The sequence below is a fragment of the Acinonyx jubatus genome, chromosome A1 (genome assembly GCF_027475565.1).
Source record: "Acinonyx jubatus isolate Ajub_Pintada_27869175 chromosome A1, VMU_Ajub_asm_v1.0, whole genome shotgun sequence".
Taxonomy (NCBI): domain Eukaryota; kingdom Metazoa; phylum Chordata; class Mammalia; order Carnivora; family Felidae; genus Acinonyx; species Acinonyx jubatus.
In genome coordinates, this window is record NC_069380.1 from 145,067,321 (window position 1) to 145,211,499 (window position 144,179).

A 144,179-nucleotide genomic window follows, 5' to 3' on the forward strand; every position below is an offset into this window, starting at 1 on the left:
ATGGGCCACAAGTGTTAATTATGGACAAAATGATCAAAACAGGATTTCCTAACCCAGACTCCCATCTCATCCCTCTGATACTCTTGGAACCCTAGTCTGAGGAGTAATTTCTGAATTTGTCAGTGCTATACTGACTTTCTGTTAGGAATTGTATTTGGATAACTTTTCTTTTTTAGAAATTCTTAATGAGATATCTTGGAGAATGAAGTAGGAAAATAGACATTGGTGGAAAACAGCAAAATAAGAACATTAAAAAAACCCTTACTCAGGTAGAAGTCCAAAGGGATAAGAGGATTCTGATCCTTTGAGGGACGTCAGAAGATAAAAATTCTGCCCAGCAGTATTCATTCTGTTAAGGTTTTTTTTCTTTCTTTTTTTTTTCTTTTTTTACAAGCATGGAAAAATGGTGTGCAATCAGTATAGATTTTATTTAGCTAACAGTCACTCCAGAGATTTTGATCAGCACCAATTCCAATACTAGTAAGTATTCAAAAGTTAAGAAACACTACTATGCTTAATATTATAAAGGTAGAGTTCTGCAGCAATAACTGAAAATAATATATCTGCCTCAACAGAAATTTGTTCCCACTTGGATTTCCAATAAAATTCTTGTAATGTGGGTCATAATCATTCAAGTATGGGCTTCCTCCAATAAGCTAACCCCCATATTGGAGGTGTTAAAGTTGTTATTTTGGAGATACCCCTCTTTAAATAATATATTCATCTTTTCCTAGACCATTCAGGTATTTTTAATTTTGAAGTTTGAGTTCTAGTTATATCAGCAGTGTGTTTGAGTTGAACTTCACAATCTCTTTGGATTTATATTTTTGTACAATTTGCATATCCAACCTAATGTAAAAAGTGCATGCATACATTGTCCTCTTTAAATATTAAAGCATCGGGAATTTCCCAGATCTACTTCGACAAAAGAAATGGCCTACTTTTATTTACAATATTTTGTCTAAATAATGTATGGATATAATTATGGTTTCATGGACTTCCGATTGTTCTATACCTTCCACATATGTAACTCTACACTTATACAGAGTGAATTTATTAGAATTATTACAGAGCTTTAAATGCAACCACAATCAATTCAGGAAACAGATTTATTTACTCATGTTCATGGGAGGAAAATCTACATAAAAACATTCATGAAAGCATACCAGCTATGTCATACTTGGATTATTATACTAAATCCCATTTATTAGAACTCATTGTGAAACAATGGGAAACCATGAAATGTAATTTGAATACAAATATTGGTCCCTGCGGGGTCTCAACAGTCATAAAAATATAGGAAAACAGAGCTTTATTTAATATTGGAGCTGCTAATGTGTAAAGTTGTTTTTCTGAAGCTGGTCTTACCCTTTCATTTACAGCCTTGAAGATTTTAGTGTAAACTCTTTCTTTGCTGAGAGCTTCCACATTTCATTTGAGCCTAATGACGACCAGCAAGGAAAGTGATATCATTGACCACATTTTCTATATGGAGGAAGGTTTAGAACCACTTGTTCACTTTTTTCCTCCCACACAGGCACCAGTTGGGCTTTCTAGTAAACATACAAATAAGAATAGTAAGAATTTTGAATGTCGGGTCCGTATTTGTTTAGGCAAGTGTATAGTTATACATTATTTTGGTGATTTAAATTTTATTCATGTAAGGTAAATAAGGAAATATTAAATAGTTTAAAGTTATTTTTATAGGACAATACTATTTCATAGGCTAACATAAAATCAAGCTGCTAAATTTTACAATTTTTCTGTCCAGCAGTTTATCTATATAACTGCCCTGAGTAGATGCTAATGCTGCTTAGCAAACGGCCCTTAGAATTTAAATAGAATTCAGTAAAGCTACTCAAAAGATAGAACAATTCTTCTCAGGCATGTGTAATTTTAATTAAAAGAAGATAGGAGTCTTTCACTGGTTAAATATTATCTGCTTATTTACGTTTCGTACTTCATATAAATGGGGTTATTAAGGAGTTTTAACTGTGCTTGTTAATATGCATTGGAGTCCATATGAATTTTTTAAATTTTTATTTCTTGGTCAAAAGGCAGGATTTTTAAGAGTAAAACATTGTGTCTATTGCAGACTTGAAATAATACCTTTTAGAAAAGTGTAGATTGTCCCATGTGTAACTGAGTTTTGTGCAATCTCTCAGAATCTCAGTTTATGTAAAGAAGCCTGTATTTCAAATCTGTTGCTCTACTTTGCTGATTGTAGTACATTTCAAAATTGTACAAATGTGTAAAATTTGTGCTTGTGGGAGCTGCTGCTCTGAGTAGCCGTGCTTCCCTTAATTTAATCCTAGCAATTCTCAAGCTATCGCGTGCCCCATTCATGAAAGGATACTTCGCTGGGATGATGTAGCCGAAACAGATTGGCTCTAAAGCCTCCTTGTGTAGCGCTTCCCTTAAAATTATATTAATTTATAATATATACTGAGTGATAGCTTTACAAAAAAAAACAAATTGATGAATTGGTCTTTATGAAAATGACTCTTTACAGTAAGTAAAAAAGGGTTATCACAGTTTTGGTAAAACTTGCATGAGTTCGTATTGAAAAAAAAAACACCTTTCACATGTTCTCAATGACCTTGACACTGGCGTGCTCTAGAGGCACCCTCAGTTGTATGCTCTGAAGCAGTAGACGCCATACAGCTTATGCTTTTTGTCTGGGAAACCCACAAAGCGCACGGCAGCCTCAGTAGGACTGCAGCGCCTTCTTGGCCTAGAGATGGGGTAGCGGACACTGCCATCCGCCAACCAGCCCGCATCACAGCGGTCGTATCCCAGAAGTTTCCAGGCAGCGAAGATCTGGCCCACTTTGGCAATCTGAGCACCATCGTTGAGACAAGCCTGCACCGCTTCATCATAGGTCAGCTTGGTGGGGTGGATCAGATAGTAAAAACGGCCTGTGGAGGAGGAGAGAGAGAGAGCGCGTCAAAGGCCTGTCTGCCACTGCGCCATACAGAGACGGAAGGAGCCCAAACGGAAGCGTTTCTCGAGGAAGGGGGATAGAGAGCAATGTCTATAAAGCTCTGGGAACACAGGATTGTCACTTTAATGTAGTGCCCCTCAGTCATTTGCTGTTAAATTAACTTATTCCTTGCCCCTTAATATGTGTTCAGACAAGCCCTTTTATAGCTTGAAAACAGAAAAGGGAAATGACAGTTGCAGTTTCTGTGAGCTAATTAGTGACTCAAAGGGCCCTTCTGTAGCACTAGAGCGAGAATTCCATGTTAAAAGCAAGAGCTATTTAAATTCTAGCTGTAGCAAGACTGAGCCCCAGCACAAGTTTCTGGAGAGGCAAAATTTGAATGTGAAAAGATCAAAACACATTCCTGACATAAAAGTCCATTTAAAAAAACTCAAAAGCCCTCAAGTCCTTTTCATTACAGGTATCAATAAGACATTATTCTTATTCAGAGACTACAGTATGAAAATGCAAAAAATACAGGAAGTCACTTGCCATAAATAATACGGACTCAGAATGAGAATCCAGTCTGTTCACCTACTAGCAAAGAAAATGAATTATTTTTTTCAACTTGTCTCCGTGGGAGCCCTGACACCTAACCATATCTTGATTTCACAAGAAAGAGCAAGTTAGTCTCCACCACTTACTGAGTAAAGTTCATTACTGAGATGCCTTCAATGTGTATTAAATATGCATACAAAGTGTGAAGTAACACCGACTGACTGTGGTGAAACAATGAAGATTATCTTAGACTTTTAGTTTCAGGTAGCATAAAGTCACACTCTTTTATCTGATTACCCTTTGCAATGTGATGTCTTCTTGCCCTCCATTACCTACAGATTATTGAAGAATAAATTAATGCTTGCCAATTCTTCCGTGACTAAGACCATGCGATTTGGAGGGAAGGTAGAGGCCACGGCAACATTAGCTACAAGGTTCGTTCTGTCATCCACACCAGAGGTCCCCAAACTGGAGCACAAGAGTCCGCTGGAGTTTTGTTAGAACACAGCCACACCCATCCGTGTAGAATTGTCTATGGCTGTTTTGTGTTACAGTGTACAAAACCACATTGAGTGGTTGCAACAGAGACCCTGTGGCCCACAAAACCAAAAATATCTGGCCCTTCACAGAAAGTTTGTTGATCCCTGATCCCTTGCTATTTTTCCTAAACCATGCCATCAGGGAGCAAAAATATAAAATGATGGGGCCAGTGTTGGCTTTATGGATGTGTGACCTGTACAGTTACACAGGGCCCCATGCTTGCTTTAACCTACTGCTGTCACCATCTTAAAATTCTTAATTTTTGTATGAGGAGCCCACATTTTCATTTTGCACTGGGCCCCACAAATTACGTAGCTGGCTCTGGATGGAGCAAGACAGGGCTGGGGGTTACACGGAAGGCAATCAGCAACACCGAGGCAACCTGATCTCTCTTCTTCTGCTTTCACCTCCAGTGTTACTGCTACTTAATTTTTCTTGCCAAGTTCTCTTTACTCTGAGCTCTCTCCTGATGGTGCGCTTTGCTGATCAACCCTGAACATAACTGGCTTTGTAATTTAGAGAAGGAGAGTATGACTCGGAAGCTACCTTCACTTCATTAAGAGCTCTGTATCCCAGGGCACGCATCTCTTTTGCGCACAGGGGCAGCAGCATCTTTGTCAATAAGAAAGAGAACCCTTACAGTTTAAACTACTTTATGATAATCTGATGCAATAAAACCTAAGAATAGTGGAAATAAGCATTTTTGCTTGCCCTGCGTGAATATTTTAAAAAACTATGACAGTAAAGAACTTTACATGTTCAAACGGGAACAGTGCATCAAAACCATGTTCTTTTCTAATTGGTAAGATTAAAAGTTGAGCGTGGCGTCATAGTATGCATTGGTCCCCGGGATAGGAAAGAAGGCAGTACAGTTAATAGCTTACCATTGAAGTTAGATGTGAAACAGAAAACATCGTATCGGCTTTTATCTTTGTCCCAAAACCCGTAGTTCCTGACACCGGGCACCGTGTTCTGGCCTCCACAGGGTTCCCTGGGCTTTGTGATGGGATATTGCACAGACCCGTCACTGAGCCAGCCGGCGTTGCACCAATCCAGCCCGCCCCGCCAGGCGTCGTACAGCTGGTCAAAGGAGGCAATCACAGCATCCTGGTCCAGACAAGCCTGCTGTGCCTCGTGAAAATTGAGATTGTAGCGCCCCAGTCGTGGGAAGTAAGGGAACACCACACCTGTCCAAAGGAGAGGCCAAGGGATTAGTGGTACAAAAAGGAACAACTCTGAGCAAATGCCCCTTGACTGGTGAAAACCTAATAGAATCTCCATCCAATGAAGTTGCAGTTTTTGATCAACCTGAAATGGTTTCTCACGGTCCCTTTTCCTCATCAACAGTGTCTCAGCTCTGAGCATGTCATAGTCAGCTATGCGGTTTCATAACTTCGGTGATTTTACCCTTTTGCTAAGAGCTCAACCCAAGCCTTAAAATTCTCTTTGCTGGAATGATTCATCCACAGGTTATGTTTTTCAAATAGCCCCCCTTGAGAATTTACCTTCTGCTACTAGTCACTAATCTTAAAAGGGATTTCTACTGAGTCCTTTTCAGCTGGGAAAAAGTCGATATTGAATACTAATAGTGGTAGAGGGTATAGAAACAGTGCTCAGAGAGAAGGTATTTTGTTTTTTCCATGTTTTTCTTAGTAATCTTTCTTATGTAATTAGTAATTTGCTTAATATAGCTTTTTAAATGTATGAACAAACACGGTAATAAATGATTCAAATGTAGATATATACTTGCTTTTACACATGTTTCTGAAAACTTACAGAGAAGAAATTTTCATTTAGGAGGTTTCTTATTTGGAGAAACTCTAAAGTGAGTTTACATGTCTAGCAAAAACCTAATTAAGCACCCATACTTCATATTAATAAGATAATTCTTTCCAGTGTAGCACAACTTCCAAAGAGAGTATCCTGACTTTATCCTTTTTTTTTCTATGTTTATTTATTTTTGAGAGAGAGAGAGAACGCGCCCACGCGCGGGGGAGGGGCAGAGATAGAGAGAGAGGCAAAATCTGAAGCAGGCTTCAGATTGTGAGTTGTCAGCACAGAGCCCAACATGGGGCTCGAACTCTTGAACGGTGAAATCAGGACCTGAGCCGAAGTCAGACGCTCAACCAGCTGAGCCACCCAGGCTCCCTGTGACTCTTATCCATTTCAACTTTTAGTGTAGCCCTTAATCTTATTTTATTTTTTCTGTCCTTGAATGGTGCAGCTAAAATGAAAGGTTTCATTTAAAAATATTTCTATTACTATTTTTCAGCTTTCATATTCGTATATTGAACATTGAAACTAGCTTTTAAAAACATTCTTTATTGCAAATAGAAAAACAGAAAAACCTTCCCAAAACTTGTCCTATACAAGGTAGATACAGAATAAACATCTTTTGAGTTAATGCCAAAGAATTAAGTAAAATATTTGAGAATGCAAAAGCACTTAACAAAAGTGAACAGTGTGACTTCGGCACTTGACTTTGCCTGGGAAGATGCAATTACTTTTCAAAAGCATTCTTTTTGGTCAGATCATCACTAGCGGTCATTGAACCCTCTCATAACTTTCTGTACAATTTCCTTAAAGGATAAGAATCACATCACAAGGAAGCAAAGTTGTATCATTTGCCGGACTTTAAGAAAGACCACTGCATCAAAATGTCTCCCCATACAAGACTGTTAATTTATAAACATTAAAAAAAGGGGGTGCACCTGGGTGGCTCAGTCAGTCGAGCATTGGACTTTGGCTCAGGTCATGATCTCATGGTTCATGAGTTCAAGCCCCACATCAAGCTCATTGCTGTAAGCACAGAGCCCTCTGTCCCCCTCTCTCTGCCCCTTCCCCACTCATTCTCTCTCTCTCTCTCTCTCTCTCAAAAATAAACATTATAAATAAATAAATAAATAAATAAATAAATAAATAAATGACTATTAATTTAGAGTGGTTATTCAAGGCCTTGCCTTGGATTTTTTACTATAATTAGAAATGATTAATACTTGAGCATGTGGAATATGAAAAATTGTCCCACTGACACAGTAATTGGTAGGTTATATCACAAGTGCTATTTTATGAGACCGTAGACCCTATTCAAGATGAATCTACAATTGACTAATAGTGTAACCAGGACACAGGAAATGTTTTCTTTTATAAGTTGTCCTGGAAGACTCTACAAGAAGAAATTTCAATAGCCTAAATCAAGTCCTGTCCACCCAGGGCCTCTGCAGGACACGTTTGTCCCTCTAGGGCAGTCCAGCTGGCAGTCTTCACTGGAGGCAGAGATCCAGGAAGGCTTCCTGATCTCATCCTGCCTTCTCAGGTTCTTGGCTGAGGGATCTGTAAGCTGAATCAGAGCCAAAAGGAAGGAGGAAAAGACTCTGTCAGTTACCACTGCCCCCTGCAGTGATGGGGGTGGAGGGGAGTCTGAGATGGTTCTATCTAAGAAGACCTATTTCCAGGCATCCAGCTAAGAACCCCAGTTAGTGCTGGAAGGATCTGCTGTAGCCCTGCCTGTCCCCTCATGCCTTTCGTCCTCTTTGCTCAGAACTCCAGCAATGCCAATGAAAAGAGAAATAATTAATTTATCCAGTAGAGATTTCCTTGGCAGCCAGACCCCAAGTGAAAGGAAAATCTCAAAGTGTTTCAATCTGGAGAAAGAAACCATTTGGGTTGGATTTTGTTTCCCAGATGTCTCAAGATGGAAATAGTGGAGAATGTAGGATATTTTATTTTGTAATAATTTTAAAGACCTAGATAACCTTTCTGGTTTAAACTCACTGTGGTATATTTGGTGGACTATCATGGACATTAGGAAAAAATTTTCTTTAGTGGTTATTCTTGATTAACGATTGAATGTTACTGAAACATGATTGATTCAGTTCCAAATTTAGTGTACTGTATTTTTATTTAAGTTCTTTTCAAATTTAACATAACTTCATGCAACCCCTTCTTAAAATCAAAGTGAAACCCTATATGACAACTTTATTATTTTTTAATTGTAGGAATAATTGGTCAACTTATTGTATACCAACTCAAAAGATTTACTTGAATTTTAATGTTTGATGATTATGGAAACAATACATTCCAGGCAAATCAGGGTCATTTTCTATGTCTTAGCCAAAGTGGTAGAAGTTTCACTGTATTGAGCACATTGGGTGCACACATTTCAATAATCTTGATTCTTACAAGCAGGGGCATTTCTGAAACTACATGTTTGTTAGCATTTTATTTATTTACTTGTTTTGCTTCCATCGAGTTAATATTTTAATATCTAAGACTGTAATTGTAGAAACCTTGGCTCTGTGGAAAAATGTGTAATTCCTACAGCTGAATTATGGAGCAAATGGTTATTGCTTTCATCCAGCATTACAAAAATAAGAAAAGTTACACTTAGGTGACACCAAGGGTGTGTGATTATTTTCCACGTATGATTATTTTATAGTTCTATGTCAAAATGTTATCAAAAACCATATCTTTTCCCATGAAGGGCTGGTATGTATCACGACAAAGGAGATTAATAAGAATGATATATTGTATGGAAAAGAATAATGTCAAATGACGTGAGAAGTTCAGTTAGTCGAAGTATGTTTTGAAAACACATTCCTTAATATTTATAATTTTGCAGTCCAGTTCACCCTAGTTGTTGGTAAATAACAATTTGTTAGACACATAAGATGTTCATACCATGGCCCATATGAAAGCTAATGTAAATTTCAGTAACTTTATAAAGTAAATATATTTAGTAATAAAAAGACAGAAATCATGGAGTATAATTTTACTGTCTTCAGTGCCTATTAGTTCTGTACACATCCTGTACACATACATATCTGAAATTATTTTTCTATTTGTAAAAGTTCTCATACTATATTTTTGTATATTTGGAGCTGTTGTCACCAGTGGAAAACCAATACAGTGGAAGGTCGGAAGCACAAACATCATGTTCTTTTTCGTATCTTTATATATGTGTTGATTGCTGAGATGATTTCTGCAGACCCAGCTATTCATTAATTTCTGGTGACATGAATTTCTTCATTATATTGACATGAGGCTATTCTCTTGTTGGGTGCTGTTTTGGGCATGGTGGGTAATCGGGAGTAATCAGAGGGCATTACCCTACCCAAGATTCTATATGAAGAAATTGTTTGCACGGCTAACTCCAATTTATATGTAGTTCAGTCTCTCAAAAAAATGTATAATTTTTTTTTATCAGTGTGATTCAAAAAGTTCATAAGTCACAACTAAGAGCAAGGCACTGTACTCGGTTCTCTAGGATACAGGTTTGGGGTGTGCCTGTTACTGAAGACAGCTCATGATTTGATATGCAATTTGAATCCAAGACAGAATAAAATCTTGGAACATAAATACAAAGCATATAATTTGGACATCTTGAAGAAGAACGATTTTTTCCTAATTAGAAAAATTCTTTGGAGAACATAGCATTTAGTCTCTAATAAAGGGCCAATATAATTTAAGACGTTGTTACAATTACAGTTGAAAAGGCAGCATAGTCATGACATTTAAAATGATATTAGTTTTTGGTGCTCTTATTTATGCACATGAGAACATTGACAAGGAGCTTGAGTGAAAGCTGCCTGATTGGTAGATGGTCACATTAAGAATGTAAATGATAATGAAAAAAAGTCAAAAACTGGGGTGGAGCTAGTAAGTGATAACTGCAAGCTTGCGTTTGCACATGCAGTTTATTTGAGCCTTTAAAACACACCTTGCTCCTCTATCCCAGACTATGTGGAAACTATCAAGTCACTTTCAGGCAGCAAGCAAGCTCCTGAAATTTTATTCTCCAAGGGTTAGCTTAAATTTTTTGTGTGCAATTGCATTTTAAAATTTGTGTCCTTATCTCTTCTTGCAGCAGGTATAGATACAATAATATGCTTTCTGAGTTTTTCTTGAAAAAGATTCAGTAGAAATAGGGTTATATAAAGCAAGATAAAATGAGATGCCATTATCATAATTTCTGAAGCTGGACAGTAGTATATGGGGGGGTCAGTCTTTCTACTTTTCCAAATATTTGAAATTGGCTATTATAAAAATTTGTATCCCACCCTATTACTGAGCTTAGAGCCCTAAACCAGTCCAGGTGGATGCCGACTGTCTATGGCATCTGGTGTTCACATGTTTACCTTTCAGGAGTTTCTCTCTCATACCCACAATGCCCTCTCCCTTGCTTTTTCACACTCTCTACCCTTTGGAAGGACCCTTTCATCTTTCATGGTCCAAATCAAGTGTTGCTTCCTACTTTCCATGGCCCCTGCATGGCAGGCATATTTTGTTTTCTGTATTTAAAAGTTTAAACCCATTTTATCTAACATTCAATCACTTGTAAACTATTTACTGAGCGCTAATTTTATTCTTGGCACTTGATTGCCCTCAAGTAGATTGTAGTTAGCAAGTGGAGACAAGCAAGTTTACAAATATTTACAAGACAAAATGTGATGAGAGCTAAATGGAAAGCTGTGTAAGGTGCTGTGAAAACATCACAGCTTAGGAGAGGAGGCAGAAGGTACAAGATAGAACTCTGATCTTATTCTTTGAAGATTTGTATTTTCTTCACTTGTTTGGAAATGGATTCATGTATATGAGACTAAATGTTAAAATGTTAGCTTTTTCAAGGCAGGTCCGCTGGTTACTGATGGCTCCTACCCTTTCTGCAGCACACAAGAAAGATGGAAAAACACTACCTGCAGTGAGGGGAATTTTAACAGCTACCATGAGTACACCAATTAATGCAGTATGACCAAAAGATAGTTTGTCGGTTATCCCCCAAATAACTCTGGGACCTTTAGGAATCCTCTCAAGCTGGGAGCTGCCAAAGACTGCTGTCTTTTTGAAGCCTCTGGTCTTCTCTCCAACAAAGAATTTCTCCTTCCCGTGAATCCCTGGATCATAGTGGATAAAGGCATAGGCTTCTTCCAATGTCTTGGTATCAAATTCTAATTCTAGCTCTTACCACTGGCCGTGTTACCTTAGAAAAGGAGTTTTCCCTAAGTCTCATCTCTCAAGTGGGATTACTGCAAGTGGGCAAAATACATAGTGAGCACGATTATAGCAACTGGTTTGTACCCACTTACTTTACCAAATTCTACCTGATTTCATTTATTTATTTTAACTGAAGTGTAGTTGACCTACAAAATTATAACTTCTGCCTTATTTTAAAATACTTACTTTGTAAAGTATATTGGGATCTTTAATGGCCTGTGAGACTTTTGAATTAAAAGAACTAAGACTTGGAAATCTTTATATCTCCTGGCACCAAAACAGTCCTTGGAAAAATATTTATCAGTTAAATTGGTTTCTTGGACACATTTACTTGGCTCGTATGCTTATGGGTTATATGGTATGGAAGTGTTCCAATAGGGCGGAAAGCATGATGATTTGGGATGGTGCAGGGCCTAGGCAGGAAAAAATTATTCTTCTTATAGTTCCTTTTCAGCACCTTTAATTATGTCTTGAATACAGTCTCAGCTTGACCTTAGAGTGCCTCATCCTCTAACACATGAATCTCCTTTTCAGACAAGGGTAAAGCAGGTTTCATGCTCAAAGCTATTAGCACACAGGTATCCAGGTGGAAGATAGAAGTATCTTATATTAGTTGTATTTATTTTTATGGTGTCCTTCTATTTCTGGTGAGTTATATGGATTTCTATTCACTTAAAATTTCATTTTAAAATAAATGTGGGGAGACAGTAAATATGGTATGTGAATTACTTGGGTTTAGGAAATACATGGTATAGAAATAGAATTTTAGAAGAAAAAGTAACTCGATGGGTAGTAACAGTTCAACCTATTATTCGTAGAAAAGGAAGCCAGGTACAGTAAGTATAAATAACTTTCCCCAGTTATAAAACTCATACTGCCAGAGCTGCGACTAACCTAAGAGTCTTGGGACTACTAGCTCAAGGCTCCATCCACTGTCTGATGCCCCTTTGATAAAAGAAATTGGCTGTCAATTCATATTTGATGGTTAACAGTCTTCTCTAAGCCAATCACTTCTTTTATCTTGAAAAATGCTAATGTTTATGGATATTAATGTAAATCAATAAAAACTGAAAGTACAAGGTGACATATAATCAGGAGCCAAGAAGTACAACTAAAACACACAAGAGAAGGTCACAAAAATGTACTTTATGATACTGTGCAATTTATTAGATACATAAAGCTAATAAATCTCCATACGTGTGATGGGATTCTATGGGATTCAGAAGGTCACATCTTCAGTGATGTGTTAATGAACCAACACACGTGTGGAAAAGGCACAAATCTGTCCTAGGATGTGAAAGGAGCTTCTAACAAACATATACATATAGTTTATGTGCCTGAGGAAGGAAAGTATTCCAACAATATAGCCATTAGTCATCCTTTAGTGTAAAGAAACACTGAAATTCATGAATATGAGATACTTTGAGATATGAGAAACAGAGAGGAGTTTCCCTGTTAGTGGGGCATATAGACGGTGGGCTTTGGGTAGAGGGGAGGTGGGATGGCGAGGACACTTTTTATTGTTTAGCATTCTTCACATTTTGGTTTTTAAAATTTCTGAATAGATTGCCTATTTAAGAAATAAAATTCCTCCAGAATGCCTTGAGTACGTGGTATTCGGTGTCTAAAAGAGTCTGGACCATTAAAAATGTTTACTTCTTTAGTTATTTATTTAAGTAAATCTGGAGGGCACTTTTTTGTTAAATTAAGTTTTCAGTTAGTTGATAGAACACAATTACATGTATTTTAGCTAGCAGATGTCCTTCACAAAAGTTGGCATTATTTGAAACTGAGATAATTTTAGAAGCATAATAAAAATGCATTCAATCTGAATTTCTCAATAACTATGTAATGAGATTTAAATTTTGAATAGCATAAGGCAGTTTCCAAGTATTGTTAATTCAGTTCCACTGCACGTTTCTCCTACTTGCAAATAGCTTCACTTTTACGTATAACCATTGTGTGTACATTTCAAACATGAAAGCTGGAATCAGTGACAGACTGCAAAACACAAAAGAGCAGAAGCATTCCATTCATGGGCTTTTGAGTTCTCACATTATCACTGTGGTAACCACTAGACGTTACTCATCATGAAAAATGATTAATTATCATTTCCAAGCTTAACATGATTTACAGTACCTACCTTGCAAATCTAATGCTACCACAGCAGTATCATCTTCTAATCCTTCAATCACCTCACACTTATATCTCCCATAATCCTCCAGGGTGAGGTCTGCGATCACCAGAGAAGCATCATTATCACTGCCTCCCTTCAGAAACACTCTGCCCTGGTAGCCTGCATAGGCTTTCTTGTGATATCCCATGGAAACAAAAACGTCCACTTCCTTGAGGTAATCTGAAGTTAGCTTGGTCCACTTGATTCGGATTTTGTGGGTTCCTGAGCCAAATGCTGTAGGGTCTCGATAAAATTTACATGGCAGTGTAACATTGCCACCTCTATGTGAGAACACCTTGGTTTGTTCTGCTTCTACGAGTAGACGGGGGCCATTTTCTGCTATTAAAAAAAAAAAAAAAGAAAGAAAAGAAAAGAACCATTAAAATGCTTGTAGACTTTTTAAAAAAAATAAAATGAAATATGCTATCTATATATCTATACAGGGTATCTGACAAAGCTTCTCTGCATTCTTGAACACAATCTTTTTTGAAGCACATAGAAAGGTACCTCTAATACCTAGAGGGCATCTATAAGGGAGTCATGCATTTGAAACCACTGAAAAAAAGAAGGGTGTTAGTTATACTAATTGAGAAGTATTGAATAGAAAACTCCACAGTCATCAAAATTTGATAATTTAATAGCAAATTCCATTTACTTTTCTCTACATTTCAATATCAAAAATGTAGAAACAAGACCAAGAGAAATGGCATAGTTCCATGACTAATTTCATCAATATAAACCAAAACATCTCAAGATTTCAAACAAAACACCTAAGATTTCTAATATAATAAATCTCTATTTTATTTATGGGAAGAATATAAAACTACATGATCAGTTTTCATTGCACTGTTCTGGGCAAAGAACTTAGAATATCCTCACATATGTGGCTTTTATTCAAATATACACTTGTAATATGACATTCTGGAGCATTTCAAGCAGTATGTATATATTTTATTTTCATATGAAGACTAGACATTGGAAAGGTACTTTCAGCCAATGCTTTAAAGAGATTCAGGTTTTGAAATATATCCCTCAAAACTTGAATGTTAAAAGTATATCCAAAGTTACATGTTATTTTCTGATTAACCAAAAAATTACTGGTTCTTTTGTACCCTTAAAATCTCCTTCTACTTCTTGTCTTTGCTTTCTGCTACATTTTGTTTTATAGTTTATCTTATTGTGCTCCCACCTTTCTTCTTCTTGCCCTTTGGTTTCCCTCCTCCCTCCCCCAAGAACAAGAGAGCCTTCCAGAGAGCACCGCAAGAGTCCAAGCCTGCCAAACCAGCAAGGCTCCTGTTCTCTAGGGAGCCAGCTGTTATTTTCACATCTTGGCTTTCTCTGGGGTTTCCCCTGGTTAGCTCATTGTGCTTTTGACCTTGACAAGGTCTCTTGAGGACGTGCAACATTTGAAAATGAGAAAGCAATTGAAAAACTCTAGGACACACACGCCTTCTCATCTCCACACAGCCTTCGAAGCTTGCCAAAAGCTACCTTTCACGAAGTTCTGCAACTCTTCCTGCCTGCGGCAGGCAGGTAGCGAATAAACCTTGGCCATCAGTCATTTAACATATACAGGTCAGGAAGAGTACCCACTCACCTCTGGACAGATCCATGCCTTACTTATTTAATGGCATACACAGGATTCAGATTTTAAAATAAAAAGCGTGAGGAATAGAGATGGTAGTTTTATTTTTATCATATAGCAATGAGTATTTTAAAATGAATATATTTCATTTAGAAGTCAGCCCAATGCTCAGAAACTGAAAAGTTTAAGCCATTAATGCCTCCACTTGGAATAGATAATAAAATAAGGATAATGGCTTAATTAAAATGAATCATAAATCCAGCTCATTAAGCATTTCCTTTAGATTTTATTCTTTATCTTTTTCTTTAGGATCATAGAATCATAAGGGATGAATGGTAAATCTACCCAACTCTACCCTACGTGTAATTTTTTCCCCCTACAACATCCCTAATGAGTGCATCCAAGTATCTTCTTTCTGGGAGGAGGAAAGTGCTGTCGACTGCTCAGTAGAGCCTGAAGGGTGTAGGGAATATCTCCTACCTAGTTCCTGGAAGGACACCTGCTCCAGGAGGTTGCAGTCTCACGATTCTTTGAAGGCTTTCACTTTAAAGTTAAAACCAATGTCCAAATACACAGGGATAGGGGATATTATTAAGTATTCTTATACTTAGAATTATGTCTGACCAAAAGTAAGAGTGCACTCACTGCTAACTCTTCCTACTGCATAGATTTTGCACAGTATTTCTCAAATATGGTATTGCCTGATATTGAGCCTAATTTTGGCATATATTAACCTTCCACAGTTCTACTTACTTATAAAGTTATGAACCATGTGGGGTGACAAATACATAAAATGCCATTTGTGTCATAAAGGAGATGTAGAAATTATTGTGTGGTTTTACATAATCATAAGGTGTTCCAGAATGAATACAAGGTCTGAGTGTTTCATAAATTAAAGAGTTCAAGCAAAGATCAAAACCCTTGTACAAGGGACTGAGACTTCTAATTTTTTTTTCCTGTGGTTACCTGCACATCATCTCGTAGTATTTTAGAATTACAGGTTTCTGATTTTTTTTTTAGGTACTATTTGCTTATAATCCAACATTGTAAGTAGGTGATGATTTATGTGGTAAAATATTGAGAATTGAACAGACACCAAAAATCCACTGATTTCCCACAAAATAATTTTTCTAACAAGGCTGCCAGAATGTATAAAATTCTACCATTCTTGTTTTTTGGGAAGGGAGTTTGGGGTGTCGTGGTAATCAATGCCACAAGTCTGTGGCTGAAATTCAGAGAACTCGAAGAAAGATGTGCAATATGTAACACACTGGGTGACTGAGGGCCATCAATGTTCATTAGCTTACACCCCCAGCCTGGCATTGAGAACAATGGTTTTTTGTTTGTTTGCTTGTTTTTAGAAGATTGACACTGCACATGATACAGCACTGAGGATCGTTGATGAGAGTGATCTGTTACAGAACAAGTGAAATGTAGGAAGGAGCACTGGCCAGTGAGTCAGGAGCTCGGGGTGTTTGACTGATTGGTCTGCCTCAAGAGAACATTCAGTTTAAGATTCTTGCCAGGCTCCTCGTGACAGGCAATCATGTTAGGGGTCAGCCAGGAAACATCAGCTAGAGAGGGGAGAAGGCAGATACAAAGAACAGAAAAGGGAATCGAGTGTGCGCATGACAAACTTTGCACCCATCTTGTCTAGGGTAAGTCTTGAATCTCATCATTGGATGCAAACACCTAAGTGCCTTGAAATTAATGTTTAAATCAGCCTGTTTGATAAGTAGGCAGTTGCAAAGCAAATAAAAAACAAGGGATAAAAATAAACTTTGATCATCAGAATGAGAATTGCTTGGTTTCCTTTTTTTTAATAAAAAGTATGAAAGAATAAAACTGGGCAACATACATATGCTCATTTTGGAAGGACTGGATTTTTTTTTAAAGTTTAATTTGTAAGTAACAGAAATTTCCTATTTCTATTAGTGTCCAAGACAGTGACTTGACAGATTTGATACCCTTCAAAGACCACAGTTGTCTCCAGGGGAAACAGCAGGCCCTCATTATTATTTTACAGATTCTGCTGTGAAATCTAGAGGACATCATTCAGTTTCACCAAATTATGAAAGCATCGGCAGGACCAAACAACAGATCTTTGCATTGCTGTGTAATTTATATGAAGTCTTTTAAACAATAGGACAAAAGCAATTAGTTGCAGAAAAACAATTTAAAATATGGTATTGGACTATTACTCTTTGTTTTTCGTTCCTTTAAAAGTGTCATTATTATTATTATTATTATTATTATTTAGCAGTTCATTGCCAAAGAAATGTATGTAACAGAAAAAAAGAGAAGGTGTTACAAATCGAAGTTTGCCTTGTAAAAAATTTTTTTTCATGTTGATTCATTTTTCAGAGGCAGAGAAAACACAGCATGAGCTGGGGAGGGGCAGAGAGAGAGGGAGACACAGAATCCGAAGCACCTCCAGGCTCTGAGCTGTCAGCACAGAGCCCGACGCGGGGCTCAAACTCACCCTGAGATCATGACCTAGGCCGAAGTTGCCTGCTTATCCTACTGAGCCCAGGCACCCCTTAAAGTCTGTCTTTTAAAAGTGAATTGCAGATTCTGCAAAATAACCGGTGTTAGTATTGGTTACTTTCTCAATAGGGTACACAGATGAAGTAGCCTCAAGACTTGAGGAATTCTTAGATTAATAAAATGTAAAAAAAAAAAAAAATAAAACAATAAAACTGGGGAACATATTTAAGATGGCTAAACAAGGACATTAAAAATACTCTTCTCCCAAGAAAAAACTCCACCAACATCATTTGAATTCTTTTTATTGTGGTAAAATGTACATAAAATTTGCCACTTCAACCATTTTTAAGTATACATTTCATTGGCATCAATTACTTTCACAGTGTTGTGTAACCACCACCACCAGTATTTCTAAAAATTTTTATCACTTCAAAGAAAAAGCTAATTCCTCCCTGGCATTCCAAACTGGGAGGCAAAAATTCAATTGTCAGCTCCATGATGAGTCATTTGAGAAAATTGCACAGGTTTTAAAAATGGTTCCTTATTTTTGTGACATTTGTTACCACTTGGCTGGTTTGGATCTGTGAGACTAACACTGTGGAAGGTGTTAGTTTCCATAGGGCACACAGACTGGTTCTAGGTAGTTTCACCATAAGCATCCTTGCTGCAAGTATTTTTGCTACAAATACTCAGCTGCATGAATAAATGGTAAAGGCAATTTTGCCATAAAAGATTAAAAAAAAAACAACTGGTTGCACTTTTGGTTTGGTAGTTTGTTGGTTTCATCAACTGGTTGACAGTTTGGTTTTATTTCTTCATTGATGCAGTACTCCCATTTTATGTTACATAAATTTTAGCCTTCGTACAGTGACACAGAGTTTGAACCCATGTTTCCCATAGAGCTTTGGAATGTCTCAAAGGGACAGGTGACAATATGCCAAGAACAAACAACAACATAACAGGCTTTTCTATTGCGATACAAAGCTCAGTTACAGATGTGCATCCTCATATTGGGAAACTGTTAAGTCTCTTAATGAAGGAAGAGATTGTAGAGAAGAAAGAGGAAGCAGGATGCTGAACAAGGAGTTGAATCAACAGGGAAAAAAAAAGTCCTAATACTATGAATGAAAGACTTTGAAGACAAGTGCTTAGGAAGCATCCACAAAACAAAATCAGTTCTTTGCTCGTATTGCCATGACTATACACACATTTTAAATGTATTCAAGTATTTTGTATTTCATAATAAAGTCTTTTTAATTTTGTTATTCCTATTTCATATTTAATTATGCCCCTTTTTTAAAGTTTATTTTTTTTTTATTTTGAGAGAGAGAGAGAGAGAGAGAGAGAGCGAGAGCACACGCAGGGTAGGAACAGAGAGAATCCCAAGCAGACTCCACACTGGCAGCTCAGAACCTGATGTGGGGCTCGAACTCACCAACCATGAGATCATGACCTGACCTGAAATCAAGAGTTGGATGCTTAACCACCTGAGCTACCCAGGCACCCCTCATTATGCCCTTTTAAATGAATGTGCCTTTAAAAATTTTTTTTGTAGTTTTTTATGGCACAGTGGTCTTACTGCCAGTTAGTTAGGCCATGAAAATATCTGCAGCAAAAATGCTTGTGGTGAAGACGCTTACGGTGAAAATACCATACATAAGCCAAACCAGTTGGAGAATGAGCAACTGAGATGGGTTTCTGTCTTCATGGCTGTGCTTAGCATAATCTGCTGCAAATGACCGCTCTGTCTCTCGAGGCCATGCCTTGTTAACATTGTTCCTCCAGCATCAGGTAGTGCCTGGCGGCAACAAGGGTCTAGGACCGCCACGGGCTGGTGCTGCCTAGCGCCTCAGCCGGCTATGGCAGTGAGACGTGGGTGTGACGGGGTTTGCTTTATATCCTGATGTAGCTCCAAGATAAACATATTTTACAGACACAATTAAAGATACCTGTTAAGAGCCCAATATTTAAGCAGAATACATAATTGAGATGTTGGTTTCTCACTGTACCTCACACATTACATTTGAGTAGGATGCATAATTTCGGAAAAAAGCAAGGAGCCTCTTACTCATTTAACTGAGAATATTTTGTTTCCTTCAAACTGGAATGACTCTAGTTTTTTCCTGAAGTTGCTCGCCAGGAGTCAGAGCCTCCCATTGTTTGGCTATGATTCTGTTGTGTCTAGTCAGCTGTGCATCAAAAACTTTTATGAGGGCCCTTTCTGCTGTCTTGGCTGCCCCCCGGGGTCCCCAGACAGCCTTCAGTGTCCTTTCCGAGGGATGGTTGCTTTTAATTTGTCAGAGACAGAGCTTCAGTTTCTTCACCAGCTATTCCTAAATGCAAAGGGTGCTGAGCCTCTCCTCCGGGACTCAGCATTTCAGGAAAAGCCAACCTGAAAAGGCCAGAGGACAGGCTCTAATGATCCATTCTTGCCCTGTCCTCAACTAGCCGATCTGGGTTTGAGACCTTCTTGGATTTGTCTGTAGCCCATCTTTGCTTTCATCTGGAGTTTGAAGTCTGACCTGGGGCACCTGGCTGGCTCAGTTGGTTAAGTGTCTGACTTCAGCTCAGGTCATGATCTCATGGTTTGTGGGTTTGAGCCCCGCAACGGGTTCTGTGCTCACAGCTCAGGGCCTGGAGCCTGCTTTGTATTCTGTGTCTCCCTCTTTCTCTGTCCCTCCCCTGCTCTCTCTCTCTCTCTCTCTCTCTCTCAAAAATAAATAAGCATTAAAAAAAATAAAGTCTGACCTGAAGATACATAAAGGTATGTGTGTTTCTTGCCATTTACTTAAATTCAAAAGAAATAGTTCTATTTGCTTAAACTGTATCTGAAAGGATTTATAAGAAACACAAGCAGCTAATAACTTTGGTAGCCTGTGGGAAGGTAAGGTGGATATTTGGGAGAGAAACCTTGAGAGATTTTCATTGTGTACACTTACATGTATTTAAAAAATTTGGAACTGTGCAAATATATAACCCATGCCCACACTAAATAGAATGATACAAAAATAAACAAAATAGTTGGGGAAATTTAATTGACAAGTAAACGCAAAGCTTTGCCAAAATTATCTCTGGAGAGATGCACAAGAAGATGGTAGCCACAACTACCGTATATTGTGCGATTGCAGGAGTATATTTTTGTAGACCTATGCGTCTGTTAATAAAAATGTTACCTTTAAATATGTCTTCGAAGCGTGAAAGTTTTACTTCATTTTCCCTATTCCCAAGCCATTGACAAAGGTCCTGATTGTTGTCTAGTTTTGACTATAAAGGGTAAATCCAATGCTAGAAATCTGGGAAGTGAGGTCTACTCTTTGCTGTAAAGTGATTACAGCTGTTTGTGACCATCTGTGACCCTGCCATTTGGACTCACACACTATAAGAATACACTTCTCCCCACATTGGCCCTGACCTCCTGGCAGGGCCCACTTTGTTTCCAACTACTGTATAGTCTGTGCCCTGCTAGCTCCTATCAATCTGCAGCTGAACCAAATTACCTAGAACTGTGGCTTTCCGATGTCCTTAAACAGCACGTGTCCTTTCTGTCAAGACCTGCATTATCTGATGTGATGTGCTATGGAGCATTCTCTTAGATATTGACCATATCCATCTTCCTTTCCTTGCCTTAGAGCTAAATGGATTCTGTAATGGGAAACTGCCCACACCAAAATATAGTATTGTTTTGAGTGATGTTTATCATGAATGTGCGCTGTGTTATTGTCTTATCCAAGTTTCATAGTAAAAAATAAGGATAAATGTTGTCATTGTTTTAGAGCCTAGAGGTTGATCTATGGCAATATTTGATTAAAAAAAAAAAACATTTTTTTTCCCTTGGGACAGTGGAACTTTTTCTTCCCATAGGATATATTAGACAAACCTTTGCCACATATATCTGATAAAAGGTGAGCTTCTCTGCTTGAAACAGGTATTAGGAGCCTCCAAGTAGCTCTAAGGGATCCATCCATTGAACACAGTGTAAAAATCTTTGTTCTCAGAGGTAAACCTGAAACTGTGTTAATATCCTGAAAAATACTCTGTCTCTTCTCTGTTTTTCTAGCAGGAAGAAGTAAGTTGTGATGAGAGTGTTTAGCTCTGTCTGCTAACTTCTTTGTGGGCTTTTTTTTCCATGTTCATGATTTGTTCATGTATGTTTTTGGTAGTTATAATTCTTTGATTAAACATATGGGCTCTTGTATTGTGTTACTTAACCTTTCTGTGATTCTTTTTCTCCTGAGTAAAATGGAGTCAAGCCACCTTCTTCCTAGATTCTTGTGTGAGTTAGATGAGGTAATTTGCTTAGAACTTAGCCTTGTGCCTCGCACACCGTTAAGTGCACAGTGACTCTTACTAACCAGCATTTGCTGAGATCCAAATTGTGCCAGGTATGCAAACCAGCTTCTCTCTTCCACATTGGCTTCTATCCTGTGCTCTTTCAGAAGACAGTTCCTAGAAAGTATTGCTTCCTGAGAAATTGACATCTCATCAACTTTCTTTGATTCTTCTAATCTAGTAGTTCTTAGCAGGACAGGAGTACACCCGGGACCACCACCTTGAAGCCTTTTCAGAAAACCTAAATCTATCTACATCTATAGAATCTAACTTCTTCCTGCCTCCTCCTCAATTTCCCTGGGGGTTCCAGACAGTCTTCACTTGGGGACAGGGATGGCATGTATTCATTGGCAGCTGTCCCCTGCTCCACCTTACTCCTCTAACTCCTCTTAAGAATCACGATGGTAGCAGGATTTCTCCAAGAAATAGGAATAGTTCATAAGAATAGTTTCTTCAGGGTCCAAGGCCAAATGTTTTTTTGTAGTGATTTGATTTCTTCTGAAACATAGTTGTATCGACGGAATACAATAAAATGAGAGCCATTCTCACCTATTAATTCACTCAACAGTCTTCAAGAGTTGGTTCCTGTTTGGGTTAGGAACATGAGGATTAACCTGCCTGAGTCTGAATCTCAGCTTCCCCCTTAATAACCATATGACCAGAGGCAAGCTTTGAACCTTTCTCAACTTCAGTGAGGATAACCACCTTCATTCAGTGCTGTGGTGAGTCCTAAACGAGATGACTGCGGTAGTGCATTTTCTGTTGTGGATCACACACAGTTAGTGGTTTTAAATGTTAATATTAGCTTATATTATTGCCATTGCTTCATCCAATGTAACTGGCCCCAGGACTAGAGATAACCTTACTACCATTGTCAACTCAGCGTTATCTACTCTGGTTAACAATTTTCAGATTTTAAATTTATGTTATCAAAGACTTTTATGCATAACGAACTAGTATTTAATTACTATTATTTTAAACCAAATCATAGTGATAGAGAGATTAAGGAATACATTACAGGAAAATAAAATAAAAAATAAAATTTGAATATTTCACTAATAGGGTGAATGACATTCCTAATAAAAATATACTTTTCAGGGTTTTAAATGTCCTACAGGTTTCTTTCAAAGGGTATGGGGAAACCAAAACATTAGCATGAGTCATTTATCTTCATTAGGCTGTAATTAACCACACACTCTTTAATTAGTGGAAATGTGGCTTTATGTGGTAAAGGGGTAGAGATCAAATCTACTTGTCTCTGCTCAGACCACTTCCACTTTGTGGTGAAATGTAAGGTCAAATTATCCGTAATTTGAAGAAAAGACATTGTTGGTTTTATACACTAGTATGGTTAAAGTCTTCACTTAGTATGCAGGACATCAAGATAATACTGTCACAGAGTCAGCCCTGGAGGCATAAGGGATCTTTTGCTTCTTTAGTTAATAAACAATCATAAATTGATAGTCGAGAATGTGTCAAGTATTAAGTTGAGTGCTGAAACAAATGAAAGGTAAGTTGAACACAAATGCCCAGGTGGGCAAGGCTGAGGGAAGTGATGGGAACACCAAGGTGCTGAGAACAACAGGGAGTGGGACGGACCATGCCATTGCAGTGAGCGCATGCTCCATTCTGAAGGGGAGCAGGATACCGATTCCTGCTGATGCTGTCCAACGGGGAATGCAGGTTGAAAAACAGCAGGTCCTTGGAATTTTCAGCAGATGCTAGGAATGAAGATTTTCATGCAAATATCTCCAATTTTAAAATGTTTGCAATTAATTTAGCTTTTTAAAAAAGCTACACGAAAAAAAATACCGCATTTCAGTGAGCAGGATTCAGACTCTGGGAAGCAAATATGTGGTATCTGCATCCTCTTTCCCCCTACCTGTTGGTATTGAGCACCTCCGAAGCTCAGACGGGGCTGTCTCCTTATCTCTACCTGCATTTCCTCCTTCTCTAGGTGTTCTCAGCTGATCCATGGCTATAAATAGCACTATGTGCTGACGATTCCAAAACTTTCTAGCAGTGTAATTTTCCCTGAGCACCAAATCAATAAATCCACCTATCTGCTGGGCATGTATTGGATGCCGAATAGACAACTCGAGTCCCTCTTCCCCTGCCCAAACCTGTTCTTCCCCCAATTTTCCTCCATTTATTTATGCCTCTACCATCTGTTCATTTGTTCAAGGCAAAATCTCGAAGTTGAGCTTGATGTGCCTCTTTCCCTTCATCTCTATATCTATCTCTGCTCCTTTTGTTTTCTAATTGGTTCATCTCCACCACCATAGTTTCTCATCTAAAGTACCTCAAGACCTTCTTAAATATCTTACCTTTCCACTTGGCACGTCATAATTCAGTATTAATGTGGACTTTTGTATTTGTAAACCATATGACATTACTGTCTTGCTCAGAACCTTGTAACCACTTTCAAATGCTTTTAGAATAAAGTCTGAACTCTAGACCAAATACAAAGCAATGTGGTCTCACTCCTGCCTACTCTTCCAACTCATCTTAAATCACACCCTCTTCCCTGTGAGGCTGCAGTGCCTCCAGCTTCTTTCCAGCCTAAAGACACCATGTTAGTCCTATCACAGAGAATTTTCATTTCTCACTCTTTCTACCTGGAGTGCTCTGTCCCTGGCTTTTGATGTGACTGGTTCCTGCTTACTATTCAGATCTCAGCTCACAGAACCCTGCTTGACTCTCCTCTACAGCATTTCATCCCATGCCCCCCCTGGAGGCCCCCTCACAATCTTAGTATACTGTAGGCAGTTTACAAAAACCCATTACTTTATTCATCTTTTAAAATAAGGTATTCTGTTTCCTTGAAAACATTTCAGGGAAGTACAGTATTAAGCATCTAATCAGCTTTTCATTATTTTACGCTACAAGACTCCTTGTTAATGATTGTGTGATAAAAGAAAAAGCAAAGTGAGAATTAAAAATAATTATATGCAGATTTTGGAGATTTAAAACGTATCAGTATAACTTATGATACTTTTCAAAAGAAAGTAATAATTATTCATAACCCACATTACACTAGGGAAGAAAACTTTAAAATTTACCCATCTATTCTTAAAAAAACAAAACAGGAAAAATAAACTTGTGTGAAGATGTTAATTATTTTTTCTTACCAACATAATTAGCCACAGATAATCAAAAATCCATAGTGAAAAAATAGAGTCCTGTAACTAAGAACATAAGAAATTTACATAATGCCTATCGTGACTTATAAGGAAACCTACCTATCTTCAACCTCCACATCTCTTGTTCACCTGTGCTTTCACTATAATTCAGTGAATAACTCTGTAACTCTGAGCCAAATACACAGACATCATTTCCAATGCTTTCCAGGAATAAGACAAAGCAAGCATGATTACAAATAGAATCATCTAGAAGTGGGAATCTCCATACTTCAAGGATAGGTTTTCAGTGGTGTTCTTATTTAAAGTTTATAATCCCTCTTTAGAAACAAGGTAGGACACTCCTTTTTTTCCTTCTTCACCTAACTGACCCACTTGACTATAGTGAATGTTCCCTGTTCTAACATGCCTTGTTAATTCATATGTGATGGACTGTCGAATTTATGTGTTTTTATCTTTAATGTCCCTGACCCTTCTGAGTGGGCAGGGTTGGAAAAGGTAGTTCTGGAGAATTCTTGTTTAACTTCAGTTGTTCAATATACTTCACAGAATAATCCATAAGTGTGTGAAAACATACTAATCAGAGCTCATACATGTGGTAACTAGTCACTGAGTAAGCATAAAAGTCAAGTAACCAACATATGTAATTTAAATAAGATTAAAATACCTACTCTTTGTATTGACTACATTTTTGAGGGCACATATGTTTAGTGCTACTACAATACACACAAAATATTTCTGAAGGTTTATAGAAATTTTACATTTCTTATTCTTTCATTGTCTTCATTTTGAAATAAAAATATTTCCATAACAAAGATTTATCCCCACTGGATATTATCAGTTTGATAACCCCTAATTGAATATTTTAACTTTTTACCATTTTGGTAGATTTTTCTATTCCAAAAGACTCTCCTAAAATAGTAATTTTCTACCTCACATTTAAAATAAAGCGCCAAATCAATAAAGAAATCTAAATCTATTTTTTCTTGATATCTAGTAAAGTCAAAGAAACATAGCATGTTGAAATTACTTTAACATTAAGCCATTAAGCTATAGGTCAGTGCTTTAGCTGAGTCAACATTGGTTCTTGCAAAACTGCAACCAAAGGGAAAGGTTTCTGTATTAAATGGATTTTCTCAGTATTTGGGAAAGTTTCCAAATAATTATTGGTTTCCTGCATGATTTGCGCATATCAGCACCTGAATGGAACAGAGAAAGCAATGGCTGTTGGTGTGAATTTGTTGCTACCTGAAGAGATTTAAAAAAAATTTTTATGTTTATTTATTTTTGAGACAGAGAGAACTGGGGAGGGGCAGAGTGAGAGGGAGACACTGAATCTGAAGCAGGCTCCAGGCTCTGAGCTGTCAGCCCAAAGCCTGGACATGGGGCTCAAACCCACGAACTGTGAGATCACGTCCTGAGCCAAAGTCAGACACTTAACCAACTGAGCCATCCAGGAGGGCCCAAGAGATTTTTAAATGTAGGTTTTTATACCTGGAAATATTATAAAATGTGTTGCTTTAATGTGCTTTATAGAATAACATAGAATCAGCCTTCTAGGTTACTCAGTAACAAGTTTAGAAATATTCTTAAGATGTATTTTATGAGTTTAAATCTACTAAGTGATAAAAACTTTAGTGAGTATGGATACAAAGTTCTAAACAATAAGAGTTTTTTGTTTAGTAGCTCTTTACTCTTTTCTCCATGTTTCCACCTCTGTTTAACACTTACTTTGTTCTTTTTTGGTTACCTTTTGTTGCCATAATTTTGTTGGTAATCTCACTGAGGACGCGGTCTGTCCTTCCTCAGAGAATAACCCAGTGCTTTGCTTGAAAGAGGCCAATGTTCATCAAGTGCCTGACTTCAGATTTTCTCAAAAGGACACACAAATGCAGAGAAGGCTAGGGCATGGGCTAGCAGATGCAAAGTTGGTATCAAATATACGTATTTCTGAATCAAGATTAAGGAATTTATAGAAATTATATATTAATCTATAATCATTTAATCTCTTGCCTTTTCTATTCATGAGCATTGAGTACGTATGTATACATGTATAATTATACAATGTGTGTGTATCCAGGACTATATAGTTGAAGAAAGGTGTTGCCATGTTTGACTTTTATCTGTAATTTAAAGAAACTGCTTTTTTGAATGCTTCTGTTTAAATAAAAGTAATAGTAGGTAATGGTGTTCTCTCTGTGGCATTCCATAATTTTTCCATCAGTTATCATAGTCCTTAGTTCTATATTCATAGTAATGTCTGTTTCATCCTCTTACCGGATAAAAAGCTGCATGAAGACAAAGACTGTGTGTTCTGTTCATCATTCTGTCCCTAATGCCTGTAAGAGTAGGTGCTTGCCACAGACAGAATGTCTGTATGCTCTCAAAATTCCTATGTTAAGGACAGCTGGGTGCCTCAGTCAGTAAGCATCTGACTCTTGATTTTGGCTCAGGTCATGATCTCACAGTTTATGAGTTCGAGCTCTGCATCGAGCTCCACACTGATAGTGTGGAGCCTGCTTGGGATTCTCTCTCTTTCCCCCTCTCTCTGCCCCTCCCCACTCATACTTTCTCTCTCTCAAAATAAATAAACTTAAACATTTTTTTTCATATGTTGAACACTGATCCCCAAGTAATGATTTGTAGAGGTAGAACCTTTAGTATGTGATTAGGTCATGAGTATGAGTCCTCATGAATGGGATTAGTGCCCTTATAGAAAAGAGACAGGAGGGCTACCTTGTTCTTTTCTACCTTGTTCTGTGAATCATGAAGCTAGCTCTCATCAGACACCAAATATTCCAGTGCTATGATTTTGGACTTCTCAGCCTCCAGAACTGTGAGAAATAAGTTTCTGTTATTTGTAAGCCAGCCGATTTATGGTATTCCCTTATAGCAGCCCCACTAAGTGCATGTACGTTTGTGTGCAGTACATGATTATTTTCCTTCTTTTGATGGCTCATTTATTATATTCATATTCTTAGTTTGACCAAATGATAAGCCTGTGTTTAATATAGTTGGTTCTTATTATCGTATTTGGCTTTATGTCCTATCGTAAACTAATAGATTTCAGAAAGTTCATTCAATACTCATGATGTTGCTAAGTTTTATAATTTTATGGTTAACTTTGCTGATATTTTATAGCCAGTAGTTTCTAGATAGAATTATCAATAGTATATATATTTCTGTAAGTGCGACTTGGAAAATATACTTTATCTTTGTGGATTTTAAATTTGTGCCAAATAGCATTATTCTGCCTCAAAACTACAAAAATGAATTAATTTAACTTTTCAAGACAGACTCAGAGTCCAAATGAGTTTTAAGTGGAAGAGAGAAAATTAAGCTGGAATAACACTTATCCCGTTCTCACATTAAACTTTGGCTCTGCAGACGGTTTGTGATCATACATTATTAAATTCATTCCACCCATTGTGATCCACTCTGCACCACCAGATCCCAACTCTGCAGATATTACATAAGGAACAGGATAGCACTGCAGTGACCAAACATAAATCGAACACTCTTCAAAGCTGCCTACACACATCAGGAAGATTGCTGCCTCCTGCCTCTGGTGGACTCTCATGGAGCGTAACATGCTGTGTGCAGGATGGGAGCCATGCATACGAGCAAACAAAATTTGCTACCACACTCCCAATCGTCCTCCTCATCGACTGCCTGTCATTCCACGAACTAGAAAGACACCTCATGGCTTTGGTAACACTGAATAGGGCTGGATTAGAAAAAGTACCTGGATTCTGGTCTTGCATTTATTCAACAAACATGTATTGATCACCTACTATGTGCCAGGTAGTGGTTCAGGTGACTGGATATATCAGACGAAGATCCCTGTCTACCCTTGTGGAGTGGATGGACACATGAAGCAGAGATGGATACAATTACATAAAAATAAGTAGAGTAGAGGGGTGCCTGCATGGCTCAGTCATTTAAGCACCTGACTTCGACTCAGGGCATCATGCCCTGCTTCATGGTTCGAGCTCCGCACTGGGCTCTGTGCTGACAGCTCAGAGCCTGGAGCCTTCTTCAGATTCTCTGTCTCTCTCTCTCACTCTGCCCCTCCCCTGCTCATGTTGTGTGTATCAAAAATAAATGAATAAATGTTAAAAATAATAAGTAGGGTAGATAATCAGCGCTACAGAGAAAAGGAAGAGAAGGTGTGAGAGAGATCGGGGTGTCCGAGGAGGGGCAGAATGCTGCTGAGAGAGAAATTTCATTAAGAAAGTGAGAAATGAGCCCAGATTTGAAGAAAGGGAGGGCATTAGCTGAGAGTCAATTCCCTCATCAGCCATGCAACCTGGGACAAGCAAGTAAAGGCTGTGAGTCTTGATTTCCTCATTTGTACAATGGGCTATTGGTCTAGATGATCTACACTAGTTCTTTTGAATTCTCAAATTCTATAAACTATGATTTAACTTATGCCAGCATTACAGAATGGAAGCAATCCTATAGTGTAAAGTGTCACATATGCTAAATGCTGTGAATGACACAGGACTTAAATGTTCATTACGATAGCAATAATTTGGAAGTATCTCATTACACTCACTCGTTTTTCAACAAACGTATGTTAAGCACCTACTATGTGCCAAGCACTACTATACAGTTGGGGCATTACAAAGCTCACGGTCTGATGAGGCAAGGGAGGCACGTTAGTTAGCAAAAAGGAACGCACATTAAACTGGAACAGAGGAGTCGTTTGGGACACACAGCGAACGGAAGGACCAACCACAATGAGTGGGAATGTCCATTTCTGTCAAGGGTTCCTGGTACACATTATCTTTCTTTTTAATATTCTTTCAAAAAATTTAAAGTAGCTTATCTGTGTTTACCTAGTAAGTATGTTAAGGGAAATATTACTTATGTTTGGAAAGCTTCAGTTTCCATAGGAAAGTAAAAATTATAAGATGATGTTTAACAATGTTGAACAAATCTTAAATTGTGAAATTAAGGAGGACAAAGAGGCAACTTATAAAATGTTTACTCCCTTAGAGCTAAGGTAATGATATGGTTCTGTTAACAAATGAATTTGAAAAGATAACCACTGGTTTTCCACTGGTATTTGTGCTCCTTTTTCTATTTAAAAGTCAGGGTTTTGTTGTTGTTGTTGTTGCTGCTGCTGCTGTTATTATTTTTATTATTTTCTTCACAACTATTTATTTATTTATTTTAAATGTTTGTTTATTTTTGAGAGACAGTGAGAGACAGAGCACAAGCTGGGGAAGGACAGAGACAGGGAGACACAGAATTCAAAGCAGGCTCCAGGCTCTGAGCTGTCAGCACAGAGCCTGATGCGGGGCTCACACTCACGAACTGCAAGATCATGGCATGAGCTGAAGTCAGGCGCTTAACTGAGTGAGCCATCCAGGCGGCCCTCAACTTTTTATTTAAATTCCAGCTAATTATCATACAGTGCAATATTAGTTTCAGGTATAGAATTTAATGATTCAACACTTCCATACAACACCTTACGTTCATCACAAGTGCCTTCCTTAATCCCCATCACCCATTTAGCCCATCCCCTCCACCCATAAAAACCAGTTTTCCATGATGGTTAGGAAGTAATAACCACAACGACAACAGCTATTATCTAATGGGAGCTTATTGTGTGCCAGGTTCAGTACTAAGCACTTTTCCATGTATTACCTAATTTAATTCTCACAAAACTTTTTGGAATCAGTGATCATGCCCAGTTTCCTAGATGTGATAACTGAGACTGGAAGAGATCAATTGTCCAAGCGCTAAAGCCAGTAAGTGGCATAATGGGTAAAACTCTTGAATTTGCCGTCAGAAGACCTTCTCTTGAACACCAGAGGCAGGAAGTGCTGGCTCTCTGACCTGGATAAGGTCAAACAGTTACATGTTCAGGATAACTGTACCTGCTTTGCTTTTCACATTGGTCAATGGGAAAAGGACCACAACATTTCTCTTCTGTCTTAAGACTTGGACTTTAAAAAGCATATTCATCATCTCTGAACTTCTACTAGTCATTGAAAGTCTACACAAAGAGTTTTTGGGCCTGATCCAAATATTTAAAAAATTGTGCTTCTGTGTATTTTGGATTTCCATACAAAATCCTTCCCAAAGATCTCAAGTTTCAAAGGATTTGGAAGTTGTTTGACTAGGCACATTATGAAATGAGGAATATAATCCATTATTTGAGAGGGTTATGGAGAAGGCATTAACGAGAACTGTCTCTTCCTGTACAAGTACTTGAGGAAATGGCCCTCTCCTATATTGAGAGCAGTGCATGACAGCCAATGTAATATCTTGACTGCTCATTTTTAGCAGACTTTATGGTCAAGTGACATTTGCTTTCTTGTGTAACCAAATTGATTCAAGAAAAAAAAAAGAATAAATTAGTATGCCTGCAATTGTATTTAAAGCTGTGTTTCCCCCCATGGGAATCTGGGAGACTTTTCATCACCAGAAAATTCTTTTCACTAGAAACACTTTGCACAGGGACCTACCCTTGCTGGTTTTTTTTTTTTTTTTCCTGGTAATCTGACTTTTTTTAAAAAAAACCAGATTAAGTTTTTTTGTGCCTATATCTCCATAGAACCTTCTAAAACAAAATTGGCAGGAAGCCTTCAGAAAATTAATTAGGTAACTCTTATGCATGAGATTCAAGGATGTATTAAAGTGTTGAACATCTTTACCATTGCAGCCAAGGAGAATTTGAGGGTGATGAGCATTATTCCTCTGGGTGTTACTTAGGCCTGGAGAACTTAGAATACAAAAATCGATATTTAATGAAAAATGGGAGATAGAAGAAGTATTTTTGCAGTAACATGAATCTTGAGCAATTTTCTATCCCTGAGAGAAGCATATACTGCTCTTCAGTCCAGTTCAGGAATCTGAGATTTAGATTCCTAATTTAATCATCTGACTGCAAAATTCATAGAAAATTCACAAGGATTTCAGCTCCCTTGAATCCTTTCTGGGCCAAGTTTGATTAATAACAGTTCCAAATGTGAGAAAATAATGTAGTATTTCAGCAAATAATGAAGGTTGCCTACTTCAGTGATTATCTACTTTGCTGTCTGCTTTACTTTTGTATTGTAAAAGACAACGGAAATTGTGGCAGACCACTGGAGGTGTTTCTCTGAAGGACTGAAGAATATGAAAGTTCCATCTGAGTACAATCATAAAGGAAAAAGAAAACTTTTTATTAAACAAAAGTAAAGATGATGAATATTTAGAGCAATTTTAAAATAAATTCTGACTTACGGACCTAGCATCAGAATACTGTCCCAAATCACCTTTCATTAACAACTTCCACAAGCAAAGTATAGGCCTATGAGTGTTATTACTTGAAAGCTGTGAGTAACTTTCTAAGAATAGGAATTTACAATTAAAATGAGGTGGACTACCAGGTCACTTAAAAAAGTTGGGTAGTGTATGCAAATGATCTGGATAATTCTGATCCCTGTGTAAGAAATTCCTTTGCACTAAATTTCAGCAGAATATATGGGTTGGAAAGGCAGGAGCAAACCAAGTTTTCCTTGCTGAGATAACTTGAGTCTTAGAGACTCCCCAGAGTAATTTTTAACATGTTAACACGTTTTAAAAATAATATTTGCATACTCTGGGTGCACTTTAGACTAAACGGTTTGTACATAGTTCATAATGTCACAGGAATTTAATAATTACTTGAAACCACAGCTAGAATTTATTTTATAGAGCGCTTCAAACTGCTACTGTTAATGACTAGGTATTCCTATTTTGGCTGCATTTAATTCTGTGATTAGATGTTAAAGGATGTTATCCCTCATTAGAAAATCTCTATGTGTAAATACCGTATAGTCTTTGGGAGACAGCCTGGATTCTACTATACACATTCAAGGGAACAGCTGAGTCAGCAGCTTGCATAGTAAAATTTATGATTATATAATTCCTTTTCATGGTCCAACATTGGAAAACTTAAAGCTGCGGGAAGCAAAGAGAACTGAAAGAGAGATGTCTAAAATAGCTAGACGTCATCAAATTCAGAATTCGATTTGTGTAGTCATAATATAATACAGGAAAATACTTCTAGCCAGACTAGCATTTGACCTTCACCAACCATACTTTCCAACAGTGGATGCGGTTTTTGGAGTCTATGCTTTTGACCTTGAAGATGTAACTTAATGTTTTATGTCTCTTAGCAAACTTACAATACCTCTGGTCCTCAAACCGAGCTCATCTAAAATTAATATCTTCGTGTGTTTGAACTGTTAAAGTCTATAATTCTTATTTTAATTATTCAGCCTACAAGGGCAAAGAGAGAAGCTGCAAACTATCTTTTTCTTATTGCATAAGTCTGTCGGCTTTCTTAGTGCAGGATGTCCCTCGTCTGAAGCTGGGACTGAGGAAACAGCTGCATTCTACTGCAGCCTTAAATCCTGCTACAGCTCTCAAGCTTAGGATTCAGCTGAGCTGCAAAATATGCAGGAGCAGCACATTGGTCTATGGGAACTAAAGCTTTGCCAGAGATTGTCGTAAAGTGAGTTACTCTTTCCTGAACCTTAGCTTGTCCCACTTTCATTTTCACATGGTTTTTCTTAATGATTACTCGAACAGAATGACTTTCCATCGTGAGTTTTACTTCCTATTTCTCCCTCCTTTCACTTACATTTAAATAAACTTTATGCCCTTCATTCTACTTGGAAGACACCAACCGTAGTAAAAAGCCCTGAACAAATTGCATCAGCCCCTTGCAGTTGGACATTCCTAAGCCATTCTGCTTTAATTGTCCTCAATTCTTTACTGTAATGCAATAGCATTCAAAAACCAGAAAAGCATGTTCACCAATTAACAGAAAGGAAAAGAAAAAGCCAATGCAGCAGAGCTAAAATTAAGAAACACCAACCAAGCACCCCAACTCCAAGTAACTTGAAATTAATTTGACTTTCATGAGAACCTGCGTTTTCTTACCTTGGATGTGAATAACTCTGTCATGATCTAGAGTATAGTTGTCTGAATGATGATCGGCCCAGCAGATTGAAATCAGCACCAGGAGAAGTAGACTCTTCATCATCTTTATAACCCAAAGAATCTTCTTCACTGTGAGAGCATCACATACAAAGAGGCTTGTGAGATTTGGAACCCTTTGGAGTGTTGCACTGCACAACTTATTACCGCCTTATCATCATAGAATGGGTCTGTAAAAATATTTAACCCAATCTGTTCAGAAAGTTACTGTAGCTGTCTTTGGGAGCTGAAGACTGCAGCTTTGAACAAACCCAGTTTCCCTTATGCAGCCAGAGTCCAAATAGTGTTTAACTCTATCTTTGCAGAATTGTAAATCTAGAGATGTAAATCAGTATTGTTTTGATATAGAGAGTTACAATTAGTTACAAAAAGATATGGCAAGGATATAAAAAGACTTTAAAAATTATTTTGATCTCTGAATTTGAAGTATTACTTAACAAAACCACCATCTGACATAGCTGCCCTGCACGTGAGTATCACCGGGTCTAATTAGAAACTGAATCTTAAACCGGAGCAAATGAAAAACATTTGCATGAAACTTGACATCGTCATTCATTTTACATGTGGATTCCTAAGCAAGTTGGGATTTGCTTGTTCTAAGGAAGAAGAAGAAGAAGAAGAAGAAGAAGAAGAAGAAGAAGAAGAAGAAGAAGAAACAAACAAACAAAAATCCCTGATTAAGTAAAAGCAGCACATTTATTACAGATTCACTTACCATCTTAAACACTGCTTGGGTTGATGGTGAAGAGTTGAAGATTATGGACAAACTAGGTTAGAGTTGTGCATGGTACCACTGCAGTCATCCTGATTGATTTTTCATTCATTCCTCCCTAAAATGCTGACGCACCAACTTAGAGTGCCAGGTGGGGTCTCTGCAGTCAGCAGAGGCACGGCTGCAGGGAGCGTCCCTGCCAGCCTCCCAGGGCAATTATGCAAATGAAGGGCTGAGACGACAGCTAAGCACAGCCCTGGTCCTAAGTGAAAGAGGCAGAGCCCTCACTTGGCTGTTCTTTACTGCGAGACCAATTTGATCAAAGGGGACACAATGCCCCCAAACGTTGTCATTGGAAGGGCCAAAAAGTGACTCCAAGTGATACAAACCTTATGACCTTGGCAATAGCTGCCAGGGAAGAATTTGAGTGTAGCTCCTCTGTTTCCATGTAAAAGCCGAGGCAGATATTAACAAGGGCTTTCTTTTTTTTCCCATGCACATCGCAGCCTTAACAACACTTGGCTATTTTTAAAACTGAAATTGCACAGTACTGGCTTCTCACACTAATTTGTTTCTTCCAGGAAAGCCTGACTCCCTGGAATACTCATTACAGAGCACTGAGTCTGTTCCTGGAGGTCCTTGCAGGCCTGCCTTGACTCCAGAGCCTGATGACACATGAGACACAGGTGTCCCCGTCTCTCCTGGGACAGAAATCCCTCTTTGCGTTCTCCTAACACTGGGCATTGCTGTGGTGCCTGTGGCTTCAGTCTTTCAGGTTAGCTTGAACCCTTTTCTTTCTCTTCCTTATGACACAGAAAGAAGACAGTGGATGAGCAAATGAAGAAACTTACTTTTCCAGGACACTGAGGGTGTCACTTTTAAAATGTTATTTGATTTGCTCATCTTATTTTCTGAAGTTCACTTGACTGTGTCTCTGAGGGTTTTTTGGAAATGCTTGTTGTTGTTTTTTTAATTTTAAAAATATTAATTTTTGAGAGAGCGAGACACACACAGAGCATGCGTGGGGCAGGGGTAGAGAAAGAGGGAGACAGAATCCAAAGCAGGCTCCAGGCTCTGAGCTGTCGGCACAGAGCCCAGTGTGAGGCACGAACCCATTAACTGTGAGATCATGACCTGAGCCAAAGTCGGACACGTAACCAACTGAGCCACCCAGATGCCCCAGAAATGATTACGTTTTTGAAGATACTGACTTTTGTCCATAGGATTATTATTAACAAATATTACCTCTTTTCAGCCCACAACTGTACTTTGGGTGAATACACATAATAAAAGTGATCTTTTCGAATTTGGAATATAATGGGGACAATTCCATACTCAAGCATAAGACAGTGGGGAAACCAACACAAGAGGTATCATGGGCTCTCACCCTGCTACAGGAATCAAAGGAGAGGGAAATGTGGGGCCACCTGGGTGGCTCCGGTGGTTAAGCATTGACTTTGGTTCAGGTCATGATCTCAAGGTTGGAGAGTTCGAGCCCGTGTTAGGCTCTGTGCTGACAGCTCAGAGCCTGGAGCCTGCTTCACATGCTGTGTCTCCCTCTCTCTCTGCCCCTCCCCCTCACTCACACTCTGTCTCTCTCCTTCAAAAATAAACAAACATTTAAAAAGTTCTTTTTTTAAAGGAGAGGGAAATGTTGAAGAGGGAGTGGGAGGAAAGCATATATAATTTCATCACTTAAAGAGCGGAAAAATTCTAAGTGAGGGATCAGATGAGCAGAAGCAGAGAATTTGCTATGTTAATTTCCACATTTGCGTGGTCATTTACAGCAAAATTTATGAACACACACACACATACACATACACATGCACACTGTTACAGTTGAACATCCTAGACCTACAATCATCCTCATTTTTATTCACTTCTACTTAAAGCATATTCCACACAAATTTGTGCATCTCCTTTAATTCCATACCAGAGAATTAGAAATTGTATCACTGGAGGTTCTTTCCATTGAATTAACATATTCATTGTCCAACAGCTCAATTTTAAAATGCAAACATCCCAGGTGGGGTGAGGGGTATAAATAATAATAACAATAATAATAACAACAGCAGTTCCTTTTAATTGAATGTCTACTATTTGCCAAGTGCTATACTAAGCACGATACCTACAATGCCTTGAGACCGTGAGACCAAAATTTCCATTTTTCCTGACACGGACAGTTACCTTGCTGAAGGTCACACATCTAGTAAGTTGTATTTGCTTTCAAGCAAAAGCAACCCCTACCCTGAGCTACGCTTGTTGCTCTGAAAGTGAAACTTGTTATTTGTTTTATTGCCTTTTTTATTTAGCCTCTTTAACTTGAACCTACCAAGCTCTTAAAACCTTAATTTGTGTTATATGTGAATATAAACTTTTTTTTTCCTACAGCTTATAGATGAGAAGTCAGATGGCAGTTTTGTAATATGACTGTGCCCTGCCTCACCTGTGATACCAACCTAGGGCCACAAACACTGCCTTGGTGCTCACGTGTGTACACACACACACACACACACACACACACACACACTGACACACACACCATCTTCATTTTAACAAGGATATGGCACATCTTCAGTGATTTGTGATTCAAATACAGGCGTGGGTCGGTGCACACTTTCAAGCACCCTCACTGGCGTTAACACACTCCAGGCAGGATAGCGTGGGACTATGACATGCTAAGCTCCCCTAGAACGAACTTTAGGGCCACAGTGTTCAGGTGTCGAAGCCAACTGCACTGCGACGTGAGGTCCTAGGGTGCGGTCCTAGAGCACCAGGGCTGTGCCAGAGGCCTGCGTGCTGGTGCTCAGTGGAGAAGGATGCCTCGGAGGTAGCAGGTGGTCATGTGAGGGAATGAATTGAATCCTGCTTATTTGCATTTTGTAACATTTTCTCTGAATATCCAGGTGTGTTAGGTAAAAAGTTTCAGTTTTTGATATGAGTAAAATTTAGGAAATCTAGGGGACCTTTATACCACCACCTATTTACCAACCTTGAATTAGCACTCAGTTCACCTGCAGCTCACACCATTGACGTCTCTTTTTATAGCCGACCAAGCCTGGCTGCCTGATGCTGCAGCCAGCTTCAAGATGGGTTCAAACAGAAATGCCTGTGTTCTTGGTCAAAGACATAGGATAGGGCTGTAATTTTCCAGTGCTGCTTTGGTGATAATTAAACCGCTATTCGGAAGCAAGATAGTGTGGTCAATATAGAAGTCTAGTAGTTTGATACAAGTATAGATATACCAATACCAGTAGTCTAATAGCGATGGGGCCAATTGCTATTTCTTTATTTTTTTATTTTTTTATTTTTGAGACAGAGAGAGACAGAGCATGAACGGGGGAGGGTCAGAGAGAGAGGGAGACACAGAATTGGAAACAGGCTCCAGGCTCTGAGCTGTCAGCAGAGAGCCTGACGCGGAGCTCGAACTCACAGACCGCGAGATCGTGACCTGAGCTGAAGTCGGACGCTTAACCGACTGAGCCACCCAAGCGCCCGCCAATTGCTATTTCTTAAACACTGCTAAAATTTGTGTTACGATGGTAGCTAAACTGTGACACAAGGTAACGTATAGGCTTGTCAAATCACTCTTGTACACCTGAAGCTATTGTAACACTGTGTGTCAACTCTACTTCAGTTTAAGAAAATAACAAAAAATAAAATTACTGTTTGAGGTAGTAGGTTAATAAAACCCAATGGAAGGCATGGGTGCTGTTTTCTGTGCCGAGAGGCCTATGCCACACATTTCCTGAACCCATTTAATTATTATTTCTCAAAACAATGCAATTGAAGAATTGTGTTATTATACACATTTTAGTTACAGAACCAGAGTCGGAGTGGTGGAGTCCCAAGCACATAAAACGAGAAACTGGGGATCTGGGCAGTCTGACCCCCTGAGCTCTGGCTTGCGCTCTCCAGCGCCACTCATGGCGTCTGTCCTTTGTGCCTTGAGAAATGCCTTCAACTCTCCCAGTCAGGTCTCCCAGATCTCTTACAGTTCACACAGGTTGGAATGCTGTCTTTCATCCCTTTCTCACTGGGTTATAGGAGTAGCACTTAATCACAGCCCTGTTTGCACAAGACATGTTTGAGTGCATAGTATGAATGCTTTTCTCACTGCACACCCAGCACCCAGAACCTCCCTGTGCCAAGAGGAAGAATGAATGGAAAATTGAATCTGGGAGAAACAGCTTTGAGGACTAAAGCAGCTGAGACTGAGGAGAGTTTAATACTGTGTAAAGAGTTACACTTATTATTATATGGAGAATGGTAAGAGTTACTTCTTCTCCACTGAGAACTTAATGAAATAAACCAGGTTTCAGTTTAGTACTTGAAACTTAGTTTAGAAATTACAAGAATCAATACAAAGGTTGCTAAAGATTGACTAAGAATCTCCTTTGACAGAATTACTTCAAAATAGATGGAATCTTTTCCTCTTCGGTATCTTTTAAGTCTGATCTAGTTACAGGCAGAAGAGGGTTTATGATCAGTGTTTCTTCAAACTTGGTCAGTGGTAAAACTTGGTCAATGAAAAAAAAAAAAAAGAAAAACGAAAGAGAAGGTACTCCAAAAGTGTAATTTTTCATTAGGTAACGTTAATCCATTAAAAAATTAGTTCTTTTTTGAAGTAACCTTTTTTTTTCTTTTACCCTTTTGCTATTAGAATGGTCTTTATTTCATGGAATTAAGAGTTGTAGACTTCTCAAATTGTATATTTTTTGTGTGTTGAGCAATTTTTTTAAAAAAAGAATAACCTTATGTCAGTTTCTCTGTTGTTTTACTGTTGTTGGTTGGCCTTGTTTTCTGCTTTTTAAAATTTTTTTTAATGTTTATTTATTTTTGACAGACAGAGAGACACAGAGTATGAGTGGGAGAAGGGCAGAGAGAGAGAGAGAGAGGGTGTGAAACAGGCCCCAGGCTCTGAGCTGTCAGCACAGAGCCTGACACAGGGCTCAAACTCACAAAACCGTGAGATCATGACCTGAGCTGAAGTCAGGTGCCTAACCGACTGAGCCACCCAGGAGCCCTTGTTTTCTGTTTTGACTCTACACATAGGTGCAATCCAGTAGTCAGACCTTTGACCCAAATGATGGCTAAGGAATTGACCCTAATGATGCGTTCGAATTGTTCAGTGTGCAGAGGGACACTTGGATTTTTACCTAAGCCCTGAGATTTATTGCACACATGGGGGTAGTAGAATGCTGAACTGCTTGGAATATACCCATTGCTCAAGAGAAAAGCCATAATTGAAAAAAAAAAAAGAAATATTTGTTCAATGATACAACTCCCCTCAGGGAGTGAGTCTATATAAACTTCAAGTGAACGTGGCGTTTTCGCCTGTCATCTTGCATTGTTATATGAAAACACAAGCTGTTGGAGAAGCTAAAGAGCATTTATGATGCCCTGAATTAGACGGCCAGCCATGGTCACTTTCTAATCTGGTCGTGGTCAGTCTGTTGCTTCCTAGGATCCTCATGACTCTCAGAATAACTTGCGTCTTAAAATGTATTAGTTACTTCTTTTTCTTCCTCTGTAGTTTGAAATCACCTACTTTATTTCCAATTTTTCTCTACATTTTCCATCATTGTTTTATCTCTTCTTGTTTTTCCTCTCTATTTCTATTTCTCCACTCATTGAATATAAATCTTACCCTACCTCTCCACTCTTCTCTTCTTCCTATATTTTATTATATTTATCATATTATTCAATATTTGACACAATCATCTGATTTATCATACAAACCAGGGCATAGAATGTACAGGAAAACTATAATTACATGGAAAACAGTAGCGTGTAAATTGGAGCTCTTCTAGGCAGATGGGGAGATAGGGTAGAAGGGTAAAAAAGGGAAGGCAGAATTTAGTTTCATTCCTTGCTCTGCCACTATCTAGTTATGTGACCCTGAGAGAAGTCATGCAGCTGCTTTGAAGGGGTCAAGTTTTTTATCCATCAATTGGAAAAGCTGATGACAAATGTCAATGCTTTATATACAATTTTATTATTGTTTTTATGTAATTTTTTCCTACTGGAGAGATCAGGCCCTCCTCCAGTCTACTTATATTGCATTTTAGGACTGTCCTCCTCAGCAAACAAATTCATGGATTTTTAAAGGGATGATATCAATAATACTTGTTTAAATAGCCAATTCAATTCACTTACTGCTTTTGGCTGGTTATTCTTTGCCAGCTCTCTCTGAGAGAATATTGATGGAGTTTGGGACAAACTCAGCAATCCCTTCACTTAATCAAAGTGCATTTGCTCAAGCTGTTCATTGACCCACCTGAAACTGCTTTAAATGATTCTTGAGCTAAGAGTTAGACTTCCCCCAAACCATTTTTATGAAAGAGTTCTACAGTGGTTTTGTTTGCTGATAGGTTTTCCCAAATAAATTGAAACAAGGCGTGCATGAATAAAAGTAGGAACTGTATTTGATGTTTATAGTGTTCAATTCTGCAAGCTTTTATTGAATATCTAGGGGGTGTGGAGGAAGCAGTGCATACACATATTAATAAGTTTAAGAACTTGTTTCTGAGTAACAGTCTGGCATTGCTGGATGAATAAATGAATGAAGCACATGTAGCAGGATTCTGATATGTCTAGGTCATAAACTATGTAAAACCCTAAACTGAAAGTAATACTTAAAAGTTGCAAACATGTCATTCAAAGTTTATTGGCATGCAATACCTTCCTTTGGAATTGTGTTATCTATCCCAGCTCATATTGAGGTTGGAGATGGATTTATAGATATAATATAGTATTTTATATTTATTTTACATCTTATTTGACTCATTTTTCTTCTATGAAAAGAGTAAGCAGAGTAAACTATGGCTCTCCAATGTTGTAGTGTGTCCTCTTAACCCAAGAATCTCTCGAAGTGGGTTAATACCACAGGACAGGTAGTTGTCAAAATTCACTCACGTGACAGGAAGGAAAGAATGTACATTGTAACTATAGTAAAAGATGACTTTCTCGTGATCATATGTTCTTAGTGACTTTGCATGAGTAGCCACATCATATGGGTGGGATGGCATGTGGACACAGACACACCTATTCATTCTGAAATTACATACTTAAAAATGTGTTTCTCTGCACATTTATATGGACAGTCAGTAAGACCCTCCTTTCTGGTCATTCAAAGGAAATCACAGACATGCTGTCAATATATTCCAATATTCTGGTTCTACTGTTAGCATACAATTCACAGTTTGTTGGAGAAAAAAAATGGTATGATAGGTGGACAAGAAGACTTATGGTTTCAAAGCCCTAGAGTGTAGAAGAAATTGCACAGTAGCTTTAGTGTATTTTTGCCAGCTCTGGCTACATACTATCTGCAGGTGTTCTCACTGTCTACTCAAAAGCTTTCCTTTACATGAGGTTTCTAAGTTTTCAGGTTCAGGCAGGAACATGTCTTCTATAATTAGTAGTTTGTTTCTTAACCAGACAGTTCTTAGTAGAGGAAGTCAATAAGTACATTGTTAACATATTAACAAAAATACATTTTGATGACGGCGATGCTAAAAGAAAATCTCTCATCCTTTCTATTTATCTTTGGTGAATGGATCCTACTTTTGCTGCCCTGAAAACCATAATTTTACCATAGAACATTAAAAATCAGAGTATATTTGATATGAATATTATATTGCTTGTTCTTAAAAGTACATCCTTCATGGAATACAGAGGAAAATATTCATTTCCTATCATTACACATAAAGAAAATGGTCAAAAATCAAATCACATCATGAACAATTCTTAAAAGATAATTCAATTTGTTAGAATATAAATTAATGTTGCTGCCACTTCTCAGGCCATCTCATAGTTTCTTTATTGTTTACTAGGCTAAATCCTGCATTATATTGACATTATAATAATGATTATATTACAGAAATAGTAAGTCCACATGCTAAATTTTGACTAAAATAAAAATTTCACTAAAATTTTCTTCATTTCTAGCCTAGAGTAATTTCTTCAAAAACCAAACACTAAAGCATGTACCTATGTTAGCATCGTTCTGGGGGGGAAAAAAAAAGCTTTCTCTGTAGAGTCAATAAGCATGCTCTAAAGAGTATTCTTGCTAGGCACACTTGTGCAAGAAAGACTTCATTTTATAATTCATTCCTCTTTGATTCCATGATCAAAAATCTCAGTAGCATCAACAACTTACGTTGAGTAATAGAAAATTAGACTTCAAAAATATTTTTTTCTTAATGTGTGAAATCAAATGACTTATTGTCATTATCAGTAACAGTAAATGATTTTTGAACATGGAACTAGGAATTTGGCACTAAATTAAGAACTCTATAAAGGTAGACAGATTCCCTAGTGAACGGCAATTCAAATAGAACTTAATTAAACACAGCATTTAAAAGAGATTGAAAGGAGCCCTTTAACCAACAATGTAGACATATAAACGCTATAAAACATTATAAAAGAATCAATATATATATAAAAGATTAAGAATTTAGATTGCTACCTCATTTTGTCCTAGCAAATAACAAATCCAAAAACAGACAGTAGCACATAAAATAAAACCACTTCCATTTTTTATTACTCATTTACATCATCTTAAAACCATGGAAAGTAACTCCCTTTTTAATATTTTAATGTGCAAATATGAATAAAATTGAGAACTGTTAGAACTGCCTTTAAGTGTGGGTTACATAAAAACGAGTTTAGAATCTAGCTCCTATGAATACTAGTAATTGGATGCAAACGTCCACAGGCCTTAGAATTTGAAAGAAAAATTTTTAAATAAAATATTTAGAAGCAGGGTTTATATGGGTAAAAAACTCATCATAACATCACTTTCAATTAAACCATCTTTGAAAGTATGTCTAATTGAGCTAGCAAAATAATATTTTAGGACTCCGTTTCATTTAAAATCTTAGCATTTCTTTAAAAGCTCAAAAATTTCAACATCTCTCAGTTAAACATTATATTAACACTGGATCTAAAAATACAACTGCACATCATCTACAAGACAGCTTTGGTGGCATCACAATGTAACAGTCACAAGTTTTCTACACAATGCAAAACCCAACTCTAAACTCACCACGGCATCCCACATCTAATTCTAAAATAGTTGACAAACAACAAGAATCAGGCAACTCACATATATTTTTTACGGTGATCAGACTCTGAGAAGGTGTAGAAAGATTTTAAATGTATGTCAATTCTGATTTTTTACTAAATACAAGGAAGAACTTTATGATCGATGATTTACTGAGGTATCTGATTGTACTAAGTCATGATAAAAACAAAAAAATCCATTAATGATTGTTTGCAGCAGAAACTTCTGTCTCCTTCTTGCTTGGTGCAGTCCCCACCTCTTTTGGCTGCCACTTTTAAGGTCTCTTCCAAGACCCCGAGGCAGGTTTAGTATTGGTTCACATCCTACGTCAAAGCACAATTCTCATCAGAATTCAGTTCATTGGCTTATGAGTAACAAAGCTTGTTCCAGCCCAAAAGGCTGTGTCTACACTGCACAAAAAGGGAGAATACAATATTCTTCAATTAACTTGGCAAATATCGACAATTAAGCTCATTAAATTAAGTTTCCAAATTGATTTTATGATGCAAGATACAGCCTAAGAATTCATCTTGATAGGTTTTTAAGTTATAGTAATCTTTGAAAGTATTTTTTAAGCTTTTAAAACAAAATTATCCTCATTTACATCTTCTTTAGCTGAGGAATTTGTTCATTCTGAAAGCAACTAAAATCATTAAATAATCTTCTTTATAGGCGCTGAAGCACTGACTTAGTCACTTAGAACTGACTACTCTAGACTCTAAAGATATCTACATAATTTATAACTCTCTTTTATAAATAATAATATCAGTTAAAACTTTTGTAGTATGTATTAGGCTTGCCTTTGACTTAGAACCAAATAATCATCTATGAGTATAAAACATAAAAGTGAGTTGTATTCTCGCAAGAAGTAAGGAAAACATGTACACCTGAATCTCAAAGGTTTTCAGTGTCCTTGAACACCATAAAATTACCACCCCCACCCCTTCCACAGACCCTTCCTTTCAACCTGGCTCCAAATTCCCACCACTAGAGTTACCAATGCTAAGTTTCTCAGGGTCTTTTCCATTTCAAATGTGACCGTGGCTTTGTAAATGTTAATGGAGGGTCTCAAGTCCCTGCAAGTGAGAGCCTAGGAGAGGTGCCTTTGTTCCTGGGTGGGTTTTGCCAAAGTTCAGAGGAAAGGAACAACTATAAAAACTATGTTTTTTACTCTTCCATAATTTTCATAGAAAGCAGCATTCATTCCACGAACATAAAAGTCCCAAATTCTCATCAATGTTGAGCAAATGACAGTTGAGAATTATTTGTGTACTAAGGACCTATGAGTAATCTCTTTTACCTTGTTAACTTTAGCACGTATGCAGATGTATTTATACCTAGGTGATGAAATGTGATCCTGAGAATACACAGTACCTAGAAAGCAAGAGAAATGGTAACATTTGCACAACTCTTCAAAAAAGAAACTGCTGTCCAAAAACAGCACATACACAGCTCTCAGTCACTGTGCTCAGATGTTGGTAATAACTGCACACCTGAAAATAATTTGCAGTGCATGCTACAGAGCAAATACCGAGAGGACCACTAAAGCTACAAATGTCATGGGCAATAAAATGTCCATGGCTGATTCAGAGATTGGGTTCTAGAAAAGTGTGCTTTTGTGAGCAGTCGTTTAAAGTGCCAAAGCCCCTACCAATGAGAAGCCTACGAAAAGAACAGGAGAAGAGAAGAGAACAGAAGAAGAGAAGAGAAGCAAGAGGGGAATGGGGAACTGGGGAGATGAGAGAGAGAAGAAGGGGAAGAGGAGGAAGAGAAAGAGGAGGGGGGAGGAGGAGGAGAAGGAGAGGAAAAACCCAGCCACTGGAAGAGAAGGAGCAGTGCTCCTTAGTGCTAATGGACACCTGAAAAAGGCGGCCGGCAGCAACAGCCACTGGAAATGGGAGAAATGACTTGAAGTACAGAAATCACAACCAAGAAAAACCCACCAGGTAGGCTAAGTGAACAATCTGAGCAGATCCAGAGAGGGAAAACCCAGCTTTACATAGCTTAAGGGCCCCTAAATTATGTACTGTGCCATACGAAGCCACAATTCACATAATTATCCACTAAGCACCACTTTATGCCAGGCAAGTAGAAATAAGGCTTCAGATCCCAAAGTCACCCTTCAGGGAGGCTGCAAAGAAGTAGCACAGAGCAGAATGCTAAGTGCATAGAGATGACTCGGGATGCTGTTGGAGAAAGAGGAAGGGCTCCCCAGAATGCAATGGGATGGGAACCCTCTGGAGTTGTAGGACACAGCAGCCTTGGCAGGCACCTAAGCCAGCCTGGGAGGGGACAGGGGTGGTTTCGCAGAGGATGATGGCACAGATGGATCTGCAAGACAAGGAGATAGAGAAGGGGGCAGAGGATGTTGCTGTCTGTCAGAATAGCACGCACAAAGGAAATGAGCTGGGAGAGGCCTTGGGGCGCTGAACGGTTGCACGAGGCCCCGAGTGACTGCAGAGTAGGATAACCAGAATAGCGATGTGGATAAGCTGGAGTGTGGTTGGACAGGCATCCAGGGCACGCTAATTTGCGTTTTTCTTGATGCTAGCCGGCTTTCTAACCAAATCTTCACCACCACTGCAAGTCGCTTAGTTTATCTTTACATATCTCAAATTAATACCCTAAACATATAACTGCTAGAGCACATCACAAACAGGGATTTTCTTACACGTGTCGTGTTCTATTGACTAAGGAAGATGCATCCGTAACACACTTTCCAAAGATTTCTAGTGTTTTACAAAAGTATGATGTAAACATTTCAAAGCCTATTAGGCTAACTTTTAGTATTGGGTTTCACTTACTGTTCCGAAATGCCAGATTCACCCAGATGTTACTCTACATTCAACATCAGTATAGTCACAGAGCACACCAAAAATTTAATACATTTTCATACTGGGTTATATCAAAAGAGTGTCAAGCCACATACTTGAAAGTAGTTCTCTGAATATTGTGTAGGATTCAAGAGCAGAATATACGCCATTGCATGGGTGCGTAATTACTGGAATGCAAGCTCCAGAAGGGTAGAAACTATCTACCATGATATCCCCTGGGACCCACTGGGAGTTCAGGGGGCATTGGTGTTGCACTGTGCACTGCAGAATGGATGGCAAGTACACAACCTACACAACCATATGTTTTAGCCTTCTTGATATGAGACATAACACACACGCACACATACACACAACTAGCCTATTGAAACAATCATCACATTTTATACACATGAAACAATCATAAAATTTTCAAATGATTAATGAACCACCTCAAAGTGATTCCATGTTAATGTTACAGAAGTTTAAGCCCCACTGAGGACAAAAACTGGATTTCAGAATTTTATGATATTTTATAAAGATACTCCTAGCATCGTGTGAGTTTCCTCTGAGTGTACATGAATAATAACGAATGAATTATTCAGTACTTACAGCTGATGTAAGGGTGATCCAGAGTTAACTAGTTACCGGAGTAACTCAGTTACTCCATTGCTTGTGTGGATTGCTACGATCCTTTCTCGCTTACCTCAATCTCAACCTGCCATGGGCATATCTTGCATGTTTGCTGCTCATTTGAAGCACATAATCTAACATAAGAGACCACTTTTGGCCCAGGGCCTATGTCTTCCCATGCCCTTTCTCAAGTATGTCTACACAAGTTTTTGTAGTCCGTTTGTGGAAGAACATAAAGCATAAAAGTTACTGAAGCATTTACACAGGCTCTCGTTGCTAACTGCCCACCTCCTCTACCTCTCTCACCAATCCCTCAGCCATCTTCTTGATAGAGTATTCTCACACTGGTGGAAAATAAACATAGCATAAGCCTCTGAAAGCTTAGTGTGAGTGAGCCAATATTTCGTCAGTATTTCCCATTTTATTTCTTCACACTGGTACTTTGGAGATTGTCTGAAGTTGTACGTCCAGTGAAGGCAGAGTCAGACAAAAATTAGGGATGTAAAATGCAGTCAAATAGGGGGCAGAACAGGAAAGGAAAGAACAGGACTTGAGGCCAAATTTTCTATCTCATTTCCTCCTACCTGCTAATTTAAATTTACTTAAGAATCATGCCCTCTGGCCAACTCCTTGCATGATTATCTGACCTCTGTGTTAAAAAGGGAAAGACATGACCAGGAAAACAAAGAAGCAGAGGTTATGAGTGGTGAAAAGGTAGCATAGGGAACAAGACCAGTCTGTCCAATATAATCACCTTAGTGAGGGGTTCTGAACTCTGCTGGTCTCTTCCTGCACAGCTTCTAGAACCCTCCCTTGGCTTATATGAGAGGCAAAGATAGTGAAAGCCACGTACTTTAATTCTCATCTGAGTTGGTAATAGCAAGAGCAGCAACGAAATAAAAAGGCTCAGTGTGGTTGGACTTCAGGTGGTAATTTCTAGCAATGAATTCTGAAGCAACCATGTCACCTCTTCATTCTGCTGATGCTGACTAAAAATGTAGTGCAGCAAATCCAGTGCCAACACAGGCACAGGCCCCACCCCTCACGCCATCCCAGCCATTTCAGAGACTCAGCATGTGAACTCAGGAAAGTCCTTGAATCTACACTGCCAGGCCAAAGGGTGGGAGAGGAGAGTAAAACAGGTGGGGTGCAAAGTGACACAAAACAAAAGAAGGTCAATTAAATTTCGGGAAGTTCAAAGCAGGATAAGGTTTATTTTCTCCACATCTGGGAGGGTGTGTTGTTGTTTTTGTTTTTTCATTCCTGATTTTCAAGGGGAGAATTTCATTCTGTAAAAATTCCATTAGAGAAAAAAAAAGCTAATAAGTTAAGTTGGCTGTTTGTAAGTTAAGATAGTTAATGTGACAGGTATTTTAAAATATATGCAAAAGAGGAAATGTACTTGAAAATACTGAAAGGACTTCAACATAACTGGTATAACAAGGGCAACTAGTTATTAAAAAGCAAAACACACCCACACCCACATACACACACACACACACAGAGGAAAAGACAATGATCTCACTGAATCATTAACCTCAATGATCTAGTCCAGTCAAAATCAATTTTTTAAAAACTGCACAATTGGCAAATATTCTCTCAGTATGTAGTGAATGGCCTAAGGATGCATCTGCTGTTTCTCCCATTGAGAGGAAGGGCTTGCCCCTCATTTAAGGAACCCTTGCCCAAAATTTGCATTTTTAGTGATACTGTAGGCACATCTTTGCAAAATACCCTGTTCAGCAAAAGCATAAATTTCTGTTTAGTCTCCTGCAGAATGACAGAATAAATGTCTACTCACTGGCATAGTATTCAAAGCATTTATTCAACAATGTTTTAGAAGTAAACATATAAAATGCAATCCATAGCCCCAAATATCTTACCATTATGGAATCCAAACCAGCAATGACCTCTTGAAATCTCATTGGATTGCATTGGATGTGACAGTAATGTGATTAGATGCTCAGTTTCCCCAACTAGAATGTAACTCCATTGCCCTTACTGTATTATCAGCCCTTGAATCTCCAGCATGCAGGCTGGAAGAATGTCTTCAGACTATTGTGTAAGTTATCTGTCAATTTTAATATTTTAGGACATCCTACTCTTTAATATGGATAATGAAAAAAAAAGAAAGTATCAGGAGAATTGATTAACTTTGTATTTTTGTTCTTTGGTGTTACAATATCTAAATTATGGAAGTGCATTTATAAGAACATTCCCCATTACTGCTCTTCAACTGACACATCAAAAGGCTGTTTTTACCCCCTTGGTTTCATTAAGAAACAAATACTGGATAGACAAGAATTTCTAGTCACAAAATAAGCCAAATGGGATGAAGAAAATGTGTTCTCATATCCCTCAATTCTTTCCTTTGTTTCTTTTCTTTCTTCTTCCTCTTTCTAGAATACCCTGATGTCTGAGACATTTTACCTATTCATGGATTTACATTTCAAGGCTCTCTCCTCAGACCTGCCATCCCTGACCCAAGTGATAGCTATTTTCTGACTCTCTCTACCCTTAAGTCCAGTATTTCCTTTGCCTTTAGTCTTCTGTTGGTCTCTTGCTTCTTGAACAATGCCTTTGATTTTTATCTTCCATAGTGAACATTTTAGGCAGTGGGAGAAATATTTTGCTCAGGAAGTCATCCCAATGACCACTGAATCACACCATCCACCTTGGCTGCCTTTTCTGAGGCACAGGCTATGTTTATCTCTATATAGCAGAATAGTTCCTGCCATTCTTTATTTGGTTCTCTTCACCAGTTAAACTTTTCAATATCCACAATGGATCTGGCATGAAATCACTGGCATAGTCCCCACTTTAAGAAGTCTTCATTCTTAATTGTAAAATGAAGTTGCTTTAAAATACTACCATAATTGGCAAATCAAATTCTCTCCAATAATTAAATGCACATGAAAAGCAAATGGTTGTTGTCCTCTTTTGTGGGCGCCCACGATTGTGGATAATTTCCTGGGATAGTATTTGCCAAATGCGGGCAGGTTTGAATCTTTTTTTTTTTTTTTTTTTTTTTTACTTTGGAAAATGGATATTTGAGGAAATGTTATTTAAATGGAAGACATTAGTATAGACTGAGGAGACAATAACGCTGTAAGATGATGCATTCAGGGCAATAGTGGACAGAGGCAGAAAACTTCTGTCACTTTCTGCTTATGTACAATGAGAAATAGCTACTAATAATTCTACGAATAAAGCCTTAAACTAAGAAAACTGAGCTGAAGGCCAGACAATATTCATTTGCTCACTGGTGCCCATTTGGCCAATAGAAGATGAAGCCTATCAGCACCATGGGGGAACTTATTCACGCTTATGTACAATTCTTAGTACAGACACTGTGTTGGTACAGACAAAAATGCCATTTAAAATGAGCTTGCCTGGAGGACTTGCAAAGTCTACAACAGGTACAGATAAAGTCTACTTTATTGGAGTTTTCTCAGTCCATTAACCAATCATTCTAATTATTAGGCCCCCATTTATATAAGATTTTCTTTTTTCATGACAAAATTAATTTGGCCATCTTTTCTGTTTGGGGTGGATGGTGGGGAGGGTTTGGAGTCACTGGATTTAGCCAAGTCTCTAACTGAATATTCTGAGCCTAAATGGTGACTCTTTTCATTGTCAAACTGTTAGGTAGACAAAGCCAGTGTAGTAATGAAAACCACAGTTATGGGTATTTGAGTAGTGATGATTACTAATATTGTCAGCCTGTCTTATGTTTCTCTGGAGGGAACAGCTGCCCAAATGGTTATTTTTTGGGCAATAAATGTCCTCAAAACGGAAATACAATTTATTTTTCACTGGCCAGCCAAGAAGTGTAAAAAGGAAAAAGGAGACTTTGGAAGAATGAAGTGCTGACAAAAACCTACTTCAACTACTTTAGTGTTTTGCCTAGGGCAGGCTGTAATCGGGGGGGACAGAGGGTGGATGGTATCTGTAGAACACATGGGGTGACTTCAGACTTGAAAGTAGAATCAAATATGCAAACTAAGGCCAAGTAATGGACACTTTTTCTCAGAAATGGAAGAAGTTATTTATTTGCCAAATATCCTTAGATATTCTAAATTTATTGTATGCTGATTTTAATACAGAATGTAGTATTCATGCAGGCATCTATTTCCACATAAAAATAATAAAACCAAGTAGTTTACACACATACACACACACACACACACACACACACACACACACACTTACACTCAGTTAATTCTAAGTCCAAATATATATGCATCTTTAAACTTTTTTTCTTCCACTGGATTTACATAGAGTTTTCCCTCTTAAAAGTTGGAGATAGGAAATTCTATATTAATAAACATAAAACATTAAAATTCATCCTTCCTTGGTTTCAAAGTTAAATAACTAATATTATTTTACATTTGCAGTATTATTTGTTCACTATTTTCTTCAAAGAACTATTTGTTAAGAGACCACCCAGAAGTTTGAACTAATTGAGGAAGCAATCTTCAGCTTACTTGAGAAGAAAGACTGCATGGAACACATTCCTGGCACTAGTCCTTGGTCATATCTACTTGGATATAATGCAAAGGACAATCATTTTGAAAATACCTTGGTCTTTTCTTTTTGCCCTTAAAAGCCCAAGACATTCATAGTTAAGAATCTGATACTTTTTTTTTCAGAAAAATTCCTTCATAATTTGAGGTTTAGAAATGCCAGGAATAAACGAGCCACCCAAGGAGATCATAAAAGCCAAAGTCACAGATGTAGAAACAGGTTTTTAGTAGTGTGATGAATCTGAGTTTGGGAAAAGTGAAAGATGTAATTCAAAGTAGAGCATTTAGGCCTTGGAATTCTCATTAACTATTTGGTCATGAGGGAAACATCTGCAAATGGGGACTAAAAGGTTTATGAAAAAATATTGAGGGAACACATTGGAACCTAGAATAAGAAAAATGTTGGGCAACTTCTATTTAGAGCCAAGTTAATGGTATTTTCATCAGTACAATTGTAGCATTTCAGGGTTATTAATATGAGTTTGATATTGCGACAAGAGCCACAAGTCCATTTTTTTCAAGATTTCGCCCCATTTTCCTCTCTTAACTTATGATATTTGTTTGCCTTTTCTCCACTCAGGGAAAAGTACCTGATATAATTTGAAAACCATTTATGTAACTATTTGTTAGATATTCAAGCATGTTAGTATGATTAATAACTAAGTAAATCCTTTAGTACTGTCCTGTCTACTTTATTAAAATAAGTCATATATTTTTATTATCATAAGTTTCTATTTATGCATATGTGTATTACTTTAGAAAAACTACAAAAATAAAGAAAAGCAAAAGATGAAAATAAAACCATGTAGAACTTCTGCTTCTGATAAAGATGGAGTAAGAGGGGCAGGATCTATAACCTCTTGTCTAAAATAACTAAAAGGAAAATGGACAAAATATAGAAAAAACAGCACTCAAAATGTGCTTTGTGTGTGATTGTCCGAGGTTATTGCCAAAAGAAAGTTTCCATGCTACAGTGCAGGATGATGGAGTCTACATCGATGCCACTGGAAAACTTGAGTTGAGGGGATAGAGCCCAGAGTTCTGGAAATCCAATGAAGTCAGATATCACAGGGCAGAATGTTGGAGAGGAGAGAAAAGAGAAGAAGAGAGGAGACGAGAGGAGAGGTGTGAGGATAGGGGAAGAGAGGGGAGGGGTGTGGGGAGGAGAGAGTGGCTCAAAGAAAGAACTTAAGCAATCTATACACCCAATGTGGGGTTGGAATTCACAACTCTGAGATCAAGAGTCATGCTCTACTGACTGATCCAGCCAGATGCCCTGAAAAATTTTTAATGTTAAATTAATACGAAAAAGAAAAAGGAGGGGGGCAGGGAATGAAGAATAGAAGAAGCGAGTAGCAAAATTACCAAGATGATAGATTCAAAACCAACAATATCAATATTTATGTTAAATGTAAGTGATCCAAATAAAACAATGAAAATTCAGAGATTGTCAGATTTAGTTGAAAAGAAAGACTTAACTGTATATTTCCTAAAAGATAGTCGCTTTAAATGAAAAAGACAAAAATATATTAAAAGTAAGAGGATGGAGAAGTATATGACATGCTAATACTAATAAAAAAAGATGGGGAGACTATATTAAAATCAGAAAGTAGATTTCAGAACCAAAAAATATCAGCAAGGAGAAGAGGATAATTTCATAATGATAAGTTGATAAAATCATTAGTAAGACATTACAATCTTAAAAAAAAATGTATGCCACTAATAACAGAGTTTCAAATACATAAAGGTTTTAACCTGATACAACTGTAAGGAGAGAATATCTCTTTATCAGTAATTTATAGAATAACTAGTCAAAAAAACAGTAAACACAAAGAAAACTTGGACACTATAAATCAGCCTGATCTCATTTATATTTATACAACATTCTATTCAATAACAGTAGAATATACATTCCTTTCATGTGTATACCAGGCATCTACCAGGATTCTACAAGATACTACATTCTGGGCCATAAAATAATTCTTATAAATGTAGAAGGATCCAAGTCATGCACAATATACTCTCTGACCATAGTAGAATTATGTTAGAAATCAATTGCAAAAAGACAGGTGGATACACGGATCAGTGGAACAGGATAGAGATGCAAGAAATAAACCCAAATTTCTGTGGTTAATTAAGCTATGCAAATGAAGCAAGAATATATAATGGGGAGACGACAGTCTTTTTTAATAAAGGGTGTTTGGAAAACTGGACAGCTACATGCAAAACAGAAAGAAAAGAAAGAAACTGGATCACTTTCTTATAGCATACACAAATATAAACTCAAAATGAATTAAAGACCTAAATCTGAGACCCGAAAACCTAAATCTCCTAAAAGAAAATATAGACAATAATCTCTTGGACATTCCCCTTAGTAACATATTTATGGATTTGTCTCCTCAGTCAAGGAAAACACTAGCAAAAATAAACTATTGGGACTACATCAAAAATAAAAGCTTTTGCACAGCAAAAGGAACTATCAACAAATGAATGGGAGAAGATATTTGCCAATGATATATCTGATAAGGGTTAGTATCCAAAATATATAAAGAACTTCTACAATGCAACACCATAAAACAACAAATAATCTGATCAAACATAGGCAGATGATCTGAATAGACATTTTTCCAAAGAGGACATACAGATGTTCAACATCACTAATCATCAAGGAAATGCAAACCAAAACAACAATAAGCTATCACTTCAAAATAGTCAGAATGGCTAGTATCAAAAAGACCAGAAATAAGTTTTGGTGAAAATGTAGAGAAAAGGGAACTCTTGTGCACTTTTCGGGGGAATGTAAATTGATGCATCCACTGTGGGAAACAATATGGAGTCTCCTTGAAAAACTAAAAATAGAACCACCGTACAATCCAGTAATTCCACCAGTGGGTATTTACCCAAAGAAAACAAAAATACAAATTCAAAATGATATATGTACCACTATGTTTATTGCAGCCTTATTTTTATAATAGAAGATATTTATTGCATACATATCTGAACATTTTAGCCAATAACAAGTGCTATTTTTATTTTCACCAAAATAAAACCAAATTATACAGTGTCTTTAAAAGTGATTTTTAAAAATTGAATATATGATCGGCATCTTTCCATTTCATCAAATCTTCTTTTACATGGATATGGATGTTTATGTGTGTATAAAATATACATGCCAAAAATATTTTAAACAACCATGTATTTTGTATATTTAAGTATGTTTTTATTGTTTTTCTAATAAAACATTGTCATCACGTAGCTATAGGTAAATTTTTAGCAATCTAAATTTATTTTCTTAGGCTCAATTCTACAAAGTGAGATTAGTAAGTTAAAGATACATATTCACAAAGTTGTGCAACCATTACCATTATCTAATTCTGGAACACTTCATTACTCCTAAAAGAAACCTTATACCTGTGATAGTCCCTCTCCATTCTCTGACAACCACAAATCCACTTTCTGTCTGTTTCAATTTATCATATTCTGGACATTTCATATAAATGGAATGATACACTATGTGGTTTTTTTTTATGACTGGCTTCCTTCATTTGGCATCATGTTTTCAATCTGTAGCATATATAAGTACTTCATTCTTTTCAATAATTCTTTGCATGAATATATCACATTTTGCTTATCCATTTAGAAGTTGATGGCTATTAGGCTTATATTTTCACTTTTTGCCTCTGATGAACAATGCTGCTATGAACATCCATGTACAAGTTTTTGTGTGGACTAGTAATGGGATTGCACTTCACTATTTTACATTCCTACAAACAATGCATGAGGGTTCCAATTTCTCTACGTCCTTACCAGGATAGGTTTTAATTAAACAAATTATTGTCTGTCTTTTTAATTATAGCCATCCTAGTGGGTGTGAAGTGGCATCTCATTTTTTTATGCTTATTTATTTACTTTAAGAGAGAGAGAGAGAGAGAGAGAGAAGCAGAGAGAGAGGGAGAGAGAATCCCAGGCAGGTTCCACATCAGTGCAGAGCCCAATGTGGGGTTCGATCTCACAAACCGTAATATCAAGACCTGAGGCAAAATCAAGAGTTGGATACTTAACCGACTGAGCCACCCGGGCAGCCCTCATTTTGGTTTTTGTGTTTCCCCAGTGACTAATGATGTTGAGCAACTTTTCATGTGTCTGTTGCTCATTTATATATCTTCTTGGGAGAAACGTCTATTCAAATTCTTTGCCCATTTTTAAATTGAGTTGTTTTTTTATCATTGAGTTGTAAGTGTTCTTTATATATTCTAGATATGAGACACTTAATAGATGTATGATTTGCAAATATTTCTCCCAATCTGTGTATTGTTCTTTCATTTTCTTGATATTGACATTTGGAGCACAAAGGTTTTTAATTTTGATGAAGCCCAGTTTATCCATTTGTTCTTTGGTTGCTTGTGCTTTTAATGTCATCTCTAAGAGACCACTGCCTAATTCGAGGTCATGAATATATACTCCTCTGTTTTCTTCTAAGAATTTTATAGGTTTAGCTCTTATGTTTAGGCCTTTGATCTATGTTCAATGAATATTGTGTATAGTATGAGGTAGAGGTCCAGACTGATTCTTCTGTATGTGGCTGTTTACTTTTTCCAGCATCATTTGTTGAAAAGAGTATAGTTTCTCCACTTAATTGTCTTGGCACTCTTGTTGAAACTATGCTATTGATTTTTAAGAACTTTTTGCATATTAGGGATACTGCTCTTTTTGTTTTCGGTGCATAATGATGATAAGGTACATCACACTGAATATTTTGTATCTGTTTGGTTACTTCAGCTATGGGCTGTGTAGAGACAACCTTGAAGTTATCAAACAAATGTAAAATATCCAGTGTGATGAGCTTACCTTCAATAAACTACTGAAGGAACATTTTTGTTTGTTTGCTTTTTGGGATTTGGGTTTTTTGGTAGAACTTATTCTTTCTGTCCTCTCTCTCCTTCCATACTGTCCCTTGAAGTAAGCTTCCAATCCCTATTACACTTTGTATCTCAGCCAACAAGCGTGCTTTCCAGCATCTAAACGTAAAGATCTGGCTTTATAAATAAAGATACAGTTTGTTTTTATCTCCATTCACCACTTTTCAATTTGCTATTTAACCAGTTAATAATCCTCCAAGAGTGGAGAATCTTAAAGGAGTTTACTATTTTTTTCATCAGGTGTGTCCAAAATATTTTTGGTGACTTTATATGATTACTATCATTAGGGTAACTTACATAGAGCCTACTCATGCTGAATAATACTCCTTTGGTTGTCCTTAAGGAGCAAAATAGTTCAAATTGTAAATTATCAAGGCCCAGGATGCCTTTGTTTTACTTCAAGAGAAATCCCATGGGCTATATAGAAAGTTGCTTTAATCGAAGGATCCTAAGCATTACACAGAGCACGAATGCAATTATATCAAAATCTCAACTTCACAGGCAGTCAATACACTGCAAGACATTTTGTGTACGCTTAGATAATTTTCAATTGTATAGCAGGGCACAGATGAAGGGAAATGTTTTTATATAGTCCATTCAAACTTGAATTTCCTGTAGTGTTCACCCATGCACCAAAAATTTGGATTTGCAATTCATGAGAACATTCTGATACATAAATGAAATACATAAACAAAGAAAGAACTGATTCCTGATAAATTTCATAGTAAACCAGTCCCGTTCCATAATTTAGGATAATAGGCTTAATTAACAACCAATTTAAAGTGTTGATAATAACAGGAGCATAATTTCTATACTTCTACTTTAACATCAGGAGAATGGAACAACTGGAATCCCTTCTGTTGGTTGGTTAAAACACATGCTTTATTTAAAATTACACTTATCTACTACTATGCTGCATAGAAACCAGGATTTTTAAAAAGAGGGCACCCTGGCATTCTAGGTATTGTAGGTATGTCATATCTGAATGACTTTCTCCCCTTCTGAGGTGGCAGCTACTGGCCTATAGCAAAGCCATGGAATAATTATTATCCAGGAGTCATAGATTGTTTACTTCTGATGCTCAGCATGGACATTTTCATGCTGGTGCAGACAAAGAGGGATGAGGGGAGGCAGTGCATTTTTTTTTCACAGAATGCATAGTAACACACATTAAGATCACGTTTTGCTCTATACTAATTTTTTTTTTTAATTTGAGAGAGAGTGTGAGTGTGAGTGTGGGAGGAGCAGAGAGAGAGGGAAAAGAATCCCAAGCAAGTTCTATGCTGTCAGTGCAGAGCCCTAACCGGGACTCAGCTTGAACTAAGGAACCATGAGGTTGTGACCCGAGCCAAAGTCAGGAGCTGGATGCTTAATCAACTGAGCCACCCAGGTGGCCCTGCTCTATATCAATTATAGTAAATTGGTATTTTCCTTCACTGTTCAGACCTCAAACTCTTCGAACTATTTTGTTTTATGTTTGGGCAATTAATGCATTACCATGAATGATTTCACTATAAGACCAAGCTAGGTTTCAATTTTTGACATAACCTAACCTTTTATGGGATGCAGATGTTTCAATGATGATGCATTGTTCTTCTCATTCTGCTATCTGAAGATTAATTTGAAATACTAATAATACATAATGAGATAGTCACAATAAAGGAGTACAGAAGATCAATGCCTTCCATTTTGAAAATAAAGGTTTTCAACTCTGCATTGACATTTATTTTCCATTTTTCTGGTGCACCAGCTATTTGTTTAATAAAAGGAGACCTTTCCAGTGACAAGGACATTATCTTACTCATTTCTATAATTCTGTGAGCACTATCAATCAGGAGGTTTGCTTTCAAGTCATGGTAATACAAATTGGGTTTTTCCTTTCAGTCATAGAGTTCCAAGGCTCAAAGCCTGTACGTGGGCTATAAAGCTAATACTAAGAGTGATTGCAATGTGGCTTGGAAGCTAGAAGAAATAAAAGGATCTGCAGAGTTTGGAATGATGTGCCCCAAATAATAAACTTTTATAGAACAAAACATACTGTTTTGCATTTAGAAATAAATTGCCCAAATACGAACTAGGAAGATAATAAACTTATTCAAGGTAGCTTCACAGGACAAAACCAGAACAAATGGATGACAGTGAGGAAAGCTGATTTCGCACAATGTCATCAAGAACTTTTTGGTAAGTCCTCTCAAAGTGAAACGAATTGCCCTGCAAAATACATAGTGCTTTCTGAGGCTGCAGGTGTTGAAGTAGATCAACAAATTATATCACACAAGGGATTCCTGTGGTGGGTGGAACACTGGAACAGATCAGGTTCTTTGATTCAAACCTTTCACGTTTGAATCTGATCTAACCTTTCAGGCCAAAAGTCTTAAGAATATCAGGTGGATAAAACAGTCCATTAACAAGGAGGCTATAAATGAGTGAAAGACATGTCAATAATTAATTACAGCATAAATACATAGAAAACTGTGCTACGTAGAGTAATGGTGATGCCAATAAAATACTAAGAGGGAACTGAGACAAAAGTCACTAATTTCAGCGGGCAGGCGGTACAATGTAAGGTTGCCTGAGGAAGTGTTCTATTAATGATCCTATTGGGAGCCATAGTTCAGGAGGGAGGGATCAAGGGTAAGCGATTCCTGCCTGAGAGAAGTGAAGGAGCAAAGGGTGAAAGAACTGCATGAATGTTTGGGAAGAGAAGATCTGGAGAATGAAGTCTGGAGACTGTCATTGTCATCATCTTTGTGATAAATTTGCATTTACTTTAGCTACCAAGATCTGCCTCTTGGTGCCTTAAACAAATAGTTACAATATTGTAAACTATCCTATATAAATCATAAACTTTACGATCATTCTATTGATTTCCTCTTTGTAATGTAAGATAACATTGGAGAGTGGTAAAGTTACAAAGTTAGGAAGCTTCTTCCCTCGGAAGGAAAAAAAAAAGTAAATAATGTTTTAAATCATAGACCTAGTCTGATCTGCTCACAAGATCCATCGGGTCCCAATTTTGCGTCAAATAACTGTAAAATTCATGTGGCAGTTTATTTTTAGCCATACTCTATTTATTGAGTTCCATCTTTTAATTGTTCTCTTTAGAATGTTTTTCTGAGTGTCTGATGTTTGCACTTTGCACTTTTTTGACAACAAAGTATCCCAGATAACCAAAATAAATACATAAATAACATTAGATCATATTACAGATGGATATGAACCTCCCAAACGTGTCCATAATTTTTGCTAAACAGCAATACGACTGGACGACATCTGAAAACAGACTGCAGGAACTGAGTCACCACTACGTCTCAGTATCTCAGTTTAGCTCCTTCAGGGAACTGGTATCTCTCTGATACCCTTCAAGCCCTCTGGGCTCAAAGACTTTGCTCTCTCAGAGAAAGTAGGCTCAGCAGATAAGAGCCACCCAGTCAAGCCAACCTGCTGACTTTGGGCATTTTCTAATGTGGAAAAAAAAAAAAAGGCAAAATTTCCAGCTGGCTAATTTTGCTACTTGTTAGTCTACCTGAAGCCTTTTATTGCCAGAACATATTAACAGTCTTTGTTGTTGTCAGCAGTTTTTTATGTCCTGTGCCTGGGTGTGGGTTGTTGGTTTTTTGTTTTTGTTTTGTTTTGTTTTTTGTATTTATTCTGTTGTGGCTTTGTAGTATTTCTTGAATTTGTGACATGGACAGTCACAAGCTATTTTTTCAAATGTTTACTTTTTTATTTTTAAGAGAGAGAGAGACAGAGTGTGAGGGAGGGAGGGGCAGAGAAAGAGGGAGACACAGAATCCGAAGCAGACTCCAGACTCTGAGCTGTCAGCACAGAGCCCAATGTGGGGCTCAAACCCACCAACTGAGAGATCATGACCTGAGCTTAATAGACTGAGCCACCCAGGCGCCTCACAAGCATTTATTTCTAAAACATTGTTTCTGCCCCATTTGCTGTTTCTCCTTCTGGGATGGATGGCAATGTCCACAATGCCCATAGATGTTTTACTCTCCTTCCCCCACACACCTAGCTTCCCAAGCCCCAGTACTTTTTCCCCTTCTTCTCTTAGGTTTCAGTCTGCTTCTTAATGTCATTGTTGCTTTTCAGACCTATTTTCCATTTACTAATTATCTCTTCAATGTGTCTCAACTTTTCAGAAACTCCTGGATTGACTTTTTAATTTTAGTTATTAGTATTTAATTATTAATTGTTTTCCCAGTTTTAGAATTTCCATTTGAATGCTCTTTTTTTGTTGTTGTAGTTTCCAGTTCTTTGGCAAAATTCTCTCAGAGTCTAATTTCTTAAACATATTACTCACATAAAATCTGTATCTGATAATTCTAATATTTAGATCTCTTATTGATCTGTTTCTATTTTCTGTTTTATTACTTGGATTTTTTTGATTGTTTCTTTTTTTAATGTTTTTATTTTTGAGAGAGAGAGAGGGAGAGAGAGAGAGAGAGAGAAGGAGACAGCAAAAGTGTGAGTGGAGCAGGGGCAGACACACACACACACACACACACACACACACACACACAGAATCTGAAGCAGGGCAGGCTCCAGGCTCTGAGCTGTCAGCACAGACCCCAATGCGGGGTCGAACCCACAGACCACGAGATCACGACCTGAGCCAAAGTCCTACGTTCAACCCACTGAGCCACCCAGGTGCCCCTTTGCTTGTTTGTTTTGGTCCTTTGGGCCTACCATCTGGTATTATGCGTAACTGTAGATGAGAAGAGGTGAAGCTAGAAAGGCAAGCTAGCACTGGTCCCTGAGAACCTTGCAAATGATATTAAATAATTTGAACTTAATGTTCACAGTAATAGAAAGGTGTTGAAGGGGTTAAGTGGGCAACTTTTTTCAGATTCACACTTGACAAACACTAGCTTCTGTGTGGGAGAGTGCATTAGAAAGTAACAAGACTGAAGAGGCAGACACCAATGGGTAAGGATTGCAGGAATTTAGACAAGAGGGGATGGTCATGGAAGGTAGGGTTTATGCTAATTGAGATAGAAAAGGAGATATTTATGGGATAGAATCAACATGGTGACTCTGTTTTTGGAAATAGAATGGAGAGAAAACAGTATAATTTACTACACTAGATAAAACTGGGAGCAGTTCAAATTTCAGAGAAAGAAAATGTATCAAAAGAAGTCATTAGTGACTGATGAGGAGCGTTCCACTGGAGTAGTTGAGGGGAAAAAGCACATTGTTGTGAGTTGAAAAGTGGATGCGGTGAAAGGGTAGAGAGTGACCACATGTAATTAATTCATGAAGCTTGGCTCTGATGGGAAGGAGAGAGATTGGTAGATAGAATGTATGTGAGATTATGGAGAGTTATATATTTTTAAGACAAAAAGTTATGACCATGGTTAAATGCCAATAAATAGGAAGAAATAACCAGAGTGGAGAGGTTGAAGATACCAGAGAGAAAAACCTTAATTAATCGGGACTGTTTCTAAGAAGAGGATATGGGATCTTGAACTCAGGGTGCAATGTCTGCCTTAGACTCTTAGAGGTAAAGCATAGCTTTTTTTTTTTTTTTCTTCTTTCCCTAATAGAAAGGAAAAGAGAATCTATGGAGGTGCTGGTAGTCAGAAACAAGTTTTGGTGGCAGAACAGTGACAAAATTCTTTCCAGATGGCTTCTATTTTTAATATGAATTAGGGAGGCTTAGATATCTGCTACAGGGCGTTCAAGAAACAGAAAACCTTTAAGAAATCTGATAGAACTGCCACACAGCATTAAAGATCCATCTGAGGTCAGATATGATGATCTGTGGTCCAGATATGATGACCCATTATGCAAGGTGTTAGGAGGGTTTCTTAGCAGTCCCCAGCAATTTGGAGCAAGTATAGAAGAGGTGAGCTGATAGATTTTCCTGAAAAAGCATTTCTGGCTGGTGGGTCCCTCTGTAGACAACAGGTCAAAGACAGTGAGAATGTTGGCAAGCTGATGGACAACAGAAGAGAAAGCAAAGGCTGAGGGAGCAAACAGGTAGAAGAAAGACAGGAAGTCTGGGATGGAAGTTTCAGGTCAGTTTGATGGACCGGTCGTCCAAAAGTCCAAACATTCTTGTTAGGATGACTGGGATGATGACAATTTTTGACTTATGTATAAGAAAACCAGTTTGCTTGAGGCAGTCTTGATTTATATTACTTTGCTGGAATAATTAATAAGTCACCTTACTAATTTCACCTTCAAAGTGTTCCCGGTTGGCTAATAAATTATATGGCCTTGGTATCTATGTAGAATTGGAATGGACCAGGCTTGGTAGAAGGAAGATAATGAGTTCAAGTATGGACATGTTGAGTTCAACTAGTTTAAAGGAAATTCAGGGTGAAAGGTCAAGTAAACTTTACATGCACATACAACCAAAATTCTATCATAAAACATAAAACAGTACTAAATGACTTCTAATTTATTATCTTAAGAATGATATACTAATTTGCAGACAATAAACTTCTAGAAAATATTTGCATTAAAAATTTGAGAGCCCTTTCGAAGTATAAAAATAAATGACATTTTTTGGTAAAATGAAAAACATTAATCACCTGAGAAATAATTTTAACATTGACCAAATGGTAAATGGACTGAGTTAACTTGAATCATACCTCAAAACATCACAAGGTGGCAGCACAACTACAAAATGACCTAGTTAAGAAGAGAAAAGATCCCTTTCAGCTATTTCTGCAGTTAGAATATTTGGGAGTTTGTACCCATTGTACATGCTTGTATGAACGTATGCTTTTTCATTTAAAAATAATTGCTTGTTTTATCATTATTGCTGACTTGCAAAAGTGAAAATTAAAAAGTTTGTTTTTAACATGTACATTATTTTATAACATTCTACATAGACCAAAACACATGATTACTAATATACATTATGTCATTTTTATAACTGTTGGTGTATAGGCTATATATACAAAACACCATAGTTATAAATGTTTTATAAATTTGCATCAATTGGTATATTGTAGTTAGACAATTTTATTTCGATGATCTTTTTAATACATTTAACTAGTGAAAATAAATTCAGTAACTTCATTTGGTGACTTTTAGAAGGAAGGTGTTCAGAAGTCTCATGGAGAAACTCTTGTTTGCCATATTCTAGTAGTAAGAACTTCAAGTGTAGGGTAGGGTTATCCAATTTAGTCAATGAAAAATACAGGACACCCAGATAAATTTGAACTTCAGATAAACAACAAATAATCTCATTAGCATAAGTATGTACCATGAGATCTTTGAGACATACTTCTACTAAACATTATTCAGTTATCCTTTGGTTTTTATATGGCAGCCCTAGTGGGGAGGACAATGGGAGGGAGAAGAACTGGGGGGGGGAAGCAAATTGCTGGAAAAACCAGAGAAATCCAGGATTCTGGGCTCCAAATCTGATCTAAGATTTAGAGGTCTTCAAGATCAAGGAACTAGGAAAAGAATTATAAATGGACCTGAACTAGGCTGCATTCTGTGGCGAACTCATTTGTATGTTAAGCTAAACAACATGGGCTAAGGTTAATCAAGTACTCTGGTGAATTACCATCTACACCACACATTGATTACTGATCTTTAAACAACAAAATGCAACAACATATATTTAAAGCTAGCTCAGTATCAGACAAAATTGAATAAATAACTACAATTCAGATATTTTGGGGTCTTACCCATGTTCAGAGTTATCATTATGAAAATCTGTCATTAGAGTATCAAGGCTCGGAAATACCATTTTAATTTCATCTAATTTAACAAACATGTCTGGCACCTTCTATACTCAGAGGACTGACTAAGACTCTGAGACATAAGGATTAATAACACACTGATGTTATCCAACTCAGTGGACATTTATAATTGATAAAGTGAGAGTTAAAATCACACACAATGGCAAAACTCATTCTAACCAATTTTTTCCTGGGTTTCAGTTCATGGTCAGCTGTTTTCCCCTTTGTTCTTCCCTGGGATGATGTCTTTCCCTCTTCTGTATGATTTTCAACTACCATTTTAATACTAAAGATTATTTAGTATTAATAGATATGAAAATATATCTATTTTCAGCCATGAGTTCTCTCCTGTGCTTAAAATATATACATTCAACTCACATGGGTTCTCCACTGTCCTGTCAGTCTTTCCTAAATTAGATTCACAATATTCTTCACGAAACCTTTATTCTTCCTTTATTCTCAATCTTAGTCTATTGTATTTCTCTTCATGCTATCGTCTGCCCTTGAAAAAGTCACACTATCCTTGACTTCTTTCTTTCATCAATAAATGCATCCTCTTTAGATCATGCCTACACTGTTCCAAAGCCTCTCTAAACTCATTTCCAGGCTTTAGTCTTGCTTTTCTTAAATTTAGAGATTTTTTGAAATTATCAATTATTTCTACTTACATTATTCATTTTATACCGATTATTATTATTTAAATCTGAGAAGATTTTATGCACTTAACAACACTGAAAGTGGGAAGAAGACTAAAAAGGAAACAAAGACTGAGTCAGGGAATGGCCTGAGGTTGGGAAGTGTTCAGACATCTGGAACATAGGCACTTGGGATAAAAAGCCAGGAGATGAAGAAAGCCCCGTGTTCTGCACTGTACTGTGCATTGACAACAACAGTAAGCATTTATAGGGCACCTACTGAATGTGAGCATCTATATCTTCTAGCTAGGTGAATAATGCAGATAAATGTTCCTTTTCCTCTAGGCTGCCGGGAAGAAAGGGAAGGAAACGGGACTTTCTAAATCTGGGTTATCTGACCTGGCAATTTAAAAAGTGGTGAGCATATCTTTATATAAGAACAGATAGTATCTTACAGGACTAGCAAACTATGGTGGCATAATCCAAGGAATGTAATCAATGAGAACATAAATCTGAAAAAACCAATAAAATATGACTATTGTTATACTGTATGTTAATTAAACATAAAACGGGAAAGAATTTGCACAAATGACTCTGATTAGTGTTTCTTATATAAAGCCAAAGCAGATGTTCAATTTTTTTCCTGTAGTTAGTTTTCCAGAATCTAGAATCAGCATCAATGTCAAAATTTCTCTGTAGCTAATCATAGTTAGGTACCTGAGCATAATTTAAAAGATACTGACTTTGACCCATCTTTTCAACACGAGGGCTCATTCCTATGCTTGCCCTACACATATTTCATCTTCTTCCCTCAGCCCCTTCACTTAGAGGAGTCCTTGGACCAAATATGTGGATTCCTGTTGCTCTTTCCCTCTATACCTGGACATTCAGGGTGACCTAAGGGCTCAAAGAGTAGAACATAAGAAGCTCTAGGTGCCCTCTTTGTCCAGGGGCAGCGACCCAAGTGCTGCAGAGGACGTGAGGGCAGGTTTTGGCAAAGTAAAGGGATGGGCTTTGGAAGCCCCTCCAGGTAGGAGAGGGGAAACTTGGTCTGGGCAAAGCTCTGGGAAGAGGATGAAAGGACAGGTTGATCCGGCTCAGCTGAAAGGAGCCAATCATTAACAGGATCCAACATCCTTCAAGTTTCTAGAAATGGGCCTTGAGGGAGTCCCTCTAGCCTCACACACGGAATGGGGTAACTGAGAGATTGAAGACCATGGAGGACTAAATCAGCTTAATTACACCCTTTGGTGTAAGGATAGGAAGGCCCCCAAATGTTTGAAATTCTTTTTACAGAAAACAAAACATTTGCTTTAGGGACATAAAAGGCTTGAAATGTAAATGCATGAGTGAAACTCATTCACACTGAAGTGTAATCAGTCAGTCAAGAAATCAATAAACCAGAGAAGTATCAGATCTTCCGGAGTGGGGGTAGAGAGCAGGAGTCTCACTTTATGAGGTAGAGGCGAGGTGGAAAGTTTGGATAAAGGCAAAGAAAAGAGACCCAGGAGACTATGAAGCCAAACCTCACCTACGTGGCAAATTTTACTAGTGATTCATGATGTGCGTCCATCTGTCTTCTCCACTAGCTTGTGAACTCCTTGAGCCAATTACTGTGCAACCCCTAGTATGGTGCCTGATGCAAATGGTAAGCACTACATCATCCTGTGCTCAATCTGAATTTAGCCGCAAACTGGCAGACAGCAACTGTGTGCAAATGAATTTTTGCTTTTTCTGTCCATCCAAGCAGATGGATTATTGGAACCCTAGCCCTCCTGGAGTTCTGGAGTGTCAGAGCTGCCCTCCCAGGCCCATCTGTGCCCACACAACCGAATAAAACAAAGCTCTTATTCACTCAGCTAGATAGCAAATAAGGAAAATGATTTTGAAGACGTATGCCCCAAATTCTCTTAATATAAAAACTACGAGGCTAGAATTTTTTAGTTGTTTCTGTTTCTCAGTATACCTTAGGATCCTGTGCATTTTAGATTCATTATCATTAATTTTGACTTTCTGATTTTTTTTAGAATGAGTTTTCATGGAAGGGTCCCAGCACATAGTGCTAGCATAGTACCTGGCAAATAGCAAGTATTTGATAACTTTTCATTGAATGAACAAAATGAATGCAAGAATGATCAAATGAAGTGATCCCCAATTCAAAATAAGAGAGTCAAAATAAGAAAAAATCAGTGTAGGTGGAGACTGATCCAAGATATCCATGAAACTTTAAAAGTTTAGGAAAATCCAGATTCAACATAAAAATAATTTGAATTTTATTTAACTTTATTGGATTTTATTCAATACAGTAAATGTAACTGGAGTATAGTAATCGGAATTTAGTAACAAATCAAGTGATTTGTGTTCCCTGTAGGGAAATTTCTATGGCTTCCAAGACTGAGAACCAACCCCTGAACTGTAGTCAGTTTTCTGTTACTTTTATTTTGTGAGTTTGTTTTGTTTGTTTTTGTCTTGCCTTGTTTTGCAAATGGCCTCCTGGCCTCTAGCAACCCCTGCCACCCCTATATCAGATGTCACTCTCCCACCCCCTTCCCCCCCCCCCCCCGTTAGACTATAAAACAATGAATAGAAGCTCAAAATAGTCCAGCACCATTTGATATTTTAAACAAATCCTGGCTTTATCTGAACATGGCTAGGAAGTCTTCAATCCCAGGAGTCTTCTTATCTCCATCACCAGGAGAAGCCATTCTGTGGACCTACTACTTATGATATAGCTGAGAACGCAGTAGCAACAGAGCATTTCAGAGAGCTTGACTGGGTCTTTCTCATAAACTCTAGTATCCTTAAGTCATCTGAAATCATTAATGACAATTTTGTAATCCATGTCTGAATTTCTTCTTTCATGGCCTCTGACTTTTAGGTGCTTAAACTACAAGTATGGGATTCATTGTAAATCACGAGGATGGTCAGAGGAAATTGTTAACAGAATGGTTTGTTTCTGGTGGATAACAGCTTATTGGAAATCAGAATTAAGATAATATGCCTTATTTTACATGATTGATAGTGTTTTCAGCCACCACTTCTGATCAACTCAGGCTATAATTTTGTGGAATTAATGAAAAAGGACTTAATGAGAGGCTGTCCTTCTTTCACCGTGTAGGTCTCACGGCCATACACAAAACCAAAGTTCCCTAAATAGGGAACTTCCATTCCACACCAGCATGCCCTAACTCGATTTGTGGATGACACCTCTAGAGCTCAGCAAGTAACAAATTAATCATTTTTTTCTTACTGAGGCATTTTACCTTCTAATGTGAATTTCAGAACTTGTCTTGATTAATGACAGTGTGCTGAACACTGTTGCCATTAAGTCATAGATCTTGCAAAAAGCCAATTGGAATAATAATTCATGTATCTCCTGGAGAAAAGGTTTTCCAAATTCTCAATGCAGTATTCTGATGGATTAATCTATACCTTCCTGATGCTCCTTTCAAACACTGGCTTTCCTTGCAATAGTTCTTTTTTTAGGATTTTTTTCTATCATGTCAATTTAATGAAAACAATGTTCCTACTTCAAAACTGCATATAAGCAACAGGTATTGAAGACGTTGTTCTACATGAATTATTAGTGTTTGAGGGCAATATTCTGTAAAATATTCCTCCAGGACCCCCAAACAAATTTTACTACTATCCTTTTACATTTAATGAAAAAAATGTCTAGAGAATATGTAATAATATATGCTAGTATATGTGTGCTAGTCTTTTAATCTAGTATTTATTTACCCATTCAAACTCAGTAACACTGAACTTTACAGAAATATATTTCCATGTGAGAAACAGTGATTCCAGACAGAAATATATTTTCATTTGAGAAAGAGTGATTCAAGATTCCAACTCTCCAGTCCTTTCTTGAGCTAGGTAGGTCATGACATCCTTCTACAAAACACATCCTGTGTTGGAAGTGAGTTACAGTTATTAAACTATATCCTCATGGAGGCAGAAAGTTGATGGTAAATTACCCAGTAAAGATTAAGCTGATTTTAAATGCAACCACTGGGAATTTAATCAACTGTTAAGTGGTGCCTTGATTTTTAAATTATATGAAAGTCACTTACCGTATTTTCTACTCTGAGCTCCTACCCCAACATCTGGCATACAGTTAGTGTTCAGTGTCAACCCAATGGAAGTCTCAGATTTTTTTTAGGGAGAGAGGCTGGTGAAAAAAAACCTTCTTTGACTCATCCACTAGGTGGCACGCAGGGACCGTACTTCACACACACCATCACAGAGTCTACCTTTCATGGTGTAAATAAAGAGCTGCATTATTAATTTATGCTATCACGGCCACTCTACACCTAATATTTGCTTAACCAGCTGTTTCCTCTAATTCTCCTTAAACACTATTGATTAAAATCCTAAGCATATTCAGGGTTCCATCCCTCCCCATTTTCCTCCAACAATATTTTGTTACCTTTAAATAACAAACTAAGTACATTTAAATAGCACAAACCAAGTACCATGGTTACTAATAATGAATCCAGGATGTTGGAAAATCAACTAAAGGCAACAGAAGACTCTGATGTAAAAGTTATTTTCAAATTTGCTTTGCATTTTGTTGGAATTTTAATTGGTGGAATACCATTCCCTTAAAAATGTAATCTGGAAAATAAAACATGCATGGGAAACACGCAAAAGGAGATGAAAAGAAAGCTGGCACTAGCATTTTCTGGAAATGAGAGTTATTTTCTGAAAATGATTCGCGTTCATTTTTCCTGAAACAAAGTACAGTGTTACCTTAAGATTCAAAGACTTCTTCAACTCTTCAGAAAATACCAGCATTCCACAACCAAGATATTAAAAGGCAGGACTGTTCCGTAAACCATCTACACATAAAGTATCTTTCTGCATATTCCGCCAAATGTATTTATCCTGGATGTGTTACTTGCTCCCAAAGGAAGGAAGAGGAAGTGAAACTACTAGGGATATAATGAATTGATTCTTCTCTGTGAAAGTCTCTTCAGTACTTCTAAATTACAGTGTCCGTCATTCCTCTGAAAGACAGGGCCTGCTGACAATAAATAAATGGCTCACTTTATAAGAACATGATGCGCTCCTCTTTCCTCTTTCTTCTTTTCTCATGGAAAGCCCAGGCCCACTGGACACTTCTGTTTGGAATACTGGCTTCTGGGCATGTTCTCCCAGGGGGCCAGTGATCTTTTAAGTTTGTTGGTTTTCTCTTGCTCATTTAATTAAGCTTAAAGAAAATTACTCCTACTTATCTATTTTTTCCCATTTTTAAGCTGTTTCCAATTTTGTGAAGAGGTTACCAAAAATGTAACATCGGCTCTTAGCTTAAACAATTAAATTATTAAGAACAGATAGCCCCCAAATGGCTAAAGACTAATAAATATTCAATAGACCTCTGGCATACATTCTATTTTACTGAATGGAATTGAAAACTTTTTTATTAGTAGAAATAAATGCAAATGAGGATAAAAACTAATGTAAGAATTAAGAACTATCACACTAAAAGTTATCCAAAAAGAACTTGTGTGATTTATTTTTGGTACAACAATATTCCCATTTTATGATTCCATTAAAATATTGAAGTCACTGGAGTATGTATAAAATTACTGCAAAATTTAGTACACTGAAATAATCAAATAGAATGATTACCAGAAACTACATTTGTAATGAATAAATATTACATTTCACTTAGAAATTAATTCACAGGCTTTATTTCTTAAGAACCGTTAGCTTCCAAGAAGCCAGCCAGTATGTTTGATTTTATGACATCACACTGGAACATGTACAGGAACACTTTCCACCCTAAAAATTCCCAAATGTACTAGCCACTTTGTGTATTTTTCCAGTGATAAATGAAAATAAAATAACTTATTTTCAAAGTAATAAACCATCTCATTTTGAACACAACAGTCAAATTCAACAGAAGAAAACAACTTCATTTAAGCCCCAAAGTGTTCAGATTTGCTTAGGGTGGTGAACAGTCTCAATACATAAATCGTTTAACCAACTTTTAAAAGTAATCTTAATAACTATGACTTTAAAATATTTTTCAGTGCCTTAAAATTATCTAGCAACATCATTCTATGTATGACACACATAATTCTATAATCTTAATTTCACAATTAATCGGAGAAGCTGGGAACAAAACTGGTAGCACCTCAAAGATTATCAATCTAACAGGTATTACCTACATGATTGCCGTATCTTTCTTTTCCACACAAACATATATTTCCTAAAATAAAACTCATAAGTCTGGAATGGTCATTCCCATTCCTTAGCATTTCCTTCAATCTATACTATCTTTTTTTTTTTTTATAATTTCAGGTGCAATAAAAATGCTTGTTGAAACACAGATGGAAAAGCCAAGAGTTGGAAACCACATGCCTACCAGATTTATAGTAGCACTAGCAAAACCCAGGATACTAGAGTTAATCCTTACCCCAAAGTAGACTGAACTTTTTTTATTGCACTTCAGCATTTTGTCTGACAATATGACTCTTCAAAAAAAAAAAAGTGGAGATGTCATGTTAAACCCAAATGAAAATTAAAGAAAATAAGAAAAATTGTTTTAATGTATATATACATCATAATATGTATTGCTCTCTGAAATCTTAAAGGCACAAGGTTTGAGAGGAAGAGTGAAAAATTTATGGAAGTTTTACCTTGTCCTGAAATCCAGAAGTTCAGATGCTCTCAAGTCCTGCTGAGGTTGGAGCCTGGAGATCAAGTGAAGCTAGCGCTCTTTCTCCTCACCTTAAGTTTGTCTCTGGGCAAGTGTGTGTGTGTGTGTGTGTGTGTGTGCGCGCAGAATGTGTCTTTGTGGCGCTGGATGGCAGAGGTCCTGGTCCTGGGAAGAAGGAGGCACTTTCTCACCAAGAGCAGAAGAAAAGCAAAGCGTCATCAGGAAAGTTCTCCTCCCAGATCCCCTAATTACAGCCTAACGTGCACTTCATGCAAACTTCAGGGAGGAAGGGAGGGGCAGCTCTGTGCCCAGATCTTGTGAAACAGCAGCTTCTTAGATGACTTTCCACTCTGCTCAGATCCCTGAGTATCCCGCTCAGGGGTTCAGGGAAAGCAGCAGCTACAGCCGCAACCCCCACCCACACCACACCTCCTGAACTCTCACCACTCCTAGGTCTGTACAGAGGGGCTGGGGTAAGGGGTCTGGAGGATGGTCTATGGGGCAGCAGTGTGAGACAGAAACTCCAGGACAGTGCATTTTCGCGCGCTAGCGTGTGTGTGTGTGTGTGTGTGTGTGTGTGTGTGTGTGTTTGCCTTGGTTAAAAGAAAAATCCAAAGGTAGAAAAGGTCCTGGCTTTTCCACCTCCCTCTCCCCAAAGTAGACCTAGGGTGAATAGGTAGAGAGGCAATCATGACAACAGGAGACAAAATTTCATAAACTGGAGGTACCCTTCCACCCAAATTGCAAGAACTGTATTTTCTTGTTAACTGGACTCAGTTATCAATCTGGGTTTGACTCTCCCTTAACAAACAACTGCTATTGTATCCTTGGATGACAGAGCTCAAAGAACCTGGATTTATTTATAGAGTGAGGAATGCGAGGGGCAGACGAGATGGGTGGGGTTGGCTTATGGATCCATACCCAGGATTAGAACCAGATGGGCACAGGGTGATCGCGCGCGCGCGCGCGCGCAACACACACACACCCCTAAAATAACCACTGGGGAAGATGCTGGGACACGCGGGAAAACGCCTCCTGAACAAACAGACGTTTATTTATAACTCCTGGGAGAGTATATGGGTCCATTGATTCCCGCCTTGAGTAACCAAGGGTTTTGGAGAGGAAATGGCTTCATATTTCAATAACAGAGCCACCTTTGATGGAGCCTAGGAGGGGAAAAAAAGAAACACACCGCAGGAAGCAAACGGCTGTTGAAGCAGCCGGGAGGGAGCGGGGTTGGCCCGGGGATGAGGACAAGCAAACAAGCCTGAGGGGCTCCGGGCCAGCGAGGAGGCGAGACGTGGGCTGGCCCGCCCGAGAGCCCGGGGGTGCAGGGCACCGTGGGCGCGGGGCGCTGGGAGGCGTCCAGGGGCTCGCGGCCTCATGCCGGCTCTGGCCCGAGGGCCGGGGAAGGCGCAGGCTGGACTGACTGCGGGCTCTTCACGACCACCGCTGCAGCCCAGCTGGGGCGCTCGTGGGGCGGGGAGACCCGTGGGGCAGAGGGTCCGGCGGGGCCGAGGACTGATGAGCAGAGGGATTGGCGCGGCTGGGGGACTTGCGGGCAGATGAGCTAGTGGAGTGGCGGCGTCAGTGGGACACAGGCACAGTGAGGCAGGGACGTCCGTGGGGCAGGTGACTCGCGGGGCAGATGAGCTGGCCGGGCGGGGGGACGAGGGCGCGGGCAGGGCAGGGCAGGGCAGGGCAGGGCGAGGGGTCTGAGCTGCGCCCGAGGCGGCGAGCGGCGCTATTGTCTCAGAGATAAAGTCTAAGCCTAAACCGCGGTGGTGGCTTCCCCTTTGGAGAGAGGCGGGAAAGAGATCTTAAAATAAAAAAAAAAAAAAAAAAAAATCACCCCCCCCCCCCCCCAAGCTTTCCCTTGACGTATTTCACTGATTCTTGCCCCAGACTCGTCGTCCTTGCCATTCAGGTGCTTGGTAAATTAACACGTGCCTCTTGGAAAGATTTTGTTCCAAAAACAAACCCAACACCCATAAATCCTCACTAAAAGAAGACAGTTATATTCAAACTGAAATAATTAAAAATGCATCTCCCAACAGCCAATCCAACACCTTTCTTGTACAGTCGTTCCAAAACCCCGGGAAGACGCCGTTTTAGTCATTTTTTTCTATTTCTCCCCACAGAAAACAGGCCGCTAAAGGTTTTGCGATTTTATGTTGTTAATTTAATGGCTATTGAGACAGTTGTTATAGTGTAGGCCCCCACATTAACTGCCAATAAAAATAAGATACGTCTCTGCTTTTCAATCACGAGAAGAGTTTTTGTGCCATTTCTTGTAAATGTTCATGATGATCCGTATTTTAAGGAACATAAAGGATTTAGACTTAAAAACAAGTATCTTACAATTTTTATATCAAAGCTTCATAACGATGGCGAGGCTGGTAGTGCGTGGTTATGAAATCGTGTAAAGAGAGCTTAGACCCTAATCTTGTTCTTTCAGCTTAAAAACCTAATTTCTGGGAGTTGCTTGGAGAGTCCATCAGATGGGCTGGCCCATGGATGGCACTTGTTCCCTTTATTTTGTGGTCTGCTCCATGAATTTATTCTCTTCAGAAATTGTCTGTTAGGCACACAAGACCATCTGTTTTGCGATTTGGTTGGATCGCAGTGAGTTCTTCTAGAATTTTTGTTTGTTTCAGTCTCAGGTACAACTCCACCAAGTGAGATAAGCTTCAAGAAATAACCACAGCTACTTACCTCTACTGTTCCAGACAAGAGTTATCCTACCCTTATTTCCTAGATCCCTTTCCAAGTTACCTAGTTACTAGTCTTTGTTAAAAGATCTCCAGTATTTTTAATCACAGATACTTAACCTGCCAAAAGTGTGTGTTTTAAGTCTTATTCAGACTTAATTTGACATTATATACATTTCCATTCATTTTTAATTTCACATATTTTAGTAATTATTTAAAATTTACACTGGAATCAGCTTTAAGAATATTAAAAATATTTTTATGTTTAAGTTAATTAATATTCACCTAAATAATGCTTTATAGAGGTAGACATTACTTTCATTGGTTACTATAATTATGCATCAGGGCAAAGTCATATTAATAAATTTTGGTTAAAAAGTCTAATTAAGGAACTAACTAAATAAATTCAAATCTATTTCATGACCAAATATTTTGTGAAAGTATAAGTTGTGAAAAAAAATGGAAGACCCAAATACTTGCATTCTGTGTATGAATCTTCTAATTATTAACATTACTAATTCATGTGGAAACACATGCTTTTCATGGCATATTGAGGTATTTTTGGTTTTGTTTGGGGAAGGCAGGGCAACCAGCTTTTTAACGTTTTAAGAAAAGCCAAATCTTTTCTCCAGTATTAATTTTTAAAACGACTATGTGCTTAAAATGTATGTCAGGTTCTACCTTAAGTTACTTGGCTAGTGCTCGCGATACAAAACCTAAAAATCAAAATTGAAAATCCAGGCCAGTGCGAGGAAAAGCAAATACAAATTTAGAGCTAATGGATACACACACACACACACACACACACACACACACAAACACAAATCAGCACATTTTGAAAAGATCTTGTTTAGCATGGTGCAAAAATACTTTTTAAGAATAAATTAGGTCAGGATGGTGTTATAAAATGTAACTTTGCATTCTTTTCCTAATTGTAAGACAACTTAAATAGTCAGGTTGAACCAGATAAAATGGAATATTCAACCATTTTTGACCTACAAAAAAAGGCAATTTCATCCAGCTAACGTAATACAAACTTAAATATGTGCATAAACATTGCAGAAACATCCTCACCATTTAAAAAATATCAGCCTAAAATATCATGAATTTTTAATATGTGATACATTTGCAAGGAGAATGGCATTCCTCCTGGCATATTATATCACTAATGAAATATACATTTGTATTCAAATGGTGATTATCTAAATTCATCTGCTCTTCAAACTCTGAAAAAGGCTGTTCTATTATCCACTGAATTCCAAAGAACTCTTAACCCTGTGAGTTCACATTTCCTGGAATTTTCGCCTCTGGCTAATATTATACCTGGTTGAACATCTGTGAGGATAAAGGTGCAGCTATGTGCACTTTGAGGTACCAGGGGAGGAAAGCCATTTGACCTTTCCTGTCTGAGGGCTCAGAACTTCATTAAAACATCCCTTGGGATTGCGGGCATAACCATGAGAAAGACATCATTTGTAATTAAGTCCTTCCCACTGGCTATATTCCTGTTGAACTCCAAGATTAAAATACAAATTCAATATTCGAAATGGTCACAAAGCATTTGATAAAAGGTTATTTTGCTTTTAATGCAATGGGGAGAGGATAACTTTCCAAGGGCCCCCTTTTTGTGCTCTCACTCCCAGAAAGTGTCCTGTAGAGAGCCTCTTCAAAAGGGCAAATGAAATAATTAGGCAATAAATTGTTCAAATGTTAAGAGCAGAGCTGTTCTAGAAGCTAGTGAGGCCATATGAATATCATACCAAGTGATAAATATCCTCAGCTCCTGAGAAGTGAGCGCCTACATTGTCCCCTGCTTGCCTGTTGGATTGGTTTTGGTGTCATAGCAACTTTATTCTAATCTATTGTTTTCTCAGTGTGTTTCTTTTGTCCAGAATGCCCAAACTCTTTCTTCACTTTTTCAATAAATTGCTGTCTATTTCATTATTAACCAGATTCTCCCCATTTTGCAGTGAGGCCCAGATTCAGTCCCATGACCTTTGTCATGTTGTCTTTGATTGTCCTCGTATCAGAAAATTTCTTCATCTTTCACAAATGCATACTGTGTTAAGAACACCCACTTGCCACTTTACGCTGCCTTGCATTTTATTGGTATTTTCATATATTCAGTTTTTTTAATCGGCTATGTCATAAACTTCCTGAAAGACAATATTGTACCTTTGTATATTCAATTTCTAGCACACAGCCTTGCTGTTAGAACCTGATCAAAAAATGTTTATTGCTATTGTTGAAGATAACGATGAGAGTCTAAATTCAGCAGAGAAAGTAAAAAAAAAAATGAGGAAAGCTAGTTATTGAACAAGCTAGTTCAGAGTATTCTGTACCTAATAGCCAATGGCATAAAGAATAAATCATCGAAGGTTGATTAATAATTTGTATCATTGTTATTGGTCTAATAAAATTAAGAGAAACATAATACATATTTTTCTTCCATGCTTGGCTGCTGAGTGATTTTATAAATGATAATCAACAAAGGTAAACTGTTTTACTCTTCTAAGAAACTAGGTTGAGGTTAGGAGAAAATAAGGTTATTGTCTTAGAATTCTAATATTAACCATTTGAATTGATTTTTTTTTGCTTATATTGTTATAATATTGTTATTTTAAATTTAAACCAATTGTAACTATCAGCAAATGTAGTCCTTTTTGTATTTTTTTTCTTATTCTCTTTTCTTACAACCTTTAAAGAAAAGGATGTCAAGTCTAATTGGGCTGGAGTGATTAATATGTAATTCTTCTTAGGCTAAAATGGGTGAATTAGCTAAGGTTGGCATAGAGAAGACTACCCAAGAGAGACTGGAGTGTAGGGCTTTGATTATTTGAAAGTGAAGGAAATGGTCTAGAGGTGTCAGACAGATGGAGGGAAAGACAAGATTATATTGTATCAGAAGCCTATGAAGAATTTCAAAAAGGAGAGATTAGTCAAGTGCCAAGCTTCAGGACAATTCTACCAGAAGGCTGGAAGAGAATATTAATGTAAATACTTAGAGCAACATGCCTCTTATTAAATTGTGATTTCAGCTTGGATTGGAATAAACATTGAGATGCTTTGAAATTTTATATACAAATCTGTGCTAAACTTGATAGGAAAAAGCTAATTTTTTCCTCATATGACCAAATATACAGAATTAATTCTCTCTTTATATCCAAGGCAGGCACTAGACAGTATTTAAAAGAATAGCTAAGACTTAATATATATACACATACATCTATCATATATAGACAGATATGTATCCTTTTTTGCATCAAGGTCATTCGAAAGCTCACTTGTGGTTTATTTTAAGTGCTGAGGAAAGAAAAGGATTTTAGAGGGAGCCTCTGAACAGTGAGAGTAGAAATAGCTTTACATACATTTATCTTCAATGCTTGCTCTCACAGCCTGGCTCAGCCAATTCATTCCATTGTAAATAGGAAATCTGAACTCCTTTCTTAACCATAATCTAATTTTTCCAACATATGGCTAAATTAAGTTAGGAAAGATTAAACTGGAAGAAAGACTCAATTTGTAAACAAAGAAAAAAAGGAAGTATTTCCCCCATTTTGTGTCTACTTGATACTAGCCTTGCTGCTGAACACACTGTAATTTTTCAGTAATCCTGCCTTAAATGTCAACTAGAAAATGCTTGCTGGTGTAAATACCCAGTGTCACATCTCTTTTGAGCTTAAAGGCAGGTAATTTGGGAACATGAAGTCTTCTGAACATCAGCAAAGTTGAGGTGACTACCTCTCAGCTTATACAGGGAAAACCTCATCAGTAACTTCAGAATCCTGTAAATGTCCTCTACTCTAAGCCCTCCTTACCCCCTTCCAATAATACTTAAGTAGAAGTAGAAAGTTTTTAGAATTAAAAGTAAGCTAAAATGATTGAACTCAATCCTTTACTTTCTTGATAAGTAAACTGAGTCTCCTGAGATTAAGGAATTGTCCCAAAGTCACCCTGGTATCATGTGATACCTATTCTCAGCCACCTATTTCTGTAAATCAGAGTACTTAGAATACGGTTGTAACTAATGTATTTCTTCTAGAACATAACTAGGAATTAATTATTTCCTCCTCTCTGTTTATTACCTCATAACTCTATTACAGAATTTTGCATAGTTCAACTCATTAGTTAGGTATATACCTATCTCCCTCATTATACTATACGCACATTGACTGCTTATGTCAAATGTATTTTGAAACCTTCCTGTGTTGCCTACTATCCACCCCAAGCACAATCCCTTCTACATGTAGGAATGAAGGAAAGTTTGCTGAACTGAATCACCTCAAAACCACAGAGGAAGTATGTTAGCAGGAAGAAACTGGAAAGTGATTTCTTTTTTTTTTTAATTTTTAAAAATGTTTATTTATTTTTGAGAGAGACAGAGACCGAATGAGAGTGTGTTGGGGCAGAGAGAGAGGGAGGCACAGAATCCGAAGCAGGCTCCAGGCTCCGAGCTGTCAGCACAGAGCCTGACGTGGGGCTTGAACTCACAAGCTGTGACATCATGACCTGAGCCGAAGTTGGACACTCAACTGACTGAGCCACCCAGGGACCCCTGGAAAGTGATTTCTGACTGAACTCTCAGGTTTATCTTCTGTTAAAAAATAACAATATGATTTGATTTGGGACTCGACTCATTTTTATGGCCTCTTCCCTCTTAGTTTTTCTCTTCATCATCTCAGTGCCTTGCCACACAAATGCCTGAGCATTCCTGCAAGTTGAATTAACATGTCAGGATTCTATTGCCCCTAGAAAGAAGTCTGAAGGATTTTTCATACCTGTCACCTCTTTCTCATTTTGAATATCCCTTTCTTATTTGAACCTCATTCTTGTATTAGCATCCTGCTTGCCTTCCCTGACTCAGCTCTCATCAGGAATCCATTTCTACTTGCTCATGATACCATTTCCCTCTGTCATGACTCTGAACATAACACTGCCTTTATCAAAACCTTTTTGACAAAGCTTGCTGGATAGCTAAGCTCTAAAAACCTGAGATGAGTATTTGGTTTTGTGATCTAGATGTTAAAAACCACATTGCTTTACTATACTTGGCCTGAGTGTGGCATTCTCTACTCTTTGAATTAATTAAGTTGTTTGGAGGAAGTAGAAAGTATCTTTGGATAAAGTTGAGTGAATATAGTTGTTCATCAGACTCCGGCAGCTCCTAAAATATATTTTTTGATTCCTTATATAACTATGCATGAAACTTAAACATATAGGTCACTGCTGAATGGAATTTTGTACTCCAATTTCATAGACAGTTACTATGCTACATTTCTGTGTATCTAAAAACAATAGAGAAATATTTGTAGACCAAAAAATATACTTGATCATTTTGTGTTATAGTTTGATCCCTTTGTGGATTTACTTGTGGCTGTAAGGCTTGAGCTATTTGAGTATTACTTATTATTTGAGTATCGCTATTAGAATAGTGTACAGAGTTCAGAAGCTACCCCCCCCCCCAGCTGGAATAAAAACAGAAAATAAAAACAGAAAACTGTGTACATTGCCTTATTGAGTCTTATTTTTTAGAGCAGTTTTAGGTTAACAGCAAAATTAAGAAAAGGGTATAGAGATCACCCAAATTTTCCTTTCCCCTCACATGTGCATAGTCTCCCCCATTATCAACACCCCACTGGAGTGATACATTTATTACAAATGATGGATCTACTACATTGACATATCCTTATCCTCCAAAGTTCTTAGTTACTCTTGCTGGTGTACATTCTTTGGGTTTGGGCAAAAGTGTAAGGACATGTATCTGCTATTATGGTATCTTACAAAATATTTTCACTGCCCTAAAAATCCTCTGTGGTCCACATATTCATCCCTCTTTCCACCTAACTCCTAGCAATCCCTTGACTGAGTTTCCATTTTTGATGCTTCTCGATAATTGAAGAAGCTAAGAATGAGTTTCTATGAGATCCCATTCTGAATGAATATAAGTACTAGCACCCACTTAGAAAACACAATAAGGCACAAATTTGGGAGCTTAAAATACATGTTATTTATTTTAGAATATGTCCTAATGTTGTCTAGCTTCTATATAGGAAAGGATAAATATAAGTTTTAAGGTAAAATCAGTGCAGTAGGTGTATATTCCTGGCCCTTTAATAAGGGTAAAGCTTTTTTTTTTCTGTCTGTTAGACTATCATTAAGGCTGGTTCACATTCCTGGTAGTTAATTCATTAATTAACCTTTGATGATATTATTTTGTTTTGTAGTTTCGCTATTAAAAATCATGAATCATTTTTAGTCAACTTTAGAATTTAAGGTAAAATTAAGGTTCATGGCTTTATTTTCATTCAATGTAAAATATGTATGTCATTTTGTAACTGCCCTTTGAAAAGTTAACTGTGAAAATGATTTCTTTCTACCATTTAAAAAAAATAATTGAATTTGAAGGATATTTTATCTCACTGATTCTTCAAAGTTCTGGTTGTCAAAAGATATCTTTTTTTCCTTAGGGTTTAGAGAAAAAAGATGACTCTTAAATAATAAAACACTTAAATTTAATGCCTGTAATCTTTCTGATATTATGTATGCTAGTATTATCAAATAATAAGAGAAATAATAGACCCATGGCTATAATTTCCATTCTTCACTTGACCTCTAGAAAAGGGGTAATTTGATACAACCCATCTTTGTTGTTATTAAAGTGATGACTATTTTGGTTAAAATTTTTGTTGTTTTCATTTGAAAATGGAAGCAGGTTTTACCCCAAACCATGGATTGGGCAATGACATTAATCAATTGATCAGTAAAATAAAATAACAATAGTCCGTTCTTTATGTTGTGAGTCATCTAGTTTGTATTCTTAATGAATTAATAATTCATTAGCAATTATTGAGACTATTTGGATTATTCATGCAATGAAAATAATAATTCATAGGGGTGCCTGGGTGGCTTCGTTGGTTAAACATCCAACTCTTGATCTCAGCTCAGGTTTTGATCTCAGGGTCATCAGTTCAAGCCCCAGTTGGGCTCTGCATTGGCATCTCCATTTTACTTTAAAAAAAAATTCATACAATAAAAGGCATATAAATATATGTATATTGGACAAGTGAGCATTACAGTACCTCTGTCTAGTTTTGAGGCTACAGGCTTAGATGGACTTGTACTTTATTTATTGGTAAATCATTCTCTGTAGAGGTCTTTGTGTTCTCCTGTTCAAAAGAATACATGTTGTGTCAAGGACAGAATCTGTGAAGATTTGATGCTTGGAAAAGTTGTAATAGGGCAGTAAGTTTAGAACCCCAATTGCCTTGCCAGATACAGTTCTGTTGGTTTTTCTTAGAGACATTGCATGATTTTCTCTTCTTTAGAAGTGTTTACCAGCACAGTGGTAAAAGGGGCTGTAATCACTGCTATTTTTATTTGTACTTGAGGAATAGTTTTTGGGAAAAACCACTCACTTGATCTGTCAAAATACTGGAAGACTTCTGCTTATGCTGTCTTTGAATTTCAGTCTCTTTAAAATTATACTCTAGATTAAGCTGTTATAGTTAGAATATGTAAGATTACTACCTACCAAGTTCTAACCCTATTTAGAAATTAAAAGTGCAGTTATATATGAGCAGGAATCTGAAAAGGACCTCAATTAAATTCTCTTTTGCTCTCATTTCTTCTCTTATGATATTTTTCACATGAGGAATGATAAAGTATGAAAACTGTAATAGATCTAGAAGTAAATGATATCTAAATTTTTCCTCTTAAGAATTATAGCTTTATTATCTAGAATAATTATGCTTATTAATATTTCTGTAGGGATAGTGGCTTAGAAAATTTTCAGTTAAATGGAACATTGTGCTGCAGTCAATACCAATAAATTTTGGAACCAAAACACATACACACACACAGACACACACACAGAATTATAGTTTCAGTTTCTGTGTCATATACTTCCTTAGCAACCTGAACCCCTTTACATCATGTTTTTATGACTTGTTTGATATTTGTCTTCCTTGGTCTAAGCTACCCTAGGACAACAACTAAGTCATTTTGTTCACCACTTTATTTTCAGTGACTAGCATGTGGAAAGTTAATGACAAATATCTGACAAATGTTAAAAAATAAAGTTTATTTTAAAGGTAAAAAAATAAAGGGATGCCTGGGTTGTTCAATCGGTTGAGAGTCTGACTTTCGCTCAGGTCATGATCTCACAGCTCATGAGTTCAAGCCCCGCATCAGGCTCTGTGCTGACAGCTCAGAGCCTGGAGCCTGCTTTGGATTCTGTATCTCCTCTGTTTGCCCCTCCCCCACTCACACTCTGTCTCTTTCTCTATCTCTCTCTCAAAAATAAACACTAAAAAAATTAAAAGTAACAAAATAAAAATAAAAAAGATCAAAAACTCCATAACTAAAATTAGATTTCATCTCCAGAGTGTCCTTATTTTTTATTTTTATTTTATTTTATTATTTTTTTAATATGAAATTTATTGTCAAATAAATTAGAGAGGAACTAACACCCAGTGCTCATCCCAACAGGTGCCCTCCTCAGTGCCATCACCCACTTTCCTCCTCTCCCTCCCACCCCCCATCAACCCACAGTTTATTTTCAGTTTTTAAAAGGCGAAAGATTTATGCAATCTGAAGAGAAACCAGAGCATTATTCTCAGTTTTTAAGAGTCTCTTATGACTTGTCTCCCTCCCTCTCTAACTTTTTTTTTTCCTTCCCCTCCTCCATGGTCTTCTGTTAAGTTGCTCAGGATCCACATAAGAGTGAAAACATATGGTATCTGTCTTTCTCTGTATGACTTATTTCACTTAGCATAACACTCTCCAGTTCCTGCAAAAGGCCATATTTCATTCTTTTTCATTGCCAAGTAGTATTCCATTGTGTATATAAACCACAATTTCTTTATCCATTCATCAGTTGATGGACATTTAGGCTCTTTTCATAATTTGGCTATTGTTGAAAGTGCTGCTATAAACATTGGGGTACAAGTGCCCCTATGCATCACCACTCCTATATCCCTTGGGTATATTCCTAGCAATGTTACTGCTGGGTCATAGGGTAGATCTATTTTTAATTTTTTGAGGAACCTCCACACTGTTTTCCAGAGCGGCTGCACCAGTTTGCATTCCCACCAACAGTGCAAGAGGGTTCCTGTTTCCCCACATCCTCTCCAGCATCTATAGTCTCCTGATTTGTTCATTTTAGCCACAGAGTGTCCTTAATTGAATCTTTGAATCACATTGACAGCGGAGAGAAAAATATTTTCCTATTCTAATTTACTTGCTCCTCTTTACAAATCTTCTTCCAGATCTATTAATAAGAAATGTTAGTGAATTTGTTTGAGGTAGGGTGATCCCACTTATAAACAGAGTGGGAGGCAATGCCAGTGGTATAATTTGAGGGACAGAGAGAGGTGTGTTTGTTCAAAAATAGCCCCCACCTGGCTACCGCATCTTTGGAATCCTCATCATTGGAGTTGTGTGTTGTTGTTGCTAAAGTGTCTCCAGGAGGCCCATTTTAAACTTATTTATTCTGGTTGTTGTGAAAACAAAAGGGCATACTACCTCCTTTATGGGGCAGGACTTGTTAAATGACATCAGATGTGCTATCATTTTGTTGAATAGGCAGAGATTTTCCACCTGAAAATTTGAGAAAAGGTCAGGGGGAACCTCTAAAAAGACCTGCTAAACTTCAGAAAAGGATTAGAAGGTATTCCTGTAAGGAGGGTGAATGGATAAGAGATTAAACAATGTCAGCTACAAGATTATTTGTGTAAAATTTAAGGAAAAAAAACCCTAAAATATTCTTTAAGTGTGGAAGAACCTCGGAATGTGGAAATTCAATGTATGTGTATGTATTTGGCTTATGGAATGAGTAAGACGACAGGGCCAGAGTTCGATGAACAGTGATGGGGACAGACCTGGGGGTGAGAAAGGTAGGTTGCTTAGCAACTCAAAGGCCATCAAAGCAATGAGACCTTGTCAGAAGAGATGCTCTGGCTTAGGAAACCACCATCTGCCCATTCACCTAAGCCAGGAAGCAAAGGAGAGGTGGGGCAAGGGATGGTGCAGATTTCACTTGTTTTACATAAGCCTAAATGGGATACTGTGATTTATAATAACAAATGTAGATTTGTTCTTCATCCCCGTTTCTGGCACAGAGCTCCTAAAACCTTTGAAATTTCCAAAGTGAAGAGAGCAATGAAGATGTCTTTTTTTTATGTTAATGAGGTGACTTTTGGACAGTGCCTAAGGATGGGGCTAGTTGCCAGAACCAACCATGATTTGAGGATTAGAACTTTGAGTCCCACCCCAGGGCGTCCCGCGAGAGGGGAGGGGCTGGAATGTGAATCAATCGCCAGTGGCCGATGGTTTAGTCATGCCTATGTAATCAAGCCTATGTAATGAAGCTGTAATAAAAATCCAAAAGGAGAGCGTTTGAAGAACTTTCAGGTTCGTGAACAGGTAGAGATTCAGGGAGAGAAGTGCACGCTCAGACGGTATGGAAACTCCATGCCTTTCCTTCATACCCTGTTGTACACATCTCTTTCATCTGGTTGTTTCTAAATTTTATAATAATCAGGTAATCAAAGGGGGGGAAGGGAGGCAAATCAAGAAACAGATTCTTTTTTTTTTTAATGTTTATTTCCTTTGGGGGAGAGAGAGAGAGAGAGAGAGAGAGAGAGAAAGCTAGGGAGGAACAGAGAGAGAGGGAGACAGAGGTCCCAGGCAGGCTCCATAGTGTCAGCACAGAGCCCCAAGTGGGGCTCAAACTCAAGAGCTGTGAGATCATGATCCGAGTCCAAATCAAGAGTCTGGATGCTTAACCGAATGAGCCACTCAGGCACCCCAAGACTTTAACTATATACAAAAAACTGATGGTTACCAGAGGGGAGGTAGGAGAGGGGTTGGGTGAAACAGGTGATAGCAATTAAGGAGTGTACTTGCTGTGAAGAGGACAGGGTGTTGTATACAAGTGTTTAATCACCCAAAACTAAACATTACACTGTATGTTAACTAAATGGAATTTGAATAAAACCTTTTTTTTTTAAATAAACAGGTAGTCAAGTAAGTAAAGTGTTTCTGAGTTCTGTAAGCTGTTCTAGCCCTGGTTACAACCTGTACTTATGACTGTCATCTGAAGTTGGGAGTTAAGGGGGGCCATGGTTGTAGGACTGAACTCTTAAATCTGTGGGATTTGCTGCTCTCTCTAGGTAGAAAATGTCAGAGTTGAGTTGAAATTTGAGTTAAATTATAGGACACTCAGTTGGTCTCCTGGGCATTGCTAGGAGGTGTGGAGGATCCTCTCGCCCTCCGCACACACGAGAATTGAGTGCTGTTTGGTAGTGTGGGGAAAACCTTCACACATCAGGTGACTAGAAGTGTTCTGTGGGAGTCTGGTAGCGTGAGAGTAAAAAAGAAACACAGGAAGGACTAGGTTTTTCCTTACACCTGTAGATCACACTGCTTTTCCTATTTACTGCTTTTTTTTTTCGAGATTACTTTGGCTATTCGGGGTCTTTTGTGGTTCCATACAAATTTTAGGATTGTTTGTTCTAGCTATGTGAAAAATGCTGGTGGTATTTTGATAGGGATTGCATTGAATGCGTAGATTGTTTTGGGTAGTATTGACATTTTAACAATATCTCTTCTTCCAATTCATGGGCATGGAATGTTTATCCATTTCTTTGCGTTGTCTTCAATTTCTTTCCACACTGTTGTATAGTTTTCAGAGTACAGGTCTTTCACCTCTTTGGTTGGGTTTATTCCTGGGTATCTTATTGGCTTTGGTGCAGTTGTAAATGGGATCGATCCCATAACTTCTCTTTCTGTTCTTTCATTATTGGTGTATAGTTTTTATTTAAATTCCAGTTAACATACAGTGTAATATTAGTTTCAGCTGTACGATATAGTGATTCAGCACTTTCATTCAACACCTGGTGCTCATCACAAGTGCATTCCTTAATCCCCATCATCTATTTACAAAGGTTAAATCACCTGTCTGGGAATTTCGAGGAAGAGGGCATGCTCAGATTTAAATATAAATAGAAATCCGCTGTGGTTGGTTTTTTTTTTCCACTTCTCCTCTGTAGGTGCACCGCTCATTTATTCATTGGAAGAATAGTTAGCTTAAGAAAACAGGTATGGGGTGCCTGGGTGGCTCAGTTGGTTAAGTGTCTGACATCTCAGGTCATGATCTCACAGTTCGTGGGTTCGTGGGTTCGTGGGTTCGTGGGTTTGTGAGTTCGAGCCCCGTATTGGGCTCTGTGCTGACAGCTCAGAGCCTGGAGCCTGCTTCAGATTCTGTGTCTCCCTCTCTCTCTGCCCCTCCCCCGCTCACATTCTGTCTCTTTCCCTCAAAAATAAATAAACATTAAAAAAAAAAAGACAGGTAAAAAGTGACTCAAATTCTTAATGATTCAGGAGACTGTTTATTATGGGAATATTCATTTATTACTTTACTTTTGTCTTTTCTGATTTTGCTGTAGCCACTACCGAAGACATTATCACCTTTAATGAAGACAAAGAAAGCAAAAAATACAAAAGGTAAACTAAACCTACTTTGTTGAGGGGTTTTTATCACTAATGTATTTTGTACTTTGTCAAATGCTTTTTCTGTGTCTATTGAGAGGATCATATGGTTCTTATCCTTTCTTATATTAATGTGGTATATCATGTTGATTGATTTGTGGGTATTGAACAACCCTTGAAAAACAGGAGTAAATTCCACTTGATCATGGGGAATGACTTTTTAAATGTATTTTTGGATATGATTTGCTAGTATTTTGTTGAAGATCTTTTGCTTCGGTGTTCATCAGGGATATTGGCCTGTAGTTCTCTTTTTTAGTGGGCTTTATATGGTTTGGGTATCAGGGTAATGCTGGCCTTATGGAATGAATTGGGAAGTTTTCTTCCCTTTCTTATGTTTTGGAACAGTTTGAGAAGAATAGGTGTTTACTTTTCTTTAAATGTTTGTTAGAATTCACCTCAAAGCTCACTGCCCTTACCAAAACTTAACTATTTTTTCTTGAATAAACACTCCTTGGATTCTGGCCTGTATTAGTTAACTTTCAGACGTCTGAGAAAGTTGGTTTTGTCCATGTTTTCTTTACTTGTATGGAGGAGTGGATTTTTGGAGATCCTTATCCTACCATCCCAGAAACCTGTCTCTTCAACAGCATCTTTATAGTCTCATTTCCTGCCAACCTTGTTGAAGCATGTTATTTAACATCAGTGAGCCCTAATCTCCTCATCTGTAAATTGAAAACCATAACATAAGCCTCATCCAGTTGCTGTAGATAATGAAAGAGAAGTTACCAAGCTCTGTCCCTTGATTGTTACGAGAGGTTGTTTCTCCCTTCCCTCTTTTGTACTTCTAGTTCATTTTGCACCATTGAAATATTTCCAGAGTCTAGCTTAAAAACCAGAAGTGATGATTCATACTTGATAAAATCTACTACTCTGTTTATCTCTCTGTGCCTTCCATGTTTGAATCCCAATTCACCTTTTCATTTAGAGTTCTTTCCATACCCTGCCATTAATGCTTAGTTCCTGCCAACCTGTTTCATCCAATTGTGCTTGGAGTACATATGGAGTACATGTGAAGGTTGTTTTCAACTATTTATCTGTTTATTTTCTGGGTTTTCTTCTCTTTTATCTCTGCTTTCTCACTGATACCCTGCACACTAGTTTCCCCCCTCCTTCCCAAACCAGAGCAGAATCAATGAATCAAGGCATTTCTTTACTGAAAGGCAAAAGAATTTGGTCCCTGTTAGCAGAGCTGTTTCTGGATCTCCCATGCCTTCAAAGCTCTTCTGTCCTTATCCTATACACACTTCAGGACCTAAAGTTCCACCATCTCCTTTAGCTCTTCATTCATACCCATTTTGACACTCAGTCTATTTCTGTACATGATTGCAATCAGTTTATTTAACTACACTATCTTTTGGTCTTTTTGATTGCTTTATGACTAAAGCTTTGGCAAGGTATATATATTAGCATATCAGTCCAATGTACAAACATGAGAAGAAAATACAATTTTAAAAGGTTTGAGTATGAAAATAGGCAGTATTTCAGAGAGGCATTAATAACAAGAATTTTTGTGCAGTTTGTTCCTGCATAATTTTGCCCACGGCTTCTAAAATAAAAGTGAGTTATCTTTTAAACAATGCCATTCGGAACATGTAACTTTAGATACTATCAATTAAATGACTGCTGTAAATGATTAGGAAATGAATTGCGCACACAATTTGCTACTTCCTATCAAACAACTTTATACTGCTTTTGTCAAGCATATTACTACTTTTTACATTTTCAAGGTTTATAGTCTATCCATTCTTAAACCGACCGAAATATGTAACATGCTTTTAAGATGATAAATACATTTTGCAGCATTTGTCCTATGGATGCAAAGTCGACTCCATGGCAAGGCCATACCATAACTGATAAAACCTATGTCCTGTTATAGGACATGTATAATAGTTTCCATTTTTCTTAAACAATATTCTGATGATTTTCCCTAGCAGGTTTTGCTCACTAATTCTCCCATCCTTTCTTCCTTATCTTCATGAAGAAAAAACAGAGAAAAGTTAAAAAACATTAAGTCTGGGTAATCATTGGCTATCATGTTGACCAAGCATACAGGAATTTCAATTAATGTATACTAAACCTACCATAGTTCACCCATAAAATTAAAATGTAAATGCCTTTCTCCCCGGGGTTTTGAAAGTTGCATTTAGATAATATCTGAAAAAGATAGACTATCAAACCATTGCAGTATATTACTAATTTCATTGTTGAGGCAGTTTTACGAAACCAGTGCCACCATAGCACCACTTTTATGCTTTATTACTTTTGGACGTAAATGACTACTTACAAAAACTGAAAACACTATGAAAATGTCACGACAGTCCTGGGCTCTACACATCCCTAGCTTTATAGACTCCAGCGGATCATGAGGTTGCAAAGTATGCTGTCATTAGGAATTCCTGACACCTCTTTTTGGAACAATACATGATAATGATTTTTTCAAATATTTCATTTACTAACTATTGTGTTATGAATTATAAACCTAAAAATTTAATATGCAGATTATTTTTCCTGTAATTGCAGTGCAATCCCACCGATTGTAGTGATGGCATTTCGTGTGCTTAAAAAAAATGGTCATAGTCTCTACATGTACCTTGTAAATACAGATGTTAAAATAATCGCTTGTAGCTTGTTAGTTAGTGCCTTTCATGATATTTCCAAAATTTGCACTGAAATACATGACTTCACAGAATGGATTAAGGTTGGAGGATTTTATTTCTAAGAATCCACCTGAATATGTACTTACGTTAAAGAAGAGATCGTGTGCATTAATAATTCAAAAGGCTACCATTTATACTTGCCTCATTAAAAAAACTCTTCACTGAATCTGTTGAGTGGAATGTCTGTATATTACTGAAGTCTCTTCACCTTTAGCTTTCGTCTTCTGTTTAGAAGTGTTTAACAGAGAAACAAATGCTACTGTAAATATGCCACAACTTTGCAAGGGATAGGCAGTTAAGCAAACGTGTAGTAAGATCCTACTATGTAGCGAGCACTATAGTGGGTGCTGTAAGCCCCAAGATCAATGGTTGGTGGTTTTTGTGTCTAATGAGTTTATAGTTTGGAGAGAGAAACAGATCCACGAACAAGTTATCTTGATGTAATTGTCTTAAATTAGTATTTAGGCAGAAACATTACAAATACTTTGAGGAACAGAGTATTGACCGTGTCTGGTAAGGTGAGGTAATGCTTAAACTCAGTTTTCAGGGATAAAAACTAGCCACATAAAGGGTGGTCCATGAAGTTAGAAGTCCCACCATGGCCAACATGTTGGATGCAGTTGCAGAGGCTGTGCCCTGAAGTCCAGCTCCTGATGATCTGCCTTGCTCTCATACGCTGTTTTGTAATTCATCTGCCCAGAGGAGTCACCTTTCTGTAATCTCTCTGTTGAGTGTGGCTCCTTCTTGTGTTGGTTCACTCAGAAGGGGCACTTACACATTTATACAAAGTATTTATATAAATTATGCCATTTATGTGACGGTACTGTACTGTTAACCTTCCACTGTTGGTCAGAGGACTAGAACTTCTCTTGGTATACTCTTTAACTCACAAATTTTCTAAGATCTAACATCCTTTACCCTCTCTTCCGGAAGCTTCCACAAATCCTGAGATTTCCTGCTAGCAAAGAGCTAGCAGATTCAGAAGCTGACGGAAAGGGCTGATCTGAGCTCTGGGCTGTCTCTCTGGTCTAGATCAAAGTTAATACAAACTGAAGGAAACTTGGGCAACTGGCTGACTGCTCAAGGGAATGGTTCTCAAAAGGCAACAGCTGCATATTTAGTTAGATTCCAGAAAAGTTAGCTTCCAGGGACTAGTGGTTTCCTTACTTTCTTTTTCTTTCTACGTGTTATATACCTTCCTCCCAACAGTTTCCTTCCAGAGCTTCTGCCAGTGGAAAACTTCTTCTGCCGTAACTGAATCTTTCTATCTTCCGTTGTTCTCAGGCTCTGTTTATGTTTCTGCATTGGATGATTCACATCTACTTTTCCCTGTGCAGCCTTGGGAGAGGGAAGAGGCCCCTGGAGGAAACAACTGGAAAAGTTCAGGGAACTAAATTCAGACAAGGTGTGCATATAGGGAAAACATTTAAATTTGGAAATATTATACTACCATGTGTGTATATGCTGGAAATCACTTAGAAAAGAATGTTTTGGAAATACCTAGGATAGTGGCCAGTACATACAGTCATGAATGAAGGATTCAGATAGAACGAATCTCTGAGAAATAGGTCTGTGGTACCGGTAATGAATAGTGTGTAGTACAATATCAGAACTCCAGCAAAGACAGAAGCTTGGTCAGTCACTGTATTTGAAGTTGTTAGGCAAATATTAACCTGATAGATACTAAAAGATTGATAGTAACTAGTTTGAATTGCTGTTCTGCTCCTCAAGGGAGACAAGAGAAGACCCTTAAGAGTATTCAAAAGCCTTTGGGGCACCTGGCTGGCTCAGGCAGTAGAGGGTGCGACTCTTTTTTTTTTTTTTTTTTAACGTTTATTCATTTTTGTGACAGAGAGAGACAGAGCATGAACAGGGGAGGAGCAGAGAGAGAGGGAGACACAGAATCCGAAACAGGTTCCAGGCTCTGAGCTGTCAGCACAGAGCCCGACACGGGGCTCGAACTCACGGACCGTGAGATCATGACCTGAGCCGAAGTCGGATGCTCAACAGACCAAGCCACCCAGGCGCCCTGAGGGTGCGACTCTTAATCTCAGGGTCGTGAGTTTGAGCTCCATGTTGGGTGTAGAGTTTACCTAATAATTTTTTTTTTTTTAAAGAGTGCTCAAAAGCCTTTAAATTTCTTAATAGGTGTCTCTGAGGAGCTCCAAGGAAAAGGTTGCAACCTGGGAAGCATGATTTTGAACAGAAGTTGTGTGATCTTTGGGAAGTCCCAACCCAGTAAAGTCTTTTTTTACTTAAAGGTTGGACACATAAGTCTGATCCTTAGCCAAGAAACCCAGCAGTAGCTGTTCAGCAATCAACTGGCAAGTAAAATATACATTTTGGAGAGGAAAAGTGCTGGGATAGAATTATCCAGACAAATTGGAGGAGGAGATAATTTGATCAGGGCTCCTAGAAGAGAGGTGATTATTGACATGTAAGCATGACCTAGAGAGACGGAACAAATACTGCTCCTTAGAGTAGGCAGGTTCAAGTTGATTTTTGGCAAGGTGACCAAAATTCTGCAGACACTCTGCCACCACCTTCTACACCACCTTATGGCAGTGTTTCATAGGTACAGGCTGAGGATCACTTGGAGCACAAGCACTGGGGATACTGTGAAATGTCTGGCCTCTAGATCGTACCCTAGGTTTGCAGCATTGGTATCTCTGAGAGTGACATGGGAAAATCTGACTGTTTTTGTAATGACCCCGAGTAATCCCAAGTCTATTAGCACTTAAGAATCCATGACTCACAGCATACTGTGTGCTGTACAGTAAGAGAGGTGAACATTGAGAAGTCTGTTTCCATAAAGAAGCTACAGATGTAGACTCTGAGATGCAGGTATTCCATGGTGTGCAGATGACTCTTTGTGAGAAGACTACAGAGACATATTGCTACTTGAGAATAAGAGTACTTCTACCAAGTCAATATGCTTTTCACTTCGGTTTTTCTTCCTTTAAAAATCATCAGAGAGTTTTATATAGATGCACTGGGAGTGCATAGATGAGAAAAAGGGAAAGAATTCTGGTATTTACATAGTCGCCTGCCCATAATTAAAGTGATAGATGTGCATAAATAAATTACACTGAATATTATGGTGATACGTTTGCAAATGTGGAACCACTAGCTCTTTGGGAAAAAGTCCTAATGTGTAAAATTAGCTTACTTTTGTGGTGTAAATACTTGCATGTTGATCAATTTCAAACTACCACAAAGTTCCTAAAATTTTAATAAGCCCGTTCTTACGAACCAGTATAAGCCAGCTCTGCTGATTTTATATGTAAACTATTATATTTATGTCTGTTATTTCAAAGTTAACTCTGAAACTTACTGTAGTGAACAGTACCTACTTTCTTCTCCAGGTCCCTGCCAACATTCATATTTCCATGCATTTTCCCCCTTTTGCTGCTCTTTGTGCACCATTATGATTTTGATATGTTAGCGTGGCCAGTACACTTCTCAGATAAATTGTTTTTCTAGAGTTACACATCTTGAATGTGATTTGAACAGGAACAAAAAGACCTTACAATAGTGATGAAAAACTAACAACTGCCAGATGAAGGAAGTTGAAGTTATTTTTTAAAAGTATTTATAAAGCTAAATGGCATCAATATATCAGACACGATCTGATTCTTTAAAAAAAAATCTCTTCTGAAAAATAATTGGGTTCATAGACTTGGAGAATAAGAAGGTATCTGGCTCATTGCTAGAAAACTCTAAATAACTGTGTTTGATATTCGCTGAGAATTGGAGGCTGATGGGCTCTGGCAGCCAATGGGTCTGGCAGGGAAATATTTGTTGTATAATTTTCTGGAGAGAGGGAAGTCATGGGAGAAATCTGGGGAGTTCTTAGAACAGTATCTAAAGATAACTACATAATACTTCGCAGAGTTGGAGAGGTTAGTGAAAAAGGTATATTTTGAGGAAGCTCCAGAAGATAATTGTGACTTAATTATTGTGGTACCATCTATGGGCTGCTACCCCTTCCTCTGCCCAATCCGCCCTCCCTTATGAAGTATTTAGGTAGGATATAGGCAAATATTGGATTAGAGGTATGATTAATTCAGTTCTACCTGAAAATGTCAGTTTTATAGGAAGGTTGCAACTAGGAATTTAATTTTACAAAGCATCATTAAATTGTTCTTCTATTGAGTAATTCAGCTAAAGTAATGTGGGCTAATTAGTAGGGAGGGATATTCTGGTGAGATTGGCTAAAAAATGTGAAATACATGGATTATATGTAAAGGACTGAATTGTTGAGGACTGAATTGTATACCCTTCCCTACCCCCAAATTCACAATTTGAAGCCTTAACCCCGTGTGTGACTGTATTTGAAGCCAGGGCCTATAAGGAGGTAATTAGGGTTAAATGAAGTCATAAGGAGGGGCCCTAATTGAATAGGACTAGTGTCCTTAGAAGAAGAGGATGGAAGAGTTCTCTCCCACTCTCCCTCCCTCCTTTCCTTGTTTCCTTCTCTCCTTGTTTCCTCCCTTTCTCCTGTTACCCTCTCCCACTTTCCTCTTTTCCTTTCCTCCCCATGTGTCTCTATCTCTCCTTCTTTCCCCCTCTCCTTTGCTCCCTGTCTTCCCCTTTTTGCCTGTGTGTGTGCGCACACAGAACAAAGGCCCAAGAAGAGAGCCTTCACCAGAACCCAACCTCTGAGGCCTTCATCTTGGACTTTGTGATACCAAAACTGTGAGAAGGTAAATTTCTGTTGTTTAACCCACCCAATCTGTGATATTTTGTTATGGCAGCTTGAGTAGATTAATACATATGTATTATAAAATAATGCATATTAGTACTTGCAAGCATATAAAATAATTACAGATGGGCTGCATATTTGTTTAACGCTATGAAAACAATAACAGCTTATACTTCCTGAATTCTGCTACTGCTGCTTGTTCGTCTTCTGTTTTGGCCAGGCACAGTCTCAACCTCTCTGCTAGTATCAACCCATTTAAGTGTCACAAGGCTATTAAGCTGGTACTCACATTTTTGTTTTTCCTGTGTTGCAAAATGAGGAGATGGGAGGCACAAGAGTTTTAGGAACTTACTGAATACCACGAACTAAGTAAGTGGTAGCATCGTTGAACCCATCATTTGGCTCAAGAGTACAAGCTCTTACCTACCATGCTGTAGGAGCAATTTATTTGCAAATTATAATAGTTCTGTGCTTCTATAAAGTTTTATTTTCCTAAAAGCAAATTACCCACCTAAATTGCTTATCGTTCTCGACCACTAACCTACCATTTGTACAAGTTATTTCCAGGGGAATTTTGGTGAAGGGTAATAGTAAAAATTCATCTAAGCTTCTTTAAAAATCCATCCCTGTTGGTCCCTACCCTTACTTTAGCCAGAGCGAGCCCCTGCTATTGATAGGAATTATCACACATCCCAAGAGTGCAGGGAAGGGAGATGTTTCAGAACAACTGGTTGATACCATTAGATTTTTTAAAATAATAATGAGGGGGCTGAATGAGTCTCTCGCCCATGAGCTCTACTTACTTGACAGCACATGCAGTAGAGTCTGTATAAACATAATTACTTGAATAACAAAAGTGTTTTTGGACACCCAACAGTACCTAGGAGTGTGAGTCAATCAGAAAAGTTAAGTCAATAACTATTTTTTTTAAATTTTTTTTAAATGTTTGTTTATTTTTGAGACAGAGACAGAACATGAACGGGGGAGGGGCAGAGAGAGAGGGAGACACAGAATCAGAAGCAGGCTCCAGGCTCCGAGCCATCAGCACAGAGCCCGACGGGGGTTCGAACTCAAGGACCATGAGATCATGACCTGAGCCGAAGTCGGACGCTTAACCGAATGAGCCACCCAGGTGCCCCTCAATATCTATTTTCAATGAGTTTCCATGATACTGAGAAAATTCTAATATGCCTTGGAGAAAAAATGTAAATGGGAAGAAAATATATTTCATAGTGGAGATGAAAATAATTTAAGGCAGGACTCTGTTGTCTAGTGATCTGTGTTGTTATAAATAGAGATTTTACTCTCCCAAATATAAGGTGGGTTTTAAAACGAACAAGTACATAACTATGCTAGGTTCTTGTGTATATTCCTAAATGTGGTAGCATTAAAAATAAAAAGTGAAGCCAGAAATCACATGGTAAAGAAAAGTAGCTTATTGTCCAAACTCTGGTTAAGGTTCTGCTATTGAACAGAATTAATTGATTTCTAAGAATAAATAATGATGGATCTGTAGGGTTCATCAATTTACTCTGGTGCAGGTTTTCTCTGTGGCCTGTAACTTTCTCCTACAGTTCGGTGACCGCAGTATGTGATAGGTTCTGGCTTCATAAAAAGGAAAAAAGGCTGACTACTGCCCAGTTCTTTTTTTTTTTTTTTTTAAGTATCTATATCTAATACCTCCACCCCCACCCCCCAACACACACATTTCCTGGCTACAACAAAGGGTGACTTTGGTAGTCATCAAGATTCTTCCTGTTTTTGCTATATTTGGTGTTTTGCTGCATTCTTCTCTCTGGCTTGTCAGCTCCTTCAGATCCTCAGTCTTCCCTATTTGCTTGAACTTTGAACTTCCATTGGCACCTTGTTGGAGTAGTTCTGTTCCTGTCTCTGACAGTGTAAGATGTTTAGTATTTCTGACGATTCTTCTTTTTTCATTGAATAACTACCCAAAGGTTAACTTATGGTTCCAATAATTAGAACTATTTTTTAAAGTTATGTGAATTCAAAGACTTGGTAATTCTTTAACTTCTTTTTAGCTTACACATCTTACTATTGTAATTTGTAAGTCTAGCAACTTTTAACCATCATTTTAAATTACTTTTGAAATAATATTTGCCACCATTTGAAACTTAATTGACATCTTCAAATATACTTAGCTGAATTTATAGATTATATAGTATATGTTGAATATTCTAAATATTTCACTTGTGCAAAAGTACAGTCGTGCAAAATAAAAAAATCATCTTTCTGAATAGTAAATACTTCCAATTAATATGACAAACTTACAAATACCTTCAATTTTCTTAATAATTGCACAAAATGGCATAACTTTAGTTGAACTTTGTCCTGTGACACCTCCTCCTCAAAAACCTTCTGCTTTCTGCTTGGTTTCTACTTTGCTGCTGTGTGCTGGTGAGACTCTCCTATAGAGGAAAAGCCATGTAAATGTGGATATCCCTCAGTGTAGTTCTTTTCTCCAGTTTAATAATTTTTTTCAAAGTTTTAATTGTTTTATGTGGGAGAGTTACTCTGATACCAACTACTTTGTCATTACTTGAACTGGACCTCTCAGACCAGAGACTCTCAATAAATATAAAATAGAGACTGAGGAAATAAAGATATCACAGATAATTACCCAACAGCAAATAATATCTTCTTTCATAGTCAAAGGTGGAAGATTTAAATGCAGAATTCACACATGTCTTGGGTCATACTGATGAAGTAAAATGTTTGAAATTTTGTTTTGCGGGCAGCGAAGCTCTTGACTTCCTGGCAAAACAGAAGGGAAGCTGCCATTTCATTTGTGTGACCAGTGGTGCTCTGGACTTGGCAGTGGCTCAAAACTGGTCTTCCAGCTCCTTGGCCTAGAACCCATGCTGTGTTTTGTTCTTCCTTAAGTGGCTTAGATACCTGACAAATAGAAGATGACTGGTCTTTTAGCCTGCAAAAAAAGAGTGCATACGCCTTAAGCATATCAGGGCTCTTACAGACTTTGATAACTATAAATTCTGTGAGTTTAAACTTGGGAGAGAATTTGTCATTACTCCATTTGAAACTTACATTCTACTAAAATGCCTCCTTTAATGCTATGGATAAAAAAATAGCAAGGAAGAAGTACAGAGAAGGATGGTGGAGAAAACAATTTTCAACAAAGCATTACACATAAAATGTATCTGAGAAAAAGGAACAAAGAAACCTAGGGAGCTGGGATAACCATCTCAAACAAAAGAGTAACCACTTTTGTGAACCAGTCTAAGCCAGTTTGGCTCAACAATGTCACATCAGATAAATAGAGATATGTGGGAGGCTACCTTTGATGTTACCGGGTGATACTTGATGTTGAAAGCAAGTCTTAGCCTAAACCCCAGTTCTGCCTAATGTATAAACCTTTATTAATGAATAGGAAAAAACATATGCATAAAATCTGTTCTTGATTTCTCTGGAACATCCATCTCTCTGTCCTTAGCCACTCTGACAGGTAGCTTACATGAAAAATTTAACCTGAGGCCAATGCTACAATATTTTGATGGCCATGTCAGCCACTGGTTACTGGGGTCAAATGACAGAGTTGTTCCTGAAATGGAGTGGCCCAAAGCCTTTGGAGTCTTGAATATCAAGTGATTGCCAATTTGGGTTTGTTGAATTTTTATGCCATCTTCATTAATCTCGCATTTAGCCAATCATAGATTTCAGAAATCATTCATTTTAGCAATGAAAATTTACTGCTGAGTTTCTTTGTGATTAACAAAATTTCTTGTAAAGATTTTGATAAAATATCTGAAATGCCTAAGTGCACTTTCTGAGTGTGGATTCCTCTTTAATCTATTTCAAATGCTAACTGGATGCCCTTGCCTTGAGTATTAAAGTTAACCCATACCTGTATATATTATACTGCTTACTGATAGATTTTAAAAGCAGTTTACTTCACAGATTATATAACAACTCTTGATGACAATCAGATTTGTCTAGAATCCCTTTGCCCAAATGAACAGATCTGAATCACCACCCATGCACTGAGGGTAGACATTGCTAATGAATAATTAACAGCTTTCTGCTAGGATTAAATACAGATTCACCGTCTTCAGCACAGGCAGTCATTACCAATCCACACATTCAGTCCAGATAAAACTTGTCATCCTGGCCTTCGTCTTCTTCAGTTTAATGTCCAATGTTTATTTTATTTAAATTTTTAGGCAATAACTGACCCTCTCCATTTCACATAGTGCATGACAGCAGCTTCAGGCAATACACGTTTGACATTTGTAGACAAATAAAGTGGGAGGCAATTCTGTCCTATTACTGCTTTGAGAAGTCAACATTGCAGATGATTGCTTCAGAGCTGTAGGAGCAAGAGACCGCCTATCAGGAAAATAGAGATAATTACAAACAACAATCACAGCTGCTAGCAGCAGCACTCATAACACATCATCAGAGTGAAAAGATTGCAACTAATGCATCAGACATTGAGCCACACTCAGTCACCTTGATGGACCCAGAGCAGAGACGATCTAAAGACAAAGCCAGCACTAATAGGGGAGGTGGAAACTAAAGTCCAGGGTTTGCCTTGCATGAGAAATTCTTACTCATTTCAGAATTAAGGCCCAAAGACTTAGCTCATTTTGCATAAGAGATTTATTATCTAAAGATTACTTATCAATCAACTCTGCAAGCTTTCTTAACATACTTGAACATTTCCTATAGATGGCACTTGAATCATTATGCTTATTTTTCCCAACTGTATAAAGAACCACCCTTCATGTAGGTATTGTGCCCTGCACTCTAGTTCCAAAGCCATTTAGGAAACATTTCATTGCTCCTTGACAGAGACATAGAATTTTCAGTAGCCAAGGCTTAGTTAAGTTTGAGTCTTCTCCAGAAAAAGATAATTATGATTTATTAAACAATATTCATTTTTGGAAATACTCATTTCATTTCCTGTGAAGCATTTTAAATATTAGGATTATTTAGTAAATGCATTTTTTCCTTTAATTTCTTTTGCATTAATACCTTACCAAACTCCCAAAAATAACCAGCAACCATGACAAGTCAACTAATAAAACATGCATAAAAATAATAATAGCCTAAGTCGAATAGATTAAATTCTGATAAAATCGTATTCTGCTTTGAAATAAGCAGTATAATCAGAATATATAAAAATTTATAAATAAGGTAGAGGAGGATAATATTGCCATCATTCTTTTTCTTTGTGTTCCAAATCTGCATATCCTATTAACATAAATTATATGCATTTGCAATGCTTATTGTCACTCACAGAAAAGATATTTTGATTTTAGCAAAGTGTTAGTAATGTGTTTGCTTAAGGGACACCAAATGTAAAAATATATAGATGAATTTAGTTTTTGGTAAATATGGGTTAACTGGTCTATAGCGAGATGTAACTGGAAGTTTATATTTGAGAGATGAAAATACACATATTAGTTACAGCCTTGGCCAGAAATGAGCTTGCACGGAGAATGTATACAGCATCATCTCTAATACTAAGGCAAGCAAACAATGCTGTGTGTGGATTAGGTAACTTAATGAGAAGGGGGGATATTAAGGTAATTCCTGCATCATTGCTCCTTCTGTTTGCTCTTAGAAGAAAGGTGAGGTTAGTTTCAAAACTCCTAGTGACAATTCCTTTTGGAAGTGTCAAAAGTAGCCCCGTTTCTTTTTCAAATCTTACTGTGTTTTTTTTTTTGCCCCCGTAAACCTGATTTCCCTACTGTTGATGTAGATTTTGGAACGAACTTTCTAGAAAACATACTTTTTCCATGCTCCTGGACTATGCTCCATGCTCCTGTGCAGATAGGTCATGAGTAAAGTGATGACCATGGGAAAAACTGCACATGTTCCTTTCCTACCTTTTGCATGGGTGCCAATTCATCAACAAACTAAAGAAATTTTACATATATCCAAGTGCATTCTACATATAAACTATGTTTAGCATTGTCACATATAATATTTACTTGATCTGAATGATAATCCCGAAAGAAGAAAGGGAAGACATTCTTACTATTAATCAGACTCTAAAAACATCTCCTATTTATAAAGCATCTTATAATATGCAAAATGTTTTCATACAGTCTTACAAATTACCATGGTATCAGGACAATTTGCAAGAGAAATAAGTGTGAGTAGTTAGTATTCACAAAAGTTGTTCAAGGGCACTTATGACCAAATAAGTACAAATTAAAATTACCAGAAAACATTTTCACCTGTCAAATAATTGAGGAAATGATATACTCCGTTTTGTCAAGGGCATGTGTTGGTAAAAAGGGTACTATTATAGGCTGATGGTGAAGTTATCATTTGTTATACCCTTTCTGAATGATTATTTTGGCACTAGGAATTCACTCAAGGTAAATGGGAGATATAAACAAAGGTTTCTGTGTAAATGAATTCATTACAGAGCTATTTATAATACACAATATGAGAGACCACATTTATTTGGGTAAATGTAATTAGAGGTAGCCATTTTGGACCATGGGGAAATCTTGCCAATTGAGACCTTACAAAGGGAAACAAAAGTTGGAAGAAGGCTGGGAGCAGAGTGGCTCTAATCATCCACACTGCCCTTCCTTAGAGTTTTATATGAGAAAAATAAAATGCTTGTGTAAGGTACTATTCTTTTGGGATTCAGTTGTTACAGCCCAAACTAATTTTGACTGACGTAACCATACTTGCTGGCTTATGCATATATTAATGCATGTATTTAATATTTAAAAATATGTTTTAGAAAACCTCAATCCCTTTATTGTAAGCACAGATTGGTTACTAGGGAAAAGGTAGGAATGAATCTACATAGTAATCACTGACTCGTTAGCCAATAGAAATTGAAAATGTGAAGTTCTTTTCACAAGTATAGAAATATACATCTCTGATTAAGCTGCTTAGGTAATACCCTTTATGCTTCTTCTAGGACTTGAAGATCCTGAGATTTCTTTTAGCTTTATGAGTCTACAGTTGATTTAGCAGCCACATTTATTATTTGAAGAAAGCAGGAAAGCTGGTGTTAAATGTTCCTCAAGTAGTATTGAGGTTTTAATTGTTACAGGACATATGGAGGAAAGAGACCCTGAGCAGCTCACTTCCAAGCCTGAAAATTTTTCACTGAATATTTCAAAACACAATAGTGTGCTTGTTCAATTAGGAAGCTGTTGGTGTTTATTTGCTTTCACTGCACAGAACTTTGGCTACTCAAGTCATTGTAGCCCTTCCAAATTAATAAAGAGAAAACTTTTTGTTCACTGGTGAATATTCTATTAATTTTCACTTATGCAAAATCAATGCTACAAAAACTATGGAACACTTTTGATTATGGATTCATATTTTGGGATGTAATTTTGAGGGCACCATTACAGTTAATGAACTCTGCCAAGTTCAATTCAGTATACTGAGCTATAGGAAATTCTCAAATATTTTCTCTTTGTGAATAGTGAAGGCAGCAAACTTTTTGACTACTAAAACAGCTTTCCTTAAAAAATAAGGTGTTTCTCTTCCTCAGATGCCTTCTCAGAAGACTTTTTCTAATCCTTTTTTTCAGCCGACAACCCTCATACTTCTTAATTTTTCTATAGCATCTTACTTTATGTAACATTTTCTCCTTTCTCCCCGTCTCTTGCCTTTAGACTTCCCTTTTTTCCTTCTCAGTGAGAGATGAAAATGTTAGTACTACTATAGATAAGGCTCATGGGAAATGGTGGCTTTATTTGGGCATCCGAGTGAGACTAAAATACTCCCTTGAATGAATTAGCCCACCTGGATCCTGGCATAGATGACTCTGCAGGGCCATCTGGAAGTGCACATAGTGGAGAGCAGAGAATGGTTGTGCGTTCTGAGGACACGGGGCTCCAAAGGAGAGCTCTGCCCTCCTGGAATCCGTGCCCATGTCCCCCGGCCCTTGTTTTGTTCTATTGCTGCTCAATGTTCGGTTTCTTATCCCCCTGTACATGTCTTGTCCACCTAATTTTTTTTTCTTCATTGCTGCCTCTTCTTCCTTAACTTGTTATCCTGAAGCTTGGCTATTCCTGGGGTTCATTCTTCTTCCTTCTACTCATCCCTTTTGGGGTCTCCTTTTACAGTTGTGGCTTCGCTTATTTATAAAGGTACTAAATTTATTTCTCCAGTTATGGTTTCAGAACTCCTTATTGGACATCAGTACTAAAACTCGTTTTTAAAACCAAACCTATTCTTTTTCCCCCTACACAAACCATCCCTTTGATGTCACATTTTTGCTACTGTATCACACTTCTCTAGTCACCCAGACGCAGAAAGTCTGATAGCCTTTCCTCTAATCAGGCATTCCTTTGCTGTATCTCCTGAATCCATCCTTTCCTTTCCATTCCCACTGATACCACGCTGGCTCCATCCGCTTCGAGATCACTTGCACCGAATTTGAAAGGCCACACAAAGATTAGCTTATGCTCAAAGCGTTTTTAGCCTCTCCCTGGTCCAGCTCACCCTGCATACATCAATCTTCTTTAAGGTTAATCTCCCTTGCCTTTGGGACTAAATCCCTTTATACTGCATCTGAGGGCTCACACAATTTACCCTTTATATACCTTTGGAGCTAATCTACTTTTCTCACACAAAGCTTCAATTCCAATCCAATTCCTTTAACATTGTTTTTCCTCCATGTCTTTGCTCACTCTGTTCTCCCTACAAAGAGATTTTCAACACATTTCTCTATCAAAATCCTACCTTTTCTTAAAGGTCCAAGTTAAAATTTCACCCTTTCATGAGACTCTCTCAACATGAAATTATATATGCTGCCTTTTCAACTCAGTGATATTTTTATGACAATTTTGATTGTCAGTTTTATGATGCTTTGTTACTATATCTCTTTAATATCTTTTATCTCTAATTTTAAATTGTAAACTACTTGAGGGGAAGGTGTTTATTTGTATTTTCCACTGTTAATAGTAAGGAACAGCATACCAGCTTACTGATTGCTCTCTGGAGATGATATCATCTATTATAAAAACTTTTCACCTCCCTTCTCTCCACGAATGGTGACTAATTCTGAAAGTTATTCAAAATAGCTACCTACAGAATAGGGATTGGATTTTTCTTGGTGATATATGTACTTAGTTTTTTTCTTCACTCAAATGCCAATGTAGGTTTTGATCTATCATTATTTGATTCCATTCTTGGGGTTTTTAGAGTTCCATGCCTCTAGTTATTGTTGGTAAGTAATATCATCATGCACAAAGAAGTCAGTCTTTGGAAATTAACAAAACCAATTTCCTCATTGTATAGCCACATGCAACATTGCCAGATTTAAACTGAGCACTCAGGGCTCTCCTATAAGAAGGTTTCTCTGTGACAATCCATAAAGCTTGAAGAAATTTCCAAAGCTAAAAGTAACACATGGTCAAGTTGGGGGCCAAGAAAACTAATGGAAAGACTTTTCCCAGAAGGATTGTGTGGTGTCTTTGTCCTGGGAAACGATCCCCCTTCCTCCTCCAGGGTGTGTGTTGACAATTAGGCTAACAGCAGGTTCCTCTCCAGCTTTTGGAAATAAGGTTGGTTGTGGGCAGTAAGTAAACCAGTACAATCAAAGCAACTGCCTAATAAAAAAGCCACACTACTTTAGTTTCAGCACGAAATCAAAAAAGTTTAATATGTGGAATTCATGCTCTAAAAAGCAGCTCACATAATTTGTAGTACTTACTCTCCCTCAAAAACAAACAAACAAACAACAACAACAACCAAAAAAAAAAAAAAAAAAAACGTAGGAGAGCTTGACCAGAAAATGATCCAGTGGGTGTGAGAGAGAGCTCTTTTTCTTCTCAAATGTGAAATAATTTTGACTTTTTTGTATATTGAAAGGAGCATTGAGTTAGAGCCACTCTGGAGTTGTAAAGGTCTATAGAATCCTCTCTTTAAAATAATTTTTATTGATTCATCTATAAGCAGAAATATTAGAATCCAATTTTCTGTAAACTGCTTTCATCAGGTATTCTTTAAAATGTGTCATGAATATTTCCCATAGCTTCTTCTTTGTGTTCTCTTTTCTGCCCAAACTGTACTACTAAGCATTCACTTGGTATAATTTCCCACCTCTGAATCTCTGTTCTCATTATATTTGCATCAGAAATCCCAAAGGATTGCAGTATATAAGCACCCTATCTTAAGTTAGTTACTATATAACTAACCATACTCTTCTTGTAGGAGACAAATAAGGATTTAAGTTCACCCATAAATTATATCACACACAGTTGTCTGGCTACCTGATAAACATCATCTTATAAGTAGCAGAGGGAGGACCCCGAAAGGGTTAAAGTAGTGTGTACACAAACCACCCTTGCAGTTGTAATGGTGACCTTAGAAAAAAAATATCACTGTCTCTAATTTTTGGGTTTTAAGATACATGCTGAAAGAGCAAGAACATACAGTTTTTAACATCTAGATCTCACTTTCAGGAGTGCATTCAGAATTTTTATAACACACCAAATTTGCAATGATTTCTATGGCTGTTTATGGCCTCTGTGTCAACCAGTTCAGGTGGAGGTTAAAGTTGACTGTGGGGCAATTTTCTGGTTTTTGGCAGTGTGTGACTTTTAATATTGGTTGCAAACTGTACTTTGCTAAGGTTTTCAGACTTTGTTTTTGAAGCAAGAAGTTTGTTTGAAGGTTCTAGCTTTAATCATGTTTAGCATGCTTAGAAATTAAACAAACAGCATCTGATTAGATGCTTACGGGAGACTACTGAGCAAAAGGCACATATCTAGCTTTCAAAGAAATGGGTAAAACACCTGGATACAATTAGCTTATCTATATAAGTAAGGTTATTAAAAAATAATTGCCAGGGCGCCTGGGTGGCGCAGTCGGTTAAGCGTCCGACTTCAGCCAGGTCACGATCTCGCGGTCCGGGAGTTCCAGCCCCGCGTCAGGCTCTGGGCTGATGGCTCAGAGCCTGGAGCCTGTTTCCGATTCTGTGTCTCCCTCTCTCTCTGCCCCTCCCCCGTTCATGCTCTGTCTCTCTCTGTCCCAAAAAAAAAAAATAAATAAAATAAACGTTGAAAAAAAATTAAAAAAAAAAAATAATTGCCAAAAGTCATTATGTCCACTGCTTTGCTGAAGTTACCTTGTGAATTTGTCATAGTGGTTCTGTAAAATAGGAATGGGTAGGCCATGTTGTAGACTTGTACAATTTTTAAATTGCATTTGTCTTTTTCTTTCTGCAACTACGCCTCCATGTAATTTTGATGGTACAGAAGGTAATTGTGCCTTCATTTCTATGTAACATAGATCAAATCTGCCATTTTTAAAAACTAATCTCAGTAGCCAAAATTATTATCCCATGGGTGAAAACCGACCCCCAAAAAAATCCAGAATCCATGTTGGAGATTCATGGGGTTCGTGGGGAGAGACACCTTGCCTTTTTATCTGGGTTTTCTAGTATTGGGGATATCTGTATACTTGGAATGATAAGGGCCCATTTTTGCTGCTCCATGGGAAGAATCTTCCCATAAATGAAGACAACCCAAAAGAAAGCAGAGCCAATAAATCATGCTAGCCAATGCATTTTTTTTGTTTGTTTTTAGTTAAGCCACCTTAAGTAGGGTTTTTGACATGAACAATCAAAAGAATTCTAAGATTCCTTTCCATTTTATATAGAAGAGTTTACCTGACTTCCCCCCAAATACACAGCTTATTGGTGGCAGGCCCAGGTTTTAATCCAAATCTCTGATTCCAGAACCACAGTCCTATAATGACACTGAGAATAGCTTGGGGAATTTGGCACCAGTCAGTTACTTAAGATATCAAGATGGCCATAGGCTCTGACTCCAATTAAAGTAACCATTTTCTTCCCAAGAGGTTTTTGTGTGCCCTAAAATGATAAGGGGAATAGTTTTTGAAGGATGGATGTAGCCCAGAAGATTCAGGCACATAGCCTCTGTTTTTGTTGAGACGATTTTGAAGAATAGTTGTTTATCTTAACCTTGGCAAGTGAAAATGTTTTGTAGAAATTTTTTTTCACCTCTATCAGTGTTGACTTGAACTGGTTATAAATGGTAGTTTATTGTGGTGCACATAGTCAATATAACCTAGTATTTATCAATGGGAGCTGCTGCAAAAATCCCTGGATTTGATCACCATCCTCTCCTGAGATGAATCTTCCTCATATGCTCTTCCATAAGCTGAAGAGAGGCTGTTCTCTCTAGCCCTCACTGTGTTTTGATGACCTAGGTAGTAACAGGTCTCTGCTTGGACGGCATGGATAACTATACTGTGGGTAAGCTACTTCTTAGATGTCTGAGACATTTAGTGAAATATTAAAGTCTGGTAAATATTCATGGACCACTGAGTATATCCTTTGGTTGAGATAAAAACAAGTATAGGAATTCTTGTCAAATAAGATTTCAAAACTTGTTCTAGAATTTCCTCAAATTAACATGTTTGAAAAAAGTTTCAGTATTAAGATAGATGGCACACTTCTTAGGTGTAGGGAAAAGTGCCTTCACTTCTTCCTGAAATTTAAATTTCGTAACAATAATTTATGGGGATAAGCCGCAGGTATTCAATAATTTAAGTATCTCAGACTTAGATGTTCAGGTCTCACAGATGTTCAAGTTTTGTTTCATTTTTGGGACCCTTTTGTTTACTCCAAAACAGAAAGAAAACTTTCAGTACACTGTTTCCAAAAGTTAGGATACAAATACTCAATATTTGTCAGAGTGCACATTTTAAACTCTGTTTACCCAGGTTCCAGGACCAAGGCTGAGTTAAATATCATATCAAATGATTTTAAAACATATTTGTACTGCCTGCTATCCCCTTACATACAGTTGGAGGGGGGAAAAAAAGAACTGACTCCAAGTTTGTTGCTAGAAAATCTAGTGTTTGGGGTTTACAATAAATAAGCAGACATTGCTACTTGAGGCCTAATTTTTGAAGTCTTTAAAAAATAAAAGTCTAGTATAAAATGCAAATTGGGAAGTTAAGCACAGTGAGTTGAATAGGCAGTAGCCTCTGCTCCCTCCTGAAAATTCAATAAAATGACAGTACAGGTATTTTTAAAGATGATAGATACCTAAGGACAAAGAGAAGAGGAAATGTCAGTAATGAAACATTGGAAGCCAAAGAACAGATGGAAGAATTAAAACTGACTTAGCAGATCCCAGAATGCTGAATCCTAATTACACAGTGGAGAAAGCAAAGAAGCCAACTGATTTATACCATGAGACCTGCAAAGGGCTCCAGAATTGCTGATGCTAGAAAGTGCTGGAAGTGGAGACAAAAGTGGGTTGAAAACAAGAATTTTGGTTCAAAGTCTTTCCAGAAAGCCAGTCACCCAGTTTGCTCCTCTCCTCTGCTCAATCAGCCACTGCTTTCCTCCGATGCTGGCAGGTTTGTCCTCTCTAGAAGGTCTCTGTCCTGCAGAGACAGAGAGGCAGGGGAATGAAGTAAAGATTGATATATCTATGTTGACTCTCCCAGCTTGCCTGTTAGAATTATATCCACAAGCAAGAATTGAAGAAACTGTCTCTGAGGAATGATTGATCCTCTAAGTAAAGATGCTGACTACCTCCAGTGGATTAATTTAGGCAGACAACCCTAAAAAGAATACACATTCAACAACCATCTCTGTCCACCACAGGTAGACTTTCTAATCACCAGTTTTTTGGCTGAGTCATAAGTGGGAGCAGACTGTAGAGGATCACCGGGCATTTGAAAAAGCCTCCAATGTGAAAAGCATACACCAAAAATAAAGAAACAAAGAAATAAAGTAATTTGGAGGGAAGAGTTTCTGTTGTATAGAAAACACAAAATGATCATAGTATAGTGAATAGTCCACCATGGCTGAAAATGAACATTGATTTAATAAAAATTATGTTTTGTTATCTTAATAGGAAATGGGAAATATGAATGCATGGGCGGGAGCCTCATCTTCACAGTGGGAAGTCGATAGTGTCTAAAACTCAAAGGTCAAGAAGAAGCAATTAAAGTAAATTACTCAGAAAAATAAAAATTAATAAAAAATTGTTAAAGGATTCAGAAGTGGTTGCCTCTAGAAATCAGGAAGCAGTGGCATATGGGAGGTCAGAGGCATGCTGTTTTTTTAAAAACAAGAGCTATTAATTCTGAACTGTGTTCATGTATAACTTTGACAAAAATAAAAATTGAAATAAATACACGGCATAAAAATTTTTCAAAAGATACATAGGTATCTGGAATACAATTTTTACAGATCTGTTTGCCATTCTATGTCATAATGTGTTGTCATTATTAACTGTGCATATATATATATATAACAGAAATATTCATGTTTCTTTTTACTAATGAGAATAAAGCTGCACTTAACATCCCTACTCATATAACTTTATTCTTAAATTTTTATATGTGTGTATATGTATGCATACATACTCACATACTTATGTATATATCCAAATAACTGGCTTGTGATTTAGAAGTGAGGGTCTCCAGAAGGGAAAACAACAGAGAAACTTCCAAAATTGCACTAAAGCCCCTTCTGGCACACATAAAGAATGAATGTTCAATTCTTATCCATGTGTTAAGACCCAGTTCGAATGCCACTTCTCCAAGTCTTCCCTGACCCATCCATCTGAAAGCAGTCAACTGTATGTTCCTTTACCTTTTGACATTTGTCACAAGCGATTGTCTTTCTGTTTTTGCCTCTATTCTTCTGTTGCCATTGATAAGTCCCTAGCTTTACTTCTCACAAATTCAAACTCTTGGTGAGACTCTTAATGATTTCTTTAGTTCCAAACCTGAAACCAGCTTGAGTCAGGTACTCCTCTTTGTGGCCAGGGCTTAGGGAGGGTTTGGTTGAATGAGGTGCTGCCTTCTTCTTTCTTCTTCTTTTTCTTTCCTTTTCACTTATTTATTTTGAGAGAGGGAGAGCATGCATGCACATGCACTCATGCACACACAAGCAGGGTAGGAGCAGAGAGAGAGGGAGAAAGAGAGAATCCCAAGCAAGTTTCAAGCCCAAAGCAGAGCCTCACATGGGGCTCAATCTCATGACTTTGACATCTTTACTTCACCCGAAACCAAGAGTCAGATGCTTAACTGTCAGACATCCCGTGAGGTGTCTCTTCTTAAGACATCTGACTGTATGAAGGAGAAAGGGTATTTCCAGAAGGTACTGGACAGATGCCTCAAATATTTTCTACACCAGTGTTTATTATTACTTCTTTGGGTAAGAGGATGAGTAATTATTGGTAAAATCGTGTTGAGTCAAAACTGTTAAAGTGAGAAGGGAAAGCTGTCTTGAGGTTTGTTAAAGAAACTGGCCCTTCTCTCCTGGCCCAATTCTGTTCTATTCATTGATTAATTTATTCTGTTACTAGATTTGATATTGTACAACATTTTTAACAATTTTTATCATATATAGATATGGTAGTCAAAACAATAACTTGATGAACTATTAACTCTCTTTACTGATAACATTTATCCAGCAATGCAGTTTTCAGATGCATGTTCTCAAGTGTTTAATTCTTCTTCTTAATTTCTATAGAAATTCCAGTAAAAGGTTAAGATGAATCATTATGGACAAATTAGATTAAACCAGAATCTGATCAATAGAAAAATGAATGTGACTATAGGAAACAGAAAATATTTGGGCAGTTGACCAGTTGACCAGTTTGATGTAGCAATAAAATTGTCCAACACAACTCAATGATTCAGGTACTGTCATTGAGAATTCTGTAGCTGAGCAATTATGTACGGCAACAGGGATTTTAGAAAATCTAGGTGAGGTTTAGATTACGAATATCCACTCATTAAATATCAATTCATTTAGGGGTAATGACCTCACTAAGAAATGATTCACGTGAATAACCATATTCTTTTTAAATATTTTTAAGCTTATTTATTTTGAGAGTATGCGTGTGCGCGCGCGCACACACACACAGACACACACACACACACACACACACACACACACACACGAGCAAGCGAGGGACACAGAGAGAGGGAGAGAGACCATCCCAAGCTGAGCACAGAGCCCAACACGGGGTTGGAACCCATGAACCATGAAATCATGATCTGAACTGAGATCAAGAGCCTGATGCTTAACTGACTGAGCCACTCAGGCACCCCAACCATATTCTGATTTGTTGGCATTACATGATTCAGTTTTTCACACTGAAAATACATTGTCCTTTGTCTAAACACATGTCTGTTCATTTATCCTTAGTCTGGAGCAGGAGAAAAAAAAGCATTTTTCTACGAAGAAATTTTTATTCTTTGGGAAAAGTTGTATTTTTATGCTTGATTCTTTTGTAATTAATGGATTAATTTTGTGTTCCTCTTTCTTTTGCACAAACGGGTATCTTCTTGCTTATGTATTCCAAGTACATATTCCTCATTTAAAATACAAAACCTAATCACCCTATTTCCCTTGCTTTGGGAGCCTTGCTCTCCCAGCTAACCATTCATCATTGGCCTTTAAATTGCTGTAGGCAAGCAGAAAAGAATTTCCTTCTTTATATTTTCTTAGTATAATTTCACAGAAAAGAAAATTAATAGAAGTGTAAAAGACTCCCTGAGAACTTCCGCGGCCACTGCAATTTAGAAATGTTATTGAATTGGTACAAAAGTATGAAATAAAAGAAACAAAAATATTAGGCTAAAGAAACCTGCAGTTTTGCTTTTTAAAATATCTGTAATGAGGTTCAGGCTGACCACCGTAGACTTTCAAAGCCTGCTGCTCTGCAAAGACTGATGCCGCATCACTCACTGTCTCATCAGCCCAAATGTTAGACGATGACCATGACAGAGGCAGACACACCCAGTCTCATTCTGAATGAAACATAGGTAAATCACAACTGTAATGAAATACTGTTTCCAGCTACCAGACTGGCAGAGATGAAAAGGTTTGCTAATACACTTGGAGAGTAAGTGAGCTTTCTGCCCTCCAACCCTATTGGGAATGTGGGTTGACATGACCTCCACAGAGGACAATTTGGCATATTTACCAAAATTAAAAGTGCTCATGCTCTTGGCCTACAATTCTACTTCTAAAAACTTACCCTTTAGAAAATATATCCATATGTACAAAGATACTCATTGTGACTTTTATTTTTGAAAATAAAATGATAAGCCAGGGAATACTTTAAATAGGGGAAAGTCTGTACCATATACAAGAGGTATTATTAAGTGCAGAGTATTGTGTGCAGGCAGAACAGTACCATTTTGGTTTTTCTCCCTTTTTTCTTTGTTTTTAAAGACTTAGACAGAAATTCAGAAAAGTAGCATAAGAAGCTGAATACATGGGGTGCCTGGGTAGCTCATTTGGTTAAGTGTCTGACTTTGGCTTAGGTCATGATCTCCTGGTTTCTGAGTTCGAACCCCGTGTTGGGCTCTGTGCTGACAGCTCGGATCCTGGAGCCTGCTTCAGATTCTGTGTGTCTCTCTTTCTCTGCCTCTTCCCCACTCACGCTCTGTCTCTCTCAGAAATAAACATTAAGAAGCTGAGGTTAGGATTTGCCTTGGGAAGGGAGGTTTGAGGGGACCTTTGATATTGTGAAAAAATTTCACCATGTCAAACACAACATTTTCTGCTGAGTTAAGAAAAAAATGGCAAGTCCGGTTTCATAAGCTCATATTCCTACTGGTCGCTGCAGCTCGAACCTGTCATGGACCCCTAAACGTTAACAACAGGCTCCAGAGAGAAAAGTAGGAAACAGATGGAACAAATCCTGTGACAGGAGTAACAATAGGAATCGTGATACTATTCACGTCCTTTGAATACTGACAATGTGCCTGGTATTGTAAGCATTTTATGTGGATTAACCTACTTAACTCTTACATCTATCCTAGAAAGTATATATTGTCATCTTCCTTATTTCTCAGAGGAGGTAGACCCGAGAGACAGAAAGGTTGAGGAACCCGCCCAAGATCACCTAATTATGAAATGCCCACGATTTCAAGGACTGCCCTCAGCAAAGTGGAGAGCTCCCTGCACTTAGAATCAGCACTATTTTGCCCTTTATGTTCAACTGGATTCCCAGTCCAATAAAAAGGTATTTTTCTCCATGTGCTCATCCTCAAAAAAGGAGACCTGTTTTAGTTCACTATTTGAATTTGCAAATATTTGCAGAGACTGTGTGGGCACTATTAAAACTATTTAGTTCCCTTGGAAATTGAAAGGCTAAACAGACAAAGAAATGAGTGGAAGATAGGCCAGGCAAATGCCAAGAGAAAGATAGTGGGTAGTCAATATTAATATCAGAAAACACTATAGGAAAGTCATAATTTGGAAGAAAGATTGTTAAAAATATTGACAAAATATTAAATAACCGCAGTAAAATATCATAACCATGAACGTTGAGTCATTAAATATATGAAATATATAAAACCAAAGGTAGTAAAAATTCAAGAAGTAGACAAAACCAGTCTTAGTGGCAGAATTTAACACACATTTCCATCTGTCGTTGTCACATCAAATGATGATATAAATACTAAAGAAATGAAAAAAGAATTAAAATAAGCTTAGTGAAGTAAATGGTTTACAACTCTGCATCTCAAAATTTGCATATGCATTTATTAAAATTTTTAATGATATGGGATTTTGATGCTACTGTAAGATGGTAGGATGTCTTTCCCTATACCGTTTCTTTTCTTTTCTTTTTTTTAATGTTTATTTATTTTTGAGAGAGAAACAGAGTGGGGAGGGGCAGAGAGAGTGGGAGACACAGAATCTGAAGCAGGCTCCAGGCTCTGAGCTGTCAGCACAGAGCCTGACGCGGGGTTCGAACTTGTGAACTATGAGATCATGACCTGAGCCAAAGTCAGAAGCTTAACCGACTGAACCCCCCCGGGGGGGGGGAGGGCCCTCTCTATACCATTTCTTGATGATAGTATAGGTTATTTTAAAAGATAGGAAAAAGATAGGACCATATAATGGGAAGTGTACTCAGATGCAGGCAACAGTAGCGTTCTTAATAAGGTAGAGAAAAGAGATTCTGTTAATAAGGTAACTGGAGTCATGCTATTCAATACTCTCAACTTTTAGGGTAAAAAGATAGGCTTGCTTTGTGGCTTTTTCATCCTGATGCTGAACCAGAAAAAGTGGATGGATGGATGGATTTATTTATTTAAACTGTATTTTTTTAATGTTTATTCATTTTTTTGAGAGAGCATGAGCAGTGGAGGGGCAGAGAGAGAGAGGGAGACACAGAATCCGAAGCAGGTTCCAGGCTCTGAGCTTTCAGCACAGAGCCTTATGTGGGGCTTGAACTCATGAACCATGAGACCATGACCTGAGTCAAAGTCAGAAGTTTAACCTACTGAGTCACCAGGTGCCCCTATTTTTGCCAATATCATTTTTTGAAGAGACTGTCTCTTGCCCATTGGATAATATTTACTGCTCTGTCAGAGATTAAATGACCATAGAGTTGTGGGTTCATTGTTGGGGTTTTTATTCTGGTCTATTGATATATGTGACTGTTTTTGTGCCAGTACCATACTGTTTTGATAACTAGAGCTTTGTAATAGAACTTGAGGTCCAGAATTTGATCCCTCCAGCTTTGCTTTTCTTGTTCAATGTTTCTTTGACTATTCAGGCTCTTCTTTGGTTCCATACAAAGTTTAGGATTGTTTGTTCTAGCTCTGTGAAAAATGTTGTTGGTATTTTGATAGGGATTGCATTAAATGTGTAGGTTACTTTGGGAAATATAGATATTTTAACAATTTTCTTCCAATCCATGAGCATGGAATCTTTTTCCATTTCTTTGTGTTTTCTTCAATTTCTTTCATCAGTGTTCTATAGTTTTCATAATATAGGTTTCACCTCTTGGTAGGTATATTCCTATGTATCGTATGGTTTTTGATGCAATTGTAAATCGGACTGATTTTTAAATTTCTTTTTATGCTTCTTCATTATTGGTGTATAGAAATGCAATGGATTTCTGTATGTTGACTTTGTATCCTGAGATTTTACTGAATTTGTTTATCAGTTCTAGCACTTGTTGGTAAAGTCTTCCGGGTTTTCTATATACAGAATCATGTCATCTGAAATATTGAAAGCTTGAATTCTTCCTTGCCAATTTGGATGCCTTTTATCTATTGGTGTTGTCTGATTGCTGTGGCTAGGACTTCTAGTACTGTGTTAAATAACAGTGGTGAGAGTGGACATCCCTTTCTTGTTCCTGACTATAGATGAAAAGCTGTCAGTTTTTCCTAATTGAGGCTGATACTAGCTCAGGTTTTTTTTTTTTTTTGCTTTTATTTATTTTTGTTTGTTTCTTAATTTTATTTAAATATAAGTTAGTTAACATATAATGTAATATTGGTTTCAGGAGTAGAATTTAGTGATCCATCACTTTTATATAACACCCAGTGCTCATCCCAACAAGTGCCCTTCTTAATGCCCATCACCCAGGTAGCCCATCCTCCCACCTGACACCTATTCAGCGACCCTCAGTTTGTTCACTGTAATTAAGGGTCTCTTATGGTTTACTTCTCTCTCTGTTTTTATCTTATTTTTCCCTCCCTTCCACTATGTTCATCTGTTCTGTATCTTAAATTCCACATATGAGTGAAATCATAGGATATTTATCTTTGACTGACTGACTTTGCTTGGCAGAACACATTCTAGTTCCATCAATGTTGTTGCAATGGTAACATTTCATTCTTTACGATCATCGAGTAATATTCCATTGTATATCTATACCACATTTTCTTTTTTTTTTTTCTCCTTCCTTCTGGTACAGAGTATTTCCCTTCATTTTTTTTAATTTTATTTTTTATTTTTTAAAGTTTATATCCAAATTAGTTAGCATATAGTGCAACAATGATTTCAGGAGTAGAATCCTTAGTGCCCCTTACTCATTTAGCCCATCCCCCCCCCCACAATCCCTCCAGTAACCCTCAGTTTGTTCTCCATATTTATGAGTCTCTTCTGTTTTGTCCCCCTCCCTGTTTTTATATTATTTTTGTTTCCATTCCCTTATGTTCATCTGTTTTGTCTCTTAAAGTCCTCATATGAGTGAAGTCATATGATGTTTGTTTTTCTCTCATTTCACTTAGCATAATACCCTCCAGTTCCATCCACATAGTTGCAAATGGCAAGATTTCATTCTTTTTGATTGCCGAGTAATACTCCATTATATATATATACCACATCTTCTTTATCCGTTCATCCATCCATGGACATTTGGGGTCTTTCCATACTTTGGCTATTGTTGATAGTGCTGCTATAAACACTGGGTTGCATGTGTCCCTTCGAAACAGCACACCTGTATCCCTTGGATAAATACCTAGTAGTACAATTGCTGGGTCATAGGATAGTTATATTTTTAGTTTTGTGAGGAACCTCCATACTGTTTTCCAGAGTGGCTGCACCAGCTTGCATTCCCATAACCACATTTTCTTTATCCACTTATCAGTCAATGGACATTTGGGCTCCTTCCATACTTTGGCTATTGTCGATAGTGCTGCTATAAACACTGGGGTGGATGTGCCCCTTTGAATCTGCATTTAAAAAAAAATTTTTTTTAATGTTTATTTATTTTTGACATAGAGAGAGAGACAGGGCACGAGTGGGGGAGGGGCAGAGAGAGAGGGAGACACAGAATCTGAAACAGGTTCCAGGCTCCGAGCTGCCAGCACAGAGCCCGACCCGGGGCTCGAACTCATAGACCGCGAGATCATGACCTGAGCCGAAGTTGGATGCTCAACCGACTGAGCCACCCAGGCGCCCCTGAATCTGCATTTTTGTATCCTTTGCATAAATGACTCGTAGTGCTTTGCTGGGTTGTAAGGTAATTCTATTTTTAACTTTTTGAGGAACCTCCATACTGTTTTCCAGAGTGGCTACACCAGTTTGCATTCCCACCAGCAGTGCAAAAATGTTCCTCTTTCTCAGCATCTTCACCAACATGTTTTATTGCCTGAGTTGTTAATTTTAGCCATTCTGACAGATGTGAGGTAGTATCTCATTGTGGTTTTGATTTGTATTTCCCTGATGATGAGTGATGTTGAGCATCTTTTCGTGTGTCTGTTGGTCATCTGGATGTCTTTTGGAAAAGTGTCTATTCATGTCTTTTGCCCATTTCTTCACGGAATTCTTTGTGTTTTGGGTGTTGATTTGGATAAGTTCTTTATAGACTTTGGATACTAACCCTTTATCAGATATGCCATTTGCAAATATCTTCTCTCATTCTGTCGGTTGCCCTTTTAGTTTTGTTGATTGTTCTTTCACCATGAAGAAACTTTTTATCTTGAAGTCCCAATAGTTCATATTTGCTTTTGTGTCCCTTGTCTCAAGAAATTGCTGTGGCCAAGGTCAAAGAGGTGGCTGCCTGTTTTCTCCCCCAGGATTTTGATGGTTTCTTGTCTCACATTTAGGTCTTTGATCCGTTTTGAGTTTAATTTATGTATGGTGTAAGAAATTGGTCCAAGTTTATTCTTCTGCATTTCACTGTCCAGTATTCCCAATATTATATGTGAAAGAGACGCTCTTTTATCCGTTGGATATTCTTTCTTTCTTTGTCAAAAATTAGTTGGCATACATTTATGGGTCCTTTTCTGCATTCTCTATTGTGTTCCATTGATCTGTGTGTCTGTTTTTGTGCCAGTGCCTGTGATTACAGCTTTGTAAGCTGTGGGTTTTTGATGTTGAGGTATGTTCCCCCTAAACCTACATTATGAGGGTTTTTATCATGAATGGATGCTGTAGTTGGTCAAATGCTTTTTGTGCATCTATTGAGAGGTTCATATGGTACTTATTCTTTCTTTTATTAATGTGGTATATCATGTTGTTGATTGACATACAAATATTGAACCATCCCTGCAGCCTAGGAATAAATCCCACTTGATTGTGATGAATGATTCTTTTAACGTACTGTTGGATTTGGCTTGGTAGGATTTTATTGAGATTTTTTTTGCATCCATGTTCATCAGGGATATTGTCCTGTGGTTCCCTTTTAGGGGGGTCTTTATCTGGTTTTGGTATAAGAGTAATGCTGGCCTCATGAATGAATTTGGAAGTTTTCCTTCCTTTTTAATTTTTTGGAATAATTTGAGAAGAATAGGTATTAGTTCTTCTTAAATGATTGGTAGATTGTCTGCTGAAGTCATCTGTACCTGGACTTTAGTTTTTTAGATTTTTGAGTACTGAATGCATTTCTTTGCTGGCTATTGGTCTGTTCTAGTTTTTATTTCTTCTTTTTTCAGTTTTGGTAGTTTATATGTTTCTAGGAATTTGTCCATTTCTTTCAGGTTGTCCAATTTGTTGGCATATAATTTTTCATAAAACTCTCACAATTGTTTGTATTTCTGTGATGTTTGTTGTTATTTCTCCTCTCGAATTTGTGTTTTTCTTTATTTGGGGTCCTTTGTCTTTTCTTTTTGATAAGTTTGGCTAAGAGTTTATCAGTTTTATTAATTTTTTTAAAGAACAAGCTCCTGGTTTCATTGATCTGTTCTTTGATTTTTAGTTGCTATATCATTGATTTCTGCTCTAATATTTATTATTTCCTTCTTTCTGTTGGCTTTAGGCTTTTGTTTTTCTTTTTCTCATTCCTTCAGGTGTAAGGTGAGGTTGTTGGAGATTTTTATTTCTTCTGGATCTATTATATTCAAATATTAACTCTATTTCATATTCAAATATATTTACATATTTTCCAGTGCATTTTTTGGATTTATTTTTGTGTAGGTTTTTTTTTTGTCTACAAATGTTTGTATTTTGGTATTTTGTTTGAAATGTGTTTATTATCTCCATAACCATTTGTAGATCCTTGTTTTATTATGTAAAATTTAATAGTTTCATTTAGTGATATTTTTCCAAAATTGGAATTTTTAACCTCTATCCTAGTAGGCCAATTTTTTACTTTCAAGGTATTTTAATTAGTACATGGATCTTGTTTACCCTGTATCTGTTCCTTACATTAACTTGGGAGTTAACCCCTCCCTCAGGGTTCAGTTTGGAGAATCCTCTTGGTGACATCTTTAAGAGAACTTCTTAGTCCACTACTTGGGTGCTTTACTTCAGTTTTCATTCATTTCAGTTTTCAGTCTTTGCTCGCAGTTGTGAAGTCTGTGCTCTGCTCTGATATTCATTTCCTAAACCCTACCAGCAGGAAATAAGTAACTATAATTGCTTGATCAATAATGAGGCATGGAATATCTTTATTTCTGTGTCAGATTTTACTTCATCCATTACCATTTATGATTTCAAAACGTCCACTATGTAAGCAACACATCAATAAAAATACACTCCTATTAAAATCTCCTTTATTACTCTCCCCCTGTGAGACATCTACCATGCCATCATGCCTCACTGATTCATGGCCCTCTTTACATTGCATCTGTCACCCCAACAGGGTGGTGAGTGCTGCCTCTACCCTTCAGTCTTTGTAACTGCCTTGCAAGGGTTCTGTTCTCTCACTGCTCTATCAGATACATGTTTCTCTCCTGGTGATCACCTTGAATCTTCTTGCTGCCAGAGCTTTGAGATAATCTTGCAGAATCGGGGAAAAGTGTCTTTTCCTCCTTTGTATTATACCTTTTTAAATAGAATTCAAAAGCTGAGTTCTTTGGACCCAGTGATACACTGTATTCAGTGAGTAACTTAGAGTTGATTCCTCAAAAGCTGACTCTTGGATGACATACCAACAGGTGGTTTGTTTATGGAGTATTCCAGGAAGCATAAGTAAAGGGGTAAAAAAAGAGATGGGGAGGGGAGGGAAGCACTGATAAAGATTCATTCATAAGCGGGTTATGGGCTCAACCTCACTATGGGCTATTTGAGATATTGGGTGGAATACATGTCACAATTGTCCACTGAATGTCTAGGAAACTTGGTTATTTATCTGCTGGCTCCCATTTCTCATTTGTTGAGGGGGTACTCCTGGGGAGTGATAAATCTCGAGCTACACTGGGCTATTTCTGGGCTACCCTGTAACACTGGGCAAATTTGCATGATTCTGGAGAAAGCCCAATGACTGAGAAACCAAGAGACGCAGGCTCTGAGGTGAGCTGGCATTGCTGCCAGGGCATAAAAAGCACCTGCGTCTGAGAAATTCCACTTTTCCTTTATACTTAAAAACTCCTCGCACCATCCATGCAAATCTATTTTTTCTGAGCCAAGTTGACCATGAATGTTGCCATCCCTTGTGGAATTCAATTGCTGTCTGCACACTCTGCCACCTTCTCTTCCCCTGATGCGCTCTGTCAGCTACTCCAGTTTTCCAGGCAGACCTGAGGACAACTGAACCCCATAAATGGATACAAGCTCAGTTATTTCCAAAGAGCCCCAGTAGACTTCCTTACAAACCAATTTCCCAGTAGTTCACGAGCACGATGCCCATGACACATTTGACTAGTGGACACAGCAGCCCTCAAGGTGAGAATCACACTATACAATCTCAAAATAAAATTTTATCTTTTATGTCTTGTTTTTTTTTTTCCAGACCTCTGCTGACTGGTACTTGACTATTCTATATAATGTAACACAGATTTACTTACGGTGTTTTAACAATTTTCTGTAGATACTCTTAGCAACTTAAGACTTCTGAAAATTTGCCTTAAGTGCAGAGTTAAAGTGACAGCATTCTTTTAAAAAGGAAAGAAAATTAATTGGTTCCATCGTGCTGAGAATGCCACATAATTGTTGCCCCTTCCTTGCTATATACAGTCAGCTGCATTTATTTAATTGTGACGATTTAGAAGGAAATACCTCAAGAAAGTTTAACTTTGGCAAGTGACACTCGGTCAGAACCATGCAAAGACAGAAGAGAATGATGAGGACTTGGATGATTACTGAAGTTCTCTCTCATGGATTTATGTGGAAGCTCAAGACAAGGAGACCAGCTTCTCTATCATGCACGTCCTTCTGTTTTAATATGGAAATACTTGTGTGCTAAAGGATTCCAGGGAAGGCAAACGGGGGGTAAGATGAGTTGCCCGTGGCGGAATGGGATGTGGAACCTCAGATTAGGTGAGATTAACTTGTGTGTGGGACATGCTCCCAATTAGCAATGTATCTGAAGGAGTATCTTAAGCATTTGTTGTTTAGGTTGTAGGAGCTCTAATGCTGTTTCACATGGGTTGCCATCTGACTGATGTCTCTCTAGACTCCCTGGTTTAGCGCTATATCCATGGTGTGCTTACTAAATGCCAAGTGACGTATTGCCATATGTTGAGACTATATTAAATAGCCTCAAATTTGTATCTAATACTTTTATCCATATTCAGGGGAAGGGCGGGATAAATCTGTGGAGAAATAAAGAACTTCTTTATTATAGCCATAGAATTGAGGTAAGACTAAACGATCAAGTCCTGTTTTCATTTCTCTCCAGTTCATCTCTGTGTCTCTGTCTTCGTCTACCTGCCTCATTCTCTATTTCACACACATGCATGTTTGTGTGCATACACACATACTATTGAGATTCTCTCTTCCCTACCAAGGATATTCGCTACACTTAAACTTGACCTGTACATTTGAGATAAATGAGTGTGGAAATGTGGTATTAGTGTAAAAAGTAGAGGTTTTGATAATGAACAGTTTTGAACCCTGCCCCTGCCACTCAGCTCTATGGCTTGCAAGTTATACACATTTTTGAACCTTAGTTCTATGAAGTTCTAGGTATTTGCTATCCTCAACAGTGAGAGAATGACATGTCTCTTCCCATGGCATGTGGCTCATGGTAGATTTCCATGAGAGTATTAGACTTCCAGCCATTACATCGCATTTGACCAAGTGACTTGCTTTAGCCAACATATTGTGAATAAAAGCTTTAAGAGCCATTTTGTGTTTCCAGTATTGGTCTTTTCCTCTTACAAGATTGGTCTATACCAGATAAGGGCTGTTTCTTCAGTTTTTGTCTGGAAAAACAGAAGACATGAAGCACAGACACAATCTATCCACATTGGAGACCCGTAGTGTGAGCAGGAAATAAACCCTTATTGCTATACTACATAGTACCTTAGCCTAAAGTGATTTACACATTTTCTTATCTATAAAGTGGGGGTAACATTACCCATTCTGCAAAGCTAATGTAAGACAGAGTGAGATATACATTAATACATACATTAAAGCTTAGCAACTGGTAACCAACACAAGGTTTGGAGATGGCAATTGAAAAATTTTGGGTGGCAACAAGGAGAGATTTTAAAGGTGCTTCTAACCAAGAAAAGACACTTTCTTCTGAAATAATCTCTTTCTTCCCTTCTAGGAAAATAACTATTTAATTCAAGTCACAGTTCTAATTTCATATCTTCTCTAAAGCTTTACCTGACCCTCTGTCCCTATGCAAAATCAATTGCCTGTCTGTAGCCGTAACAACATTGTGTTATAAATGTTTGCATGCTGACTTTCCCAATAGAATTTACAGGCCTTTAGGGTAGAAGCTAATTTTTATATTCAAACATCCAAAAAGCAATGCAGTAGGTAGAAATTATAGTGGAGTCTGAACATAGAAATGATTTTAATTTATGCCAACAAGCCACAACAAAATTTGATAGGACCCTATTATTTGTACAGTAATAAACACATCTAGTAATGTGCATTCACATGGTCAGGTTTATAGTATAACCAAAAGGAGTAAACACTGAACATAAGAATGTCTTGAAATTTTTCACCCTGCTCTTGTCTTCATTACTGAAATTAGAAGCAGAATGGTTTGAATGCCCTAATATCTGTGTACACACTTTCCTTTGGTCCTTTTTTAGTCTACTCTTGTGGTTCTCACAGTGGTTCACCATGTAAGAATTTACAGTGTATGTAATATGTGTATGTTTATTACAGTGTAGGGGCAAGCTAAGGGGTTTTCAAGACATTTTTTAATTCAAGTATAAATAATGTCATACGTTTTCAAAGGACATTTTTAAACAACTTCACTGAGGTAAAACAGACATGTAATAAAGTGCACAGATTTAAATTTTACAACTTAAAAAGGTTTTAAAATTTATTTATTTATTTATTTACTTACTTACTTACTTATTTATTTTGGGGGGGAGGGGAGAGAGAGAGAGAGAGAATGAACCAATGAATGAATGAATCAATCAATCCCAAGCAGATTCCGCGCTGTCAGTGCAGAGCCCGATGTGGGGCTCCAACTCACTAAATGGTGAGATCATGACCTGAGCTGAAGTCAAGAGTCAGAGGCTTAATCAAATGAGCCACCCAGGTGTCCCTAAAATGTTCTGACACGTGTACACACCTGTGAAATTATCTCCACAATCAAGATAGTGAATGTTTCTGTTACATCCAGAAGTTTTCTTGTTCACCTCGGTAGGTATATTCCTATGTATCTTATGGTTTTTAATGTAATTGTAAATGGGGCTGATTTTTAAATTTATCTTTATGCTTCTTCATTTTTGGTGTATAGAAATGCAACAGATTTCTGTGTGTTGACTTTGTATGCTGAGATTTTACCAAATTTGTTAATCAGTTCTAGCAGTTGTTGGTGAAGGCTTCTGGGTTTTCTATATAAAGAATCATGTCATCTGCAAATGTTGGAGATAATTCTAGATATCTTTCTAGAGCTTTGTAAAAATGAAATTATACAGTGTTTACTCTTTGTTTGGCTTCTTTCACTCGGTGCGATTATTTTGAGATGAACATTTGGGTTGTTCCCAGTTTAGGGCTGTAGCAAATAAAGCTGCTTTGAACATTCAGATACATATTTTTGTGCAGACGTATGTTTTTATTTATCTTGGGTAACTAGCTAAAAGTGGAATAGCTAGATCATATTATAAGTTTATGTTTAACATTTTAAGAATTTGTCAAACTTTACCCAAGTGTTTGACAATTATGCATTCCATTATCAGTGTATGAAAGCATCAGTTTTTCCACATCCTTGTCAATACTTGGTATGGTCAGTCCCTTTAAGTATAGCCATTCTATGATGTATGTATCTCATTGTGGTTTTAATTAGCATTTCCCTAATAACTCACAATATTTAGATCTTCATATGCTTATTTGTTACCTATATATTTTCTTTGGAGAAGCATATGTTCACATGCATTTCCCTCCCCCCCCCCCCATTTTTATTGTGTTATTTTCTTATAATTGCATTTTGACAGTTTGTGTATTTTTACAATACAGATATTTTATCAGAAATATGCTTTGTCAATATTTTTTTGCAGTCTATGGCTTGTCTTTTCATATTCTTAATAATGTCATTTGGAGAGCAGAAGTTTTCATTTTTGACAAAGTCTATTTTATCAATTTTTTAAATGGATATACTTTCAGTGTCTAAGAAATTGTTGCCTAATCCAAGGCCATATAGATTTTCTCTTAAATTCTCTTCTGAAAGTTCTGTAGTTTCAGGTTTCACATTTGGTTCTATAACTCATCTTGAGTTAGTTTTTATTATAGTGTGAGTTAAAGATCAAAGTTCATGCTTTTTCATACAGACAGTTATTTCTGCCACTATTTCTTGACCATCTTCTCTCTACCTTAGCAACTTTGTTGAAAATCAATTGTCCATACTTTGGCTATTATGAATAATGTTGCAATGAACATGGGAGTGCAGATAGCTCTATGATACAATGATCTTGTTTCCTTTGGATGTTTACCCAGAGGTGGGATCACTAAATAACGTGGCAATTCTTTTTTAATTTCTTCATGAAACTCCATACTGTTTTCTATAGTGGCTATTCCAGTTTATATTCCTACCACTAGTGCAACAAGGCTTCCTTTTCCTGAACATTCTTGGCAACATTTGTTACTACTTGGTCTTTTTGTTAGTAGACAACCTAACAAGGTGGGAGGTGATGTCTCATAGGGGTTTTGATGCACATTTCTCTGATGCACAGTGATGTTGAGCACCTTTTCATGTACCCATTGGTTTTTTGTTTATCTTCTGTAGAAAAATGTCTATTCAGGCCCTTTGCCCATTTTTTAATTGGACTTTTTGTTTTTTAGAGGTTTTTTTGCCATTGAATTTTACGAATTCCTTATATATTTTGGATATTAACCACTTATCAGATAAGTGGTTTGAAAATATTTTCTCATGTTCCATGTATGTCCATGTCATTTTGATGATGGTTTCCTTTGCCAGAGTTTCTTAGTTTATGTAGCTCCACTTGCTTATTTTTGCTTTTGTTGCCAATTAAAAAAATTAGTGCCAAGACCAATGTCCAGGAGTTTATGAAGAAAATGTGGTAAGCACAATGGAATATTATTTAACCTAAAAAAAAAAAAAGGAAATCCTGTCATTTGTGACAGAATGGATGATACTGAAGGGCATTATGCTATGTGAAATAAAGCCAGAGAAAGACAAAAACTGCATGGTATCTCTTACATGTAGAAAATATACAGTCAAAGTTAAAGAAACAGAGAGTAGAAAACTGGTTTCCTGGGGCTCCTGGTCACTGTAGTTGATAACACTATATTGTATAATTGAAATTTGCTAAGAGAGTAGAATTTGAACATTCTTACCAAAAGTGAAAAAAAAAACCCACAAAAAATAGAAGGTAAATACGTGAGATAGTTGACTCAAAGGGGTTAGTCCTTTCACAATGTATACATATATCAAATCACATCATACACTTTAAATATCTTACAATTTTATTTGTGAGTTATACCTCAATAAAGCTGAAAAAAGTCTGTTTTCCATAATTAGGGGTCTATTTCTGGATTATCTATTCTGTTTCAGTGATCGATGTCTGTGCTAATAACATACTGTAGTGATCAGTGTAGGTTTATAATAAATCTGTAACGCAGATATTAGCCTTCCAACTTTGTTTTTCTAGTCAAAATTGTTTTTGATTATTCTAGGTCCTTTGCATTTCCATGTGAATTTTATATGTAGGCTGTCAGTTTTATAAAAACAGCTGTTGGAATTTTGACTAAAATTGGCTTCAACCTATGGATTAATTTGGGAGGCATACAATCTTGAGTATTTTTCCAATCCATGAATGAAGTATGTCTCTCCTCTTATTTAGGTCTACTTTATTTTTTCTCAACAACTTTTTGCAGTTTTCAGTGTACATATCTTTTGCATTTTTTTGCTATTATAAATGGCATGAGTTTTTAAAAATTGTAATATACAGTGCCTGTTGATAATAAATATAGAAATAAAATTGCCTACAGAATATTTATCTTCTATCTTGCCATCTGGTTAATCTCATGTATTAAATCTAGTAGCTCTGGGAAAGATTGCATTATATTTTCTGCATAGTGGGTCATATTTTTTATGAATAAACAGAATCCTTTCCTTTCCAATCTGGATGACTTATTTTTCTATTTCATGGAAATGACGAGACCATCTAGTACAGTTTTGAACAGAACTGGTAAGGTTGAAACCTCCTTGTCTTCGTCCTGCTCTTAGGAGAAATGTATTTAGTCTTTCACCATTAAGTATGATATAAGCTATACCCATATACACATACCCTTTATCAGGTTGAGAAAATTGCCTCCTGTTCCTATTTTGCTGTAAGTTTTTGTCAAGAATGGATGTCTGATTTTGTCAAATACTTGGTTTGCATAAATTTGGATGTCACAGGATTTTTATTAGTATATGAACAATTACAGTGAATTTAATTTTTAAAATATTTTAAAAAATTTATTTATTTATTGAGAGAGATAGTGAGCAAGCAGGGGAAGGGCAGAGAGATAGGGGGACAGAGGATCCAAAGTGGGGTCTGTGCCGCCAGCAGAGAGCCTGATGTGGGGCTTGAACTCATGAACCATGAGATCATGACCGGGGCAGAAGTTGGATGCTTAACCAACTGAGACACCCAGGTGCCTCACCTTAATTAATTTTTGACTTAAGCCAACCTATATTCAAAGGTTCATTCAAACCCTACTTTGTCATGATTTAATTTTTAAATGTATTGTTCTATCTGATTTCCTAAGATTTTGTTCAAATGTTCACAACTATATTCATGAGGGATATTCAGCTCAAGTTCTGTTTGTTTTTATGACATTGTTGGTTTTAGTCTCAGGGTAATTCTAGTTACATAGAATAATTTAGGGAGCTGTTAATTGTCTTCAGTTTTCTCAAAGTTAATGTAAAATTGCTATTTTTTTCCTTACATGTGGTAGAATTCACCAGAGAAGATACTGTGTTTGTAGTTTTCTTTGTATGAAGGTTTTTAACTAAAAAATTGGATTTTTAAAAAAAATTTTTTTTTCAACGTTTATTTATTTTTGGGACAGAGAGAGACAGAGAATGAACAGGGGAGGGGCAGAGAGAGAGGGAGACACAGAATCGGAAACAGGCTCCAGGCTCCAAGCCATCAGCCCAGAGCCCAACGCGGGGCTCGAACTCCCGGACCGCGAGATCGTGACCTGGCTGAAGTCGGACGCTTAACCGACTGCGCCACCCAGGCGCCCCAAAAATTGGATTTCTTAAATAGATATGGGGTTATTCCCATTATCTCTTTTTTTCTTTTTGAGTGAGCCTAGGTAGTTTGTATCTCCAAGTTGTCATATTTATTTGTATGAAGTTGTTCATAATATTGCAAATATATATATAATCTTTAGAGATGTTATCCCTTCAATTTCTAATATTGGTGTATTTGTCTTCTTTTTTCCTGATTAGTCTGACTAGAGGTTTATTGATGATCTCAAAGAACCAGTGAGAGTTTCATTGATACTTAGTCTAGCTAGTGGGAACTAGGACAGTATCCTGTCCTGTATGTGTTTCATGAAATGTTCTCACTTGTCCTTATGGATGGTTCTGGCCCTGGCTTTGAGTAGTTTCTCCATATGCATGCAATGACCTAAACTCTCCTGAATTTTGAAGGGAAACCTTCTGCAGATCTGCAGTGCTCCCTTTTCTGTGCATCTGACTTCTCTCCAGTACTCTGGCTTGAGAACTACACCCTATTGGTCTCTCTTAGATTTCATGTCTTCGCCTTAAAGAATCAGCCAAACTCTACCTGGTCTCCCCTCCCCAAAACACTATCTGGAAACTCTCTCAAGGCAGTAAACTGGGCAATCAAAAGGATCACTTCATTTGTTGCCCATCTTCAGAGATCTCTGTTTTCTTTGCCTGGTATCCAGAGTCCTGAAATCCATTATTTCAATATGCTGTCTGGTGTTGGGGTTGTTTCAGAAAGAGGGTAAATCTGACTCTGTTACTCCATGTTCTTCCAAGATGGCAGAAGTCCCTTAAAGCTAATTTTGATTATGTGATTTTTTTTTTTACCTTATTAAGTCTCAAACAGTTAATTGATTTAAGATTGTACTGCTAGTAAATACAGGCTAGCTAGAACAGCTAGGCCTAGGAATTGTAACCCAGTCCTTATGCCATTCAGTAGTCAATCTCCAACAAACTTCAGTTTACAAAATTTGTATGTAGTCATGTGTATGTTGGGCACATATGCACAACTATACTAATTTCCGATGCTTGGTAACTTAATTTTAAATAATTCACACATAGGCCAGTAAAAAATAGCAAGTACAATAATAAGATTTTTGCAAAGATCTATTCCAGTCTTCATGCCTACTGTTACTTTAGTGTGAATTTACCATTACCTAGTGTGTTATGGAGCTAACAGATCTAATTTTACAGAGTTTTTCCAACACTAATCCTACAAAGCTATCAGCTGTCAGTTATATGTTTATTTTGCATCGAGTATATCCTAGAAGGTGAAAATTTCTACTTACATATCATGATTTCTATGCAGAGATAATGCGTAAATTAACACATAGGGAGATTTAATTTCATTTACGTATTTTAACATAAAGAGAAATTATATCTGCCAGATTTTGTTGGTGAAAGCTGTGTTGCAGATTGATTATTTTTTTTTATTAAAAAAATTTTTTTTAACGTTTATTTATTTTTGAGACAGAGAGAGACAGAGCATGAACGGGGGAGGGTCAGAGAGAGGGAGACACAGAATCCGAAACAGGCTCCAGGCTGTGAGCTGTCAGCACAGAGCCCGACTCGGGGCTCGAACTCACAGACCACGAGATCATGACCTGAGCTGAAGTCGGCCGCTCAACCGACTGAGCCACCCAGGTGCCCCAGCAGATTGATTATTTTTGAAGTAAAGTTGGCTTATTTTTCATTGTTATTGGCAAGTACATAATATTAAGTGCTTCCACATGGGAACAACCATTAGAGCAGAATTAAATGTATCATAGGACAGTTTCTGGCAAGTGATATATATATACTCAAGAATATTTATTGAATACATGAGTGAATACTTGCATGTTTCTTCAAGCCCCTGACGATACTTTCTGTTCTTTTATTTTTAACTTTACAAATGTTGACTATGTGCTTGTTAAGTACCACAAAGATGAGTAAATTTTATTTTCTACACTTAAAGACCTGATGGTCTAGCATATGGCATGATCCAGGAGGCGCATACTATAGAGTACAAGGTGATATGTGCAGGCTTAATGCCATAAAAGAGTACAAAGAAAGTTCTTTAAGGACTGGTCATTTTAAAATCAGCAGTCACCTCCACTCAGGAGGAATTGGGAAAAGAGACAAGGCATTGGAGATGGAACTTGAAATATCGGTAATACTTTGTTATTAATATTTGATGAATTAGGCATAAGGAAATTCTAAGCAAGAGAACAACATGTACACAGCTAGGCCTACTTGGGTGATGATAATGTTCCATTTAACCTGATGAACGGGGAAACTACAGAAAGGGTTAAGGGATAAAGCTGGAGTGACAGGGGAATAAAGTCATAGTGATATTGTTAGCAGCCATGAAAATGTGCAGGATGAGTTTGTATTTGATGTCTCTGGAGAGCTAGAAGCCATTCACTGACTTTAGTAGGGATTTGGTCTATTATCAGAGCTGTGTGTATGAATACAAACCAGCACCCGAATGTATGAAAGAAGTGGGAGGTGATAAGTGTGGAAGTGCAGTCAGAGCATAAGCAAAATAATTCTGGGAATGGAATAGGTCAAGTAGGAGATAGGAAATATTGTACAGACATTTCAGAGGCAAAAGTCTATGTAATTTGGTTAAATAGGAGTTGTTAAAGTGAAAAAAAAAGGAGGGGATTTGCTCAGAGAAAGAATTTTAAAAATATATTCAAACAAGAGACCAAAGAATACTGAATATGAAGTATGTGTGACTAGGTGGCAGTCTGAATGTAGCTGTGTCCTTAAGATCTGTACACAGAAATTGAGGTGTGAAATATCAGGCCAAGACATCAGGGTAAATAAAGTTTTGAAAAGCACTCCCATTGGTAGGCTCCCCTACCCTTTTTTTTTTTTTTTTAACACTTACAGACTTAGAGGTTGTGAACTTGTATGGCAAGTGGAGTAGGCCTACTATTAATGGAATCTTGGAATTCAGGGAGCAGACTAATATTGATTACTTCCAATCATATCTCCTTGGATTCCTGAATGCCACCAAAACAAAACAAAAGAAACAAAACACTTCAACATCTTTCTTCTTCAACCTCTCTAAGAATAAAAAATGGTATTCAAATTGCCAGGTTAAAGACATATGGCAAAGTCATAGATGTTTATAGGAGAACAGTTGAAAGAACAGGTTATGTTTTGAAAGGCCACATTTAAGTCTACTGATTGCAAGGTCCAAATGAACTCTGAAAACACCTAGACTTTCCCTCAATTAACATTGAGTTAACAGATGTCTGATATTCAAACATTTTTAAATTTCAATAATCACTTTGTGTCTTACTCATTTCTGAATTTTCTCATGCTGTATGTGAACTCTCTTTGTTTTACAGAATTGTTTCTTATTTCAAATGTTTCATCCCCTACCCAACCCTCATCATTTTCCACTACATTCAATGATTTCATCTTTACCAGCACTTTTAATTTTCCTTCTGAATTTTCAGATAATAGGATTTACATTCATGAAGCATTAGAACAGCAAACACACATTGTAGGTGAGCAAGTCCTATGAGAGACAACATGGAAGGACTGCCCATAACTGTTACCATCCTCTGTTGTTTATGTGCGGAAATGAAACAACTTTGCTTTGCCTATAAAAGTCAGTAGGTTGAGAACTTGATGAGTCCAGGAGACTTGTATATCTCAGGCCCTCTATCTCCCAAGTACATACTGGAATTGAGTCTTTCTTTTCCTGCTAGTCAGCCATGACAGGGTAAACTTAAGGAATTCAAGACTTTCTCTGCTAAGAGAACAGAGGTATGATGAGTACTTCATTAACATTTGAGCAACATCTGAATCCCTCACATGAGAATATCACAAGAAACATTCATGGAAAGCTTATGATTAAGGAACTTCTCAGTGAGAAAATACATACAGTTCACAACTGACCAGCCTCTCCTGTGGCTTTTATTTGAGATCTCAGGACTTGGGGGCCTTTACCAGGTTCAGGTGGGTACCCTGTGAGGGTGGGGCAGAGACTTCTCATCTTACCAAGTCTGTGCTGGGACAATCCCCTGTTGTTTTAGCACTTGTCCTACCCTGGGAGAGTGCAGGTATCTCAATATTCTCTGTGACTTTTATTCTTCTTTGCAAATTCCTTTTATTCTTCCGCGCCCCCCCACTACTTAAGCTTTACTTTTCGTTAAATTCCATCAGTTACTGATGTGCAAAGGACGGGAGAGTTTAGAGGGAACTTCTGGGTTTAAAAGGCATCAGTTAGATAGCCAGAAATTAAATGACAACAATAGATAAGTTGTGAGGCTAGAAATTGGACTCAAAATAAATAGGAGAATAGTTTGCATGCGATATAGCATTGGTTAATTGTCCTTTGTTCCAGAAAGCAAAATTTTACAGAGTTACTTCTATCTTTGGAACAATGGAAGTTGGGTTTTCCAAGTACGGTATTACTGATGGTTTCTGAGAATTGGGTGATAATATTTATAAAAAAAAAAAACACTTTTTTTTAATGTTTATTTACTTTTGAGAGAGAAACAGAGTATGAGGGGTCGGGGAGGGAGAGCAGGGAGAGAGACACACAGAATCAGAAGCACGCTCCAGGCTCTGAGTTGTCAGCACAGAGGCCCTATGTGGGGCTCGAACTCACGAACTGTGAGATCATGACCTGAGCTGAAGTCAGACGCTTATCCGACTGAGCCACCCAGTGCCTCGCATGATATTCAATAAGATTTCACTTTACTTATAAAGCTTAGTGGAAAATTTAGAAAATGCCTCTTTTTTAAAGCTCAGATTTGTTGGGTCACCTCGCTGGGTCAGGTGATAGAGCATGCGACTCTTGATCTCAGGGTTGTGAGTTTGAGCCCCATATTGGGTGTAGAGATTACTTAAAAATAAAACCTTAAAAAATATAAAATAAAAATTCAGATTTGTTAATACAGAAAAAAAAGTGGTGTACACTAGGAAACCTATATAAAAATTTGTCTAAATAAATATGACTCCATTTCCTAAATCAGATATATTGGGTAATATTTGGGCAATAAACTGCCTATTGACACTAGCTAATATCTTCAAGCCAAAGAAAAGAGCTTATGTGTAGTTGTGGCATTGTTTTGTGTTCATACTTGTATTGTTTTTCAACATCCTAATTTTTAGAGTTAAGTGACTAGTAATCATATGTTCAGGATTTCATAGAACTATCTTGATTTAAAACAGGGATTCTCAACAGAGGGTAATTTCGACCTCCCCTGTTCCCTGCAGGTGACAATATCTAGAAATATTTTTGCTTGTCACAGTTTGGAAGATGGGCATGGGTTGTTAATGGCATTTGTGGGTAGAGGCAAGAGGTTCTGGTAAATGTACTCTAGTGCACAGGAAGCTTCCCACAACAAAGACTTACCCAGCCCCCAAAGTTAGTAATACTCTGACAAATCCTGATTTAAATAATCTATCTCATTGTGTTTCTGCATACTTATCAGTTCATGTATTCTGATATTCCTAATTTGGAGTTTGATGAGTATTATCCAGTAATTTATTCTATAGTGAGCTCCAGTTAGATCACGATATGCACCAAAAGTACTTAAAAAATATACTCATCCTTACATGTAAAATTGTTGCCTAATATAAAACATAAATGTACTTTTTGTTTCATTTCCACTCTGCATTAACATTTTAATACGGCTTGTGCAAGCTTATTATGCCAGCTATTCTTTGAAAACACATTCTAAACGGACAACAGAGTGCTTTTGCAAACATAGGTTGGAATACCAAGTCAATAATTCGCTTGCAAGGAAATCTCTAAAACTGAAATCAAGAATTCCAAACTCTAAAACATGACTTTCAACAACATTTCATTTGGTCTGGCTTGCACAACCGTATAGAATAGGTACTAACATTCTTAAACTTGGACAGAAGGTGAGCCTCTTACCCAGTGGTTGCAGAATGACTGAACATACTGTTCCTCCTTTCCAGGCCCTCCTCCATACAAAGAGACCATTTTGGGTGTATGCATACCCGGTGGTGGGATTGCAGCTGGGACCTATGAGTGGGTGTGAATAATCTTTCTGTGGGTTGAGTTGCACCCAAGAATAAAGTAAGACCTGGGCTTCAAAATGCAGCCTCTGTACTCTCTTTTAAAGACTTTCATTTATCTTTAGGTTAAATAACATTCTAGAATATGTAAGCAAAGTCCCCAAGGTACATGGTGTCGTAGTTGGAACAGACTGTACAAAAGGGAAGCTTGTATTAGGCATGTTGTATGCCTGCTGTTCTATGGACATTGCAGTATCCTATGCATTTTCAAAAAAAACTGGGTGTTTCAGCAATACGCTAATTTTTAGGGGCCATAAATATTATGCATCTGGAAATATAAATGCAAATTCACATCAAACATTGTTGGTCTGTTAAAAGGTCAACAGATTTACTATTCCTCCATTGCCCGCCCGCAACTCCTTTGGCCTTACAATCAAAGCTCACCGTGTACTGACATTTTAAAAATGAATGTGACAAAAACTTTTTCACTATCCTGAGTTTCTATTCTACAGGGAAAACTAGTTATCTAGGGTTGCTATCTTTTGATTCATGAGGCAGTATTCACATTACAATTGTGTGTGCATTTTTTTCTGTTTATTCAGTCAATAAGGAGATTGAAATATACAACCTCAGAAATATCAGATTCACTGTAGTATGCACTCAATCAAGGCTAAACTATTTCATTGTTATTTGTGGAGGAATAAGGCACATGCTATCAAATTTCAATAGGTATATAAAATTGGTATATAAATTTGAAATAGGTATATAGGTATATAAAATTGAAAATGTATATAGGTATATACAATTGGTATATAAATAGGTATATAAAATTGAAAATGTAATGCAGGTGTGGCTTTTCAGTTTTAGGTTATAATATTTTTGGAAATCATTTAAGATAGCTTAAGAGCTTTAACCAAACCAAGCCTGACTCATTTGCCAGAATAAACATAGTTTAAGTCTGAGATATGTTTTTATCAGCCTCCTTAAGAACAATAGTTTTAAAATTAAGCTCATTGTTTGTATAGGGTGAGAGAAAGACTCCTAAGGAGAGAAGAAAAGTACTGAGGAGATAAGGGAGTATGCCAGTAACAACATGTGCAAGGTTCTTGCATCTAATATTTGTCTATTTCTTGTCAATTGTCAATACTTTTCCCAAATCCTCTCCTTTTTTTTTTTTTCCTTTTCTTTTTGTCCTCTTTTGGCTTTACAAATTTCTGGTTTGGCAAATTAATAAACATATACCTGAAACAAACTTTTCTATATTTATTCCTCCTCTACTTCATTGTAAGTATTTAAATATTTAGTGCAAGACACTATAGAAGGCCTTGTGAGGAGAGTAGATATGTGGGCCATGTCTCAGCACATCTGCAAACCTGGCTCATGAGCAATTAGAGAGGGAACTAAAAGATCTCTCTTACAATCCCAGCACACTGGGATTCACCAGCACACTACCCTCCCTATGTAGCTTGACTTTGTATTTCCACAGTGAGAATTGCTATTATTCAGGGTTGCAAATTAACAGAAGGCAGTACAACCATTGAGCTGTATTGTCAGGTGGGTTTTTTCTTTTTTTTTGGTAAATATCAGAGAGTTAGGGTGTAGGTACTGCTTTTCTGTCAGCATCTCTATGAACTAGTGACTAGATAGTTCCAATAAAAACACATTTAAAGCCAAAGTCTGCCAAAGTTACCTGCATTTACTCATGGGCTGTCGGAAAAACTCTGAGACTGTTCTTGTAGCTTGCACAACACCAGACCTATCCTTAAAACCTCTGAGTAGTACCATGCATAAAAAGCTCACTTTGAGGAAGGTGCAATGATACCATTTCTTATTTTTTTATTAAGATAGAATTAAAATATAATCATAAGTATTAGTTTGTTGAGTTTTGATAGTTTTATATACCCATCTAACTACTGTCCCAAATAAGATCTAAAACATTTTCATTCCCTTTCCCGGTGCTCTCTTTGCCATCAAATCCCCTCCCCAAACACTTGTCTGGTTTCTGTCCCCATAAATTAGTTTGCCTGGATTTAGATTTCATATATGCAAATATATTATAAAGCAAGTTTGTAGTTGAATCAGGACAGAAGCACTGTGAAGGGATGCCTTGCTGGATGGGACTGGGTTCTTAAACTTCCATCACACAGGAAAGTGGGTCTGTGAAGTCCTGGCTAGCTAAGTATCTTAAATGTCTGAAATATCATGGATGAAGAATTAATTTTTTTTCAAATTTTTATTTAAATTCTATTTAAATTCTAGTTAAGATGGATGCCCAACAAGTGCCCTCAATGCCCATCACCCATTAGCCCATCCCCCTACCCATCTCTCTCCATCAACCCTTAGTTCTCTGTAGTTGATAGTCTTATGGTTTGCATCTCTTTTTTTTTGTTTTCCATATGCTCATATGTTTTGTTTCTTAAATTCCACATACGAATGAAATCATATGGTATTTGTCTGAGTTACCTTGCTTAGCATAATACCCTCAAGTTCTATCCATGTTGTTGCAAATGGCAAGATTTCATTCTTTTTGATGGCTGAGTAATACTCCACTGTACATATATACCACATCTTCTTTATCCATTCATAAGTAGATGGACTGTGGGGCTTTTTCCATCGTTTGGCTGTTGTTCATAAACATCAAGGTGCATGTACCCCTTTTGAATCTGAATTTTTTTTTATCCTTTGGGTAAATGCCTTGTAGTGCAATTGCTGGATCATAGGGTCGTTCTATTTTTAATGTTGTAAGGAAACTTCACACTGTTTTCCAGAGTGCCTGAATCAGTTTGCATGCCCACCAACAGTGTAAGAGGGTTTCCCTTTTTCGACATCCTTGCTAACATTTGTTGTTTCTTGGGTTGTTAATTTTAGCCATTCTGACAGGTGTGAGGTGGTATTTCATCATGGTTTTGATTTGCAATTTCCTGATTATGAGTGATGTTAAGCATCTTTTCCTGGGTCTGTTAGCCATCTGGATGTCTTCTTTGGAAAAGTGTCTGTTCATGTCTTCTGCCCATTTTTTAACTGAATTATTTGTGTGTTGGGTGTTGAATTGGGTAAGTTCTTTATATATTTTGGATACTAACCCTTTATCAGCTATGTCATGCAAAAACTTCTCCCATTATGTCGGTTGCTTTTTTGTTGTTTTCTTTGTTGTGTAGAAGCTTTTTATCTTGAAATCCCAATAGCTGAGTTTTGCTTTTGTTTCCCTTGCCTCCAGCGATGTGTCCAGTAAGAAGTTGCTATGGCCCAGGTCAAAGAGATTCCTGCCTGAGTTCTCCTCTAGGATTTTGATGGTTTCCTGTCCACATTTAGGTCTTTCATCTATTTTGAATTTATTTTTGGGTTTGGTGTAAGAAAGTGGTCCAGGTTCATTCTTGTGCATGTTGCTGTCCAGTTTTCCCAATGCCATTTGCTGAAGATTTTTTTTTTTTCCCTATTGGCTATTCTTTCCTGCTTTGTTGAAGATAAGTTGACCATGTAGTTGTGGGCCCATTTCTGGATTATCTTTTCTTTTTTTTAAAAATTTTATGTATTTATTTTGAGAGAGCGAGCGAGAGAGAGAGAGAGAGAGAGAGAGAGAAAGAGAGAGGAGAAAGGGAGAGAGAGAGAGAAAATCCCAAGCAGTCCCTGTGCTGTCAGACTAGAGCCCAACATAGGGCTGGATCCCACAAAATGTGAGATCATTAGCTGAGCTGAAACCAAGAGTTGGACACTTAACCAACTGAGCCACCCAGGTGCCCTCATTTCTGGGTTTTGTATTCTGTTCTGTGGATCTAGGTGTCTGTGTGCCAATACCATACTGTCATGATGATTACAGCTTTCTAATATAGCTTAAAGTCTGGAATTGTGATGCATCCAGGTTGGCTTTTCTTTCTCAGGTTGCTTTGGTTATTCGTGGTCTTTTGTGGTTCCATACAAATTGTTGGATTGTTTGTTCTAGTTCTGCAAAAAATACTGATGGTATTTTGATAGGGATTGCATGAACTGTGTAGATGCTTTAGGTAGTATAGACATTTTAACAGTGTTAGTTCTTCAAATCCATGAGCATGGAATGCTTTTCCATTTCTTTGTGTTCTCTTTAATATCTTTCATAAATGTTCTGTAATTTTTAGAATATAGATCTTTTACCTCTTCAGTTAGGTTTATTTTATGTGTATTCCTAGCTATCCTATGGCTTTTGGTGCAGTTGCAAATGGGATCAATTCTTTGATCTTTGTGCTGCTTTGTTGTTAGTGTATAGAAATGCAACAAATTTCTCCATGTTGATTTTATATCCTGTGACTTTGCTAAGTTCATGTATTCTAGCAATTTTTTGGTGTAGTCTTTTGGATTTTCTATATAATATTATGTTATCTACAAATAGTGAAAGCTTGACTTTTTCCTTGCTGATTTGGATGCCTTTTTTTGTGTTGTCTGATTGCTGAGGCGAAGACTTCCAGTATTATGTTAAATAGTAATGTTGAGAGTGGACATGCTTGTCTTGTTCCTAACTGTAGGGGAAAGGCTTTCAGTTTTTCCTCATTGAGGATGATATTAGCTGTGAGTCTTTTGTGTATGGCCTTTATGATGTTGAGGCCTCTTTGGTATATAGTCTTAACTGAGATCTTTTGTATATTCCCATTTCGTTGACAGTTTTTATGACGAATGGATGCTGTATTTTGTCAAAATTTTTTTCTGCATGTATTGACAGTATCATATTGTTTTTATCCTTTCTTTTATTAATGTGTATATATGTGTGTATGTATGTGTGTGTATATATATTTGTGTGTGTATGTATATATATTTCTTCTGTAATTTTCTGGTTAACGTATTCATTCTTTAGTATGATGTTCTTTAACGTCCATGTATTTGAGGGCTTTCCAAATTTTTTCTTAGGTTGACTTAAAGTATCATGGTGTTATGAGCTGAAAATACATGTGGCATGATCTCAATCTTGTTGTACTTGTTGAGATCTTTTGTACTTGGTGGTTTGTGACTCAGTGTGTGATCTATTCTGGAGAATGTTCTATGCACACTCAAAAGGAATGTGCATTTTGCTGCTTTAAGATAAAATGTTCTAAATATATCTGTTAAGTACATCCGGTCCAGTGTGTCATTCAAAGCCATTGTTTCCTATTGATTTTCTGCTTAGGTGATCTGTTTCCTACTATTATTATAGTATTATCAATGAGTTTATGTTTGTTATTAATTGATTTATATATTTGGGTGCTCTAAAGTTGGAGGCATAAGTATTTACAATTGTTAGATTCTTTTTTGATGGTTAGACCCCTTAATTATGCTATAGTGGCCTTCTTCATCTCTTGTTACAGTCTTTGGTTTAAAATCTAGTTTGCCTGCTACAAAATGGTTACTCTGGCTTTCTTTTGGCGTGTATCAGCATGATAGATGGTTTTCCATGCCCTTAATTTCAGTTTGCAGGTGCCTTTAAGTGTAAAATGAGTCTCTTGCAGGCAGCATATAGATGTGGGTCTTGCTTTTTTTTTTAAATCTGTTCTGATACCCTATGTCTTTTGATTGGAGCATTCAGTCCATCTACATTCCAAGTTATTATTGATAGGAACTCTTTTTATTTCCTTCCATTCTGAATGATGGTCTTGCTGGATAAAGTATTCTTGGCAGCATACTTTTCCCATTCAGCATGTTGAATATATCTGTTACTCTCTCTGGCCTGCCACGTTTCTGTGGAGAGATGTACTGTGAACCTGATTTGTCTTCCCTTGGAGGTTAAGGACTTATTTTTCCCTGTTGCTTTCAGGATTCTTTCCTTGTCTGAGTATTTTGTGAATTTGGCTATAATATGTCTTGGTATCAGCTGGCTTTTGTTGAATTTCATGGGAGTTATTTGTGCATTTTGGATTTTGATCTGGGTTTCCTTCCCCAGATTAGGGAACTTTTTAGCTATAATTTACTCGAGTATTTCCCCCCTTTCCCCTATCTTCTTCTGGGACTCCTGTGACATATTATTACGATTTAAGGAGTTGCTGAGTTCTTTAAGTCTACATTCATGACCATACTTTAATTTCCTTCTTTTTAGCTTCATTGCATTCCATAATTCATTCATCTGCTTCATCCATCCTCATTTTCATTGCTGTAACTGAGATGTAAAACTGACTGGATGTATTTTTTTTTTTTTTTATATTTCAGACTGCCTAGTTTTTAGTTGTTTTCTATCTGCAGCAAGCGATTCTCTAGTGTCTTCTATGCTTTTTCTCAAGCCCAGCTAGTATCCTTATGATTGTTGTTTTAAATTCTGGTTCAGGCATCTTGTATCAGTTTCAATTAAATCCCTGACCATTACTTCTACTTTTTGTTCTTTCTTTTGGTATGGATCCTTCGTCTTGACATTTTTGTCTAGGCCAGATTTTTTTGTGTGAGTGTTAGGAAAGCATGTTATATTCATGCTACAGAAAATGATGGATATATGAAGGAGAGGTCCTATACTGTCTTGGGACTGGTGCCCAATCGGGAATTGATTCTGGTGTATGTTGTGTGTACTCTGCTTTTGTGTTTTGGCTACTTGTTCCCTTAGGTCAGACCTCTGAAGAGTTTCTCCTTGCCTGCTGTGGGGGGAGGCACAGTAGACCTTGTCTACTGTGTAGCAAGTTTTAAGTAGGTGTGTTTAGGTCTGATTTTAAAAAGCTAGATCCTATTTCCCCTAGAGCTGAAGCTTTGCAGCCCTCTATGATCAGTAGACTTGGTGTGAGGGAGGAATTTATGCTGGTTTTCTTCAGGAGGGAATTGCTGCACTAATTCTCGGGCAGAATTGCCCTGCTGAAAAGTACCTGCAGGGCACAGGGCCGGCGGGGGGGGGGGGGGGGACTTGGTGTAAGTGGCTCTAGCCTCCACTCTGGGGAGGTTTGTTGCTCACTGAAGTTGGTCATTGCTGATGTGGGGTGGGGGGTGGGGGCTGGTGTCACCCAGCTCTCTTGTCCCTGGAATACGGAGTTCACATCTGCCACTCTTCAGGAAGCCCTCAAAGGAGAACAATCTCCCCTCTTGTGTTGCCAGCTTCCATCAGATCCCTGCCTTCACCCTTGTCTGCGTCTTATCTCAGGTGTGCAGCTTGGTTTGAAAACTCCAGATTTTAGGGACCTGCGCTGATCCTTTGTGGGAGGGTCTCACTGAACTGTGGCTAGTGCTACTTTGTCACAGAAAAGCAGCTGCACGACTGTGCAGCAACTGAGTTTATGGTAGGATGCAGCAAAAAGCTGGTACCAAGGTTTGCTGCCCTCAACAGGTATCTCTTTCCTATGCTAGCGAACAGGGCAGTTGGTTGGTGCCCACCAGCTCTTTTGTCCCTGGAAAGGACAAGAAGTTTTTCTCCCCATGTGACCCAGGGGCTCCTCAGACCATGCTGCCTGATCTCAGGTCTCTGTTCTTCCCCACAGGGCACCACTAAGCCCCCAGGCATGATCCCAGTGATGGCAGGGACTTCTAAAGTTTCAGAGTTTGAGCTCCACTACTTACAAAAAATTGTGGTAGTCAACTCCTCTCTTTTTCCCAGTCCATGATTTTGGGGCAGGGTTTTTCTTGTGCAATCCCCTGAAGACTGTTTTCACTTTTTCTCTTTGACTCCTACCTCTGTGATCAGGGCTCCCTACCCTCTGCAGCACCTCCAATTCTTTAGTCCCCCATATAAACTCTCCACAGCATCTACCTTTCATGATGTGGCTGTTTCTCTCCCTCTAGTTGTGCAGTTGGTTCTCTGAGTTCTGAGATCAATTTCTTGGGTTTTCAGAATGATTGGATTTTTATCTAGCTGTGTTCTAGAGATGAGGCAAGCTTAGGGTCACCCTACTCCTTTGCTATCTTCTCTCTTGCAAAATTATTTCTTACATTCATTATGCTACTTAAAGCCTCTGGCATAGATCTCAATAATGTGAGATCATAATAATATGTGAAGCAGCTTTCTTGGGGGGAGTGTATTAAATTTTTCATAGCCGCAACACATATCAGAGATGGGTTAGAAAAATTGTGTTCTGAAGATCTTGCTCCTGCCTCTGCCTCTTTTCCCGAATAAATCCCACTCACCCTTAAATGTACAGCTCAGTAGCCCCTGGCCCATCACCACTGCAGTTTAATGGTTCTTCTATTTCCTATAGTTTTTTGTATTAACTTTCATAATAGCAGTATAAACTGCATTTACCACAGAATGCCTTTCCTTGCATGTAGATTTTTCTCTTCAGAGATCAGATCTTAGACATCTATGTGTATTTTCCATGTAAATCACTGTACCCTCCAGGATAGAGTGTTAAATATTTGTTGCTATGATGGATGGATGGATGAATAGTTAAAATACTCAGGTATTATCTGGGGTTTTTTCAAAGAGTAGCTTATCAAGAATTCATGACATTGTCTAGCTGATGTCTAGTTGAAATCTCAAGTTCAAAGAAAAGAGGGGATTTCAACTACAAATTCTCTCTGGCTGGGTGAGCCAAAAATGATGCCATCTGATTAGGATATATACCTCACTGGGGAACTAAGAAAAGATGGATGATGGTGAAGTCTGTAAAAGGAGATTGGTCTTTCCTGATTTTATCTAGAGTTTGCATGGCTTCCTTGCCATGATCATTTTTCTTAATTCCTCCCTTAATTTTTATATGAGGTTTATTATATTATAGGAGGCTATACAAAGTTAATTATGTCAGTGAATCAGCCAGAATTCATGTAAGATTTTTATCTCTGAAAGATTGAGATGACTGGCTTAGGAAGAAAAGATTCCTAGAAAGTAGTGATTTGGATATCCATGACTATCCTAGTCATGATTTTTACTTTTTGAAATGATAGAAAAAAACCTTCCTCTGAATAAAAGGGCTTATGTATTGACATAGCTTACTAAAAAGCAACAACAACAACAAAAAAAACATCAATTTTATTTGCTTCACGATGCATCAGAAAACACTAAAAGCTCAATATCTGTTCCAAATTATCAATGAATTGGTTTCTAACTTGGTGAAATAAAAATTAATTTTTTCTTAATTTCACATGTAGGACATGTGCTCCTCTGTAACTGGAGAGGAAATTTTTATTGCCTAATGGATTCTTAGCACTAATTAGGGTTATACAATTATAGTTCAGTGAACGAAAAAGAAGAATGCTCATGAGAAAAATAGCACACTAATTGGGGTTTGAAATATGAAAAGGAGAAATGCCTTTATCCAAGGAACACCAGTCTTTTGCCTCTCCTTATAACTCAAGGAAACACTCCATTTCTGGCTATATACTCCTTCTCTGCCTTATCTTTCAATCTCATGACTCCCTCCTTCTGTCCTGGTCTCCTTTGAGCTATTTTCAACCCAGAACCCAGAGTGATTTTATTAAACTGCAAATCAAATTATGTCACTCCCTTGCTGAAAACCTCCTAGTGACTTTCCATCTCACTCAGCTCTAAAGCCTATCACTATCAGTATCACTATATCCAAAGCTGTAAGAAAACCTGACCTTGCTCTGGAACAAGAGACTATATTTTTCAAGTTTCTTTACTGTATAAACAACCTTGAGAAAATAGCCCAGAACAAAGGCAGGCAGTACCTATATACCTCACGTATATTGTGGAGACACATGGAGAATTGTTTCCCAACAATTAGGTATTTTATTTGTTGTCTGTCTCTCCCATTACATTTTAAACTCTAAGAAAGAGGGATTAATGTTTGTCTTCCCTGCTGTCCACCAGTGTATCTCCAGCACATGGAAGACTACCTACCTAATAATTGATATTTAACATAGACTTGCTGACCTTCTTCCCAGAGGTTACAAAGGAAGTTGGCTGACAGAACCAGATTACAGAGGCTGAGAAGCCCAAGATGAGTAGTCAGCAAGCTGGAGAGCCACAAGGCTTGTGATGTAGGTTCCACTCCAAGTCCAAGTCCTGAGAACCAGAAGAGCTGGTAGTATAAGTTGCATTTTGAGTCTGAAGGCAGGAGAAACCACTGTCCCAACTCAAAGACAGACAATTCATTCCTCCTTTCCTCCCTCCCTTTTTAAAGTTTATTTCTTTTGGAGAGAGCACCAGCAGTGGAGGGGCAGAGAGAGAGAGGGAGAGATTGTGGAGCCGGATGAGGAGCTCGAACCCACAAACTGGGATATCATGACCTGAGCCTAAAACAAGAGTTGGACATGTAACCGACTGAGTCACTCAGGTGCCCCAGAAAGAATTCTTTCTTACTCAGCCTTCTATTCTATTCAAAAATAGCCTTCAACAGATTGTCCTCCCTAATGTGGGTGGGCCTCAGCCAATCTGTGCTCAGGTTGCTTAGAGCAGATACTGAGGTGCAAAGGTCAGGATATAGGGTAATTTGTAGTATCATAAGTGTGGCTAAGAAGTAACCAATGAGAAGAGGGACTGGAGTGGGTAGAGAAAATGCTATTGGGGTCCCCCACCTGGCCTGAAAGATATGGAAGACTACCGTGATGTCTATTGGAATCTTCTGTATTCTTTTCTTTTGCTAACTTGGGAGGGCCCTGAGAGGAATGAGACTTCCTCTCCTTGTTTGTTCTTATACTGTAGGATTTAGACTTGAGCTCCATCTGTCCAACAAACTACCACTTTCTTTGTGATCAAGTTACTTAAGCTGGGTAGGGAAGGGGGATAAGGGTCATCTATGGGTGAGGGTGGAAACTCAATTAGCAGAACGATTCTCTATACAGTACTTGGTCTTAAATATATCCTACAAAAGGACATAACTAGAGATATAATAAAGTTTTATGTTTAGAAGTTAAAACAATGTTTAAAAATAAAAAACCACCATCACAGACACACCCAGAAACAGTGTTTAAGCACATACCTGGTATTAGAGCACTGTGGGGAGTATGTTCAGCCGAGTCTGAAGAAGGGATAAAACAGGAGAGACCACCCCAGGCCTAGTTAAATTGACACATAAGATAAACCACCATAATTACTAGAGTCCTACCAATTCTTAATAGGTACTAATAAGTAACACTGTTCTAAGGATCTGATGTGTTGAGACCATTCTGTTCGGGGTCATCTTTGCCACACACACAGATTAGATGATCAAAGGGGAAACGGTTAGTTCCCCTTAGCAGATCATGGCTATTGATGAACAAGCTCATGCTAAACTAACTGAAAATGAAGAACTTAGAAATATATGAGACAAAACAATTATGTTTGTTGTTGATTTTTTTCATGTCTCTATGTTCAACGTGCAGCTTGAACTCCCAACCCCAACATGAAGAGTTGCAGGCTCCTCAGACTGAAATAAAGAGGGTTGTCCCCACAGGATAGAAGCAGTGTAGAATGCATGTCTTTATAAGTGTGGAACAGGAGGGACAAAGGCAGTAGAGACCACCTTTGTGGCTAATAACACTCCTCAGGCATAATTGAGCTGTCTCCTCTATTCACATAAAAAGTTAAGAAATATGCTTTCTTTCTAAAGTCCTTTTTTTTATATCGTGTATAAATGTAAATTTTAACCCTCCAGATAGCTCAGTCATGGAACTGAATCTTATTTTACTAGACTTAAAAACATAGACTATTATGTTAAACATTCTTTGTAACTAGTTATTTTGAAGAAAGTGCATCCAGTATCTGGTTGTTTTTCCCATGTACTAAAGGAGTTGCAAATAATAAGAGGGAAGCTCTAAGTAAACAAATTATTTGACCTGTTTAATTTTTAAAAAGTGTTGGACAGATAAATTTATAGCTTCATGTGTTACATGTATTTTTTAAAATAACTTGAAAAAATTGCAATCATTACCCAGGTTTCTTCTAATACATAGTTATAAAAAGTTTGTTCTGCTGCTTTTTCATTTTGGAAGAATCAGATTTTCACACGTTGAGAATTAACCAAGGTTATTTTTCTTTTGGAAAAAAAAAAGGCTTTGACTCACCCAAATCTCACAAGACTTCTTTCAAAGCTTTAGCTTCCCTTTTGGTACCCTACTCATTACT

The 144,179-nt window shown here is 37.5% G+C and overlaps 1 protein-coding gene across 5 annotated transcripts; it reads right to left on the reverse strand.

The window, feature by feature from the left end:
* Nucleotides 1-1,095: 1,095 nt before the first annotated feature.
* HAPLN1 (hyaluronan and proteoglycan link protein 1) lies at nucleotides 1,096-71,652 on the reverse strand. Of its 5 annotated transcripts, none has more exons than XM_027038818.2 (5): nucleotides 71,378-71,652; nucleotides 33,657-33,785; nucleotides 13,158-13,526; nucleotides 4,906-5,208; nucleotides 1,096-2,918 (listed from the first exon to the last, which is right to left on the reverse strand). In XM_027038818.2, exons 2-5 carry the CDS (start codon nucleotides 33,757-33,759, stop codon nucleotides 2,629-2,631), a joined length of 1,065 nt encoding a protein of 354 aa, XP_026894619.1. In that variant the 5' UTR covers nucleotides 33,760-33,785; nucleotides 71,378-71,652; the 3' UTR covers nucleotides 1,096-2,628. The 5 variants fall into 5 exon arrangements, with proteins under 5 accessions (XP_026894619.1, XP_014930405.1, XP_014930407.1 ...); XM_015074919.3 differs by having other exon boundaries at nucleotides 13,158-13,529; nucleotides 71,378-71,649; XM_015074921.3 differs by lacking the exon at nucleotides 71,378-71,652 and adding an exon at nucleotides 43,535-43,761 and having other exon boundaries at nucleotides 13,158-13,529.
* Between the last annotated feature and the right edge of the window lie 72,527 nt (nucleotides 71,653-144,179).

Bases quoted from the DNA above. Each gene is read 5' to 3' on its own strand.
- HAPLN1 (XM_015074919.3), bottom strand. From the start codon at position 33,759: ATGATGAAGAGTCTACTTCTCCTGGTGCTGATTTCAATCTGCTGGGCC. The intron at 5,209-13,157 runs GTAGGTACTGTA...TCCTTTGGACAG, and splicing joins GGTAGCATTAGATTTGCAAG to GTGTGGTGTTCCCTTACTTC. The intron at 2,919-4,905 runs GTAAGCTATTAA...CCTCCTCCACAG, and splicing joins TTTCACATCTAACTTCAATG to GCCGTTTTTACTATCTGATC.